Consider the following 124,996-nt stretch of genomic DNA (forward strand, 5'->3'; position numbering starts at 1 on the left):
TCAGACATACAGTCTTCTGTTGGTAATAACTCTTTGCATTTCTATAACTCCCTCCAGGTCAGTATCTCAAAGCACTTGTGCAAATATGAATGGTCACAGCGCCCTTATCACATAAGTAAATACTATCACCTTTTGTTAAAGGCGGGAGGACTGAGACACAGATGGGGGAGTGACTGCACCAAGGTTATATAGTGGGTGAGTGACAAAGCTGGGTATAGAACTCAGATTTCCTGACTCCCACTCTTGCGCTTTACCTACTAGGCAGTGCTGTCAGCCCCGTTTTAATAAAAATTGGTCATGGTTTCTTAAAGCAAGGAAACCCCTGAATTCCTATTAGGGCATTTAGGAGGGGGTTAAGCAATGGTTCACAGCACAGCTATGTTGCTGCTGAGGTCACTAGTTTGAGATGCAACTAACAGAGATTCGGTCCATGCCTGCTTTATGCTGGGGTATGATGCACTGACAATAGAAGGAATGAGTGAGAACCAGACATTCACCAGGAATAAAGTTCACCCAGGTCTGGCAAAGGAATATTTTGCCTTTAAATAAAGCAGCAGCTAGTGTATCTCCCACTCAATGGAGGTAGTCTCCTGCTTTGCCTCATCTGATTGCATAGCACTGTGCTGATATGGTCTTTTCATTCATTGATACTGCACAGTGTGAAGTCAAGCAGCCTCGGCTTGGTGGGGCAAGGCTCAATGTCTTTCCACAGCACCATCATGATGATAAGGTACACAGAAGATGGCATGAAAAAAGATGACCGCAGCAGATTCTTTGGGCAAGCTGATGGTGTTAAGCTCTGCCCACATACCAGGAGAACATGGGGTGAGACCCACAGGATGGGGGTGGCAGTGGAGGAAGGTCCACTCAGGCTTTTCCTCCACATTCAGAAACCAAATCATCCCTCTCCCCAACCCACAAAGAGCTGCTCTTGTGCAGACACCACCCTGCCTCCTCCCCCACTCCCACTTGTGTTCTAGCTAATATAGTAAAGGATGGCCCTTTATTTCCTGTCTATGGGCTGGGACTGCTTTTGAACTGAAATAATTAAGGGTCAAATTTCCAGCCATCTTCCTTGTCTGCACGGAGAATATTTGGGGGCACATCCCTCTCCATCTGTGCACACAGGATCCTGCCTTCATGTAAAGAATCTTGCATTTGCACACACACATGCTGGGGCTTTTACACAGAAACACTTGCACCCACGAGTACTGCAGTTGTAGTTAATGGTGGCCAGGGCAAAATTTGGCTCCTAAAACTTAAGAAAAAGAGATGTCTGGTGTGAACAGGAATTAGGGTTTGATTCTGTTTCCTGTTTACATCACTGATGATATGAAGTTGGTGAGAAAATATCATGGATTTGATTTTTATAACTGATTTTTAAATTGTATGTGATAAGCTGGACTTTTTTCTTTAACAGGTGGGAAGCCCCCAAAACAGAAAAGGATAGTCAGTTTCATCGGGCCTGAATAGCTATGTCATGCTACTTCTCCCCCAGCTGTCACAGAGCAGAGACAATTACAGTAATCAGGTGGCCTTGTCCCCTTTCCTTTCAACTTCCTGACATACTGCATCTCGCTGCTTTACAGCCGGCGAGAAAGGCAAAGATTAAGGCTGCAGCTGAAACGAAATTTTCTAATTTAATGTTCAGTAGAAAGGGCAGAAAAAAACCCAATGTTGTTTTGGCCACCGCGTCACATCTGCTTCTTCCTCCTCAGGCTGGAGAATGATAAAAGATCATAATAGAGCTGTGCATCCTGATTTGACAAGATGTACTTATTTAAAAGACTGACAATGCACCACAGCATCACCGAGCACGTGCAGATTTTGACTGAAGCACAAACCTCGTAGGATCTAATTCTGCCACCCATGCTTATAGATAGACCCGCTGAGATCAACCATGAAATGGAACTCTGCAAAATTGGGTCCAGTGGGAAGCTGTATCCCACACACTCAGATGTAATATTGTTTAATCATGATTGTTGTCACCAATTTTATAAAATAAGGAGGGGCAGGCACAGCAGGGAGCCTAAATGGAAGACCATGTTTATGTGGAGCTGCTCCCCAGTACAGCACCTGACTAGGGTGTAGGACAAACAGAGCCGAGCAAATCGTTTGCAACAAGTAATTTTCTGATAGGGATTTTAACCTCTTCAGTTTGTGAGTGTCTGTGAGCAGATGGCGTATGCCGTGATGCCTACAAAAACGTCAATGTTTAGGCTGCTAACATGCAGCGACCACTGATAAATATCATCTCGTGGTTTACTTGTTCTCCCCCATCCGTCCCTGTATCTGTTGTCTCTTGATTTATCAAGATTATAAGCCCCTTCTGGCAGGGACCCACTTTTTGTCCTGTTTCTTCGGTTCCTAGCACTTATTGTTTTGTATTAGTTATTTGGAATGCAAAGAATAAATCATTCCTCAGCCAAATCCTTTAGCTGAAGGTGTTCAGGTAACGTGGTTAGGAATTTTTCCCTCCACGGCGTGGTGAGGAACATTCAGCACTGGAGTGGGCTGATGTCTGTCTGGCAGCCCCAGCTCCTGCTGGCAGGCGATGGCATGCAAACGTCAGCTCCTTTCTAAGGCGCTTTGGGAGCACGGCTGAAACGATGACGTCTGCAGGGTTAAAGACCGAACGAAACCCACCCGGCCTGCTGTGTTTCACTCTCGTGACTTCAGCTCGGAGCTGCGGGGTCGTGGGCTTTCAGTGCCCGGCCCCAGCGATGCTATAGGGCGGCGTGCTCTGGGGGGTGGGAAGTGGGCTGAAAAGGGGGGGAATCCCCCTCCAGGGAGCGCACCCGGGGAAGGGCCGTTTGCCGCCACCCACGTTCACAGGCGGGCGGCCCGCAGGCCGGGTCGGGGCGGTGCTCGGGAGTTAGCTCGGGTCCGCCAGGAGCCTGGGGGCAGCCGCCGGGCCCGGCCCGGGACCTCAGCCTGCGGCCACCATCGGAGCCGGGATCGTTGCGCAGAGCCCCGGAACGGGCTGGCCGGGGGCGTGTCTCCGGGCCCTCAGCCGGACGGGAACGGAAACGAGTTGCGGGCCCCGGGGGTGGGGGAGGGGTCCGGGAGGATGGAGGCGGGACCAGGCCAGGCTGAGGTGAGGTGAGGTGAGGTGAGGTCTGGGGGGGAGGGGCGCTGGGTTGCGCGGAGCCTCCTGTCGGCAACGGCCGGCCGAGAGCGGGGCCCTCCGGTTTTCTTGCCCACGTGACGGGGGCGGGGGGGCGGGGCTCCGAGGGGGCAGCCTGCCGGCCAATAGGCGACGGCGTGACCTGGTAGAGCTCTGCTCCGATTGGTGCAGGCCCGTGTCACTCAAAGGGGAAGGCGGCGGGCGGGTGCGGAGCGGAGCGGCGGTTGTTGTTCGTTAATGAGGCGGTGACCCGCTCCTCTCTGCGGAGCTGCGCGGGGGCGTCGTCGTCGTCGAGCGGGCCCCGAGCAGTAAGGGGGGAGGCCAGTTTGGTGTGGGGAATGAAGGGGGGGAGAGGTGCTGAGGTGGGGGGATGAAGGGGCTGTGGGGCGGGGCAGGGGCCAGCTGTGGGGTGGGGGAGGGGGCAGAGCAAGGGCCAGCTGTGGGGTGGGAGTACAGGGGTGGGGGGCAGTGCAGGGGCCAGCTGTGGGGTGGGGAGTACAGGGGTGGGGGGGCAATGCAGGGGCCAGCTGTGGGGCGGGGGAGGGGCCAGCTGTGGCAGGGCAGGGTGCACAAGACTTTGGGCATGCAGGTGGAGAGTGCTGCAGGGATCAGCAGTGCTAAGTGTGGCTGTTTCCTGTCACTGGGGGTCGGGTAGAAAGCTGCTTAGCTTGCAAGGCAGTGGTGAGCAATTTCTTTCCCCTAGCTGGAAATAGAAGTGCACCCTGTGCTGCTGGAAGAGGGCCTCCCTGGGTTCGGGGTTCCGTCTCCTACCCCCAGCTTCTGTTAGAGGCACTGGGTTAACCACCCAAAGAAGCCTCTGAGAATTGTTGCAGAAATTAAGGGAAGTGAGAGTCACAGACTCAGCCCAGCTTAAAGGAACTGACCCCCTGCCTGTACTTTGCTGCACTCCAGTAAACTTAAACATGTCTCCTTAGAAACATGGAGAAGACAGTGCACAGAGAGAGTTTGCAGATCACGGGGCCTGCTTGTGGTTTCTGGGCAGTCTTGCTGTAGCACAGAGTTCTGGCAATAAACCCTTTAACTAGCTGGCTTGCTGACGTTGCCAGAGTACTGGGTGGAAAGTGTGTCATGGGAGGTGTTGGAGATGATCAGATGCCCAGAGTACTTGTGGGGGAAGGATGTTTTTTTCTCTCTGACCCCTGTGTGAGATCCAGGAGTGTGCTGTGTGTGTACACAGGAATGGCTGGCCAGAGTCAGGAGCAGAGTCTGAGGGAAGAGCTAACGTGTGCTATCTGCTGTGAGCTCTTCAATGATCCTGTCATGCTGGAATGCATGCACCATTTCTGCAGGACATGCATCCAAAGCTACTGGGGCAAGTGCCCTCGTGTTGCTTCCTGCCCCCAGTGTCGAAGGGAGTTCTCCAGCCGCACCTTTCGCACTCATTATCTGGTGTCAGGGGTGGTGGAGAAGGTGCGGAAGTGCAGCTCAGAGGACCACAAGAGAAAAATGCAGGTGAGTCACTGTTGGCATGCCTATTTAGAAGGCATCAGTCATAGTAAAATCTGAGGCAGAGACAGCCATGCCTCAACACAGTGTAGAGCAGATACCAGACATGTCTCTTACCCACCCACTTCTCTGGGGCAGGTTCATTCAACCATGAAACCACATATGCATCCTTCAGCTGTGCAGAGCACAATGAGGATTATCTCTGGTTCTCACTGACTCTTCCCTATTCCTCTCTCTATCTCCTGGCAAGTTAGTCTGTAGTTTAGCTTTTGTGCTGCTGCTTCTCTTGCATTGCTCACTTGTTGCTGCCTTGTGACGTTGATCACAGAATTATTATTGTTTGTAATGCACAGGATCTCCGATTAGGGATCTGTTATGCTAGGTGCTATACAAACAAGTGATAAGAGACTCCCTGTCCAGCGTTTTCAAAATACACAAATGTCAAACCGCCTGCAAATTTATATCCCCATCTCTCATGTATCCTGAATCTGAAGTTCCCCCAATTCACTGGATTCATGTGTGTGTAAAAAGTCAGCTTAGCTCATAAACATGCACCTCAGGTTGGTTGGTTGGTTGTTTTTTTTTTTTTTTTTTTTTGCCTTCTAGGGAGTCCTGTGTTTAAACAGCTGCTACTTGCTCTTCTGGAGTCAGTGCCATACATGTAGGTTGCACCACTAAACTGGAAAACAGCAGAGGAGTGAAGTGGTCTCATTTTATTATTCCTTAGAAATGTCTTGAAGATGTGCTGCGAGCTCACCAGAGAGAGATGGAGAACTTTATGCGAAAGAAGCACACAGCGGAGAAGGATATTTGCAGTCTGACGGTAATGCTAGTTCTCTCAGCTACTCTTGCATAGGCCTGTGGCAGTGCCATTCACCTGGATAAGGGAAAACTGAGAGGCTACTGGTAGAGGCAGTGCATTCCCAAGAATCCTGTAATAATGTGCTGGCCCTACCCTTCACACTACTGCTGCTGCTACTGCAGGACATCCTGCCTGATCCTTAATCAGAGCTCTTCTACCTGGAGAAAAGTAGTAGAGGGGAATGTTATCAAAAGCTGTTATTTGGGGTCTTGAACAACATGACCAGTAAGCAGGCTCGCAGCTGAGACCTATCATCACTGTCGTCTTATGCCAGCTATCTTTGTTAGACTATGGGCAAAAGATTAAAATCAACAAAATAAAAATGGCTTAGCAAAAAAACCCCAGCTTCTCAGTCAAGGTAACAATGGATCTGCTGAGACACCCTTGCAGAAGGGAAGGTGAATAAGTGTAAATGCAGCGCTTACAGAGATAGCCGTGGGGTAAATTTTTTTTTTTTCAAAAGCCAAATGAGCATTATCTAGGGATCCTGAATGAAGTCCCTCATACACTCACCAAAAGACATTATCCACTTACCACTCAGAGAATGTTTCAAGAAAAGAAGCATTAAGTACTTGTTAACACAGGCACTGACTGGATTCTGATAAACTGGTGTAGTAAAGCTCAGTGAATGATAAGACTTCTGGGCTAGGCTGATGAGCAATTTAGTTCTGGAGAGTTGTCAGATTGTGGGGTTTTGGGTTTTTTGTTGTTTTTTTTAACTGCAAAACTCTGATGTGACCACAAGATCAGTCTGATCCCAGGTCTGTTTCCATGATGGAGCACTTCTTTAAATTTGGTCATTAATCTAAGCTTGTCATACTAGAGATAACATGTCCCTACAAATGCACTATAGATTCACATGTAGAATACTCGGAACCCAAATATTCTTTTCTGAGCTTTTATCAAAGTTGGAGTTAAACATTGTAACACATAGGCTGATTCGCTAAGTTACTATAGGTGAGCCCCAAAGTAATAGTGGCCACAGTATAATTACACTTTTTGGAGGAGAAAAGGTACCAAAATAGAGCACAGACACACTAAGCTTCAGAAAGAAAAAAAATGAGGAAGCTAGTTAAGAAGGCCTTTCAGAAGTAAGGAAATTTAAAATTCTTGGATTTAGTATGGGGCTTACATAACCAACCATAACAGAATCGCAAAGGGCATAAATACCACAAAACCAAAAATGAAGCAGGAAGGCAAGAAATAAATCAATATGGCTAAATGGCAGGAATGAGCCAGTTATTCAACCCAAACAGGTATCCTTGAATGGAAATCCATTCTTAGTGAAGCCAATAGAAGGGAACACAAACTACAGCAGTCGATGATATGTAAGAAAGAAAGTAGGAGGGCTTAGATGGCATTTGAAGAACAAATGACCAAAATTATAAGACTAAATAAAAAATTTAAGTGTCTCAGAAGCAGAAAGCCAGTGAGAGAATCAGTAAGTCTGTTAGACCGATTAAAGAGGATATGGGCACAGCAGAAACACTACATTTATTCTTTCTGTCTGTCTTCACCACAGAGGATGTTTGGGAGATGCTGACTACCTGACAAGGGTAGGTATGAGGTATTCTCAGAGACTGAGGTATCAAGAGAAGATGCTGAAGCCAGCTGAGAAGTTTAAATGCAAAAGTCACTAGAAATGAATAGTTGCACTCAAAAGTTCTGGAACAATATGAGAATGAAATATCTGGGCTGCTAAGAAATTGCAAAATCTCTCATTTAAAATCAGCTGTTACCCTGGAGGCTAGCAAATGGATCTGTTTCTTAACTTTATTGGTCTAACTCCTAGGGTGAGCCTAGGAGTTAAAGACTGTAAATGTCATTGTAGTAGCAGGGAAATTATTCATTGAGACAATAAGTAAAGATAGTCATAAAACATTTGGATTAACGCAGTGTGATAGGAATAAACCAAATATAGCTTCTGAAAAGGTAAGTATCTTCAGTCAACTAGAATTTCTTGAGCTTGTCAATAAAATATGAGCCAAGATGGACTGGTGGACATAAACTTTCCAAAAGCCTATGACAAATTCTTTCCTAAGAGGCTATTAAGAAAACTAAGTAATTATAGTTGCATAGATTATAAACTCTCCAGTGCAGGTACAGTCTTCGTTCTATGTTTGCCTAGTGCACAATGGGATCGTGGTCCATGATTAGAGATCCTGGGTGCTAGAACAATACAAATAATGGAGTGAGAGGCAAAGTACTGTTGTAAATAGAAACTGGCTAAGAGTCAGACAGCGCAGGAATGGGAACTAAATGATCAGTTTGCACCATGGTGAAAGGTTAGCAGTGGGGGTACCTAAAGGGTCCAGGCTAGGACCAGTGCTGTTTTATATATTAGAGATTTGGAAAAGGGGTGAGCAGTGAAATGACAAAACCAGTGGTTAGCACAAAATTATGTAAATCAGTGAAGATGAAAGAGCTTTAAAGGAACCTAGGCAACCTATGATTCCCTAGGCAAGCCACATGATGGCAAATGATATTAAGTGTTGACTAATGCAACATAGCAGTAATTGCACAATGGAAGCAATAATTTGGATTCTGAATTAGCTGTAATCACTCAGGAAAAAGCTGCAAGGCTCATTATGGACCTCTCAGTGAAAGCTGCCATTCAGACTGCAGCCACAGACAAACCAAATAATGGAGGTGAGAATAATACTGCGACTGTTGTGACTCTGTTATAAATCAACAGTGTGTTCTCATGTGGAATGCTTCATTCAGTTCTGGTCACCTCATCTGAAAAGAGAGAGCACATATAGAGGGGCGCAAGGGAGTTTCAGAGACAGGCAAGGAAAACAGTTAGGGGCCAGGCGAGATTTTCTTGTGATTGTAGAGAGACTGAGAAATTAGAGCTGTTTAGAGGAGCTGGGGGAGAGAGAGAGACATGCTGAATGCTATATAGAAGGCAAATAGAATGCATCCATTTACCCCTTTTCGTAAGACAAGAACAAGGGAATGTTTGGTGAAGCTGAAAGGCTGTATGTTTAAAACTGACAAAAAGCAGTAATGTCTTACCTGACTCAATAACCCTGTAGAATTAATTGTCCTAAGATAGTAAGCATATCCCTGCCATTTCAGATGCAGAAGCTCAGAGCCCTGCTGCAGCTCAGGACATCAGACTAGGGGTTAAAATTTTTCAGACTTCAAAGTGACTTAGGAGACCAGCTCTCATTTTCCAAGTTTCACTTTGGGGCTTAGGCTCTTAAGTCACTTAGGCCTCTTGAAAATGTTAGCCTAGGTCTAGAATTTAAGACCAGTAGGTTGATTACTCCCAGATTGTCGTCACAGCAATTTGGATAAGATAATTGAGTTCAAAGAGGTAATTTGAAAAGGTTAGTTCAAGTGACTTCACTTCTGACCTTAGTGGCATCCATATATCCCAAAGCAGGATTCCAGCGTTGCTTCTAGCAGGGAGGGCTGGAGGAAGGCTTCCCTTCTATCCCTTCTCCAGCTATGTTACATTGATTTCTCTAATTAAATACTCTAGTAAAGACAGCTGTGTTGTGCCCCTCTCCCAGCTGCCCCCTGCCCATTTTGAGTCTTAATCCAAAGAGCCACTCAGCATAGAATAAGGCCTGCTCTACCCCTAAAACTTAGGTCAACCTCGCAACATTGTTTGGGACTGTGAAAAATTTTGCACCCTGTGCAACATAGTGAGGTCAGCCTAACCCTCACTGTAGAATCAGCTAGGTCGATGGAATAATTCTTCCATTAACCGAGCTACCACTAGAGTGATGCATTAACTGCATCAATAAAAAACCCCTTTCGTAGCTGCAGCAAGTGTCTACACTGCAACATGTAGCTGTAGCTGTGACACTGTTGCACTTGTAGTGTAGACCTAGCCAAAACGTGTGCCTACAGCAAAGCTGGGTGGCCTGCAAGCTAAAGTCAGCTGGTACAGAAAACAAATGCTAATTGATGGTGCTTTAACAATTTACTAAATTCCTTTGGAGAAAATAATTTCTTTATGAAAAAGTTCTATAAAGGCAGGGGGGCAGCACTCAGAATATCATCCTTAGGGGACCCATATACCATTTTGGCTTCAGGCTTACTCTATCTGGATACATTCACCCTCCTGCACCTTATCCATCAGGGCCCAGAGTACTGATTTCACAGGAGAGTCTCCAGCTTTGATCGAACTCTTCTGCATCTCAAAAAGTAAAAATAACTATCTCTGGTGGTCTGAGCAAGTCACTGACTGGGGGTTGCGGATTAGACCTCTGCCACGGAGCTGGCAAAACACTCAGCAATGGCCATGTGGCTGGTGTGCCATGATCACGACTTATCGTACTGGCTATAATTGTCTCACTGTTATCCAGTGTTTATTTGTATCCACCTGCTATATTTCATCATATGCTTACATGATGTACTTTAGGGCAGGGACTGCATTTGCTACTGTCTTATAGCTTTATATAGTTCTCTGACTGGGGCCTCTCTAGGCACTGACATTTAATAATACAGAGATATAGATAAAATAGCTGGGTGCAGACTAACCAGAAACAGCCTTTATCACTTTTCAGTCTTGATATTGGGAATGGCTAGAAGTAGCAGTTACTGGACCAAACAATCCATATAAAAAGCAGGGTCAGCCTTGATCCAATCTGGCTAAGCAGGTGAAGTTAGCTCCTTTGCTAATGCCTTTGGATGCCATTGCACTTTCAATGACCATCATAGCCCACCCCAGCATTGTCCAGAAGTATATAATGGCCACAAAGAGAACTTGGACTCATGTGACCATTTCAATAAGTAGGTGGTGTGTTACCATAGGTTCATGTTCCAAACATTGCATGGACAAGTAGCAAGCCTTAGCTATGCAAGCAGAAGTTGTATGTCAGTGGAATTACATCAGTATGATGCTCAGAAATGGTTTATTTTTATATGTAAAAAACCAGGTGTGTGTATCCTGTTTAAAAGGTCTGTGCTTAAAAGTGTCCCATGCATTGCTCTTCCTGTGGATCCAAACCATTCATTTTTATTTTTATCTCCGTTCCTCTACCCCTCCTCTCCCTCCCCTGGTTTTGGAGATTTCTGAAAACCTATAGGAAATTGACCTACAATCCTTTTCACTGTGTCTTTTATGGCATTTGCCTCTGCCCAGAAAGCCTCTGGGGAACTGAACTCTAAGATTCGGAGAGAATTTGAACGACTTCATCAAATCCTGGAGGAAGAGGAGAGAGTTGTGTTGATGGAGCTGGCCAGAGAGGAGGAGCAGTTATTTTTCAAGCTGAGTGGGGACATCATGCGTCTGGAGGAGGGGATCTCAGAGCTGGGAAAGAACGTTCAGCACATACAGGAAATTTTGAATAAGACGGGAGACTCATTACTGCTGGAGGTGAGATTGCTCAGCCAGCTCTCAATGAGTTGAGGTTTGGGGAGAAGGGTGACAGATGTTAGCGGGATGCTGACACATGGTAGGGAGAACTCAAAATCTGAATCAGGAAGTTGGAGAGGAGCAGAAGAAAATGTCAGTCCTACAGTACAGTACCGGGACGCTAGGCTCACACATCTGAAAGGGAAGAATCAAGGCAGGGTCAAGATCTACAGTACAAAGCTGTGATCCATGGATCATGGGTGGTCTAGAGCTCTTTCTATGGCCTGTACAAAGTTGTCTGGACTCCTCTTTTCATCTGCTGAATGACATTATAGGAAGATTAAAATACATTTGAATAGTTCCCTAATTACTTTTCCATGTAAGCAGTTGCAGAGGTTGCCACAGGGATGTTTTGTGATTTTGGATGGGAAGGGAGGAGGTCATTCATGAGACAAGTTCTCTACTCACAAGTAGTCTGTACTGGGGAGACATGTCGGGACCCTTAGGCTGGGTGAAAGGAGCGATGGTGCATCACTGAGCAGCATTGCTAAGCTGGATCTACCAAGGCTTTTGTTACAATGAAAGATGGTGATTTCTTACTCTTGGTAGCTATGAAGAGCTGGGACCCCAGGTGAGTGCATGAGCTGCTGCAGGGAAAGCGGGCTTCTGTGGCACTCTGTTCCCTAGCACGGATGGGTTGCAGAGAAAGCATTGATGGGGCCACGAAAGCAAAGCTGCAGTACCCAGGCAGCTCGCTTCTCTTTGATTGTGCGGTCAAAAGTACATTTACATTCCATGCCTCCTGCCCCTCCCCATTGTGACCAGCAATATCTCCAATTTACCTAATGGAAGGGGAGAGGGCAGATCCGTGGCACTGTTATCTTAGCAGGTGCTCAGGTTAAGAAGAGGCTGACAAGGTGCAGTAGAGGGTGAGAAGAGATTGACACCGCTCTCCCAGTACAGGAAAGGAGCCCCAGATAATGAAGATAGACTCTGGTGGCTTCAGGTATATAAAGGTGCACTCAATTTATTTAATAATAAAGCAAGTGCCTTTACCTATCTCAAGTTCCCAGAGCCATCTGTATCCTTTGGAACCTATCTCTGTAATCACGCTTAATCTTTCTTCCCATCTCAGTCATAGAAAAAATCCTTTGAGCAGAAGGAAATTAGTCCCAAATAGTGTCAGGCAAATGAAAGTATACAGGGGAAGGAGAGAGAGAGAGAGACTGTTAATGAGCGAGTGAAACCGCTCCTGAGGTTGACACTTTATCAGACACACACACCCCTGCAATTCTGCATCTCACTTGCACTCTTCTGGATCTTATTCTCAGTCCCTGGGAATCATATCTTAATCCTGTGGAGGAAAAGAATACAAGTACCTTAGACATGTTCGGAGCCTTCCTTTAAAACAACCTTGGTTTATATACACACATACTAGCATAGTCCATCTCCTATTGGGGTCCAGTTGGGCTGGTGGATTTATCTTGTCTACGTTCGAGTGGAGTGGCAAGAAAGAGGGCAGTTAATTTATTTGTGCAGCTGTACGAATTAAGGACGGCAACTGTTAATTTTCTCTGCCTTTCATTGCAGGTGGAGAACTTGGCAATCAGGTACGTGACTGAAATTTAACAAGCTGCTTCCCTTTTCATGAGGCTGTTATCTCCCCTCCTTGGCTGGGGACTATGGGAAGAGAGCTGTTATCTTTTTTTGTTTTTAAAGCATTATTAATTGTGTAGCAGACCATTGGCATGGAGCCAGATGTGGGAAGAAGGATCCATCTCCCAGCAAGCATCAGATGCTCTCATATGAAAATGCTGGGCTCCTGGGGCTAGGTTCAGTGGAAGCAAGGGCTATAGTGGAAGTGGTAAAACTGTTGCAGGTACCAATTTGGATGTGTACAGTGAGCATGAATTACTTCTCAGGGAAAAATGGAGAGCAGTTACGTCAAGTAACAGGGTGGACAAGGCCATGTGTGAATATGGAAATGTTGGTAATGTGTTATTTTGATGCATGCCTCCGTTCTCTGTTTTGTGCTGCTATACACTGACTGTGAAGGCAAGGTAGAAGGTGTTGGACTCTGGCAGCCAGCTGGCTGGAGACCAGAGTCATTAACAAACTGATTAGAGGCTACACATGTGAATGGAGGATCCAGAAGAGACAATGGAAACCCTGGTGTCCAGGACATTCACACTTGGTGACCAACAGCCAAGCAGAAGGACTGTTCTCCTCCTCCTCTCCCCCCCTTCTCCCTCCCCCTCCACCCCACACACACACACACACCTTTCTGCAAAGAAGCAGAGCAAAGTCCCCAGCTGGAGAACAAAGGGGAAAGGTGCCAGGTGCCTGTGTGAAGAGAGACGGGCTCTCATCTGGGACAGACACAAAGGGGCAGAGACAGAGAGAAGATGGTTACTACAGCAGCATGGCTTATGGGAGTCCTGGCTTTGTCCAGTCTGAATTCTGGCTTAACCTTTGCTTCTCTTTGGTGACCCAAGGGCTTTCAGATTCTGTGGGTCAGAAGACTCATAAATTGCCACTTTGCTTTGAGAAGGCCACAGATACTTACTAAGAGCATTGCACCCCGAAGGGGAAAAGGACAAGCCTCCCACAGGAGTCTGGCTTGTTGGAACCTGCTGCAAGAAGCCACGGAGAGGGCTCGCTGGCACCTAAAGACCTAGTTTGAGACACGAAGGCCATGGGTCTGCCGCTGTGACACCCTAAAGGGATCACTCCCAAGGGACTGGGTACAGGCTGCAACATAGATGACCCTGTGAATCCATGACACCCTGTTTAGTTGCCTTTACTGTTGTCCTCCTCTCTGCCCCCTCAGGACCAGCCTTTCAGCACTTGGCATAGCTCAGAGGAGAGGAGGCAGGTGTAAAATTGAACTTGAGCCACCTGGGCTGCTTTCAGATCCTGATGTCTCTAGGCACAACTTAGAACAGCCTCAGGGCAGATCTGAAATTGTGCCAGCTGCCACTGGCCCCAAAGGGGCATTTGTGCCCCTTTCCCCACTCTCTGCCCCATAGGGACTGCTGCAGCAGGAGGCTGCTTAGGCTGATTCTGGCTGCTTTGCACTGCCAGAGTGGGGCTGAGAACACGGCCAGTGGTGGGTCGTGCTTGTTTTGCAGACCTACTGAATGGTGAACCAGTGCGTATTGCTCTGCTTTACCAGCCACACAATCACATCCATCACTGCTGAACTGGGCTCAAGGACTTCTGGGGGGCTTGCTCTGGTCTTCTCCAGGGTGTTTCAGCCAGTAAGGGAGCAGGGAGAGAGGACAGCAGCCATCTCAGCTTGGAGGTTACTGTGTATCTACTAGTTGCTCTGCCCTCAGACTGATTTCCTGTTTAATCTCCCTGGCAGGATGTAACCACCCCCCTGACCTTTCTGGTACGTACCTTGCCCCGTTAAGTCCATTTACTCCAGTCTGTTGCCTCCCACTGAGGCCTCGTTCCTAAAACACCCCATTCTGAGTCCTCCGTTTTAGTGGGTTTTACTAATGGCTTTGTAAAAACAACAGGCTTCCTGTCTGGACCCGCCTCACTCTTGCCCCTTCTTGCTCACCTAGGCCCCTGGTGCATGTGGAAGCACAGCCCACCCTGGACATAGAGCATCACAGAGACCGGTACAGCGGCCCCCTGCAGTACATCTTCTGGAGACACATGCTGCAATCAATCCACCCTGGTGAGTGTGACACGGTGCAGAGTCCCCCGACGTGGAAATGTTGGGGTGGAGAATCTAGCAATGCTCTGACAAATTCTAACTCTGTTGTAGCTCCTGCCCCACTGACGTTTGACCCTGAGTCAGCCCACCCTAACCTCATCCTCTCCAAAGACCTGACTGCAGTGACGGAGAGCAACAGGCGCCAACCTGTCAGCAGCAGCCCCAAACGTTTCCAGCAGTGTGTGAACGTGCTGGGCTCCGAGACCTTTGACAGTGGGAGCCACTACTGGGAGGTTTGGGTGGGTAGCAAGACCAAGTGGGACCTGGGGGTGGCAGCGGAGTCTGTGGACCGGGCAGCCAAGGTCAAGCTATGCCCTGAGAATGGATATTGGGCACTTCGTCTGAGGAACGGGACGGAGTATTGGGCCACTGCCACCCCATGGGTGCGCCTTGCCCCGAGGAACTGTCTCCGGAAGGTGGGGGTCTTTCTGGACTGCAAGGAGGGGAAGGTGGCGTTCTACAATGCCGAAGACATGGCCCACCTCTTCACCTTCCGCCAAGTTGCCACACGCCGATTCTGCCCCTTCTTCAGCACCTGCTTCAGCGACAGCAAGCTGAACATGGAGCCCATGAGAATCTGCCACCTGACGCTGTAGGGGTGATGCAGGAGGGAGAGGGAGGCAGTCAATCTCCCAGTAAGCCACGCAGATACAAAGAGACAACACAAGGTCCTGGGAGCTGGTGTTTGGCTATAGCTGCTGCCGCTTGGACTCCTGGAATAACAATCACTGGCTGGAACAGCTCAATCGCCTCCCCCCTTCGCTAGTGCCTGACCATCGACTGAGTGAATGTAGCAACGGTGGGTGGACTCAGGTCAATCCAACCTGTAAATCCCAAGCCTGTAGGGCAGAGTCAGGGAGAGTCTCTCCATTTGTGGCTTTACCCTCTGGGGAAAGGGGAAGTGACTGAATCTTAGTTTCCAGGGTTTTCTCTTCCATTCCCTGCCTTGGCATGGGGGCGAAGGGGACTTGGACTCTCACCTTAGCAGCTGAGCTCAATCCATAGGGTATTGTGCGCTGAGTTTCGCCAGACTTCCTCCCACCAAAGAGATGGTGCAACTCACTGCCCTATGGGCCCTGGAGCACTCTCGTGCAGCAACCAGTGACACAGGTGAACACAGCCTCCTCTCAGCAGCCGTTTTGGTTCAGCCTGTGAGAAGCTTCAAAGGAAACTAGGCAACCTAAGTGAACAAGGACTTGCCCAATGGAAGCAATGATTTGGATTCTATTGGTTATAATCACTCAGGAAAAAGCTACGTTCCTGGGCTCGTTAGGGACTACTCGATAAACAGCCAGCTTCACTCCTGCGGTTTCAGGGCTAGAACAGGCAGGTAGCAGTAAGGTGGTAAGTTCTGGGACGTTCATGGTCAGAGGTAGGGCCTGTTGAGTCGGGTGCAGTGTGGTGGGAATTGCAGCTTCATGACCCAATGGACAGCGCTGGCTGTCAGTGGGGAACAAGCATTGGATGGGGGGTGGATCTTCAATGACTTGTTGAGGTTTTGCTGCTCTTACTATATGAATTTGATCTGTGAAGTGGACACTGTTTATCCTAGTGCCAAATGTTTAGGTCTCAGGTTGCTGGGATGTTACAAGCACTGAGGAGCCAGTGGAGTGGAAGAGTAGGTGTAAGCTTACTGACCTCTGCTCCACCCCCCATATTCTATGCACAAACTGTGTGGCCCTTAGCAGCAGTGCACTACCTCTACTGGAACAAAGGGGAGGGCTCAGTCCTCCCTTTTCTACCGGGGAGCAGAGGACTGTCACACTCAGTGCTGGGAGTGTAGCAGGGCAGAGTCTTAGGGACTCTAGAGAGCAAGGTAGAGAGTCTGGAACTTCCTGAATGCAAAACTGTTGGGAGGAGGAAAGAATTCCAAGAAGGCCTCCTAGACAAGAGACTTTCTATCTAGCAGATGCACTGGCAGGACCAGGGTTCTGGCCCAGGTGGCAAAGAGTCTGCCAGGAATTAGGCACAGTGGTCCAGTGTACCTAGACCCCCGCTCCACCGTGGGCCTGGAAGCAGCTGGGACAGCCAATGAAGTGTGCTGGACGGATCCAAGAGGGGCCAACTCCAACTCCAGTGGGGCTCCCTCCTCCAATGTCTCTGCTTCCTGGTGAGACTAATGAATTTGCCGGTGAATTTGTGACCTTGCTTCTTCAGATGATGATGATGAGCAGATGATGATGTCATGCACAAGCCTTACGACAACTCTTGCAGGAATGAGCAGTCTTATGATCAGGAATCAACTTCAAAAACCAGTACCTGTGTCAGCAGGAGAGACAGCACTCGGAAACCTGTGTGGGGAGGTCTGTGTCTCTAGTGTAAAGACTCACAGTTATGGCAGCACCCTGTTCTAAGTGGTGGCTGGCATTGGCTGAAGAGTCCTTTTGACACATGGAGAACATATGGTCCAATGGTTAGAGCACGGGACTGGAAATTGAGATGCCTGCATTCTGTTCCTGGCTCTGCTGCTGACTAGTTTTGTGGCCTCTGAGCCTCAGGTTCCCGACCTGTGAAATGGTGGTGGTAGGGGAAAGCAGTGTTTGCAAAGCTTCCATTTGACAGGTGCCCTTCCGGGCAGAGTTATATAGGTGGTGCTCATTCAGGGGTCGGGGGGTGTCTGCTGTTATCACGCATTGAACTCTCTCCTTCCCCTTTAATCAGTCTGAGCAGTTTGCATTTTGTTCTCAGTGGCTTGTTTGGTGCTATGGCCATTGTCTTTCCCTGCTCCCCAAGTGGAGAGGGGAGCTGAGCTGATGTGGGAGCGCCTCTTGCAAGCATTGCCACTCTGGGTTATTGCCTCCCCGTCACATGCCTGCCGGCAGAAGTCAGGTCTGTTCCAGTGCTGCTCTGTGGGCCATTTGGGGATGCAAGTTTCTGATCAGTTTAGATTGTGCGCCCTTCGGAGCAGGGGCAGTCTTTTTGTTCTGTGTCCAGCACCCACAACTCTCACTGAAATCAATAAGAGGTGAGATCGCGGCAGCTCCCAAAAGGCACTCAGTGCCTTGCAGGATTGAGCCCTGTGGCTGCTGGCAGAGAGGTTTGTTTGGGGGTTTAGGGAGACAGAGCTCCCTTGCTGCTACAGCGTGGGTGCTGCAGTTCAGGTGCGTTGGCAGTGATATGGGGGGGGGCACTAGGGCTTGAGTAGCAGGAGTGCTGAAGTTCAGGCTTGGGATACATTGGCGCAGATGGTGGAGGGACCTGAGGGCGGAGTAGCGGGAGCTGAAGGGGAAGGCTGGGATGCACTGGCAGAGCTGTGTGAGAGCTTTTGTTGTGCTGGCTGGTGCTGTGTCATGTGCTCAGCTATTCAGTGCTGTGACCTTGAAATTCATGTAAACTTAAAACCTTTCGCTACACAATCCCCTGCAGGAATGTCTGCATTCTGTGGCCAGCACTTCTGATCCCCAGCCCGTGCTCTGCTCTCACATCAGTGCTTGAGCAGTTGGTACGTCGGCCTTTCATCTAGTGTTGATGCTTGAAAAATGTCTTAATCCCAGCTGTGGAATTTCCTTCTCTTGAAGTTTGTTTCCTCAGAGGATAGGAGGGAGGGGTTCCTGCTACTGCTCCCTGCATGGGAAGAGGGTGGGCCAGCAGAGGGCACTCTTCACCAAGTGAATGCTCCATTGCTGACAGCCCATCATAATTGCTTGTGATTTATATACTGTACTCATAGCTATTAAAGCTTTTTAGAAACAGCTGCATGCTGCCATAGTCTTACTGTCTCTTCAGCCATATACTCAAGAGATACCGCCTCGCCCAGTTGCAGAAGTGATGCAGGTGATGGGAGAAGAGGAGTGCATGTAACCTGCCCTGCTTTTTGGTAGTTCTGCTGATAGCTTGTTACCCTGCGATTTGGGCTAGACTCTGATTATGGGTTCTGGGAAAGAAGGGAGGGTGATCTTGAACCGGAAGGCTTGGAAGGGGAACCTGAGGCCCCTATCAGCAATGACCTTTGGGTTAGGAAAGAATCCATCCCAGCACTCCCTAAGCACAAGATGATGATGCAGTGAGAGGATGCTGGGTAATGTGGTTGTCTATGTTCTTGCTCCCCAAGACTCTTATGCTGCCTGTGTTTTCAGGAAAATTTCTTCAGCAGGGATTAGAGCAGAGCATCCCGCTACCCACCCTTACCCAAACCCCGGGGTTGGAAATCTGAAACTGCTTGCCAACTGCTGTCCCTCTGTTGTAGCCTTGGTGGGCACCTTCCTTTCCTTTTGGTAAGTTGCTTGAAAACCAGATGCAACTGTGATTGGGTTGCAGTCAGTGGGTGGGTGGAGGGGAGCGACTCATGCCTCTCTGGGGAGCAGATTTGGAGTGACACTAACCGGAAGATGTTTTCGGCTCCTGGAGGGAGAGCTGCATCTATTCTTACTGCTGCTGCTCTTGCATGTGGGATACTGGCTGCATCCCCAGCTGGCTCAGTACCTCTCCTCTGTCAACAGCATTTCCAAGAGAGGCAGGAGACTCTCTGATGTGAGTCTCACAGCCAAGCTGGCCGTTCCAGGCCTCGCTGGCAAGAGCGGTGTGTCAGTTGGCAAGAGTGAGCAGGCCTGAGGGTGAAGGAGGGAGAGAATTGTTTAATGTGGTGGAGACGGTGGGTGGATGAGGTTGCCATAGTTATCTCCCCATAATCCTACTGAGTTCAATGCAGTGGCCAGAGCCAATATAAGATCATATAGCCCCAGGTACTCGATGGAGCACACTGATTCCTGATCCTCACCGGCTTGTTTCTGGCTTCTTGTAAAGCTTCAAATGCCCATTGACAGCTGTTTTACAATTTCGTGCCCTCGTGATTAAGGACTAGGGGTAGCTGGGGCTGTTCAGGAAGCCCAGCTAATATGTTGAGACTGCAGTGGTGTGTATCTGGTATCCGGCACACTAAGCCTCCCTTCGCTAGGAATGGTGAGAGCCATTCATTTACCGGCCACCTCTTCTGTTCCTCTTGTCTGTTAAAGGATGGGGAAAGGCTCTTTGTGTCATGAGGGAGGTGCCCCTGACAGGCACAGTGTTGTGGATTTAGCATGGGGCTGGACTCCAAAAACAAGGGGCCTTTTTGAGATCTAGCATTAAAGGCTCAGCAGTGGAAGGGACAGATGTTACATGGCCCTGGTGCGACTGCTTCTTTAAGGAGCAGTTAGTAGAAAGGCAGCTGTAGCATAGGCTCAGAGGGATGAGACCTAGAGCACAATCTGTAATTGCCTGTAGGAATGGGACCCTAGCTGCAGGGGAGTGCACTTAATGCAAGAGTCCCTCTTTGCTGCCGCCTTGTTTGTTTTGCCCCTTCCAAGAATCAAGGTCTCCCTGGTTAACTGCAGCGCTGAGTCCCATGATGCACTCCTTCCCCCTCTACCTTCTAAGCTCTGGCTGTGTGCACAGCGCTGATCCCAACCAGTGTGCTCTGCCCCTGACCGTGCTGGAACAGAACTAGCCCCCTCGGAGCCTGCTGGCCACAGATGAAATAAAAACAGAGCAGCAAAGGCTTGTCTGTTTGAAATCTCCTGCTGCGGGGGAGAAATCCAGTTCCTGGGGATGTTTTGTCCGTGTGGACTCTGGCAGGATCGGAGAAAAAGTGAGGACAGTTTAATTCTAGCAGAGTTTGGCTTACACCCCCGCCCCCCGATACTGCACTGGGATTAACTACCAACCTACCCTCCTACTCTAGACAGAAAAGTGGCATAGCTCTGTCGCTTCAATGACGGCTTAACAGGCGCCGGCAGCATCGCTCTGCCTGTCCAACACAAATCTGCAATAGTTTCACTATGAATCTCTTTCATATCTGCCATCTGATAAATGCAATCCAAAACTCTGCAGTGTAATACGAGTGCGACTTCTCAGAGCATCCCACAAACGGGCACTGATCCTCTCAGCAGCTCCGGCACCTAGCTGGATATTACAATCCCCATTTTCAGATGAAGGATCTGAGCCGTGCAGGTTAAAGGGCAAGTGAACAGCCAGTCGCTGGCTGAGCTAGCAGTAGAGCCTACTTGGAAGTGATTAGTGCTGGGGGAAATAAAATGGCACAAAGCGAACGTTGCTGGGGCCGCGTTCATTCATGTGTCACAGAATAGCTGTTGCCATTAGCACAGCATGTCATGAGTTCTGTGTCCTTAATGCAGCCTGTAGCTAGCATTCCAATGACAACAGGCTGTACCTTGACTGCATTCGCGCACACGATCACGCCTTCTTGCCCCGCTCAAGTAACTGACTCTCTCTTAGAATAATAAGGATTCTCAGTGTGAGATTTTCATGTCTCAGTCTGACTCCTGTCCATCATGTCACTGCTGGGATGACCGCTGCACTGCGCCTAGTTCTGGGTTTGCGATCCAGGCAGCTGGCAATAACAGGCTGCAGCTCCCCATTGGGTCTGCTGAGTCACCAAGAGCATAATCCCTTAATTCCAAATGTACGCTGGTTTTAAACAGCACGTTAAAGGGACCGTGTGCTCCCTGCTGCTTCCCCTCTCGGCGCCTTGCTTCTCACTGCCCACCTGCCTCTTTAAGATGCTGCTGTTGGAATGAATCTGCAGCATTGGGCCATGCCTTGCCAGATTACACGAGGGAGGAACCTCAGTACAGTTCCCTCCCCCCCCCACGCATGCAGCCCCTCCCCCCCCAAATTAGCCGCTCTTTGTTATAACAGTGATACTTAGCAGCAGCTGCATTATGCTACAGTGTCAATTCTCTGGGTTTTTAAAAGGGGTGGGTCTTTTTTCTTTGGCAAATGGAAAAGCCAGGCAAAGGTTTCACGCTGTCCGTCAGGCAGAGGCCGGGGAACCAGGATGACGAGAGCAGGGTCTGAAAGGTGATCACCAGCTCTGCAGCGCGTGGCAAATATTCCACCCTTGCCAATGCAAGCTCTGCCTGCACCAACATGTTTTGTTTCCGGTGGGAGCCTGAATGCCATGGAAGGTCTCTGACTGCCAGCATCCCTTTCTCTGACCCTCCCAGCATGGCCTTGACCCATACCCTCTTCTGTGAGGAAGGGACTGAAATGGCAACAGCCCGCACTGGGGGCCAGGAGGAGAGGAAGCACATTGAAGGCCCTGCTGGGGTCACTGTCAGGAAATGAGACACTGGTGGGGATATGACACTAGCATTTGTAACTGTCCATGGAGTGATTTGCCTGTCCCAGGTGATGCGATAATTCAGGGTGTATAACCTCCTTTTCTGGGTGATAGTGTAATTCAGGACACACTATCCTCCCTGCAGGCAGGCAAGGTGGGTGTAACAGACAGACTCCACTGCAGGTTTGCTGTGGTCTGCAGTGAGTGGCAGGCAAATTAGGCATATTTTTAAAGCATGTAAAATGCTCCTCTGCGTCTCACTATTGCTTCATGTGCACTATTAAAATCTGCATGATACAACAGTGCCTCGAATCAGCATTACAAACTCACCCCCTACTGCTCTGCTTTATGAAAAATACATTTTACTAATGAATTACAACAGTGCAGAATAACGATAAAACACAGACACAACAAGAACAAGCAAATAAGACAATGAGCAAGAAATAAAAAATGATCCAGTGCAGTTATGTGGCTTCTGAAAAAAAGACATTAAATACTGTAAGAACAGCATCAAGTGGATGAAGAGAGAATCTTGGGCAGTAAGACCATAGTTACCTGCTTCTCATCAGGGATCTCACGCAAGTTTCTGTATTGTTACCCTCTGCTGTGCAATATCAGTCTTCCATTGGAGGAGAAATTGGTGCAGTGATATTAGTATAACTGGTTTATTTATAAATGGCATTCAGGCAAAGCCCCTTCAGAAATCTCAGCTCCAATACCATGCCAGGAATCAACTCTGCACCAAAAATGTCCTCTAGTTAGAGAGAAATAAGGCAGAGATCAAATGTTGTTGCTGCTTGCAACGGCACCCTTGAAGAAGAAAATGCATCACTAAACTAACCATAATACGATATGGCACTTTTTGGAAGCCTATGTGCTGCTCACTCACTAAGAAAAAGGATGTGTAACAGCAGAACGATGTTCTGAAAAAAAAAATCGGTATTGCAACTGCCAGAACGCATACAGACTGCATATCACAATTATTTATTTGTACTGCTGTAGAACCTCCTCGAGGTTCCAGATCCATTGCGCTAAGCCCTGTCCAAAGACAGAGTTAAGAGGCAGTCCCTGCTCCAAAGAGTTTACATTCTCTATGGACAAGACAGACAAAGGGGGGGGGAGAGAAAGGAATAGAAAGGGGACGTGGTTTGAAGGTCACACAGCAGATGAGTGTCAAAGAACCCAGATCTCCCCAGTATCACAACAGTGCCTTATCCACTGAAAAACATGCCCACCAACCCCTCTTCTCCCCCCCTCCAAAGGAGTGTAACTACGTTTTTTTATATATACTCAATTTCCCACCAATTACCCCAGAGCCGTCTGCTCCTTAGCATCTCACTTGTATGGTGTAAATGCCATCCCAACAATGGCAGAGTAGGGAGTTTGTAAAAAAGGAAACCCTCCCGAGAGAAACATCCTGTAAACAAGGCAACCCTCCTATTAGCAGTGTCAGCCTACGGCTGCAGTCACTGGGATTTGGGTGGAAAAGTTGGACCCACCCCAGACAAGATAGTTTAAAAGCTCACTGTCAGTTCGAAGGTGTGGTTGCAAAGCGTGACAACAGCAGGTTGAAAGTCCCATTGCAGCCAAGGGGATGTCAGCTAAGGGCATGAAGCAGGGTTGCATCCAACCGGAGAAACCGTGCAAAAAGAATAATTTGTATCATCCCATCCAATGTTCCCCACCCTGTGTGCTGCAGGCCTGGTTGCTGTAGAGGATAAGTGCTGTGACCACAACGCTGGTGCTGGGAGATGCCAGGTGACAGTCATGAAACAAGTCTTCCGCAATGAAAGGGTTTGCCACAGGGTGACAGGCCCTTTAAGGAGAATGGGTCCACCCCACCTGTGAGACACTTCAGATGCCTCTCCAGGTGGAGAAAATGAGTAATGTTGCGTGGCGGGCAGGTCCTGTGACTCAATCAGGCCTCTGGAGTGTAAATAAAAGAAAGGAAGGCCCAGGAGTTGGGGTGGTATTCAAAGGAGTAGGACAGTTGCTTGAGGTGCTCTGCTCACAGAAAACCTTTCCAGCTCCCAGGTAGAGGGTGTGCAGCCTGCAGGAGCTAGCTAGGAAGGCTGGGTGGGAGTTCTTGTTCCCTTGTGAGCTTTGTTAATGAGCCTCTATCCCAAGAAGCAGTGCTGTGTGACCCATCATTGCCCAGGGCCAAAATTACTGGGCACCCTAAAGAGGGAGAAATGGAGGCAGCAGCTAGTCCAAAGCCCGAAGGGATTCTTGACTCAAACCAAGGGGCTGCTATTCTTTGTCTAGATTTCCATTTCAAACATGCCTCAGGCCTTTCTTTATCCTGCACATTATTTAAACCTCTATTTAATTAGGGCCAGAAATGAGAGATGCTTAATTGCTGAGTGACCTGAGTGATGGGCCTCAGTTCCACACCTGTTTAGCATTCTGAGAGCCCTGCTGCTACAGAAACTCACTGCACAAAACCCATTACCCACGGGGACCCCCAGGCAACTGAGAAATGGTTATGAACTGTGGTTTTCATGTCACTAAACCTCACCTGCTAATTCAGCTTACTGAACCCTGGAACAGCACGCCTCGCAAGCCACTGGTCCTGGAAACTGGAAGCACCTGTTTCTTCTGCTGCTTAATGCCCCAGCAGTTCTCTGGAGACGGTGTCTCAAATATCGGCAAAGCCACCTCTGTTGTATTTCTTAGGAAGAGGCCTGTCTTTTTTCTCAAGACAGCTAACGGTGTGGCCCCTCGCACCAGCTGAGAGAAACTGAAACCCACAACCCAGGCCAGCCCAGCTGCATCAAGGCTGTTGGTAAGTGCCCTGGGGGGGAGTCTGTTTCGATAGTGGCTCCTTCCTCTCCCCCAAGGTCTGGTCCATGCAGAGTCACTAAGTCTCTTCACTCGCTTTCGCTGAGTATGAGCATGATTGCTTCATTCCACTGGTCTCTTTTATTTAGTCATTCATTCATGTGGTGTGGGGAGGGTAAGATTTTAAAATAAGATATTTTTTGTTTCCCAAGAATACAACAACAGAGAGGCCCTGCCGGTCACATAGTGTTTGGGATGGAAAATTCACCTCAGTGGTTTCTTGGGTGTAAACCCTTATTCACTTCCCACCATTAGATGGCAGTGCGGTAAAGGCTGGTGGCAGACACCTTTGGGACATAGCGTGACACATCCCCTGTGTGACCTATTATGGGCTGTTCCATAAACAGTGTCGTTTTGTTCCTCAGGTGACAAACACACCCTTCCCCACCTGTGATTGTTGATCATGTGCTGTGTTCACTACCCCTCAGTCTGGCATCCTCAGGGGAGCAGTGAATAGGTGAGATGGAAACCTCGCTTCATCATTTCCACCCCTCGCTCTCTTATCAGTCTCTTACCAGTTCTGCAGCAGGCCATCAAAAGAGCAGTGCTATATTTCCTCTTGTGCCTATCTGTCAAAGCCATGTGATTCATCTATCTGCCGCTCTCTGAAGCTAGCTGCCTCTTTGTCCCTTGGTCCATGCCCAGGTGTCTGTCTTTGCTTCTCTTAGTTAAACCAGATATTCACAGACACTCTCCATGCTGACGTTCATTTCCATAGCAGTGAATTAAAAGCATGTTTTTCTTAGAATCTTCCCCAACCGTCAAATGTTGTACAAGAATCATCCCAGAGACTCAGGAAAAAGATCATCACATTTACGGAAACCTTAAGAAAACAGTTCTCAGTTATGTCTCTCCAATCCCCATTTTCCATACAGACTGTAAACCCCCTGGGGCTGGGACTGTCTACTTGGTTACTTGTATGTACTGCACCTACCACAGTGGGTCCAGGTCTTAAGCCCTAGAGTAATAGAACTATACAATGATGCTCCATCTAGGAGAACTGTTTCAGAAGGGATTGCTGCAGAAATTTGCTGTATAATTGGGGATGTTGCTGGTCTGGATTGTGATCCAGAATTATAGATGGTATTTCTGGCCTTATGTTAGGATCTAAAATTGTCCTGACAGCTAGACTGTTATTGGGTAATGAGTGCTGGATACATTAAATTTAAAAGCTCTTTTTTCTGACTTGGAAAGTTCTTGAACTGATGAATGGACATTCTGAACCAGGAGCAGTGGGTATCGGGATATGAAAACTTGGCAGTTTTGAGCAGGTCAGAACAGTCGTTTTATGGAAATTTCAGATGAAAATGCCTGAGTCTTTGCCAGTTCTGACCTGTAAAGGGATTTTGAAAGATGGGCATTGAGGTACAATGTGTGTGCATGTGTAGACATTTTAGGGGTTAATATCTCCAAAACTGTGGAGCCTTATGGGGGAAAAAATCTTTTACAATACCAGCAGCTTCTTAGATTTCCTTTGAAGGCTTTGGAAGAAGGGCATGGAGCATTTTTCCTCTCACAGGTTTGGGGAGGCAATTAACTACACAGTAGAATTCCATTTTGAAACTCTGAGCGCATGGTTCTCATTCCAGGCCCCTCTTGTGATGTCTGCAAAGTTGTATAATTGATAAATCTCTAAGGTACAGAACTGGGACACTTTTTTTTGTTTTGTTTTGTTTTTTTTTACTATGGAAATATACAATGTATGTGAGGACTGGTGTCCAGATTGCTGAGGCTTGAATGTAATTAGTAAGGGCTCTAAATGTAAAGTTGCTAGCTACTTTCATGGCATTTCTTTGGCTGTTTTCCTTTGATTTTTATTTTATTTATTTTTATTTTTGCAGCTTGCCATAAGAGGATTTTTTTCCCCCTCCACAGAGGCTATCCTGGAGGTATTTTTGTATCCCCTGTAACTTACGAGCCGCCTGGCTGTAGGTGGGGCGGGAATGGTGGAAGGGAGTAGCCCCAAAGTATTAGACAGTCCACATAACCAAAACTTTCCATTACACAAGTGAAGGTACAGTGCAGTACTGCTGCAGTCACTCACAAACACACACACACACACCCCAGCATGCAGATCTTTGAGGTTTGTACAAGGAGCTGCAGTAGTAGGCTCCTTATCCTCTCTACAGGCTGGCCCCTAGGGGATAACATCACTGGCTCCTTCCTACCCCACAATGCCAGTGCGTGGCAGGCTGTCAACACCTGTGGGACTGCACTGAATCAGTGCTCCCGGGCCATCAGACCAAGCATACCTAATGGCAGGCCGGGGTAGTTCCTGCCCTCTCTAAATGAGATGGCTGCATCCTGTAGCACACCTGCCTGGTGCGAAGAGCTGTGGTGCTCTCACCCCGGTGGCCCTGTTCCCTCTAGCACCCACACTAAACCAGCTGGCTTGTACGTTTCCCTGGCACACCCTGCCTGCAGCCTGGAAATTCTTTGAAGGAGTAGTTCTAGGTTTATTCATGTGGCTAGCGAAAGAAAGGAAAGGAAACAAATCAACAAACAGCTGGAGGAGGAAATAGCATCCAGTAATCAGCACTCCTGGTCCCCCGGGCAGGGCTTCTTGCAGATGCAGAGAGAGCTGCATTCAATGACTCCCACGTGTTTAGTACTCTACACCGTCTGTGTGGTTGTGCATGTGTGTTTGGGGGGGGGGAGCACAGGGGTGTGCTTGAACCTAGCTGTGTGTACATGTAGGGTTGTGTCTGGGTGAATGTACATCCTCCGTGTGTACCTACGTGTGTGTGTGTGTTCGCAGCTGTGTGTTCCCGTCTGCGGCGAGGTGCAGCTGTGGGTACCTGCAGGCACCTGGGCAGAGCAGGTGGGCCCAGGGGGGAGGCATGTGCCTCTCTGTGCGCGGGGGGAGGCCTGGCGGCTCTCGCTCTCAATAGCGGGGTGCTCCCTGGTTACCAAATACCCCCCAGCAGAGACAGGCACCCTGAGCCCCTCCCCCCTCCTAACCACTCCGGCCAGCGGCGGAAGGAATGGATACAAAGTATTTAAAACACTCAGTGGGTCCCTCCTCCCCCTTCCCGTCATCACCCCTCCCGCAGGATCCCCTTCCCCTCCCCGCCCCTCCCTTCTGCCCCTCACCCCTCCCCTCCCTTCCCCCTATGACCCCCTCTCCCTTCTGCCCATCCCTCCCCTCCCCTCCCCTCCCCCGGCGCGCACGCCGCCCCAGCTGCGCCCTGGCTGGGAGCGGAGCGGGCAGGGCAGAGCAGAGCGGAGCGGAGCGGGGCGCGCAGCACTGCACGGGACGGGACGGGACGGGACGCGCTGCGCTGCGCCGGCAGGAGCCGGGGGAGGAAAAGGAAGCGGGGCCCGATCCTTCCCTCCGCCCGGGGCCAGCGTCTCCTGCGCGCTGCGAGCGGCGGCTGCACGGCTCAGCGCGGGGCTCTGCGCCTGAACCCCCCCAGCCAGCGCGGAGCTGCCCCGGGCGCGGGGAGAGGGGACTCGGCTCCCGGCTCGCCTCCAGCCCCGGCCTTTTCCCGACGGCCCCCCGCCCCCCCGGCACGGAGCGCTGGAAATGAAGAGAGTTTGCACTTTGTCCCTCTGCCTCTGGATCGGGATCGGGATCGTCTCGGAGGCAGGTGAGGGCGAGGCGCCAGGGCCGGGGGAGACGCGGGGGCCGCCGGGGGTGGGGGGATGCTGCGGGCTGGGCACGGCTCGGGGCGGGGACCCTGGATCCTGGACGCCCCCCAGCCCCGGGCACGCTCCGCACCGAGCCGCTCCCTGCGCCTCGGGGAGCCCCAGCTCTTCTCCTCGGCGGGCGTCAGCCCTGCCCCCCCCCCCCCGCCTCTAGCCCCCCGGCGCCCCATCACCCCTCGTCTGCCCCCCAGTGTCTGCCCTCCTATCACCCCCCGCCTGCCCTCCCCCCGCGTCCCGCCTGCCCTCCGCGCCCCATCACCCCCCATCACTTCCCCGGCGTCTGCCCTCCCCCCCGTGCCCCCCCCCCCGCGCCCCATCACCTCCCCCCGTGCCTGCCCCCTCTGCGCCCCATCTGCTCCCCCTGCCTTCACCCCGCACTCCGTCTGCCCCCATCACCTCCCCGGCGTCTGCCCCCCTCGCGCCCCGTCCACTCTTCTATCTGCCCCCCACACCCCCCCATCAGCCCCTCCACGTGCCCCGTCCACCCTTTTATCTGCCCCGCACCCCCTTTTTGTTTTTAATACAAACCCAGGCAAAGAGGGACTGAGTCATTCCCTCTGCCCGCCAGGAGGGGACGCTCCTAGGTGAAAAATACCCCCCCACACACACCCCAGGCCAGGCTGCCCCCCAGCCATGCTTCAGCAGCGTGGGCTCTGTCGCCCACCCCCTGGAGCACTGGGAGCTGGAGGAACAGGTCTGCGCTGGCCCCCATGCTGATGGACTGGGTGGGCCCAACAAGGCTTTTTCCATCACTGACCCCCGTGGTCCATGTGCTGGCCCGGACTTGTGGGAGGCCTGGACCCAGCACGTTACCAGTCTTTGAAAACGTTTTGCACCATTCTGCCCCCACTCCCAGCAGGCACGGCTGCTGCGCTGTGGGGCGGTGGTGTCTCTGTCCCTGTGTCAGTGATCGGCACAGGAGCACAGGGGGAGAGGGCGGCGATAGCCCCCGTCCCGTTTGCAAGGGAGTTTTCTGTCCACCTCGAGCCGTGGGTCCGGGGAACTGGGCGGCAGGAACAGTTTGATGGCTCGTTTATTTATTTTGCCTAACGTCACTCATTAATTAGTTAATGTCTGCACCATGCTCTGCAGAGGAAAAGTGCTCTGTAAGCACATTATTAGACCCCCTTCCAGTCTGGCCTCCCCAGGGGATGAGAGCTTGCCTCCCACAGACTCAGAACTAATTTGCTCGGCCTAAGCTGAGTGGGCTGTGAATCATTTTCCTCTCGAACAGCGCTAGTGGGAGCAGCCGGGGTGGTTGGGGTACAGAGCTGAGTCCCTTGGCCAGTGTGCGAGGTCAGGTTGACACACGACCTACAGAGAGCCCCTTGGGTTGCTTGCGCCTGAGGATGGCTCTGGGCAGCGTGAATGTCTGTCCTAGAGGGAGACACTTCCTGCAGGTCTATTGTGGTCTGGAGGGAGCAACCTGGCCTAGTGCTGCCTGCTGGGACACGTGCCGTGGTCTCATGGCTGCATCTAGGAACAAAGCACCCTGGGCTTGCGGAGGCAGGACGGAGGAGGTGCTGGAGTGATGGTAGATGGTACCTGGTGCTGGGCCGGCGTAGCCAGGCTGGCGTGCTAGGCTGGGGGGTTTTTTTTGGTGAGAGAAGCCCACTGGACTATTGGGTATATCTAGGAACAAATCCTGCTCGGTCAGTGCTGCCAGGATGGAGTAGGTACCAGGCCAGCACTTCTGGGACACTGCAGGTATTAGGAGGCCAGACAGAGCAGGCACTGGGCTGGTGCTGCCAGGATAGAGTGAGCCCTGGGACAGGGCTGCTGGGATGGAGCAGGCTCAGGGCTGGCGCTGCCACAATGGAGCAGGTGCTGGAGTGCTGCCAGGACGGTGTTTACTACACACATTGCTGCAGCTCAAATGTGGAGTGTAACATAAAAGCGAGACCACAAGGTAAATAATAGTGCAGGAAGCTTCAAAGGAGAGAGGATCAATTTCTGGATCATAAATGACCTTTTTTTATAATCTCAGCTTCATGACTCATCATCACCGCGTTCCATTATTGGCCGTAATAAAGGGAGAGCTAATGGCAGGTTTGTGGGTCTGACTTGCACTCTGAAATGAGGGGCAGTAAAGAAGTCTAGAAGGGAACGTGCCGCACCAGTGCCCAGCACCCTGCACTGGGATGGAGCACACAGTGCCGGGATGTGCTACCAGCAGAGACTGAGCTGGCCTAATGTTGCTGGGTTAGAGCACATCCGGTTGATGCTAGGGGACGTAGAACACGCGGGCCTGTTACCACAGCGGGGTAGTTCCATTCCAACAGCGTGGCAGCAGATCTTCTGTTTGTGGCATTGCTGCTGGTGCTTCATCCGTTTGAGGCTCTTTCGGTGGCAACTGGTAAAGTTCTTTCATCTTGGCCTGGGACTGAAGGCTTTGGTGAGATGAGTTTCTGGACCAATGAAGACTAATGTGATGTCTGGGTTTAATGACAGCGGTTTGAACTTAACAAGTGCTATATAAGGGCTAAATATTATTATTGCTAAGAGGGAGGGAAATCTGCATATGGAACGTGGGATTCTACCAAAGCACATACGGCTTCTTTTTCAGTTCAGCCTACGGCCGAGGATATCCCGAAGTGGAGCAATGTGAAGTGTCCACAGACTTCTCACCATATTAGCCCCCATTAGAAAAGTATAATCCTCTTCCTAATCATGGGCAAATGCAGAGGCTTCTCCTCCTAGAAACTGGGTATACCCTGAAGAGGGGACACGGTTCACTTTGGACAAATACAAGATCTATTCTCTTCAGGTTTATATCCCACACCCATTACCATGGTACCTGATTGACTGATATGATTTGCTAAATGGAGTAGATATCTATCTGAGGTGGGGTAGGGATTAGGATTGCTAGATCCTCCTGTCTCATTGCAGCTCTCTCTTGGATCAGAAGCCAGGTTGAGTGTTATAAGGAGGTGAAGTGGCTTTTGAAATCCGATACGGAGAGAGAGAAACTGCCATGAAAGAGAGCGGGAGGGTCAGTGCAGCAGATTTCCCTTGGTCAATGGATGTTGCATGGCTGGAATTGTACAGGACTGTCACTCCACCGTTCAGCTGACCCACTCAGGTCTGGTCAGTGTAATAAACTCTCTGGGAGTGGGGTGTCTGAGAGCTTGGACATCACGCTGACTCCTGTGCAGAAGGTCCACTTGAGTTGGAGGAGTGGAGTTCCTGGACAGGAAAGTCTGGCCAGCTCATTGAATTTTAGGAGATTATCTTCTGAACGTTAGGATGTAAGGATCTGACCATCCCTCTGATGGTCAGGATACATGTGCAAGAACAGAGTTATTCACTTGGACCAAAGTCACTGACCCAGATCCCAGAGCATTCAGTCATTTCTCTGGATGCACTGACAATACAGCTCTCATGCTTCCAGCCTTGGTGTTAGTGCGGTGAGAGATGGTGCATCATGAGCATCTTGTGCCTAAAGCAGTTCCATCCCCATTTATTTATTGTTAGTAATAATGCCGGCCATTTCTATAATGTCCTTCATGCAAAGATCCAAGAATGTGCAACTTAAAGTGCAAACCATAGACCTTGATTTATGAACTCTGCTTTAATTCATTGCTGTATTCGCTGAGTGCCATCGGTGTGCTCAGGATGAAGGAAGGCGTTCCAAGCATAAGGGAGGCAGGGAAGGCAGCTACAAAGGGAATATTTCGGAGATTAGGCTAGGTGGAGTAGGAAAATCTGAGAGCAGCAGGCGAGGACATAGGCAGGGGTAGAGCTGTGCCTTGAGCCTTGACAATTGTACAGAGATCACATCATCTATCACTGCAGTGCAGCCCCCGATGGAAGGGAAGGGGGCAGCCGCCTTATCATGCACTGCAACACTACATAATTCATTTTAAAAAGCCAGAGAACTTCAGATGAGCAATTGGAATGACCCCGTCGGGACGTGGCTAGAGCATTAGAGCAAACGCCGCAACTCCTGCGAAAATGGCCACAAGATCTTTAATGCTTGTGGACCTTGATTTTTACATCTCATCTAATGGCAGACTTTCCTGCAGCAGGGTGCCCCGTACCACCAGGGGAGACTGCCAGCTCAAAGGGAAGAGTGCTACTTATGCCGGCACCACTTAGGTTTCTCTTGGCGACCTCCCATCTGCGTGCTAACCAAGTTCGGCTCTGCTTAGGGCATGAGGTCACAGCTCCGCGGGTTAGAATATTTCCCTGTTCGTTTGACATTTTCCACTTCTGCTCTCCTGGGCATTGGAAGACACAGGTGTCCCTGGTTTACAGAAGTGACATGGGAGAGAGCTTGTGGTTCTACACTTCCCTGTGAGAATTTCTTGCAGAAGAAAAGAGAGAATTGACTTCCATGGGAACCACAGCAAGAAATGATGTCCTAATGAAGCTGCCTGTTATACTGGAGCTAAGAGGACAGTGGAGAAGGAACCTTACAGAGAAGATAATGTGGGCTGGAAATGGGCATCAGGAAGAGGAATGCCGCCGCACCCAGCATTTGTTCTCCATATGATGCTTTGCAGGAATCTGGGAGAATGATCCTGCTCAGGGTGAAGTGTTCCTTTGCAAAGCCCTTACTGAGTGAAAGGCCCCTCGCAGACATCTCTGCAGGGGCCAAGGACAGGGCTGTCTCAGGCCCGTCCTGCTCTTTTTGTTCACGGTGGCGTGGGGAAGTACAAGTAATGTGTCCACTACCCAGGCTTCTCACCAAGACACAATTCAGAGGAGAAGTTTCCAAATCAGGGTTTTACTTCCCTCTTTCAATTGTTTCAGAGTTTGGGTCTTTCCTATGAATGGGGACAGCACCCATTGCTGGGGAAATCTACAGTCACAGCCCAACGCCAGGGACTCTGCGGCACGTACCCATTGCCGGAGGAATTCTCTGTTCAATCCCAATGACAGGGAAACCCAACAAGAACTCCTGGCTGAGGGAGTCCTACGGTAACAGCCCCGTGACATAGGGGAACCCTACAGAGTGAGCCAGCTGGTGGAGTAATCCTACAGCATGAGCCTGTTGCCATGAGAAACCCCGTAGTAACGACCCAATGATAAGACAAGCGGAGTTTGAGCTCCTTTACGGGGGTGACCCAACACGGGGTGTCCACGGTGCAGGGTGATTAACAATCTGAGTCTGCGGGTGGAGAGAACACGACAGCCCAAGCCAGTAGATGTGGGATTGGTTTTTTTTGTTTTTTTTTTAAATATCCTGATGCTCCCAAAGAGGCAATTTCTGCGTCTCCTTTAATTTCATTCTGCCTTTTTTGGGTGAGATTTTTAAAAAACTGCCTAGGAGATCTGGACGCCCAATGCCCAGCTCCTTGGCATCTTTAGAAAATCTCCACCCATATCACAAGAGGGGTGGGAGGATCCAGTCAGAAGCCTTGTGAGAGTGGCACTCGGAAGGTCTTGACTGCAGCAATTTCTTCAGACAAGCACCCGGGGACGGTAGCACCTGTTGTAGTGTTCAGCAGAAGACAACCGGACACGTGGTGTTCGCAAGCTTCAGAGTACAGTCTTCTCTTTGGGACAGGAGCCCAAGGGTTCCCTTGGCTCTTATCTGGAATCATAATACCTCCTTTCTGAGCAAAGAAATGCTGCTGCAGCTGCACTGGCATCTAGTGACTGGTTAAATCAATCCCAGGGTTTTATTGCCTCTGGCTATCCCTGACCTTTGTTGCTTATTTCAAGTTGTTAAAGTGGAGGGTTAGGTTAGTCCCAAGGGTGTGTTTCCTGTGTGGTCAGAATTGTTATGATGTTTTCAGTGTAAAGTGTTGTTCCTATTTGTAGCATCTCATTGTTAAAGCAAGTCTTAATGGAAATGGAAATGCTGAGAGATCAAGGGAGCTGAGAGGCAGGAACTCCTGAGTTCAGAGCCTGGCTCTGCCACCTGTTTGCTCTGTAGCCCTGGGCAAGTCACTTACACTCAGGGCTGAATTCAGAGGTGATGCATAAGGTGATATAGAAGGGGGTGAAATCCTGGCCCCACTGATATCCATGGCAAAAGTCCCATTGACTTCAGTGGGCCCACTATTTCATCCAGGGACTCTAAGCTGGAGAAGTCTATATGCTGAGGAACCTAATGTAAATTATAGCAGTTGATTTATCCTTTAACATACATCTTCCTACTCCCTGCTATTCGTCGCTTTTCTTGCAGCCTCATCTCCCCTGACCCCCTTGGGGTGTGACTTACCCGAGCTCAGACTCCCGTGTACAGACCTAGATTCAGCAGGCCAAATTCAGAAGCGATGTGGGATGCAAGTCACAGGTTGATAAGTGGACATGACTCTAAAGGAATCTGGAATGAATCCAAGTTGGTGTAACACACAGGCTAGGGCAACAGGAAGAGGCATGGATTAGACCAGCATAGACTCACTTAAAATCACCTCTGATTCTGGCTCTACCTCCGTTTCCCCTTCTGTGGTATGACGATAATACTATGAATGTTCATTCTCCTCTACCTCTGCATTGTGAACTAATTGCAGTTTTTGTGATGGAAATGTGTTGTCTGATTGGTCAAAAACCGGAACAATCCATGGTGATTATCATAAGGGCAGCAGGGAAGGACTAGGCAAAAACCGTATCCTAGACAGAGCCGAACCTCCTGGGCTTTACACTGGAGTGTTGGCAGAGCAGTTACAGGTTTACCTTCCTGTAGCAGCAAGCCTAGTGCTGGTCAGAATTCATACCAGCCTCTGGAAAGACACAGTCTGGTCCCGGTAGCTTCAAAATGGAGTACACTCAACTAGTATCATGAGATTCATGTGCCGCTTTAATACATACCAGAAGCGGCAATTCTGCCCCTAAAGCGTTAAAGCAGCTAACGACATGCACAGGTGTGGAAGACCTCGTTCTGATTTCTAGCTGTGCAAATCCACAGCTTGCAGGTGCTGAAGGGTTAAATTGTTTGCACTGTGAGATTCCAGTTCACTGAGTGAAGGTCAGCTGGTGTGTTGGAATCAAACTACATTGGTTCCCAGCTCCCATGGTGGTGCTAAACCAAGTGACGTCGTGCCCCTGCACACAGACACGCCGTCCCTCCCGGGGATAAGCCAAGGAACGTGGCAGCAGGTCTGGGATGGTTCCAGCTGGGTTGGATTGGCCAGAGTGGAAAGTCTCCAAATGGTTAAGTGAAGATGCCTGGTCCTGCTGCCAGGCTGGGTGTCCAGGTTTGTTCTGGTGGAGGTCAGCAGTGGTTCATGGGAAAGGAAAAATTGGCAGCTGGGCCGGATGTCCTGCATTTCCCCTCTTCCTGCAGCCGCTTGAGCGATGTTCCTTATTTAGCTTTCCTGACGGACAGGAGGAATCTGATGGCGGAAACTGTCACTGCCTGATAACAGCTCAGGGACCCCTTTCTGATGGACAGCACGCAGGGAACATGCAGCTTTCATTCTGTGCAGGATGGGCGAAGAGGGCAACATGGGCTGCCCTCTGTGCCATGTTTTCATTGGCTATTTTATAAACACCACCTCTGGGCGGGACAGGCGGGACGGGCCTTTTCAGCCCCTCCCTTTGCACTTGTACTTGTTTGTGCCTAAACCACACCAGGGTCTATGGAAAAGAGAATCAAGGACGAGAAACGATGACGTCTTTCTGTGGGGCTCTGATGCAGGCGTCCAAGCTGGCTGATGGAATGTAGGCTGAGCGGGGAGGTCCTGGAGTAAGGCCTTCTGGCTGGGATCCACGGCTAGGCAGACCTTTCCACTTGCTAATGGTGGGGAGGTGACAGCAAGGCCAGGGATAGCAGTGGCGTGGCATGATGACATGGTCACGTCAGCGGGGTGGGAGGGCGGGTCTGTATGTGTCTCAGCACTCCCCATCTTCTCATGGTAAAAGATGCATCTCACTGGCTCAGAGACTAATGAAATAGTCTTATATCCACGTACACTGTATGTGCTCATGTTCATCATCCCACAAACAGCCCAGTGTCCCAACGTAGGGGCTGTATGTGAAAACATGGTTCCTATTGCTTTTTATTCTGCATTTGTGGATGCCATTAAGCTCCTCTCTCATACCAACTAGATTATATATATAATGAAACAAAGGGGAGAGAGACTTTTTTTTAAAAGGGCAAACACCAAGCAAAATAAATTACCTAATAACATTGACAAGATAATGCTCTGTTCCACTACATGTAAGTGAATGGAAGACTCTGGATTCACACTGGTATAACTTCAGTCAGAATCAGGACCAGCAGGTGCTGCAATAGGGAGCTGTAGAGTTATTTTGCTACTGGTTTTGGAGGCTCTCCTCAGCCACTTACTGCCCAGGAGCCTACGCATAGTCCTTGCGGCTTTGCCTTCCTGTGGATTTGGTGTCACACGTTTTTGTGGAGCTGGGCAAGGCTTGAGTGCAGTCGCTGTATGGGGTGGCTGCATTGCACTGCACAGTTTCCCCAGCATGGTGCAATTTAGACTTCTTTGATTTCATGCACTGGAAAGATGAGGTAGAACCCCGGGGCCTGAAACATTACTTGCAGGAGTTGCACACCATATATCCTGTTTGAGCTGGGCAAATATTACAAATCTATCTAGAGAGATGAGGTTGCTAAACTATCTGTTCGATCTTGTATTTAGCTGAGAAACACTGCGTAACTTTCCCAGACCTGAGGAAGAGCTCTGTGTAGCTCGAAAGCTTCTCTCACCAACAGAAGTTGGTCCAATAAGAACTATTGCCTCACCCACCTCATCTCTCTAATATCCTGGGACTGACACGGCTACAACACTGCATAAATCAACCTAGGGCAGACTTACGCACATGTTGCACTTCATGCAGTGGGTGGTCCCTTTGGCATCAGTGGGATTACTCACACATTGTCTACATTGCAATCAGGAGGTGTGATGGCAGTATGTGTAGATATTAACCGAGCTAGCTTTGATCTAGCTAGCATTGATCTATGTCTACACAAACTGTAATCACACCTCCCAGTTGCAGTGTAGAAATATCCCCTGTGCATCGTGTTAAGCATGTCCAAAAATCTCTGAAGGATCAGGGCCTAGGTTACCACCATAGCACACTCATTGCCATGATCTAGGATTACCTAACAATTTTCTGTGCATATATTCTTGGATTTTTCAGCTAGGTTCAGGTGGTTTCTATGTTCACTTTCCATGAACATTTTTGCATTCAGGTGTCACTGACATGCAGTTTCATGTGACGTGAATTTCAAAGTCACATGCACAAATATTTGAGAAAAGTGAATTTTAGATCTGCATGCACAAGTACTAACACTAGAGGTGCTTGCATACTCATCCAATCAGGACTAGAAACAATACCATGTGACTTCCCTTGACATCATCCCCCTAAACAACACATCTCAAATGTTGGTGCTCAAGAATCGAGTGCTTACAGAGAACTATGACCAATCCATGGAACTAGGTTTTGAAACCATCAGATACGTTAAAATAATAATCACATTTGAAGAAGCCACACATTTTGTGGCTATTCTGAGAGCAGAAAACTAAGCACCATGTACTGAGTAAATGTCTGTTTTCAAATTATTCGCGTGCCGCTTCTCCTCTCACCGCCTATGCTGCTCATCATAACTATGCATAGTCATGTTTCCATTAGAATGGTTTAGCTCCCATTTACACACCTCATGTGAACAATGCACATAACTCACCTTACATATCCCGGGAGGGTAATAGGGCTTATCTGTTGTGTTGCTATTTACACAGGTCCACACCCTTTTCCTTGCTGATGGTCAAAAGCTTGCCTCACTTCCACTGTGACAGCTGCAGGAAGGGATGGGCATCATCCAGCAGATGGTACAACGAGGGAGAGCAACATAAACCAAAATAACTGGTGGTCCGGGTCGCCAGAGACATGGACAGAGGAGAATAAGACTTATTAGTGGCATAGAATGAGCACCACATGAAGGAAGGAAGTCTTTATTATTGGACTAAAGCTCTAATGATTTAATTGAGAGTTTTGCCTCAGTAAAGATGGAGTAAGGACTTCAGGATTTGCCCTTTGTTATTAGTATTATTTATTGAGAGCATAGAGCATCCACAAGCACACGGTGTCTTTCCCAAGAAGCTCGTATCCTAAGTTAGCCAGTTCAGATGCATACACCAGATGATAGGCCTCCAAACAGTGTCGCTATCACCTTTTTTTAAAAGGTGATGTGGTGTATTTCACTGGTGCATTAACATTGATCTAATCAATCAATTACTTTGCTACTGGACGTCCTTCTTGAAAGCATGATGCTCTTCTCATGGGGATCCTGCAGGGCCTAGGATAGTTGCATAGAATTGTGCTGTGAATCAGATGGCTTTGAAAGACATATCAAGAGATTCATCAGTCTCAGAAGGCCCATGAAGGTCTGTAAAGTGCTCATTGGCCCTAGAAAGTTTGTACAGGGCAAATGAGGTCTGTCAAAGACCTTATCGGCCCCAGACAGCCTGCAGAAGGTGTGTAGATGTAGCGTGTGAAAGGTACATGGACACTGCATGTGAAAGATACATGGACACAATATGGTCACCCAAAAGTCTGTAGAAAGTGTGCATGCATACACTTTGAAGCCCGCACAAGAGGAGAGGGTCTACTAGTTTAAGTAAGGGATTGGAAGTCTGGACACCTGGGTTCTGTTTCTGCCTCTGCTACTAACTCTGTAAGCTTTGTTACTTAGTCTTTCTATGACTCAGTTTCCCCATCTGTAACATTGACTTCAAGATATATTGATCAAAGTGAAGCTCAAGTTGATAGTTTTCTTGAAGGACAATAAATCTTGATATTCACCAAAACAAAAAATCAATAGATGAATTGTAATTTACATTCATTGTGGTCATTCAAAACAGCTAGTCTGCAATTCCACATAACTGAATAAACTGACAACAGGGTTTTTGGTCCCATTTTAAAATAAGATTATAGAGGGGAAAGAAAGTCAGATGTACAGCAAAATCTATTATTCCCTTACTGGAAGGTGAGTTATACTCAGCAAAGTTGATCAGGATGTATCATTTGCATATGTGATCTGATGGGCGAGCATTCCTTCTTCACACCTTAGTATTCATCTCTCAGGAGGTAGATAATAGAAACTTAACAACTCGTCTTGAGAGAGTTTTCAGCCAATCATGAGGCAAGATTATCCTCTTGTTTGTACGGTAATACCTACTTCCCATGGGGTGCTAGGAGATGCAGCTCATTAGTGTCTGTAAAAAGTTCAGAGCTCCATGGATGGAAGGTGGCTATAGAAATGCAGTGATATCATATTCATATAAGAGACATATGGGAAGAAGAGACCTTGCCTACTCACAAACTTGCCCCAGCTTCACTAATGGTGTGTTTATAAACCGATGTAGTCAACCCCGTAGACACTCCTGTTTTGGTTTGAGTGGTTTATTGCAGTCTATCTTGAGCCAACAAAAAAATGGACATGTGCATAGATCTGTCTAATTTAGGTGTCTGTTAAGCACCATGTACGTGCATGGTGCTGTATAATTGTCAAGAGAACCCGGAAAGTAGGCATATAGATGTCTCTCGTGGCCTTGGCAATCTGTCAGAGGGCCCTTGGTGGGCAGAACACACAGGGAGGCTCATGGTCGTTATTCTAAACAGGCTGTAGAAGCTGATTTTTGTATCTGCGTTCATTCGAGCCAGTTTTCTGGCAGGAGTAAAGGCTGAAGAAAATGGGCAGGTTAAATTGAGGGGGGTTCAGAGCCTAACATTTCTTTGCAAGGGTATCTCCTTGACTGGAATTCACATTCTGTGCTGGGGAAGAGAGCATGTGCCCCCTTTAATTCATGGAATAATCAGTTCTTTACCAATTCAGTAAACAGTCTTGTCAGACCAGCCCTTTGTTTACACATGTGCACACACCCAGACGGCCTGAATAGGAATTTTATGACCTAGTCCTATGGACTAACATGATCCACTGACTTACCTCACAGTTGGTCACGTTGGTCCCTCCAGTCCGTATTCAAGCACAAGCAAAAGCAGGTTTGAACAAAGCAGGAACAGTTAGTTCCTCGTGGTATCATCCAACTCTCCACTGAGGGGAAGACAATTCTGTTAGTTACATCCTCCCCCCCAGCCCCTTATTATGGGACTTGGATTGCAATGAACATTGCAAAGTGATAGTGACTTGCAAATGGCTTGCTCCTGATTTTGCAGTTCAATGGCACCAGGACAAGGTCTGTGCTCACAGAATTTGGCATTTCACAGAACTCCCAGCCCCTCCCCGCCCCCAGCTGCTAGACAAATAAAGTGTAATGCTGACGGAAGGCATTTAATCCCCAGCTCTCCAACCTCTAGAGCAATAACCAGGGGGGGAGGTGGAGGCATTTCAAAGAATTTATCCGGGGGAGAGGACTGGGAAAGGGGGAGCATAGAATCTATTTTTAATGTAAGGGGGGGGGAATACAACCCTGCCTGTATTGTAGATAAGAGTCAGTGGCTGTGCCTGAACCGTTGCTTAGTGAGTATTGCTGTGAATGGAAAGCAGACGATTCCATGCAGCCCTCCCCTCACTGAAAGAAAACACTTTTTAACACAATAGTAGATAAAGAGCAATAATAAACATGGCCCTGCCTGAACTCTAGAGCCCTGCGCAAGTGTGAAAAGATCTGTCTGCAATCCGATGTACCAAATGGGAGCTGGAAGAGGCGATGTTCTCCTGGCACCAACTCATTGACCAGGGAGAGTTACCCTTCCTGCGTTCAGCCTGTTGATACATCGTGCGTGAAATCACTCCCCGTGCCGCCTCTCCCCGTACCAACTCGCTTCTCCTGTCCAAGCCACTTCTTCAAGTGCCATGGTTGTGTCCCTGATGCTGAAGGAGCTTTTCCATGGCATTGCAACCAAGACTTTGCTGAGAATCTAGCGTAGGATGTTTGCAGCCTCTCCTGTTCTCAGCGATCACACGGATACCTTTACAAAAATATTTTTGGTGACTATAGGCCAGGTGAGAGGTGATGGGCTAACAGCCCTGGGGCAGAAATCCTCTTTCTACGCACAGAATAGGTACAGCGCAGACTTCAGCAGTGCAAGCCCCAAAATGCATCTCAACCCTGACCTGAAGGGAAGATCTCTGTCTCTCCCCCAGAGATGGGGCTTCTCTGTCCGTGTCCGTTCAGTCCTTGCCCTCGCTGCTGAGACTCCAAGGATGGCGATGAGATAGACAAATAAAACCGAGCTCAATGGGTATATTCTGATATAAGATCATTAAACAATCATCCCTTTCTGTGACCCCAGACAACCCTCACTCTGCTGAGTGCTAGCCACATTCCCCCAGCCTCTGAACCCCCTTTCTCCCCACCACTTTTAAGAATTCCTTCTGGTTGCCTTTGTTCTGCACTCCCTTCCCCATCTTTCACACTTGCAATGCTCTGAGATGCACTCTGTGGTAAATAGCCCCAGCATGTGTGAAATTTGCCACTTGTGAAGCCCTGCAAAAAGGCAGTTAGACTATCTTCAAACTGACCTAACATCAGGTGGGTGGAGCAGGAAATTCTGCAGCAGAGGAAGGACTTTCAAGCATACAGGGATGGACAGAAGCAGGTGGAGAATTTTGTCCAAACCGGGTACTTGTTAAAAAATTAAAGACGTCAGGAATTTGATTTGGAGACTAGGGGTGAAATCCTGGCCCCATTGACATCAGTGAGAGTTTTGCCATGGACTTCAATGGGGCCAGGATTTCACCTTAGATTTTTTTCCTCTTCTCAGTTGTCAAGGCAATGTGCACCTATTCTTCAAGGAGTGCAGGGTATTTATGTTGTGGATGCTTGTCCACTAGGAGCTGACGTGTAGCCAGACTTGTGATTTCACTGAGGCCTCCACTCAGCCATCAGATGAGCAATGACTTTCAGATAAAAACAGGGGTAGAGGTGCAAAGAGCCACATGCCTTTATCTCTCTGCTGAGCCAGGAGGTCCCCTCCCCAGCCTTCATCACTTCTTTGCAAAAGAAATCTATTAGATTTACGGGGCATAAATTTCCCTGTGACGCGGCCCTCCCCTGCACCAGCAACGTCCTGCTCCTGCATCTGCCTGTGTAGACCCCACAGTGGCCTTGCTTTCAGCAAATATAACAATCCACATTCTCCAGGGCTGCCTAGAGCCCGGCCTCTCATCTGACACACATGCCTGCCGCCCACCTGCGTGCGCAGGCAGGCAGCCCGATTGCCCTGCAGTCCACCCCCTGCCCAAAGCCCATGAGCAGGCACGAGGCAGGTTGTTCCTCCGCCTCTTCTCTCACTGCTGTTCCCCGCCAGGGCCGATGGGAGCGGGACAGGCAGAGAGAAAGCACTGCCTCCCACTGGGACCTCCCAGCCAGCACCGCCCCAGTGCCCCCCACTCACTGCCCTCGCCCACCACCTGGTGCCCCCAGTGACCTCCCACGTCCGAAGTGCTTCCCCCATATTCCCCATCCACTGCCATAGCACCAGCCAGCTGCCCCAGGCCCTCAGCCTCCCCTCCATCCATACTGCAGCCCTAGCACCCACCCTCGGCACCCACTTCTCTACCTGCTCACTCAGCCGTTCTAGACATCCCTCTCTTCGGCCAGCTGCCTCAGACCCCCCACTTACAAGTGCCCTCCTCCCACCCAACTGCCCCAGGCACCCTTTTACCCGCCCTGCTGCCCTAGCACTGACTTTAGGCACCTTGACAACCACCTACCCAGCTTCTCAGAGCACCTCCTCCTTGGAGGTAGGGGTCCTGGTTGTGTGTGTGGAAGCCCGTTTCCACCTCTTGCTTCTAGTGAGCAACTACCTTCAACTACCTGATGGTGGGTTCCAGGGAGGATGGAGCTAGGCTGTTCTCGGTGGTGGCAGATGACAGAACAAGGAGCAATGGTCTCCAGTTGCAGTGGGGGAGGTCTAGGTTGGATATTAGGAAAAACTTCTTCACTGGGAGGGTGGTGAAGCACTGGAATGGGTTACCGAGGGAGGTGGTGGAATCTCCATCCTTAGAGGTTTTTAAGGCCCGGCTTGACAAAGCCCTGGCTGGGATGATTTAGTTGGGGTTGGTCCTGCTTTGAGCAGGGGGTTGGACTAGATGACCTCCTGAGGTCCCTGCCAACCTAATCTCTGATTCTGTGGCAGGAATAGGCTTCCGCTTCCCACTTGTTCCCAACGTTTGGGGTGGATTTCTGCCCTCCTAGCCCTGCTGAGGACAGAGAAGGAAAGGCAAAATGAGTGACTCTTCTTCACCATGGGAAATTTCACATATGGAGGGGCACAAAGCTCGGCTGCTCTGATTGGCTGTTTAGACTTTTGATTATTCAGGAAAGTTTAATAGCATTTCTGGGAAGTCACGGTGAGTGAGCAGCGTGTGCAGTGTATGCGCTTAAATCTATTTATTGTTTTGTCTTCAAAGGCTGCGACCATGGTAAACTGAGCATTGTCCTATGCCCATGTAGTTTTAACTACACTGTTGTGCTGCAATCATCCAAGGTTAGATAGATAACCAGCTTGTTCTTACTGCCATTTCCAAAGGTTCTTAGCATGCTGTTTCTTTAGGCAATCTCTCATCTATTAATTATGCTCCTTAAATGGAAGTCATTAGCATATGTAAACACTTCCTTTCTATTGTTTGGTTGTGTAGGCTCCCTGGATCGAATTTCTTTGGAAGGGAAATAACCTTAAATATGAAAACAGCAATCAACCTGTGTGCATAAATAAAGTAATTTGGCTGTTTACAAAATTCAGCAAACCTTTTGGAAGCTATTTAAAAAACATGTTTTCAGCTTGCTTACCTTCAAATAGCTCCTCAGAATGATAATGTGGTGCACGTTTGATGTTTGATCATAGGAATCCTGTGGTGATATCCAAATCTTTTCTTTTGAAAGGAATTAAATGAGATTAATATCTGCACGGGATTTACTATTTGGATGTCAACAGAGATATCATAAGAACGGCCATACGGGGTCAGACCAGTGGTCCCTCTAGCCAAGTATCCTGTCTTCCAACGGTGGCCAGATGTGACGAAGTGGAGATGTTCTTGGGGTTTTCTCTGAATGCTGTGTGGGTGTGCCTCAGTTCCCCTCTCTTCCCCCCCATACTTTACTCATGTATTTAGGTGATGGGAACCGGGTGTGTGATCATTTCAGAGACCTCTAGAGGGCGGATAGGCTTTCCCCAGCCTCATGTAGGCAGACCTGGCCAGGATCCCCGCCCTGGCCCACCAGTTCTTACAGGTTGTGGCGGGTGGAGACCAGAAGGAGTGGCCACCTTGCCCAGGAAAGACAAAGGACTGGGGAGAGGCAAGGGGGAAAGAGGCCAGTTCCCCGTGAGGGGTTCCTGCGGGAGCAGAGCCCAAGGATGGGGCTCGGGGTCTCCTTGGGTGGTCGCTGCTGTAACTTCTAAGTAAGCTGCTAGCAAAGTCTGTCTGCGCTGTGATCCTGAGAACTATTCAACCCTTCTGACGTCCAGGCTGGCTGCAAATCGCTCCTGACTGCAAGGCGGGGTGCATGGCCTTTTAGGGGGGCGTAGGGCTCCCCAGAGTCCCGGCAAATGGGGCTCACAGGGGCAGCTCAGGCAGAGCAGGGCTGCCGTACGCTGCCAGGCCAGAGTCAGGAGGCGGCTGCACGGGTGTGCGGAGACCCGAGGGCAGACTCCGAAGCAGTAGAGTCCTGACTGGCTGCGTCTAGAACAGTTCCACGGCATGGTTCTTGGGGACTCCGTCACACCAGTGCCAGGTGCTTCAGGGGTGATCCTCAAGTGATCCATCCCATCGGCCATTCCCAGCTTCTGGCAAACAGAGGCTAGGGACACTTCAGAGCCTGGTTTTTCATCCCTGCCCATCCTGGCTAATAGCCACTGATGGACCTATCCTCCATGAACTTATCTGTACAGCTGTTAAACAATAAACGCATCCTCACCGATAGTGATGCTACTGCTCCCCACCATCCAGTCTATCACTCTCGGAGCTGATGATAAAACCCTGCATGGCTGTCTGGCTGTCACAGCTGTGTGCCAAGAGGAGAATAGTGTGTGTGTGATCCTGCAACCCTCAGTGCTCGCCTTGAAATCCAGGAGCCACGCACATGAGTAAAAGCTGCCAGGTTGGTTCCACGTACGACTAATTGTCCTTACAATAGCATCTGTGCATGAAAGATTCTTATTAATGGGGAATAGAAAAGATCATTGACGTCACTGCAAGTAAACCAGGGCTCTTTCCTATAGCGTATGTGGTGTGAGTTCCCTGCCATCTACTCATTTAAAACTTGTTCCTCTGGGAGACCCAAAAGGAGATATAGGCAATCGGATCTGCATTAGCACATAGCACTAGTCATCCAGGTTTGGTAAATGCCAGATGCTTTGGAAGAGGGCAGGAAGCCTCAGAAGGTCCCTGGCCATTTGTGCAATGTTTTCCAAGGGAGCTGGCATTCCTTTGTGCCCCCTGTATTGCTGCATATCAGATTAGATAAATCCATGGAGGATAGGTTCCTCAATGGCTTTTAGCCAAGTTGGCTAAGCCTCTGATTGCCAGATGCTGGGACTGGACGGACGGGATGGATCACTTGTTAATTGCTCTGTTCTGTTCATTCCCCCCCTGAAGCATCTGGAATTGGCCACTATTGGACGTCGGAATGCTGGGCTAGCTGGACCATTGGTCTGACTCACCGTGGCCAGTCTTACGTTTCATACCACTTGGTCCTGCCAAAAGTGCTTTAATCAAACACAGGAGTCTCCATAGTTCAAATGAGCAATAGAGGCATTCCTGCTGCCATGTCCATGTGTATGTGAATCCTCGCCTCCTACCTGAGGTTTTCATTCACCTCGTGCCGCTCACATGACATTTAGAAATGCTCATTTGGAAATGAAAAGGGACCGGGGGGGGGGGGGGGGGACATGACAGGCCCTAAGCTGCAGGAGGGTAATAGTTAATTGATCTGCAAGGGTTTAACCATGCAACCCATGGAGGCTGCGTCAGTGAGGCTGGCTGCGGCTGTTCATTGGGAGAAAATCTCTGCTCCGTGCTACTAAGAAGGCCTTCAGCCTGTCTCTGATGCTGATGGCTACAGCATAGCTCTGGAAACCACCGCAGACGCCCTGAAGCCTGTCAGGTTTTGAAGAGCTCCTTTCTCATCCTTTAAGAGTGAATCTAGTGATCAAAGCAGGTTCAACTCGACTCATGTCTGAAGGTGCTTGTTCTTCCCCTCACCTCCTGCCTCGTCTCCCCGCCCTGCGTCCCACTGAAAGTCCAAGCTTTGTTCAGGTTGAGGAAGCAGTCCTGGGCATTTTAGTTTCTGTGAGGAAATAAAACACACAGATGGTTGGAGCATCCTCTATCTCAAAGACAGGAAAAAGATTCTCCGGCTTGGAGCGGGCAGCCAACAATCCGACAGCAATTCAGGGAATCAGGGACCAAACAAAGAGGCGTCTGGCCAGCCCCCTGCCAATAAGAGAAGGGTGGGCCAACAGCTATTGGCTGGCTGGCCTGAAGGGAAACGGGCTCTCTCAGATGTGCAGAGAGCATCCCTCACCGACCAAGAGCAGCAAACATCCAGCTCCCGTGGGGACTGGAGGGGCTGCTGACAGCACAGATCTGAGAGGAGGTCTGCAGGGTGGCCCCGGCTGACCCACTGCTCTAGGCCGGACATGTGGCTACCTGACAGAGACTAACTTTGGCTCAGGACGACTTCTCTCTGGGAGGATGGAAGGGAGAGCGAGTGGGGAGAGGGAGGGGAGAGGAAAGGCTGGAGGAGACAGAAATGCAAACATGGCCTGACAGCTCTAGTGTGGGGAGGAGGGGCAGGGGGAGGAAAAAGCAGGGTAAACCTGGCAGGAGAGTGCAGGAAATCAGGCTGGAGCAAGGCAGGGGGATGATGAGATAGAGCTTCCTGCAGAGGGAGAGGGGGAGACAGACAAATACTCAGACAGTCAGTGACCAGAGGAACTGATGCTGTTCCCTAAGCAAAGTGAGGATGCTAGCAGTCCTGGAGATTGCTGAACTTCTGGCAGCTCACCATGTACGGATCCCCTCCCTGCTCCCATCTCCTCTCTCCCGGAAACACATCTAGGGCACCCCGAGGCCCTACAGACATGGCGAGCCTGTGCCAAGGCATGTCCAAACTCTCAGCTACCTGGCAGCCTGCCACGAGCACCGCATGATCAAAGGGAAGATCCTATAGGTCCTAATGCCCTGCTACACACACGCGCGCGCGGAGAGACAGGAATCTTTAATAGGGCTGGTGCTACGAGTGCAAAGTTGCCCCGCAACAGTTTCTTTCTGAGGACCCAAAAGCACCAGCCCCTTCCGCGGCTGTGGGACAGGTAAATACCATTCCCATTGTCGCAGGAGGCACAAAGGGGCCTTAGGTCTCTGCACAAGTCAGTGGCAGAGCCAGGAATGAAATGCACCAGTCCAGAGGTCAGCACATGACCTAACCATTAGGTCTTGCTGCATCTGTTCCTCCCAATGTCTGAGTCACCAAGTATTATAGCTGGGTCAGAAAAACATATCCCTTTAAATTCCTTCTCAAGAGCCCCAAAGAGCAGCCAGGAGCGACCTTGTCCCTCAAGACACCCCAGATCACACACTCGGGATGCCCCTTCAGGCCCCCTTCTCGCTCTCACATTGTGCCTTCCTAGGAGTTCTGGACATCACCAGCCAACCTCCTGGGAGCCTCTCCCGTTAGGTTCAGTTGCTGGCTCTGCCACCCCCGGACTATCTGTGCAACCTGGGGCAAGTCTCTCTGAGGGCCAAGTTTTCAAAAGAGGCGACTCTCCTGAGTGCCTCTGGTTTTGGCTGCCTGGTTTTCGGTCTCCAGATGGGCAGCCGAAAGCGGAGGCACCCAAAATGAGTGGGAAATTTGGGTCTGACTCGCTCTGTGCCTCAGTTTCCCATCTGTGAAATGGGGCTGGTTATACTTCCCTCCCACACCTCGGGCTTTGCAGGAATTGATTCATTCATGTCTGTGAGGAGCTCAGCTAATCCATTGACGGGGGTATCTACGTACTTACATAGGAAGGTGGAGCAGCCTTTTGGACGGTGACCTCTGTAACGGACTGTCTGCTCCTTCTCTATAGGCCTATGTGCCGTGCTATACCTCTCCTCAGGGCCCCCACATGGGAGGGGGAAGGGTACACTTTACTGGGGCCCGGAGACCCTGGGGGGCCCGGCCCAGGCTGCAACCCCCATGGGTATGTGTGTGGGAGGGGGCCCGTGTTACAAGTTTGTACTGGGCCCAAAAAAGTTATGCTGCATGGTTCCTGGCGCTCTTCTCTTGCAGCACCAGTGCCGGATATTTAAAGGTCTTCAGGCACCTAACTCCCATTGAAAGCAATGGGATTAGGCACTTAAATACCTTGAAAAATCTGACTGTGGGAGCTTAGAGGACCAGGTTCTTCTAGGCCACTCATCTCCTCCAGCTGGGCTGGGATCATTTCCTGTCTCTTATTTCAAAGGACCGAGCCCCAGTTTTAACAGGTCCTTTTTTTAAAATGGTCCCAAACCACCTTCTGGGCTGAGGCCTTTTCATGACACACGTCACCATGTTGGTCCAGTGACTACGTGTGAAAGTCAGCATGCCCGACCCCCTGCTGCTCCTGGCCTTCTCAGCCCCGCTATGCTGCTCCCATCACCCCAAGAGACCTGACGTGGCTGGACTGTGCTAACCATGCCACGAACAGTTAAGGCATGGGGGCTGCGCCGGCCGCCAGGATTCCATGTGGCCTGGTCTTGCTGTCTTGCTCTGTTGCTGGACGCTCACAGCCCCATCCAGCTTCCATCCAGGGTGCCTATGCCTTCTCAGAATCTTCTTCTGGTATCAGCTAGCTTCCCCATTGGTGCCGCTGCATTAATAATAATAATTCCCGGCTCTGACATTGCACTTGTCCTCAGCAGATCCCTACACAAAGGAGGTTGGTATCATTATCCCCATTTTACAGGTGGGGAAACTGAGGCGCAGAGCGGCAACATGACTTGCCCAACGTTACCTCACATGCTCATGGCAGTGCTCCGAATAGAGCCTCAGCCTCCTAAATCCTCGTTGCTTACTCTCTCCATTAGACCACACATCTTCCTCCACAGCCTCTGACGGCCCATTAGCAGGGCGGATCTCTAGGATAGCCCCGCAGAGAAATCAAGAACCATCCTTCCATCTCCTCAGTCTCTGCGCTGGGCTCTGTACTGGCGCACAGATGATTTATGGCCTCTGTGCCACCATCCCCTAATCAGTAGCGATGATAGCTACTTCACACAGATGTTCTGCAGTTTAATGAATTCCCTATCGTGCAGATGTACAGTGTGTTGAGAGTCTTGGCTGAAAGGTGCGATCGATCAGCTCAACATATGATTGTAAGCATCATTAATTATAACTGAGCCCAGGAACCAGGATAGGAAGACACTGATCTATAGCTGGATGAACTCGGGGTCGGACAAGGCATGTCACCCTGTCCTTAACGCCACATGTAGCAGGACAGAGAGGACATTAAGGCCATGTCTACACTGGAGACCTTACACCAGCACAGCAGTAGCACTGCAGCTGTGCTGCTGTCGTGTCTCCCATGTAGCCACTCGATGCTGATTGGAGAGAGCTCTCCTAATTAAACCACCCCCAACGAGTGGCGATGGCTCTGTTGGTGGGAGACGCTTTCCCACCCACATAGCGCTGTCCACACCGGCGCTTCTGTTGGTAAAACCTGTCGGTCGGGGGGTGATTTTTTCACACTCCTCCCCCCAACCGACAAAAGTTTTACCGACAAAAGTGCTAGTGTAGACAAAGCCTCGGGAACTCCTAATTTATTTAGGAATGGGATTATGATTAATCCTCCCATGGGGATAACGGCACGTGGGACAAAGTCGCCGGCCCCTTATAAAGAAGACATTGGAGGTCACGGACAAGACACCTACCGCTGTGATTAGCCCTTCATCCGGCAGCGAGCGAGCACTAACTGAGTCCCTATAATTAACCCTTTGTGGGGCAGGGACAAGATGCCGACTGAACAGCTGCAATTAATGCCATGTGAAGCAAATACGGGAGAGTGACCGACTCCCGGGAGCGACTAACTTCTTGTGGAACAGGGGAGCGCACGTTGGCACCATCTCTAATTAGCTTCTCAAGAACAGTGCAAGAAAGAGACCCAGTTCCTTTGTGTGAACGCACTGTTTGGAGGACCTTCCTGCTCACTGCTGCTTCTTTATTGTTCGTACTGTGGGTCGTGTCCTAGCCCCACTCCTGCCTGCAGGGACCCTAGAAAAATAATGAGGACCAGAGTTATTCGAACCCAGCTCTGAGCCGCGACTCACCTTACCACCGCTCTTGTGCTTGGTTTGGCACAGGTGGTGGTAAGAGATTTTTCCATTCTCCCAGACTGAATTCCAACTTTGGGATTGCTCATCCCAGCTGACAGGCTGGAGAGAAATCACCTGGGGCCTCTGTGTGGTGCTTTATCCCAGCTATGGCCAGAGTATGCGAGAGCAGATGTATTCAGTTTTCAGCCTTCTAGGATATCTCACTCCTCCGCAAACGAGCCTTCCTCATTCCTTCCTCATCCTCTCCCCTGACGTGAGTGTCCATGAGGAGGAGGAGGTGACAGCTGTGCACTCAAATTCCCCTTGTAGACCTGCCAGCTCCCATGCTCATTATGTGACAATCACTTTGCTTTTCACGTGTGACTCTCAAATTATCCTGGAGAAGAGCGGAAGAGTCATTCTTTTCTGGGAACTTCAGTCCCAGTAGGTGGGAAATGGGGCCAGTTTTGCCTATGTCACATGCGTTTCCTATGCGTATGCAGGTTAGACAAGACACCAGGGGCCAGAGATTCCCTGATGTCCTATATCTTGTGAAATTGTTGATACTGGTGCAATTGGGTCTAAAATGCCACCAGTTCAGAGTAGTAGTGATCTGTAGCTGCTGTGCACTGGTGTAAATTACTGCACAAGGTGCAGGGCAATGGGGAAGCAGGCTCCAGAAATACAGATTTCAGTGGATTTAATGCTGGCCAAAGGTGCTAGTTCTGACAGCCCAGCCTGGGAAGTCTTCTGTGAATCCACAGAACGTGTCCAATACGGACAGTGCCAGTGCAAGCTTCCCCAGCACGCCGGCTACCTCCATGTCCACCCTATGCCTCTCTCTGTTGGGAGGTACCGCTTCCAGCACAAGAGACTAGTTCAGGCTCCTTGGCCTCTCTTCTGATTACCCCAGGGAGGATGTCCGTTGTCTGAGTGCTCATTTTGATGGTGACTGTTGTGCCCAGTCTCCTAGGAACTCGTCTAATAGAACTTGACCACCAACCCATTTCATATGAGCCACTAAATGATACATATGGTTTCCCACCACCTGGACTAAACAAGCTTTTATGATCCCAGCCATCCTGTCTCTGCTACATATGTCTCATGTGCTTTGGATAGGTAGGAAGTGCCCCTCACCTGCTTCTCTCTGCCATGAAAAAGAAAGCTGAGAAATGGAGACGGTTTCCTTCCTAGTATTTGCTTGGGATAGAGCTTCTTCTACAGCTAGAGTCTTTGCTGTCTAGAGAGTCCTTTAAACTTTTCAAGGTGTCAGGAGTAATTCAGTACAGCACAAGAAGATACATTTCTATGGTGTAAACACAAAACAAGGCAGTTTGGTCCTTTTTCCCAACTCCAGGGGACCTGGGAAGGGATGGCGTGAAGGGTCTTTCTCCTGGGGCTGGCAAACAGATTAAAAAGCAGAGGTATCTCACATCTGTAACTATTATTCTTACAAAACTGTTGAGAGAAAGGAGCCAGAATTATCACTCCCCAGCAAATAGCATGGGAGCCTGGTAGGGCTCCGTAGACTCTGCTTGTCACCATAAAGGGACATCAAGAAGGGAGAAGCCTGGGGAAGTTCAGGGAGCACATGCTGCCTCTGAAATACAACAGCCGGCACCAGCCAGGAGTTCAGGCTCACAAATTCGTGACACAAAGACCAAAGGAAACTGAAGACACTTTAAAAGAGATGCCCTATCGTGCTGGCCTGGTGGTTCTGTGGCTACCCCTGAAGAGAGCTGATCTGAATTCCCAGCACCGGTCTCTGATTGTAGGATGTTCATTGTAGATGTCATATGTTCAGTCCCCTGGGGCAGGGAATGCTTCGCTTTGTTCTGCACATCGAATCAACTGTGGAATGGTCTTGGTGGATTCTGAATGGCGTGTCATCCAGTCCAATCCTCCTTGGCTAAAGAAGCCTCTCCAGGATGTAACAGTCTGATCCCAGATACACCAACATCTACAGTCAGACTTCTCCCAATTTACACCCTGTAACTGAGCATGGAGTTAGCCCTGAGAGTGCTTGAAATCTTCAACGCTCTTTGCAGACATTGAGCAGTGCATCCTCTCAGAACCCTGATGAGGCAGGTCTGTGTTAGCGTTTACACACAGGGAAGCCAAGGACTGAGCAGTTAAGTGATGCCCACGTGATGATGACTGGGGCGGAGCAGGGCTTTGCACCCAAGGGATCCTCCTGACACAAATTGCCCTGTTCAGGCCACTAAACTGTGCCATCTCTCATGACACCCCCTGGGAGGGGGCTGTAAACTGTTGGGACAGGAGCCCTGAACCATGAAGTGGGAACTGGTTGCCCGATGTTTGCTTATGTGGACATGCCCTTGATAAACATAATGATCCAAAACCTGAGGCTCCCCCTTGTTTTTTACGAACTCCCACTGATGGGCAGCTTTGCCTGAATGAGATCTGAGTGTCAGGATTTGTCCCTTGGCTGGACTGGGGGAGAAGGGGGCACGTATGTTTCTTTTCAGCTTTTCTTTTGATGTGGAAAAGTCTGTGTGACAATGAAGTAAGTGTGCACCATGCATGTGGCAGGGCTGGTCATGAGCCTCAGGTTCACAGCTGTATGGGGGAACAAAGGACTGCGCTCTACCATGTGCCCCCAGCCATGGGGCAGGTAGGGGGAAGGAGAGCGGAACTCTCTGGCCTTGTCCTGACATTTCTGGTGCTGACATCACCCATCAGCAGTAACCTCTGCTGTTGTTGACACAAGGAACTAACCCAAAGGGCTGTCTAGACGTTCATTTGGCTGCCAGCTTCTCTGCTAATATCTGGAAATGCTCAGAGCTCAACTTGAAGGCAAACAAGGCAAAGAGGGGAGTCTCGGGGGGGGGGGGGGGAGGGCAATGCCATTTCCCTTCTTCTAACAAAATAGATTGCTTTCATTCCCCTTGTTGAAATTGGTTCCTTGCTCCTGTCCCCAGCTCGGAGTCACTCTGATTTTAAATCCACTGTCTCTTGCAGCTTTTGCAGTTAACCTTTGCCAGTGCCACCCTTTATTGTCCCCTCCCAGGTCAGGTGATCTAGTCTGAGCAGGGAGACAAGCAGGGCCAATTAGCCCAGTGTGGCAGCAGTGTAGACGAGCTGCAGCGGCAGTAACCAGAGTGAGTGAGTTTCCAATCAAGGGGCAGTTTAGAACAGGGGCAGTGTGGAGGTGAGAAATGATACAGGAAGATGGTCCAGGAAGGGAGGGAGGAAATGGGGGACAAGAGAGGGAAGAGAAACTGAGGAGAGAAAGAGGGAAAACTATATGGGGTCCAAGTGGGGGGCATAGGACCAGGGGAGATGGGAAGAGGGGAGAGGGAAGGAGAAGGGAAGAGAGACTGTGGCACTAGGAGGGGCAGCGGGGGGCTGGGGGAAGGAATAGGGAGCGTTGGACCTAGGGTTAATGAACTCTTTGCTAAATGTTCGTTGCGCCAACTCTGGAAATACTTACCACGGCCCCGGGTGATAAAACAAGCAGCCTTTTCAAAGGCCATTTATTAAGTGGATTCGAGGAGTGAGGGGATATCTCAGTCATGGGGCCCGGCTGGGGCTGCACAATAATTAGGGGTGACTGCAGCCGGCGTGTTTCAGTTCAGAATTGGACAGGAAAGGAAGTCAGCGAGAGGGACAGAGTGTGAACTAAATTCCTCTCCGGAGAGGAACTCTGTTAATCAACAGGTCTGACTCCTCCAAGAGGGAGGGAAAGGGAAACGGAGAAGTGCTGAAGTGGTTTGACAGGGCTCATAGAGGATCCGGACAGGGCTTCCTGCTGGCCAGAGCAGGATGGGAGCTCACAGTCGGACACCCTTTCTGAATGGCACCATCTGCACCACAAAAGGCTCAGCTTCCTCCCCGTCCCCACCCAGGCGAAGGCCCGGTGTCCGTCAGGTTCTGTCTGACCATGGCTGCACTTCCAGGCAGCCCCGAAGGCCTCGCTGATTGTCCAGTGGTGACAGGAAAGGGCAGAGAACGAATCCGCACGCTCTGGGCCTGCGGGTGGAATGCCGCTGCCATCAGTCTGGTTGGTGTAAAACCATTTCAGGGAGAGGTGACGGAACCTTCCTAATGTGTTTCCAGCACCCTCCGTGTCTTGATTTTAATCTCATGCCGCGGCGTTATCACCTGGGTAGGACAAAAGATTGAATGTTAGAGAAGTGCAGCAAAAGGCCAGCCTCTAGAAGAGTTGGTTGGGGTCTCTCGCGTACACCCTTGGTTGGTTGACTGTTTTAGGCAGATTAGCCTTCCTTCCCTGACGGTCCAACCGTCAGACAAGCTTGAAAGTTCGTCTCTCTTTCAACGACAGAAGTTGGTCCAATAAAAGATTTTACCTCACCCATCTTGTCAGTGGGACAGAAGTGTCCAGTTGCAGAGAGGGTGCATGAAAGGGAATTCCAGACAGCTCACCAGGGGCACAGCCATTCCCTGTCCTTATTCTCAGATAGCCCAACACTGGGCTAGTGATTTCAGAGAACAGAAAAGTTTTTTTTTTCCCAAGGAGATTAAAGAATCACAGACAATAACTCCAGTAAGGATAAGGGCCTTAGTCTGCCGCCTGCCCCTTTAAGAGCCGTGTGCTGAAGATCAAGGATAGGAAAACCGATGGGAAACGCACTTTTCCAGAAATAGACAAGGTGCGAGTGGCTGTGGAATCCTGCTTCCTCTCTCCGTGTCCCATCAATCCAGCACTGTTTATTTTAATGTCCTACTGCCAACTCACTTGGAAACCATCTTGAAAAAACAAAGATCACTGGGGCTGCTGCATGCCTGTTTAATTACATTAATTCTTTCTCTCTGTAAGTGTGCGTGTGAGATTATATGTGTGTGTGATATTTGCGCTTTGATAGCCCCCCTCACCTGCAAACAGACACGCATAAAAATTGCACATCCCAGTACATGTCAGAGTTCGGTTCCCTTGGTCTCCCCGTGTGAGACGAAGTGGCTGACAAGATAAAGCATTGACTCTCCGGGGGGAGAGGGATTCTGGGACGATGGGGCATTGTATTCTCATGAGACTTCTCCCTCACACTCTGGGATTTGCCAGAGACATGAACCATCTGTATGTCAGTCAGCTGACATTTAATAGCAAAACCCAGTGCCAAGATCAACTCTCGAGAGTCAGGTTGTGTTGTGCGAGCACGGGGGAGAATTCCAGCCCAGGGTGCCTGCATTACCTCGGGAAACTCAGCCACATCAGGGCAGGCAAGGGCTCTGTACAGAATGTATCGGGGTGGATTTAGTGAAGGAGCAGCATGGGGCAGGGGAATGGAGTGGGGATGAGTTCTGATTCAAACTGTAGGGGGTGTCAGATGCCTGCACTGAAGTCTCGGAGGTCAGTACCCCATCAGAGACCACCTGTGACCTGTATCCTCCTGCCCAGGAATCAGCCTCCTTACCCAAGCTACTTATTGAATGCCAGCCTCCGTGAATCACAGCTTGGGGCCTGAGGATCACAGGTGCTTTTCTAGATGAATACAAGAAGCTGTATCTAGAGGGATCAGAGAGCCTGGGAAAGGGATCAATGGGGAAGCAGAGGGGGGACTGAGCGAGGCGGGATGGATTGATGGGAGGGGCGGCTCCATGCTGGCTGGCCAGTGGTGTGAATGCCCCCTGCTCAGTGGTGATGAGCTCAGTCCACGGCGCATTCTGATGGAGCGTTTGTTCCTTTTCCTGTTGTACTTGCGGACGGCCATGGACAGGATACATCTGCAGGAATCCCAGATCCCAAACCTGCACCGATCGTACTTTTTCTTTCTTCCCCAACCTCCCCCAGTATTGTTTTCTAACAGGTCATGAAGTTGCATTTAAAGGGGGAGAGGGTTTTATTTTTGTTGCTGTGGGTGCTCGATTGGGTCTTCCCCTGGGCCTTCAGTGGAGGAGATGCTCTGCACTGAGCCTCCTGCAGGTATCCAGGCTGACTGCACCTCCCCGCTAGAGAAACAACCCAGAGCACCAATCTCCAGCAGCTGCTGCGAACACACCTCATTTTTCATAGGGAGTCAGCATGGTCTAATGGCGAGGGCATGGGACCAGGAGCCCTTGGTTCTGTTCCTGGTTCTGCCACTCACCCCTTGTGTGTCCTTGGGCAAGTCACTTCATCTCTGTCCCTCTGATGTTCCCTCCCACTCTGTCTGTCTTGTCTATTTAGATTATGAGCTCTTTGGGGCAGGGGCTTTCTTTCACTATGTGTATGTACAGCACCTAGCACAATGGTGCCCCGATCACAGCTTGAGCCTCTAGATAACATACATAATAATACATATAACCATAAATACCAGAGGTGGAGAGGGATGGAAGCCTTAGCAATTCACACTCACTTAAGACATGATCGTTAATGGTACTGAGCCTGGCAGCTCCCATTGACTCCTGCTGGGATTATGGGTGCTCAGCACCTTTGAAAACCAGGCCCTCACAGACCAGATAATGTCCTAACGTGCTGCCTCAGGGACGCGAGGGCTCCGTGGTTTGTGCCCTGTGGGATCAGTACTAGGAAGGAATTCTCAGTCTTGTGCTGTCCCCTGAATCCACTGCCCCCCTGTCCCAGACAGCAGTAGTATGCATTTCTCTGCTTGCCAAGGAAGTACTATATTGCAGTTGAAGCCTTCCTCAACATTTCCCCAGTAAAAGCAGGGAGCTGGGACCTGCAAATCAAGTTCTGAATTTTTCCGAACTAATGAATCATTAGAATTATTGAATTTACTATCTGTTAAACTCACCAGTTCAGGGAACTGGTTTATTTTCAGGCCATTACTGACATTTGGAGCTTTTAGCTGGTGAAGTGGATTAATGCACTCACCTTTCAGCTCTTTCATACATTGCCCAGGTCACACATGAAGTGGGTCGAACTGGTCAAAAAAATGCTTTTTATATTTTGCAGGGAGTTAAAAAAAAAAAATCATTTCTTTTGCAAACTTGATTGTTTTTTTCAGTGAAAAACTGAAAACTGGTTTTTTGAAAAACATTTTCAGTAACAATTTTCAGATTTTGAAAACCTAAAATGGAATCATTTTAGCAAAACCTGACCTCTCCAGTTATCGGCATCTAATTTTTCATCTAAAACACTGGAAAAAATTGGCAAAAATGAAATATTTCTGTGAAAACTTTTGTTGACGTCCAAATTCCAGCCAGCTGTAGAAGTGAGCATGGCGGTCTCAGCCTAGATCTTAGAGGAGATGTTCACTGTTGAGCTCTGCTATGCAGAGGCCTGAACCAGCACAGAATGTTTCCATGCACGACTAAGGAGCATTGTAGTGTGCGGGGACCCAGAACTGGATGAACGAAGGGATGGCAAGTCTGGCTTGATCTGCGTTCGCAGAGTAGAGCTGGGGCCAGTGGAAGGCGTATTAGAAGGGGCTAACAGTCTGGACTGAAGTGCATTGGCAGAGCTGGGGAGATGTTCAGGTGTAGCACAGCAGGGGGTGGAGGTTCAGGCCCGCGGTACATTGATGGAGGCGTATAGGAAAAGCTGAGGCTCTGCCCAGGCAAATACTTACACACGTGCTTATCTTCGACCATGTGAGCCATAAGGCCTCTGGAGTGCGCTTCCCAGCCTGGCTCCACAGGCATGTCCCAGCCGGGCGCGTGCTAGCGCACTACAAATAGCTGGGTTGACACTGCAGCTCAGGTGGGAAGCCTCTGAAGCCTGAGGGGTGGGGTGGGCTTGAGAGCCCGAGTTCCAGCCCTGGCCGCTATGTCAAAGCAACATCCGCACAGCTATTCGTACAGCCACTAGCACGATCTGAGCAAGGAGCTCCGCTCCCAGCTTCAGTTAGACATGCCCGTTGACTCCAGTGGGACTGCTCCTGGGGGTACAGTGAAGCAACTGTGTTGTTCATAGGCTCAGATCCACGCACGGTAGTCACCTGCGCTGTACCTGGCTTACTGCACAGCCCACTGCATTCACCGTTCCTCCAGGCGGAGCAAAAGGGGAAGCTTTTCAGAGGGTAAATAATCACGCGCCGTGTCTAACTGGTGCCCATAGGTCTCCTGTGCTTTACTTCATGAGTGGGCTGCAGCGTAATGGCCCCTGCACAGCTTGTTTTGTTTTCTCCTTTCATTGTGCTAGGACCTTTTCCCTGGGCATGCACTCAAGGGCAGTGAAGAGACCTGGTGCTCCCTGCCCATCTGGAGAGCAGGGATAGACATGTCCGGCAGTAACAGGAAAGGCAGATTTGTATTCAGACCAGCCTTCTACCAGAGGAGTTGGATTCTTTAAAAAAAAAATGTTATATTTTTCAGGGATTTTATCAAAACTGCTTTCGTTTCTTTTCACAGCCCTGGGGCACGTTTTCTGTGTGACGTCCAAAGTCTCTTTCTATCTTCTTCCTTTTTTTTTGTTTTTAAACAAACTGCTTAAGTGCTGGCCTTGGGTGGACAGGATACTTAACCCCCTCGGTCTATGCCTCTTTCTCCTTCTCTGCCACACTCACTCACTCACTCACTCACTCTTCCCCCGCTCAGTCTCTCAAACTTTCCCTCTCCCGTTCACTCTGCCGTTCTGTGTCACCCACACTTTTCCTTCTCCTCCTCCACTCACGCGCTCTCACCCTGAGCCAGAGTTGCGGACTGGCCTCGAGGCGTGCAAGGGTCCCAAGGTGGCAGACTTCAATCCGGTCACCTGGGCATGGCCAGAGACCTGTTTGAAAAGATGCTCCCGCTGTCCTCCTGGCCCTCTGGTACTCACAATCCTCTCAGGGCCTTTTTCTCATCAGGTCCTTCCTCATCTATCTCTTGCACGTCCTGCACCCCCTAACACTGTCTCTTCAAATCCTTTCTATCTTGTTCCTCTCCCGGATCTTTGTTTTTATGATGAGCGGACAACGTGCTCAGCACAACTCAGTGCACAAAAAGCAGACCGTGCCTTCCTTGAAGAGTTTTCAGGCAGACCAGACCCCCTGAGAAGCCTAGAGGAGTGGATGACTAGGATCTGCTTATTTCATTACAGTGATTCATGTTGTTGTTGACTCATTGTTGCTTACAGCTTTGTGGAAAAAGTGAGTCTCTTGGAGGGATCTTGAATGACCGGGGTGTAAGGACATGTGGGGGCAGTGTGGACGGGGGGTGGGCTTTTTGTTCATAAAGAGCAGTGTGGACAAAAGCATGGATGCAGTTAACTCAGCAAGGACATCACCTGGTTCTGTGTTATGAACAAGAAGAATCATTTCATCTCGGAGCCAAGCCGGGAAAATCTGACCCCATCCCAGGCATCGCGTATCACAGGAACAGGAAAAGAGCGATTGAGAGAACAGTACAGCCAGCTAGCGCTAGCCCTGTTTCCATAGACACAGCCCGTCACATGGCCACAGTCGGAATGACTTCTAGGCAGGAAGGAAGTGAAAAACAATTAAAAAAACAAGGCTGTCTGCGCAGAGCTCCGTTACTGGAGGTCCATTCACACAAGGTGGATGCTACTCTGCACGTCTCACAGCTGACTGGGGGAGCCTGTCCCAGTCTGCCTATAATTTCTTCTTCTTTGCTTTTCCAGATTGTAGCTTAGGCCCAGAGGGAGCCAGTTGTTGCACCAGGCACTTTATTTCTTTATCCTTTGCCATAACCTCAGCCACTTGCCACTCAGCTTTGTGACATTTTTAGCTAACGTAAAACCAACCTCACCAGCCCACGAACAAAACCAAAATGTCCTCCCTCAGCAACAGTATTGCCAGCCCCAGGGCTTCAAACCTTATGAGTCAGGCCTCAAAAGCTGAGGTTTTTAATAATACATGTTTTCATTCTTTTTCTTTGCCTCCATAGCCTTTAGCATGCACCTGGGTCACATTTTAAGCTTTCCTTTGCAATTTTGAGAGCTAGAAACCCTTTTTTTTTTTTTAAATGAAAGCCGTGGGGCTTTCCTAATCACATGCTTTCAGAAGCTGGAGCTTCAAGATAAACATCAAATATCACAAGGCTCATGATAAAATCATGAGCGTTGGCCATGCTGTGTTAATGAAAAGCAATGGTTATTTACCTTACAATAACTGTGGTTCTTCGAGATGTTTTGTCGGCGCGGATCACCCTTATGGTGCACATGTATATCAGATACATGGCTCGCGCACCAGAAGAGGGGTCTACACAAGACTTGAAGAAGAAATGAATTTGATTGTGTTCATCTTTCCAATGACTCTCCCTGCATTTTGTCTAATGGAATTCTGGTCCACCAGCCATGGAAATGGCTCTGTTGGGATTCCAAAAGGTACAATGTCCTCCAGACAGTATCAGTCTTATCCAAGAGAGTCCAGAGTTAGAAAAACAGCCAATGGCAGCGTGAAAAGATGCTGTTCCCTTTTGAGAGTCTTGTGTTGGAAGGTTTTCCCCCATCACCGGTACCTATGCAAGAGTTCTGCATTTAAAGTCGGGGGTCAGTAAGCAGATGGGATTCTCACCCAGCTTTACACAAAAGTACCCATCTGCAGAGGCCCATGTTACCAAAAAGGTCATTCCAAAACACTGCTTCAGCTTCTGCCAGCTCTTGAGGACGGGCTGCTCCTAGATTTCTTTCATCCCAGCCTTCGTCCTCCCTCCAGGCCTCATCTGCTCCTCTGTTTCCTTCCCTCAGGACCTGTACAAGACCCTTTGCTGGAGAACTGTTCCTTTATGGTTAGAGTCTAATGAACCTCATTTGCCCATTGAGTCAAGAGTAAATTAACGGGGGGCATCAGAATCCCACTGCTCTGTTACAGGATCTTTCCCTCAATGGGCTTGGTTGCCTTCTTTCATTTACTGAGCCTGGCTTTTGAGCACATTTCTGCATTACTCCTTCTCTTCTTTCTCTCCCCAGACCTGGTGAGCGGCTATTCTATGACCCCACCCACTCTCAGCATTACCGAGGAGGAACACATCCTAAACTCCAAGGCTACACTAACTATTACCTGCAGGTAAGAGACAAATCAACGTGTCTTTGTGTAGATTACCCGCACCAGCTCGGAAGTGCTCAAAGAATAGTCCAACAGGAGCTCCTCAGTGGAGCACCCGGCTTCAGGCAGCTGGAAATGAGCCGTTTAACAGCACTTGTTAGAAGTCAGTGGCAGATATTCCTGGTTGAAGGAGAATCCACTGAGATGGCGGTAACCTCCATCACGCTCTGACGTGTAGGGCCAACTGGGAGCTGCTAGTAAAAGAACGGGGAGCTGCTTGCATGATCTCCCAGGTTCCATTGTGGGCTGAGGAATAAGATGTTTTCCTTACAATCCTCTCCCTTTTCTAGGTGGTAGCCTCTTTGGTAGTACTTCCCTGCTGTTCTGGCTTCACTCCTGAGCAAAGGGTGCCAGTCATTTGGTGGGTTTTGTGGAGAAATAGAGATTGGGAGGGAGAAAGCCACTCTTACACATGACAGTGAGAGGGTCCAGAGACCTTGTTGTTTTCAAGTGATCGTGGAGTTTAATGCCTTGCCTAGTCCTCACACCGATGTACAAGGCAAGACTATTAGGGATGGATAACTCTGTAAGAAGAGCTTGGTAATGTGCAGGAGAGGATGTCTTTCAGAAGACAGAGTTTGCCCCATATTGGGCCATTTTTCCATTTATGTTGCAAACGCTGCCCTGGAACCGTTAAGGAAAAATAAAATTGTGGGAAGAAAGACTTAGCTGGCTCAGATTGGGTTTTGCTGCTGAACCAGTGGTGTCACTCTAACAACTTACAGTGCTCGATGCTAGGATTTGGGTGCATGTCTCCAGTGGTGGCTGCAGCCCACTGGACGCCCTCGGTAACATGGATGACAGAGGAGCATCCACTCCAAACCCCTCCAGAAATAGATTAGGGTTGACATAAGCTTATCTAGTCTTTTCTTGAACACCCCTAATAACGCTGCACCATTGTTGCCTTGAAAGTAATTTGTTATCCTGGTTTTGGGGAGCAAGCGGAAGGCTTTAAAATATAGATGAAGTCAGTGGGATTCCTCATGGGCGCAGGGAGCCACCTGCCCAGTTCTCTACGCTCTCCCCTGGCTTCATTTGGACCTTGGTTGGTAAAGGAGAGAGAGAGAGTAATTGGTCTCAGTTTAGTGGGACTGTATTCACAGCCCAAAACTACAGTACCTCAGTAGAACCCTTCTTAGAAGAGAGGCCAAGGAGTGGACGGGCATGCCGGCGGGTTGGAGCACTTCTGCAGAGGAAGCATGGGAAATGCTTGTACTGCCACGCTGTACCTTTTCTTTGAGTAAATAGTACTTCATTCACCAGTGATGCCATGCCAGCATCATTCGGCACAGTAGGAAAGCTGCTGCAGCATAGTTGGCGGTGCCTTCCCAGCGGCACATCTGGCTTGAAAAGGTTTCCTGGGCTGAGCAGGGTGGGTCAGGGCTGGAAGGATGGGTCAGGGCTGGCATCTAACATATTGCAGGGTGCATGTTGCTCCACCTCTGAGTGGGTGCAGTGTGCATGCCTGACCTCCTGCGAGTCAGCACTTGCTGCTGAGGGCAGCATGTGGGCTGACCAGCTTGTGGCATAGCCGTGCCCGTCTTCCTTGTGGAAGGTTTGCCAGCTGGACTTCCCAGCAGGGTGTACGGGGCAGCGGAAGGAAGCTGGCTGACAGCTCTGATTTCACCCCTCTTGGCTTTTACCGAGGAAGCCACATCCTTTTGCCACCCTTTGCCGCAACACACGCAAGGACAGAACTGAACCCCACCTGTATACAGATGTATAGTTACCCATTACGTCTGCGGCGTGTGCTGCACCAGACACAGCGGAACATGCTCCCTGCCGTACGTTAGCTGCCAGCCCTCACCCGTCCTGCTCAGCTATGGAAGGGCTGGAAACCTTCTCAAGCCGGAGATACAACTGGGAAGAGCATGTATTCTTACACCAGAGCAGGGCAAGGGAAATGATGGATCAATGCACATATAGAGTCCTGTGTTGCTGGTTGATCTATGGCAAAGAGGCTGTATTAAGGCTAGAAATGGGTGGGTGAATAAAAATACCCCCTGCTAGGGAATGCCCCATGCCCTCCTGTATGCATATACTTGGGCTGTTTAATGTGCTGTGTGAAGCCCTTCTCTTTAATCCCACCCCTCCAGGACAGGAAATAGCAGTTATGCTAACATTGTAGCTTTAGTTATACCTGATTATGTATCTATTTACATGAAAGGAAACCATGGGGAGCAGAAAAGAGTCCGATTTCCAGTCTGGACTCTACACAGAAAGGCCTCCTTTGCCAAAGCAAAATGAGCCGGGCTCTCTGTTAGCATCTGAGAAACAGAAGAAGCTACCCAAACAGCTTACAGCTTCCCCCCTTCCCTGCGGCTGACTTTGGCTCATCTTTCATGCTCGCTAGGGAGACATCCAAACTGCGAGCCAGGATGGAAATGGCAGAGGCAAAAAAGGAGCAGCTCTGTCCTGAGCTCCCAGATGTTCGGGGAGTACAGGGCCGGCCACAGATCAGAGGGGGGCCCTGCGAACAGGACTAAGTGGGGAGGGATCCCTGCACCTTCCACAGGCTCATGAAAACTGTGCCCACTCGAAGCCCTCGGGCTTGGGTGTTTGTCCTATGTTACCCCTGGTACCTAGAGAATAATCCCCTTCCAGGAGACCCCTCCTGGTGTTTCCTCTCTGCATCTCTGGCATAGTGCAGATACTTCCCCTAGTTCCCTTTTGCTTCAGGGCTTGTGTTTCTATAACATCTTGAGGGGACAACTCCGCTGAGAAGGCAGTTACCCTATCATCCTTACCCCCGACCGCTCCTGCATTTGAATTAAAAGCAAATCCTGACTGGTTCATGCATTGTTAATTATGCCCAGCTGTGTCTCCTGTGGACCCTGGGCCACCCTGAAAAGACATGGCTTACATTAATGGGAGCTGAAGGGTGAGGGTGGCAAAAATAGGCAGTGTGCAAACCACAGAAGTGCAGGGGGAGAGAAAAGAAAAGGGGGGAGGGTGCCGGGGTGGGCAGGGAGAGATCGTTGAAATAAAATGATGTCCTTTCAGCTTAATATTCAGTGACGCCCCTGCTGGGAGTTGAACTGGAGCTGGCTTCTGTTTGTCCACCTTGTAACCGCTAGGAGCCATCCTTTCTAGCTGCTCTTTGAGAGCTGCCTCCCGTCCCTTTAGTCCAAGCCTGTCGAGCACTGTTTAGGCCGAGAGCTTTGCTCAAGTTGGCTTGTTGCTTTGCACAGGCAGTGCCGGGCCCTGTATAAAAAATCTCTTTTGCTTCCAGAAAGGTGGATCAGCTCTGGGGCCTGGGATTGCCCATCAGCAGAGCTGAGCTGTTGAGTCCCGCGCGTATGCTAGAGGAAGGACGAGGGGTGAGGTGCACAGCCCCGGCATGTCTTTCATGAGCTCAAGTCCCCAAAAGGGCAAAAACAATATTGGGATGAATCTCAGTGTTCATGGCCTGGCAGCACTTGCCTGTGCCTTTCCATTTCCTGAATGCTGGAGCACAGCACATGGGAGCTGATTGCACAGTAGCAGAAATGTCAGGAGGAAAGAAATGTGTAAGAGTCTAGGTCACTGGTTCTCAACCTGCAGCCTGCGGGTGCTTGCAGCCCACCCAGCACACAGCTGCGGCCCATGTGACGTCCTCAGGGCCGTACAGGTATTACATATAGTGTGTGGGGGCGGCCCACATAACAGAAAGAGCTGCGTGTGCGGCCCACAATGATAACTAGGTTGAGAACCACTGGTCTAGATAGTACTTAATCCTGCCATAAGTGCAGGGGACTGGACTAGATGACGTCGTGAGGTCCCTTCCAGTCCTACAACTCTATGGTTCTATAAGTAGAACTGGTATCACACCTCTCGCTACCCATCTTATACGTTCTCCTGCAGGTCTCAATGACTCGAATGTGCTGGGTGGCGTAACTGGCTTTGAAATTCAGGCCTGGTCTATGCTAGAAAGTTTTACTGCCTTAACTAGACTGGTATAACCAAAGTAGTATAATCCCCTATTTTGGATGCAGTTTCAGCCGCATAAAACCGTTTTATGCTGGTGTAGCTATTCATGTACAGGAAAAGGTATAGTTATCCCAGTGTAAATCCCCCTTATTCCAGTGTAACTGCATCCACACTAGGGCTGTTATTGATAGAAGTATTTGGTAAAAATAGAATCACATCCCGAACTGACATAGTTATATCAGTAAAACGTTTAAGTGTAGAGCAGGCCTCAGAAAGGGGAGAGGAGGATTGTCATTAACTGCACAATGATTTAATAGAGCTGTTGAATGGGTGCTTGTGGCTGCACAAATATTGCTCTGGAAAAAAGGAAGTTTGTTCCTGGACCACTCCTGGCTTATGATGACGGGTATGTGAGCACCGTTGTGGAGCTGAAAGAATGGGAGGACAAAACCTATGCCCTACACGGAAGCTTTTACGGTAGCAATTGGAAGAAGCAGAACCGCACCCGTTTTGATGAATTGCTCAGCATGGCAGACCCAAAAAGTCCTCCCTGAAGCTCGGCGGTCTCTCTTCAACAGACTAGAGCACAAAGCCTGTGCAATTTTTGCCACGTATCTATCAGTCTATTTTTGGGAGATACAGAGAGGACTGGGCTGGTAAGAAAAGTGCTGTCAGTTCCCCTCCATCTCCCTTGAAGAGCATCCTTTCAACCAGTATTTAGGCTAGTGAAGGAAACATCTGTCGAAGTCTGTACCGCATCTGTTGTGAGCTGGCACCAGCACTGCCTGTCTCCTAACCTTCAGCAAAGAAGAATGCTGTCAAAGACCTGACAGATGGGCCAATGCTGGATCAGTATAACGAAGACTGTTTTGAAGGAAGCAAAGCTGTGTAGATGAAGTATGGATGAGAGGGAGATGTCCTAAACCATTACTTGAACCTCTTCCAAACACAGCAGGCCAGGTTCAGAGGTGAATCTAAATGAGTCTAAACTAGTGTAACTTCCATCTCCTTCTGGCTCCCTTAACGCATGAATTACACTAACTTAGACTCACACCCACTTACCAGCAATAACTTGCATCCCCTTACACGTTACCACGGAATTTGGACCAGTCATGTTTGATGCAAGAGTGTTTAATTAAAAACAACCCATGGGCCAGTCAACAGGCCTGTTTGTATTGGCCCATCTCAGATATATGTTTATATAAATATCCATCACTCAACTACTGCTAGCCTTCATGGTTCATGGTTTATAAAACAATGGATCTGACAATGTATGAAAATCCTGGTTGGTAAACAGGCAGAAAGCAGAAACTCTGGAGACTTGTAGAGTTATTAAGCTTCACATGCAGCATCAAGAATTCCTGAACAAATGCAAGAGGTTTTGAGGCTCCATAATACAGCCTGTGCCTTAAAACCTTGAGATCTAGTTAATAAGCACTGCTGTCCAGCTAAAGGGTCTGGTCGTGCAAGCTTCTGAAAAGCAGCTTAGGTGCAGGTGCAGGTGGACTCAACGGGGAATGATGTGTATGACTCTGCATAGGAGATTGTGGTGAGAAGGGTTTATTGCTTGTTTCTGGTTTTGATTTCAAATTGATTGATTTCATGAATATGCATTGGATGGAAGCGATTTAAAACTCCAAATATATTTTTATAATATAAGTAAGAGCCTATGGAAAAGAGCGAATCTCATCTAGTGTCTCTCCAACTCTGGCTTGGTCTGTCCTCGTGAAACGAGGTTCACACTAACTCAGAGATTTAAAGTGCCTCTCTGCTCAGATGCCATTGTAAAAATAGCCCCTTCTTGCTTGACAGACCCACCCCTTTTGTGTATTGTCAGGTCTGCTCATTTTCGTGATCAAGTTAAGTTTAGAGTACGTTTTTATTCCTGTTAGCTCTGAGCGAACTACGTTTCAATTCCACCTCCTGCATCAACAGAACTAAGTTGTGGCTAATTAGAGGAACTGTATAAGTTCCATCCAATTTCCCCTGCCACACAAAGTCTCTGCAGCACAGAGTTTCCAGAAAGGGAAACCCTCTACTAAAGACAAATGCAAAGAGGAAGGCATGGCATCTCCAGGGCCTTGGAGCAGGAGTCCTGTGCTGGGCTAGTCCCAGCTGATATCGAATTGTGCCCCCCGATGGCTGTTTATCTGATTTCCTACTCACTCTCTCTTCCTAGTTCCTTGCTTAAAGAATCAAGCTATTGGTAATAATCACTCTCTCTCTCTGATGAGGGGTCTGACTTCGCAGAGCGAAACCTGCAGCACAGAATACAGGATAGTTTTATTTTTAATGAAAGAGCACCGTTGTGTTGAGCTGGGTGGGTGGGTGTTTGCATACGCATGAGTGTCTGTGTAAATCCCATAAATCCTGGATACTTGCGTTTCATCCCTGGAGTTTTCTTCATGTTCCTTGGCACTTTTCCCTTGAAGAAAAGCGAACAAACTCTGCCGTCCTCCTTGGGTTTCAGGAACATTTGCAGTCAGAGCTCTCCACAAAGTTAGAAATGTGAACCGGATTAGAGCCGGCCCGTAAGGAGTACACTGGGCACCCAGGTATAGAAATGATTAGAGTAACTAGCGCTGCCGGCCTGCTTGAATAAAAACACATGGTGAGCGCCTCTGCGAGATAATTGGCTGCAAAAAATCCCAGCTGGTACGATAAGTGGGAAATAGACCCAGTGGCTGGACTTAAGGAAGTTCAGCTTGTTTGTAGCTTTCCCTTTGTTTACTCTGCCCTTTTTTTTTATCTTTCTCTCCCTCCTCATTTTCTTTTTTCCTTTTTCTTTCCAATACACCCTATTTCTCTTTCATTTCTCCTCTCCACTCCATTTATCACGTCAAAGCCTGAGTCAACGGCTGCCCATCGTGGGGTAAAGACAGACTATGTCACGTCTAAATGTTGTCTATACCAGTGAAAACTCTTCTTAGTGAGAGGGAAGGAAGAGGTAGAGAAATGGATCCTTTCTCTCTAGATCCTGAACTAATCCTCGCCCTGGTATCAGTATTAATGAGATGAAGTCATGGGAACTAAAGACGGGTAGACTGCCTATTTAAAGTGAACTGGTGTTTGATAGCATGACATTCCCCTGCAGGTAACCCCATGGAAAGGAGATATATCCCTCTTCCTGTCTGTCACTGGCTGGGTTAATGGAGCTACTGGTTTTCCCCATCGCACTACACTTCTTCCTCCCCATGAGGAGTGAGATTGCTCCTCCAGGCGCCAGCCAGCCAGTGGCATTCATGCCCTGCACGTACAGGCAGGTGCAGACCTGGGCTGGGCACACCTCATCTGGTTCGCCTGGGGGAGAATAGGGGGACAGCTGTCTGGTGCCTGGAGCCCTTTTCCCGATCAGCACAGGGGAAGTAGGGAAAAAGATGACCCAGCATCAAGGATCGGAGCCACACTCCTATGCAAAGGGAGGGCAGCTAAATGAGGGTGAACACAGCCCCCAAGTTCTGCCACTCCTGGTCACTGGCTAACCTTTCCCTTTGTTTCTGTACAGGGGCCAGCACCCTCTGGAGTGGGCGTGGCCTGGGGGCCTGGTGGACCCTGCCCAGAGCGAAAAGGAGAACAAGACTGTGGTTTTGGTGAACCTGAGTGGCGGGCGGACCATCAGGGAGGAGGACTGCGAGGGCACCGACACAAAGCCGTACTGCAAGGTGCTGGTGCTGACCGGGAGCCAGGCTAATGACACGGGCTACTACCGGTGCTACTACAAGTACATCAGTGCCAAAATCGAGGGCACCACTGCAGTCAGCGTCTACGTGTTTGTGAGAGGTAAGAGGCCAGCGACTGTGCAACTCGCCTGCCGTAGCACAGACCCAGACCGGGCGAGCTAATGGGCTGGTGCACACACTAGCTTAAAATCCTTGATTTGAAAATAGGTGTCCGAGCAGGTGGGGGAGGAGTAGCCCCGAGAGAAGCAGCTGAGTGGTTAGAGTCGGTGTGCGTGGGAAGGGTTCTCTGTCTTCTAAAAGGAGACTGATAAACATGGGTTTAGAACCAGGCAATATGGGGATCTGTATAAACTCCCCAGTTCTACCACTTCACCGTAATCCTGACCAGAAGCACCCCTGCTAATTCTCTCCTAATCCTCCTGGACAGCCCTGCCAGCACACCTCGCTCCTGTTCTGCAGAGCTCCCTGTTATTTCCCTCCCAAACGTCTCTGAAGCCGAGGCTGGCAGCACCCCACGCTCACACACAGCACACGTTAAAGGTGCCGCTACACAGCAGAGGAAGGTGTGACTGTAACACTGATGGGCACACCTGCTCTCGTTTTAATTTAGCTAGCACAGGTAACAATGGTAGTGTAGACGCAATGGCGGACTTCAGCATGGACCACCTGCCCCAGTACATACCCAGGCACCCTGGCAGGTTTGCATTGAGGTAGCTAGCCTGAACTGAAACCCTCGCCGCCGAGTCTTCACTACTGTTGTCACTCATGCTAGTTCAACTAAAGCGAGCACAGGTATGCCTAGCCATGCTGCATTTGCTGTGTAGACATACCTTAAGACCGCATCGCTCTGTGTATAATCTAGGGACGTGGCAGCGTCATTGTACCTGCGAGTGGTCTGTTATGCTAGAGTTTGCCTGGCTACAGGAATATGTACAAGCTGGGATGGGCGGTAAGAAATTACTCTCCTTGTGAAAGATCGCTGTTGGCTGGTGGGATCTGAGGAGAAATTGCAGCAGGGCTTTCAACCCCTGGCTGTGATGACCCACAAGACACGGACAGTAGTGAGGGCAATGGGGCTGTCTGGGGGATAAAGACATAAATTAAAGGAAGGCTTGTAACAATGACAGAAATATGAAAAAAGCCCAACCTTGCCTTCAGGCAGCAACATGTCTCCCAGCAGGAGCTGGACAGAAGTGAGCTGACACCTCATCTCACCTCATGCTTGTCCTCTTGTCTGCAAAAGGCTACTGGAATCCAGAGGGCTTGGAAAGTGGGACAGAGGGCCGTCTCCCCACGCTGAGAGCAAATCAATATCCGTCCGCTTCTGGGGGATTGCCGAAGTGCTGCTCTGTCCAGGATTCAATTACATTGGTGCCTGGGGTGATTGTTCCAGTCGGACTGGAATGCAGGAATTTCCAGCCCTGCCGTGCCCTAGAAGCAGATCAGTGAGCCTCGTAGAAGCGCTCTCTGTAAAACAGTTAGCTTCTGGTCTGCTGGGGGACTGTCAAAGAAACAGAAACAGAGCAGGACTGAGAGCTGTAATGCTCAGTATAGTGCTGGACTGACAGACTGCGGAGAGCAGGACAGAGTGCAGCCAGATGCTGTGCCCGTCATCCGCTACTCTGCCAGTGCACTTCAGCCCTGACTTGTAGCACCACTTTCTATTTCAGTCCCAGGCCAGGATCCCCCAAAACCTCTGCCAGTTTTATGGGTCTTGACATGCAGCCCCCTCTCCTCTTCCAGTCCTCACCTCCTCTGAGCAGACAGGCGGCCAATCATGCAGAATTCTGAGTGGTTTTATGGGGAGGCAGTTTGTCAGCCTGGGATAAAAATCGAGGTTGTCCCACTCAAGCATGCGACCTAATTCAAATCTGAAAGTCTTCAGAAGCGAAAAGCTGATGCATTAACTCCCTGCATCCCCAAAGTTCCTCCCACACTCCCCTGCTGTAAGGCTAAAAGTACACGCTGCTAAGATAAATGTCTGTCCACTGGAGACCACTGGCTTGGTTCAGTTGTACAGTTATTTCCCCCTTTTATAGCAAGTGCAGCTGTCATAAGACAGGAGTCATGAGATGGGAGACCACATTTTCAAAAGGCCCAGATCAGTGTTAAAAAATGGCACACCTAATTGCAGCTGCAGCTGTGCATGCAGTGACTGCCATGGGAAATCAGATACATCTGTGCAGCTGGCAGTGAGGGTGGCTGGTCTTGTGGTTAAGGCACTGGACGGGGATTCAAGAAATTGAAGTTCAATTTGTGGCTTTGTCACATGTGCCCATAGGCAAATTGCTTGACCTTTTGGTGGCTCAGTTCCCTGTCTGTAAAATGTGATATTTTCCCATGTCATACGGGTATTTTGGGAGGCTAAATGCATAAGTGAGGGACGGCTGCCCAGATGTGGTTATAGCGAGGATTGTATAACTACCTAGATATATGGCTGACTGGAAGCATAGCTAACAATTTGCATATGTATATACCTGACTTACATGTGTAAAGTCAATAGTGTGCATTTGCAAGAGCCTTTTTTGCATGTGGATTTTGACATCCATTCTTAAAACTTTGGCTTGTCATTTTTAAACCCGTCAGAATACTTGGAATTTGCAGTGTGATCAGGGAGTTTCTCCCCCGGCCCCTCACCATCCCCAGTGGCGAGTTGCCAATTGTAGGATTTCCAGATAAAGTTCTGCTCTTCTCCAGCTGAGTTGTGCTGCGTTCTGTAGATCCATCCCAAGAGCTAAGGAGAGCTGATTTATCTGTTGGAGAAGTCCAGAGAGATGGTAATAAAACCACAGATTTATCACTCAACATAATTGTTCACGTTAGAGCTCTCTGTAGAATTGACAGGAGTCTGTCTGTGCTGTGGTACAGGAGTGGGACCCTCTATTACTTAGATCTGACCATGTGCACTTAGCACTAAAATTAACATTCTGCAGGTCTTCTTTCTCCCCGTGTGTGTGCATGTATTATTATTATTACATTTTTAGTCAATGCTGTAAACATTCAGAGTGCCTATAACAAACAGAATAGGATACAGCCCCTGTCTCAGAGGACTTGGTATCTATGGCTGGAGAAGATGCTAAATTATTCCCAGCCCACCCATTATGACAGCCTTATAGACAGCACGTGATGTGGCCAGACTAAGAAAATGAGAACATGAATCTCAGTCTCATTGGCAATGATCCACCCAGTAACTGAGTTCTTGGCTGCCATCCATGAGCTCAGAGGGGATCTCACGGTGTCTCACCTGGAACAGTTATTCTCCTTCCCCTTCTCCAGAACTCTGGAAAGGGCCAGTGACAGGAATCAGGAGCGTGTTCAAATTCCCAAACAAATCTGCAGCCTTGTGCGTGAAGATGGCAGATCTATAGGGCAAAGAGCCAGCGAAAATGAACCAGCAGGTTCTCCATGCAAATTGAATTTTAAAACAGAATACCCAGCATGATCCACTGTGCGCTGAGTGCTGGCAAATATCCATCTTTTCATGGCGATCATTGTCACATATTATACCAGCAGCAGCCAATGGGATGGGCTTATTCTGGCTCAACTCACTCAGACACTAGCGCAGGTCTCCGGCTCCTGACAAGTTGCAAGTGTGGCTTTCAGCAAAGCAACATTTGGGCACTTCTGTTTTAAAAAGCCAGCTCTAGTGGTTGGGTGCTGAGGAAAAGGGGTCATAGGCATCTTAGCCCATGGCCCCATATATAGTGCTATGCCAAGGGGAACCTCACCTCCCTTGGAAGTTTTAGTTATAGTCTCTCTCAAAACCCAGGTGAATAGAGTAATAGATTTTAAGGCCAGAAGGGACCATAATCTTGACCTCCAGCATAACACAGGTCAGAGAAATTCACCAAGCAATTCCTGCACCGAACCCAAGTCTTTTTTTTGAAGATCCACCACAACCCTTGGTAAGAAATATTTCCATTGTCCAAACAGGCAGATTGCATAAGTGAAGCCAGTCAAGACCAGATACAAAGTAGACATTTCAAAGGACATCGCACTTGTTTTGGAGTGACCCGGACATCAGTGTAGATGATAGACACTGGATACGTAGTATTTGGTCTACATTTAGAGTGGCCAATTAAGCGTGTGCCGCTGGTATTTGTAGAGCACCGAATACCCAGCTGGGCAGCTGGTACTGATATTTCAGAACAAATCCTCCCATAACAAACTCAGAACAATAGCCAGCAGCAGAAGAGACTTGGCAGGAATTCCCACCCCAAATATTAGTCGTCTCCTATTTTAATCTCATTTTAGTCCTTCACATGAACATCAATGGCTATTCTTCAAGTGCGTCCTGGAGGCACTATTACATAAACCACAGAGATTAAGTAACCCCTAAAACTGAACCTTTTGGCAGGAGCATTTAACAAAAACAAAATTCATGAGAAAAACACTGCAAACCGTACCCCGTATCGGTGAGGGCAACAGAAAAACCCTATGCTTCACCTGCATTGAATATGAGCAGTGGCAGTGCAAACTTCCCACATTGCCCCTGCCAGGGGACCTCATCCCTGAGCTGGAGGACAATACCTATTAGGGATGAGGAGAGAGTTTGATTTCTAGGCATCTTCAGTTCGTGTTACTATGTCCCGGGATTGAATCTGGGACCTAAAAGCATGAGTGTTCTACTTTCTGAACTGTAAAAAAACAGGTTCTGCAGCTCAAAACTTATAGCATCTGTGTATGTGGGCTAGCCACTTGAGGATGACAGGAGCCATATGGTGTTTGTGTGGGTTACATTGACTTTTTGATGACTTAGACTGCCCAAAAGAGGCCTCGTTGTGGTGATGGATTTTATTATGGGAACACGTGTCCACTAAAACCCGCAAGAACTCATTGCACGTATAGCTCAGTGGTTGCCATTTAAAAGTCAACATTTGCCAACAGACTCCGCATGGTTATGTCTGTTATTTCTCATTCTAAATGTAGGCAGAGGGGAGAGCAAATAACATATCATAGACACTGCTGGAAATCTCTGCCTTTTTACTTAGATTGTAAACTCTTTGGGGCCAGGATCATCTGTTTGTTCTATGTTTGTACAGCACCTAGCACAGTGGGGACCGGGTCCATGACTGGGGCTCCTAGGTATTACCACAATACAAATAATAAAGGCAACCACTATATGCCACAAAACAGGCATCAGCTGCTCTCCGCTCTCACTCACTGTGGCCCATGGCTGGATGTGGACTCATGATTTAGAGATGAAAGTCTCTCTGTCCCATTCCCAGTCTGCTAAATCATCCCATTATCCAACCCCACGGTTTGGAGTGACATCAGAAATGCTGAGTCATGAAACTGTGGCTCTAGAAAATATTATCCATGCTACAGAACTGGACCCCCTGCATGTCTCTGGGAGTTCCTTGTGCATTAATGGGTAGTGGTGTCCCTGACATTTTGGACCTTCTCTCATCTGATCCAGGCGCTATGCTGAGCAGAATAGGGAGAGGAGCTTGTTTGTTGAATGTTCCTTCGGAGGCCCTCCCTGGGAGCCTGCGTAGCTCTGAGGGGCTTAACATAAGAAACTGCATTTATTAAACAGCTTCCAACATTAATTCTGCGTATTTGGTATTTTTGCTCTTCCTGTCAATATTTGTGCTTGTGAAAGTTGAGAGGAGGTTGGGTGGAAGCCCTGGAAATCTCAGCTCATCTGTTTATCTACCGGGCAGGATCTCCACGGGATGACATCTGCATGCCATTCTGCCGCAGATCACCTCCTCCTCGGGCCGGAAGGTCGTGCTGGCTGCCTTTATTCTCAGCCCACACATCCCTGCCAGCTCTGCCCAGTGACATGCAGCCATTTAGGTATTATGGGAAGAGCCGGCCAGGGATTCAATGGAGGAGGCAAAGAGACTGTTTCACAAAGTCCCCTGAGGTGGATTTGAACCAAGGACCCAGAAAGAGAGACCTGTAGAGGGTTGGGGTGTTAATTTCCTACATTTACAAAAAAAAAAAAACCACCCACGACCAAACAACACCCACACAGCTAAGATGGCAATTGGGCTGAGAGAGGACACTCAACATGGACCGCCCTGAGTGGCTGGATGAAGGGTGGGGTCTCCGATAACCAGAAGACTCATTGTGATACCAGAAGGTGAACTACCAGCCAGGCTAGACTCTCAGAGATTCCCTGCTTTGTCTCTACCAAATCAGTTTCCTTTGCATTTGATTGCCCGCTGGTGTCTGGTGGATGCTGAGAGGTTCCAGCCCCTGAATAATCAAGTTGTCCGGCTCAGCACCGCTACCTCTTGCAAGCTTTTGCGGTGTTAACAAATGCCCGAAATTCACCTTTTTTTCTTGTTCCTCCCCCTTTCTGTTCTTCTCCTGCCTCTGTTTGTTCTTTCTTTTCTTCGCTTCTCTTTCTCAGATTTTGAGCAGCCATTTATCAACAGACCGGAAACACTTCTCATCAACAAGAAAGAGAACACCCGTGTGCCATGCTTGGTGTCCATCCCAGATCTTAACATCACCCTGCTCTTGGTAAGAGACCTGCCTGGATGAGGCTCCTGTACAGAGAATATCTCCTTTATTATGCCTTTTAATTGGCCAAGAAGGAGCAGACTAGACATTACAGGAGCTGGAAAATGCAAGCAGTTGGCTTTCCCATTTTATGTGATGGCCAAACCGTGCTGTTCCCTGCTGCATGGCCTGTAGCTTTCCTGGTAGATTTGCTCACCTTCACTGAAGTTGTAAAATCTTTGTTTAATAGCATTTCCCAGTAGCATCCATCCCTGGTCATTGTTGTCTCTGCTACCTTTAGCTCCTTGGTCTTCCAGTACCCTTGGTGGTCAGTGTTCCCAAGGGACAGGCGCCTGTACTTGTGGGGACGGCTGATGAAAAACAACTCTATTATCAGCTTGCTTTGTGCCTTTTTTACAATACTGATACATCCTTCCAGGATGAGTGCTACTATTGTGCAAAAGCCTCCTGGGACTCTTTGGGGGCCAGGGGCCTTTCCCTTGCCCGGGAAGGACCCCACACAAGGTCAGCCCTCATCCCATTGGGGCTTATGTTTGGGACATCAGTAGCAACTTCCTTAGTTATCACTATCAGTTTCCATTCCTGGAAGTCCCAGGCCCATTCTGCAGACTATGAGCTTAACTGCATGGATACAGAGCCTTTTATGGTGACTTCCCAGGCTGCAAAGGATGCTGGGATTCCTATATGACAAAGATTTGGCGGGGGGAGGGGAGAAGAGGAGGCCAGTGTGACATGATGCTGCCTTTATTCTACCCAGCAAGCATGAATGGAAAGTGTTAGCCTGGGAAGAAATGGGGGCTGGTGCAGGAAGGCTGCCACCATGTACTTACACACAAAGTTTATCAAATGTTGCTTTTTTGCAGCCCACCTCCGTTATCCACCCAGACGGGAGAAGAGTTCTCTGGGACAACAAAAAGGGGATGCTGGTCCCCACTCACCTGCTCCGGGACTCTTTGTTTGTTCAGTGCGAAACCATCATTGACAAGAAACCCTTCAAGTCCAATTTCTTCATTGTACACGTCACAGGTGAGCCTGGAGCAGGACAACAGGTGACTCTGGAATTTCAGCTCCCACTGAAAAAAAAAAGCTAGTTTTCTCCTCTCAATCACTGGGAGACTTTAATGACTGGATGTACTGGTGAGGCTGCAAATGGGCGATAAGTTCTTAGCGGAGTGTTGAACTTTCCCGTTTGTTTTAATATGGGTGAGAGGTGGGCGGGTTTCAGAGGCCATTTGGGAACATTTCATTACTAATTAATTCTTGGTGGCCCCAATCACACCACCCAGCCTGAATCATTGACACTTCGTCCGGATCTATACTACAGACCTATATTGGTATAATGATGTCAGTCAGGGGTGTGAAAAACGTAGTTCTATTGACCTAACCCCCCCCCCCCGTGTAGACAGTGCTGTGTGACATAGCTACTGCCTCTCGGGGAGGTGGATCAACTTGCCGACAGGAGCAGCTCTGCCGTCGGCTTAGTAGCATCTTCACTAAAGCGCTACAGTGTAGTACTGCACGTGAAGACAAGCCCTGAGAAAGGGGAGGAATCACCAATGCAATCAGAATGGCTCCTTTTCCAATTTAGGAAGGTATCTTTTCAATAACCATTAAGGGGCCAGATCCTGATACCTTTACTCACATTGAGCGGTACCTGACTCCTCCACCAGTCCCATTGGATTCAGTGGGACTAGTCATGGAGTAAGGTCTTAGTCAGCTGAAGGGTCTCAAAATCTGGCCCTAGGAGACTTGGTTAGGTGCAAATGGAGCAGTATTAATGGCTCTGTGGTTCTCAAAGCCTGTATTCTAGAGGGGCGCCTCGACAGAGGATGATGGCCCTAGGCTTGCCCAGCAGTCTGTCCTATATTACATGACGTGGTATTTATAGTATTCAAGCTGTGCTGTGTTTATGCAGCACTCTGCTCTGGGATATAGCATGCAGTAGCGTGCATGCTATGATCTTCTTACAGCTGTCTGCGCTGCTAACAGGCAATGACGAGGCAGCGCTGGACGTGGAAAAAGGTCACTTTATCCTTCCTTTTGGTGCTGCTGCTGTATCGATCATGGCCCCCTCCAGGTGCAGACGTCCATGGACTGAAGTGAAATCCAGGGGCAGGGAGGTGAAGGGCTGATGGGCTTGGCTGAATTGCAAGCCCTAGGGAGTCAATGCACTTTTCACCATTGCACTGAGAGTTCCAGATCCCAGTGTCCAAGAGTTGCGGGCATTCCTTTAGCTCAGAGACGTATTTTTTTCGCCTTCTTTATAACAGGGAATGAGCTGTATGACATCCAGTTGTTTCCTAAGAAGGCCATGGAGCTACTAGTGGGAGAAAAGCTGGTCCTCAATTGCACGGTGTGGGCTGAGTTTAACTCTGGAGTAAACTTCCAGTGGGATTATCCTGGAAAGCAGGTACATGTAACTTTCCCCTGTCCCTCACAAGCCTCTTTCCTTAGGTAACAATCTGTGCTGGCTGTTGCACAAGGATGTCTGCTTAGACCTGGATCTGTAGGGGATTCAGTTATCCTTTCAGTGCTGGGTTAAAGAAATCAGTTGCTGTTAAGCAGGATGCACGGTGCCCAAGCTTAACATTCATACTGTTTCCCTCTCTCTTTGCAAGCGGGGCGGGGGTTGTCAAGCAGTAAACGCCTTCACAGCTGGCAGTAAGAGTTGGATCCCCACTGTGCAGTGTCATGATTGGCTGAGGCAGGGGAACCCCATGTTGATCGTGTGACTAGGTTGATAGCCACGGACTTTCCCATTTTGCCACTCTAAGCCAATTAAGGAAAGAACCTTTTCACTCTCTCTCCCACCCCAACAAAGTAAGAATTCCTTTCAGTGTGTGTGTTGCTTTAGCAGTCCTCAGACCAAATGATCATCTGATTTCCATGGGTGCAAAGCCAGAGTAACATCACGGACTTAACTGGAGCTGTGCCAGGTTTACAGGGCTGGACCTGAGAGCAGAAATGAGCCTGTGAACAAGTGCATTTTCCACTCATTTTCCTTCATGGTGGAAGCTGATTCTTTGAGCAGGTGTTTCCTTTAAAGGGACCCCACTGTATTCCTCTTTAGTTTTTGCTTTAACAGGTCTATTGCATTCAAGTGGCTTCGTTGCTTGTCCGTTTGACATCCAGTTGATTATTTACATCGAGGTTAAATATGGGCGGCAGAGGAACAAGGAATGTGAAATCTACTTATCTATTCAGACGCTCACCAATTCTGGCAGCCGGCTACTAGCTTGTGGTCACTTTAAATACAGGCCAGCAGGTTTTCAGGGCGAATAGCCACAGACCGGATTTCTTTGTGCAGAATGTCCTGCGAGGCTGAAATCATCGTGTGATGAGAGGGATCTGCAGGCGGGTTGTGCTCTGCCCCAGGCTACTGGACCACAGATTGGAGGGAGGCCTGTGATAACAAAGTGATTACAAGACTCTGACTTGTATTCATAGGCCCATAGGAATGGCTCTGTGCCAGGCCTATCATGCAGTTCTTGGCACGGGACATCTTTTAAACAATGACTTGGGAAGAAGAAACTGAGGAAGACTGAGTGCTCCTGGCTGTGAGAAACGTCACATGTAACCCATCCAAACTGTGTCTCTTCCCTTGACTTGTCTTTTAACCCTTTCCCTTCCACCATCTCCTCTTGGCAGACGCAGCGGGCTGTCACTGAGCTGCCCGAGAGGCGCTCCCAGCAGACCCACACCGAACTCTCCAGCATCCTGATCATCCAAAACGTGAGCCAGCAGGACCTGGGGAAATACGTCTGCACGGCCAGCAATGGGGAGCAGACGTTCGAGGAGAGCACCGATGTCATTGTGCATGGTATAGACGGGTTCTCCTTTGTTACGGCAGCAGGGGTGGGGCAGCGGGGAGAGAGACCAAAAGCAGACAGCAAAGCGGAAGAGAATTCAAAACACTCCTAGGAAGCGTGTTGTCCAGTCACACACGGGAGAGCTGTTTAGAAGCACTGCCTGTTTTGTGCGATCTAGAAGTCAGAGGATCCCACTGGCTGAGGGATTCTTGGATTCCAAGACTGGCTGAGCTACGGACTCGGTGTACGTAACCCTCCCTTCACTCCCACTCAGCAAGTCACGCGACCTCTCAGTGCCCGTGTCATCGCACGGACATTTGGGTGTGAAATAGCATGAACCTCCCTGCACAGCACACGCTTGTTTGAGCAGAGATGACCTGTGGCAATGAATTACAAGTACTCGTATGCGTCTGCACGTCACCACACGCGGCCCATGTGCTCATGGGGCTGTGCTCAGCCCCACACGAGCGCGTGCTGCAGAGATGTGGTACGTGCACAGACAAGTGTACATATGGACAAACACATTTAAAGGCGCACACTCACATCACTTTATTGAAGAGGCAAGGAAGTCTAGTGGCTAGAGTGTTGGAGTGGAGCTCAGAGGCCCTGGATTCTGTTCCTGGCTTTGCTGTTAACCTGCTGGGTGGCCTTGGGCAGGTCACTCCACCTCTCTGTGACTCAGTTTGTTTACTCATCTGTAAAATGGGGATAATGATACTAACCTTTGTCAAGTGCTTTGAGTTCTGCTGACGGAAAGTGTGATAGAAGAGCTGGGTTTTATAAATGTCTTTAAAAGTGCAGCCCCCTTCTCGTGGTGCTGGGCAAGTGACATCTCTGCCACTGTGACAGTAAAGTTTTTTGCTTCTCCTCTTCCCCTTTTTGCCTTGTCACCTGCTCGCGTGGCCCTGCTTTTCCAGAGAAGCCCTTCATCAACGTGGAGTGGAGGAAGGGCCCAGTGATCGAAGCCACGGCGGGAGACGACGTTGTGAAGCTGCCAGTGAAGGTTGTCGCCTATCCCCCGCCAGAGTTCCAGTGGTAACCCAGCTTTCTTAGACTGTGCCCCCCAGCCTTCACTCCCACCATTCACAGGGATGGGAATAGGGAAGGGGTGGGCGGGGGGGTTGTGGTTAATGAGGGAAATTCCTTGCAGAAATTCCTGTAGGGGAGATATCCTTATGCCACTCTGCAGTGGAAGGAGCTGGCTAACAAGGTTGGCCTAAGGATCCCACCAGTTTCTACTGATGGAAAAGATCACCCTTAGGTTTTTCCCAGGCCAGCCAGAAAACCATCCCAACTGGGCCTCGTGTTTAGTCTTCTGGTTTTGGCCACACTCCGCTCTCCCATCATTAGCTTTCTCCAGCCTCCTGCACACCCACGGGGCTGTCCCACCTTCCCTGCTATTGTGCAATACCCGCCCTGACTTTCAACGAGTTGGAGCCCTGAAACCGGGTCCTGAAACCAGGAACATAGGCAGCAAAAGATTCTGATCTGTGCTGAGCAGAGGGGCTGGACTGACCCCACCCGGGAGCTCCATTGGTGCTGCTCCTCTCCCAGCCAGCCAGCTGGGGTCGCTGCTGTGGCCTGGACGAGAAAGGCGGAGGGCCTGTTTCTCCATTTGTCACCAACACCAACTGGGTGTAAAATGCTGACCAATCAGAATTCTCCACTCACACCAGGGGTGGTGTTTTACACCCACTTTGCACACGTGTGTCGTGGCGCAAAGCTGTGGAGAATCAGGCCCAGCATCTGGAGTTTGCCGCAGGTCCCCTGACCTGTCATGTTCTTACCTCTCAAACAGCGAGCTGTCCCTAACTTAATTTCTTGAAAAACCTTGTAACTCCCCTCTGAGACGGCTCCCAGCATTAGCGACTGAAGCCCTCTGAGCACATTTTGCTGCCAGCATTAGTGCCTGGAGTCCTCTGGCTATATTTCAGTGCGATCGTTCCTCTCGGTATATGCATTTTCTCTCTGTTTCCCCTCAGGTACAAGGATGGCAAGTTAATTCCCAACAAGCAATCTCCCTATTCGATGCAGATCAAGGACGTGTCAGAACAGAACTCCGGGACTTACACCTTGGTTCTGTGGAACAGTCTGGCTGGGCTGGAGGAACGCATTAGCCTCCAGTTAATAGTCAACGGTAAGGAAGGATAAGGCAGAAAATGGCAGAAGTGTGCAGAGGCACCTGGCCAAAGGACCTTCCTGTTTTTCTTAGACCCAGTGGGCCAAACTCATTCCTGGAGTAACTCTTCTGAATTCATTAGCCCATTGTATTTGATTCACCAGGGATGTCACTATTCTGCAGAAGTCACAGTTTATGCCTCTCCGCCTTCCACCAATTGTAGCTAGATAATGACATGGCCTTTTCAGTGTGGCCTAGTGGGTAGAGCACTGGACTGGAACTCAGGAGACCTGGGTTTTATTTCCATCTCTGCCACTAGCCTGCTGGCTGACCCTGGGCAAGTCACTTCCCTTCTCTGTGACTCAGTTCCCCCATCTTTAAAACGGGGATAATGATACTGATCTCCTTTCTAAAGTGCTTTGAGATCTACTGATGAAATGTGCTAGATATTATTATCATCAGAGATTTCTCTGTCCCTGAACATGGAGCAATATAGAAAATGAAGGCAACCTCTTTTCCATGAGCAATCCTCCTTGTCTGCATGCACTTCTAAACTCTGATGGTGATGTGCCGGGTTTTGCAGCTATATCCCTGAACTGGTTTAGAAAAGTTCATGTAGGAAGGGCTGATGGAGGATGGTGAATGACACTGATTCTGACTAACACTTCACGTCAGGGCAAAATAGAAGCATGATACCTGGGATTTGGATCCATGTCCCTCTAGGTAGTTTGTGCCAGATTCACCCCTGATGCAACTCCATTGACCTCAGTGGAGTTACAGCGGGGGTGAATTTGATCCCTTGTGCATCCCTGCAGTGTGGAAACAATGAGGTGGAGCATGGAATTCTGGGATGCGAGGGGAAGGGATGGTCTAACCCTAATTAAGGTATTTTTAGCATCCACTGTAACTCTGCACATCACCTCTACATTGGGCCCACGAGCTCCAGGGATTAAAGACTATTGCATTAATTCATCACATCACCCAGAGCCTCCCAGCAGGTCACTGCATCTAGACCCAGTAGCCCTGAAAGCCAGGTTCTGGTGACCTGTCTTTTTAAAGGCCGGAACAGGGAGGATGTTCTGCCTGGAGTGGCGACTCAGCAAAACGGACTGTCGTGCTGATGCCAGATTACAGATATTGTCATTCTGCTGATTTCAGTTCCTCCACACATCCACGAGAAGGAAGCATCTTCCCCGAGCATCTATTCCCGTAGGAGCCACCAGGCGCTCACCTGCACGGTCTATGGCATCCCAGCACCAGAAGAGATCCAGTGGCAGTGGAGGCCGTGGAGGCCTTGCCGGATGTTCTCACGACGTAGCCTGTAAGTGCTCTTCCTCACCATCTTGGCCCTGGCTTCCTGGTGCTAGCTGCCAAGATCCCAGGCACGTCACTCAGGACAAGGCCTGGGCATATTCAGTCTACACAGAGCCGGTAGCCACTCAGAACTAAACTATGCCACTTGGCTGCAGTTCTGACTGGTGTGTGGCACATGTTGGGCATGATTCATTGGTTGGGGGAAGGCGGTGCTGTCTACCAGTTAAGAGAGGGAGTCAGGACTCCTGGGTTCCCTTCCCAACTAAGTCACTCTGTGACTTTGGTTATGCCACTTCACCTGCATGTGCCTCAGTTTCACCATCTGCTGGGCACAAAGCTCCAGTCCTGGATTTACCTGTGACTCACTGAGGTGAAAACGGCAATGGGTATGAAACTCCCTCAGCCTGTCCATTCACTTGGGATATGGAGGAAGAGACACTGAGCCCACCTGAAACAGACTCTTGGAGCGTTCCTGATGTGTCATCTGTCTAATCACTGACACTGTCTAATCACTGACACTAACACAGAGCCTGGGCCGTTTTCTCCTGGCTCCTCAACCATCTACTCCCAATGCTTCCTGTGAGGTCAGGACCTCGCTACACTCCAAGACATTTGTAATAATAATACCTAACACTTTACAAACCTTAACTGATCCTCACGTTATCTCTGTTGGGGGGAGAGGTGAGTATTATTATCCCCATTTTGCAGATGGGGAATCTGAGTCAGAGAGTCCAAATGACTCACTAAAGGCCATACCACAAGCCCATGCATGGCAGAGCCAGTGTCTGGTGAAATCCACTAGATCATGCTGCTTTTGCAATCAGCCAGCAAAATACAAAGCACTAGGAAACCGAAGGGCTTCCTCTTACCCCATTCCTACTCAGAGGGGCAAACACCAGCCCAGAATCATACAGGTGATGAGCATCAGTGACAAATGACTTATGCAGAATCTAGACTCAGGTCTTGCTTCCGGCATGTCTCCTATTAGAAAGGTCAAGGTCAGAAGTCTGGGGTGTTTCACTTTGGTATCTAAGTGGTTAACCTCTGAACTGGGAGAAGAAACATCCTGAAGCGGTGTTAGGAAGCTGCTGTCTCTGCAAGGGCGAGGAAGGGCAGCCCGTGAGCGTAAGTGTCCCTGGATCCTTACCACAGAGCTTCGGGGACTGGAAGGGATGGAAGGAGCGGCTCTGACTGAGTTAGAGCTTGGGTGACCTGTGTCCTACCCACACCTAGCGCGTCTGATGCTGCATTACTGGGTGCGTTCATTTCATTATTGGGTGCGTTCATTTCAATTCATGTTGCTCAGGGGAGCAGGAGAATTTCATTATTCTTCTCGGCGGCCTGGTTCCCATGTGTATTCCACTGTGGGGTACACATGCGCTCCGTGTGCCTGAGAGCGGAAGATTTGTGATAGCAGTGTCTGTTAGCCCACGCCCGCACTCTTCGTCTCCTTGTGCGCCGGACAGAGGGTAGAAGGAGCGGTGCAGACCAGCTGCCTCTCCAGTTCCTTTCTACCGCCACGTGGTCTGAGACGTTACCCTCCAGTGTCCACGAAGCTAACCTCGGACATGGAATCTGTAAATATTGTAAAAGAAAAATGTTGTTGGTTAGGTGTTCGTTTTAGACTTAGTTTAGTTAGTTAGAATTCAACACACACACACACACACACACACACACACACACACACACACACACACACACACACACACACACACACACACACACACACACACACACACACACACACACACACACACACACACACACACACACACACACACACACACACACACACACAGAGCTAGGATTATGCCTAGGATTCTAGGCTTCAAGAACTGTATGTCCTGCCCGCAGTCCTTCCTCATTAGTGACAACCATCAGAGGTACCTACGCTGCCTTGGAGAAGCTAAGTGCAGTATCGGCTGCTCCTTTCCCAGCCAAACCCGGCAAGCGAAGGAGTTCAGATTTAGGAAACATCTCCTGGAGTGTGCTATGAGGCCCCAGTCTGATCCGGACCCAGCAGATCCGCCTGTAGGTCGGGCAGAGGTGTTGAGGAGCACTCCACCTAGCACTACCACTTCTGACAGAGTGGTGAGCAAAGACGGAGCCAAAGTCTCCTCTTCTCAGGCTCACCACCAGGATAGGGAGCTCTCTTACAAGCCTAAAGAGAAATCCCCCATGTCTATGAGGCAGGTTGTATCTCCAGTGCCTTCCAAGTGGGATGATTCTTCAGGAGTGGTTCCAGGAGACTCAAGGGCCCACAGGAGTCATGGTACAAAGAATAAGGGTGCCCTCCCCATCAGCACCATTGACAGGAGTGAGACCACTGGTGCCAAGCAAAGAGAGACATGAGCCAAGGCCAGGATAATCACCTGTACCTGCAAAGGTCAAACACTGAGAATCATGCTGTCACGAGAATGTGTGCTAGCCTGGGGGCAGACTGTCAAAAAGCAGGGCAGAAACTTCAAAGTGGATGTATGTTCAATAATTAGATTTCACCAACCTAGTATCAAGTGTGACTTCCTAAAGCACTATAACAGTCTTACCATGGAGTCACAGACAATCCATGTGGGCATTCCAGTCTACTTTGCCACCCAGGCAATCTGGACTATGTGATAGGTGGTCACTTTACACCAAACATCACAATAATATTTAGGTTACCCCCAGTCCCAAAGTATCAATCCCATGTCATTTGAACTCAGATCTCAAACCAAAGACAATGCCTGCAGCCAATCCTGTAATAAACTAACTAAAGATTTATTAACTAAGAAAAGCAATGAGAGTTATTTACAAAGTTAAAACAGGAAACATGCACACACAAAGGAGTTTCAGTCTTAGATTTATAAAGGTAATATAAGCATCTATAAAAATTCCAGAGGGGTAGCTGTCTTAGTCTGTATACTGCAAAAACAATGAGAATTCTGTAGCACCTTAAAGACTAACAAATTTCTGCGGGCAAAAGCTTTCATGGGCTGCAAGATGCATCTGAAGAAGTGGGTTGCAGCCCACGAAAGCTTATGCCCGCAGAAATGTGTTAGTCTTTAAGGTGCTACAGGACTCTCGTTGTTTTTTCATCTATAAAAAGCAGCTCTGTCCCTTAGGGCTAACCCATGCCAAGCAGCACGGTGATCTCTTGTTTATGTTTAGGAATCTTTGACTCCAGAGTCCAGACCAAGTTTCTCTTTGTCAGGGATTTTTTATCCCCTTCACCCCAGATTCCAAACTGATGGGATGAGTTCATGTCCAGGTTTCCTCTTCCTGGAGAGAGTTAGGAATGCAATCAACAAGGTCTCTGTCCTTTGCTACACAATGCCTCATTTGCCTTCAGTGGGCCATCTGGTGTGCAGAATAAGCCCTTTACCTTAATTAATGCTGCTTTTTCCTGTTTGGTGAGTTACGCAATCTCAGAGGATTACGATGCAAACACTCAGTATAACTTTATACCATGGGATACAGACATTATTAGTAGGATTAATGCTACATGCCGCATTCTATGAGCATCCCAGAAAGTCTCAACACTAAACACATTCTTCTAAAGCTAATATCTGTTTTAACTACACTAACCGGCAGATGAACCAGGCTGGTTTCCAGCTGTGCATTTGTCAGTGTCCAGTGAAGCCCTGGGCATTGGCATGAGCTGGCACCTGGTCTGGCAGCATCACAAACCCTATGCACCGTCAGTACTGACACACTCACATAAGGAAACGTCAGCTTCCAAGGGCCTTTCTGTGACAGCTCTAAAGGTGCACAGAGAGAAGACTCTTCACACCCCAACGGCTAATGATAGGTGCATTACTCTGGATGATGTCATAATCCTTCCAGATCAGAATCTCCCCTCCTATCAGACCCAGTCCTTACAAAGGAGATGCTGACACTATCTCTCCACGAACACTACAAGACAGGTCAATCTCCTCTTCCTTAGCAGTTGGGGTATTTCCATATCTTCACACAACGCACAGTCAACCTGTGGAACTCCTTGCCAGAGGATGTTGTAAAGGCCAAAACTATAGTGGGGTTCAAAAAAGAAGTAGATAAGCTCATGGAAGACAGGTCCATCAATGGCTATTAGCCAGAGGAGGCAGGGATTGCTATTTGCCACTGGCTGGGGATGGCCAATGGGATGGATCATTTGATGATTCCTGTTCTATTCATTCCCTCTGAAGCCCCTGGCATTGGCCACTGTTGGAACGGAAGACAGGATGCTGGGCTAGATGGACCATTGGTCTGACCCAGTATGGTCATTCTTATGTTCTTATGATAGCACCACCATTGGAGGAGCCCACATTTTCCTCTTTGGGGGAATCTGACATGGGGAAATCTGACATCACCTCCATTGAGATATGTGAACCCAGATAGAGGATCCAGAATCGCCTGGACCTTGCCATGATCTTATAAGATGAGGTGCCCCTACTCCTCGACCATTGATACTCTGTGCTTGGGGACCTCCTCAACCTATGTTGGATCCCTCTCACTGGCCATACTGGGGACCATGGGACCTGTAAATGCAATATCCTGAATCCATGCAGTCTCACTGTAAATCACATCATCCCTCCTCCTCCAGAGATCAGCCAGAGCTCCCTCAGGAACCCAGGGAAGAGGAGGAGAAAGTGCTGGATCCAGTAGTACTGCTGGTCCCAACAGGAATACCATCATCATCTTCTGATGAGGCCGTTGCCACCACAAGCCTTCTATCACCAAAGCGGATATGAACCCCCACAGAAGCAGCAGAGGATTCAGAGACCCAAACACAATGTTCCTCCTCCCTCCTCCTCCCAACCACAGCCTCCCACTAAGAGATATTTTTGAAGAGACCCTCGAGAGCTGAGAATCACCTCAGACGCCATTTCCTACCAACATCCCATCTGGTGGCCATCTAGCCCAATTTCCCCATATTTGGTGAAGGATAACAGACAGATCGTTCTCTGCATCATCCCTTTTGGCTACACCATAGAGTCACCCCCCACCCAAGGAAACCTTCCTTGTCCCTTTCCAGGGACAGTGATGGTGTACAGACCCCACAGAGATGAGTAAGGCGCTAGAGCGGGCCTGTGCGCAGGGCTCACCCCTCCCCTCTGACCCTGTCAATCATGTTTGGTAGGGAGGAAACTGCAGTCAGTTGTTGGGGAGATCATCCTGAGCAGGAAACGTCTGGAGCAATTTCTGAAGTCACAGGGGGAACACCCATCCAGGAGATCTTTGCCCCAACCCTAGTAGAGAGTGCAGCAAACTCCCAGGATAGACCTGACAGAACAAGCCCAGTTCAGCTGCCCAGCCAGAAGGACTTCTCAAAAATTGCTACACAGACAGCCCCGAGGTAAGAAGGTACTGTTGGCCTTTCCCCTTTTGAGTTGGCTCTGGGAAGAAGTTATTCTTGGGTTCACTGGGACATTTAACTTTTCTTTTGATCCCCCAGTAGAAGGCACTTAAGAAGACCTGCACAGGGCAGGTTTCCCTTTGCAAGAAATAAGACACAGGCCTGTTCTTTAAGCCACCCAGTGGAAATAACTGGGTATGGCCAGGGTATCCCATCATCTGGGAGAAAAACTGAAGGGGACTTTTTTACAGGGACCACTCTCACAAGATACTCATCAGGAGGTAGATTCCCTCCTCCAGCAGGGAACCATAACACCAGTACCACCTCAGCATCAGGGGAAAGGATTTTATTCCAAATATTTCCTCATCCGCAGGAAAAAGGGATCCTTCTCATCTTTGACTTCTGGCAACCCTATCCGCAGATTGAAATTTCCCACCTCAGAAGAGATTGATTACAGACATGAACTGCTCAAGAGTCCAAGATGAACAGAACCCCCCTGGAATCAAGACCTGTCCGAGAGGTCTACAAACAATTCTTACGGCTCAGACAATCCCAATATATTCAAGTGATGCCAACCAACGTGACAACAGGGTTCTACATCAACAAGCAAGAGGAACTGAGATCTACCCCCTCTGTACATAGAGGCGGTCAACCTGTGGAAGTAGTGTATTCATCACCAGATCACTCTATTAGCAGTACACTTCCTGAGAATACACAATACGTTAGCGGACAGCCTCAGCCACCAGGTCTCGATTGACCACGAATGGTAACTATACAACTCAGTGGTAAAGACTATATTCGGATAGGGATTCCCATCTTGGGACTTGTTTGCATCATCAGATGACAGAAAGAGCAAGATATACTGCTACATGGGAGTACAAGGTCGGGACTCCGAAGAGGATGTCCTCCTAATCTCATGGGCAGGACCTGGAGGTTACACCTTTCCACCCATTCCTCTCTGATCTTGAGTCCTCAGAAAGATTCAGCCGGAGAGGGCGGTGATCACTGATCACTCCCAGATGGCCCAGACAGTTTTGGTTCCCCAACCTTCTCCAGCTGCCCTCCCGTCCACCCATCATTATCCAATCTTTTCCAGACCTCTTGACACAAGACCAGACATCCCCATCCAGATTCCCTCCTCTTCACGGCTTGGTATTTGGATGGGCGTAGAATCTAGAGCCGACATGTTCTGTAGTAGCTCAAGCCATCCTTACGTATAGTCGGAAGGAATCCACCAGAAAATGCCACTTCACTAAGTGCAAGAGGTTTTCTATTTGAGTTCAGCATCGCCAGACGCACCCGGAAGAACTGGACATTCCCACTACTCTAGACTTTCTGCTCACCCTGAAGACCTCAGGTCTTTCCTTTAGCTCCCTACAATTGCACTTGGTGGCAACTAGCACCCGCTACCCCCAACTGACATCCACTCAATTTTCACCCATCCAGCGACTGAACATTTTCTAAAGGGTTCAGTTAGAATCTTCCCTCTAGTTACTAAACCTACTCCCACATGGGATCTTAACGTGGTCCACTCAGTGTGAACTGAATCACCGTTTGAACCATTAGCTACATGCTCGCTAATGATCAATGGCCGCCCTTCTAGTGGCCATCACTTTGGCTAGAAGGATTGGAGAATTAGGAGCCCTTACAGCTGATCCACTTCACACAATTATCTATAACGCTAAGGTTTTTGGTGAGACTGCTCACAAAGTTCACCCCTGATGTAATCTCGGCCTTTCGCCTAAAGCAGACACTACACCCACCTGTCTTTTTTCTGAAGCCACATGCTGCTAACGAGGAACGCAGACTCCATTTCCTGGATGTACACCAGGGGGTGGCATTTTACTCACTTAGGAAATCGCATGGCCTGGTTGTGTCATTAGCAGAAGAGACGAACAATCTCTTCCCAGAGATTGTCCAAGTGGATTTCGAGCTGTCTGCTGCTCTGTCGGTAAGCTGATACCCCTCCCCCCAAGGGGTGAAGGCCCACTCTACCAGAGCCAAGGCAGCTCCAGGAGCCTTGCTTCATGAAGTGCCAGTTGGTGACATCTGTAAAGCAGTGGACATGGAACCTCTATCCAAACCTTCACAAGACATTAGGCCCCCATTTAAGCCTCTGCAGCCGATGCATCCTTGGATCGGTTGTCCTTCAGCCATATATGCCGTGTAGGTCCTTGCACCCTCCTCCTCAGTGAACACTAGTTGTTAGTCACCCACAGTGGAATACACATAGGGACCAGAGCTTGAAGAAAAAAGAGAGGTTACGTTCCTTGTGTAGGAACTACAGTTCTTCAAGAAGTGTGCTTCTGGTTCTCTTCTGCATTCTGCTACCTGCCCTCCTTCCCCTCTGCTTTGGATCCTTTACTCGTGATTCGCAGTAGAGAAAGAACTGGAGAGGCAGTTGGTTCACACTGCCCCATACATCCTCTGTCTGGAGCACAAGGAGATGAAGAGAACCAATGGACGCTGCTAGCAAAAATCTTTCCATCTCATATGTAGAACACATGCATACCCCAGAGCAGAATAAGATAGGGACCATGCAGCTCAAAGAACTTCAGTTACTATACAAGATAAGTAATCTCTTTTTACATGAAGGAACTTTGCTTCTGAAGGTGCTGACATCAGGGGGACCTCAAAGTCTGCCAGCTGCTAAGCACAGTGACAATGCAAGCAAGAGCTACTGATTCATGGAGAAAATGCCAAATTTCGGTGGCTTTCCAGTGTTTGAGTGCAGAAAGTTTTCTCAGCTGGCACAGAGGGAGTGAGCTAGGAAGAGATGGCTCTGAGGCTCTGTCTCCCTTCTCGACCTGCCAGCTCTCCCCAGCAGAGCTCGCCGCTGCCTGGAAAGCTGGGAGGAGATCCAGACAAGGTCACAGAAAGTTGTTTAGAAAAATGTGCTAAACCGTATAGACGAACGGTGGCTGTTGGGTGAAAATGACCAGCACCAGGCTGGGTCTTTGTAACTCAGAATCATACAGTACAGTGGGAACGGGGAAATGTTCTCCTCTTGAAGCAGCCTTTGACGTATGGACTCTGCAAGCGGAGCAGTAGGGGCTCTGTGGCATAGGAGTGCCTCTGCTCTGCCCTTGACCCCTCTGACCAAAGTAGGAACTGGGTGAGGCTTTGAAGAGAATCCCGGCCAGCCTTGCTTGGCTGAAGGAAGCTCCCTAGAATACAGGGCCCTGAGGAGGATGGGTTGTAAAGGTCAAGAATCAATGAGTGGCCCTGTCTACACTGGACTTTCTCCTGGGAAGTTTCCCAGTGTAGCTAGCACTGGGGCAGGCGTCCTCATGAGAGCAGCAGTGGGTGCATTAGTGTAGACAGGCTCTTTTAGCCCGGTGGTATCTAACCCTGCTCAGAGCAGATGACATGGAGGTTAAACATCCAGTGGCCCCTGCTGCCTTTTTGACCTCAGTGCGCCTGCTGCGGCTTCCACCCGTGGAACTGCACGAAGAGGACATTGTAGGGGAAAAGACTTAGTGGAGATACAGCTAGAGAGACGGACGTGGGGAAAGGAGCCAGCAGAGAGCAGAACAGGAGCGCAGGAGAGTCTCGGAGCTTGGAGGAAATGGCGCGCCAACGCAAATACCTAGGCCACGAAGGTTCTGTCGTAACTGGTGAGGAAACCAGTGCGTTCCCAATAGCACGTGAACACTCAGTGGCCCTGTCAGGAAGCAGAGGGGCCGATGATTTATGAGCACTGTCTCCCAAGGCCACAATGTTTCTGCTTCGTGCAGCTCCAGAGGATGCAGGAGGCTTCTTCCTGACTTCCTGTTGTTTACACAGATTCCTGCCGTTGCCCTTGGGGCACTCAGACTGCAGGGCACTTTGCCCCGTGCTACCAGCCGCCGCTGCTTGGAGAACGCCCTGCGCAGCCCCGTCCCCTGATTCTCACTCACTGGCACCCCAGGCTCACGCTGCTCATCCTCCGTGCAGAAGCCTCTCATGCATGCAGCGAGCAGACATCCCTGTGCCTGATCCCATGGAGGTTCTGGATCTTCCATCGCCCCCTTGGTTCTCAGCACACACTGCACTCCCTGACCCACCAAAGCACACCCTCCTCACTGCATGCCTTAGTGCACGTGCGGTTCTGAAACACACACAGCCCTGGTAGGCCTGGCTGCAGTTTGTATCCAGGTTCCCTGTCGGGACTGGGTTCTGCACTGCCATAGGGTCAAAGACTGAACCCTCCCTTCCCTGTACCCCTGGCATCAGTGGTCACAACCCGGAAGGCTCTGGTGCCAAGGTGAATCGCTCAGTCCTGTTTCTTTTAGCCGCGTGCAGCAGCTGTCTTTGAGACATTTCCCCTTCGCCCCAGGAGTGGGCTTCGGTGGATTAGAGCCCCCAGGTACGGGACTGGAACATCTGCTAAGATTACCCAGCCCCAAGCCACGTGGTGACCTTGACACGCTGAGTGCTCTGAATCAGGCTCAGAAGAAACATCATATGGATCTAGGCCTCGCTACAGAGAAAACCAAACCGGGACAGAGCCAGAAACTGAGCCTGGCACAGCTGACGGGCCTTCGTTCCCACTGCAGCAGGGTTGGCCGCCACCCAAGCCGTCCCCTCGCGGCTAGAGGCCGCTCTGCAGTGCGACTGTTGTCTCCTTCCTGGGGTCTCTTAGCCAAACTCAAGACACTTCAAAGGCAATTGAAACATATCCTCGCTGGGGTTCAAGTTAGTCACTCTTTCAGCATGCGCTGGCCCTCCAGGCCCTGACCCCAGTTCAGTGTCTCTCTCCCTTTCGTTAGGAGTTCCCACCCCTTTCCCCCAGTTCAAAGTCTCTGCAAGAGCTAGACTTGCTCCTTGCAGCAGCTGCTTCTTCCAGCCGGCTACAGCTTTTCAGGCCTCTCCTTCCTGAACATCCCCCCCCTTACTGCACCCACCTGCTGCCCTTCCTAGGGAATTTCCTGATTCAAGTGGGGCTTATCCTGTCATCAAGGCTGGCTGAGACCCAGGTCCCCCAGCTAAAGGGCAAGCCACCACATCCCCCTCCTCCAGCATTAGGGGGAAGGATGATTTTGTGGTCAAGGCAATGGCCTGGGAGTCAGGTGCCTAGGAGTCGCATCCTCTCTCTCTGCCTCAGTTTCTCCATCTAAGGCTGAATCATCTGCTTACCTAGGTCATGGGAGTGTCCTGGGTCTCACTGGTGTCTGCAGCACGCCCAGGTGCAAAGCACCATAGAAGTATTGCTACTGAGAGAGCTTTCCTTGTTCCAGGAAATCCTGTTGGTTCCAATGAAAGGAGGACTCCAGCTCCCGGTCCTGTCCTACAGAGTTGAGTGCCATCAGTTGGTCTCATTCTCAGCTAACACCCTCTCTCCCTGCCCTTCTTCTTTTGCATGGCTGCCGGATGAGCAGTAGCAAGCAGCGGGCCGCCAGGCGCCATCAGCGGGACCGGATGCCTGAGTGCAAGGACTGGAAGGACGTGTCTCAGCAGGATGCTGTGAACCCCATCGAGAGCATCGACACCTGGACAGAGTCCGTGGAAGGAAGAAACAAGGTGAGTCTCTTTCTCTGTATCCCGCACAGCCCGTGCTCATGATGTGAAATCTCTCAGCCATGATTAGCCGCACGAATAGCTTGCCTGGGCAGTCTCTGATGGCATCAGGTTATCTAGTGGTTACAGAATAATGAGAAGCAGTACCCATGTGTCTGCCAACAACTAAGCTGTGAGACAAAAGTACCAGCCCTGCCAAAGACCAGAGAGAGAGGGGCCTGAGACACGGAAAGGCAGGCAATATCATGTCAAATGTCTGGGGTCATTCTCTCCTGCCTGACATGCACTTCCAGCTTGTCTCTGCCAAACCAAACTAGACAGAAAATGGTTTCCCTTTGCATCAGCGATCCCTTGCACTCCAGAGACAGGCCGCTATCCTACCTCATTCTGCCTCGAATGTCCCGCCCTTCAATCCCACAAACAGGCATCACGTCTCAGAAGCAGAATGCCGGTATTAAAGTAGGAATAAATCAGTTAATTTGGGGGGAATCAGCCCACTAGTGCTGACCAGTCACCAAGCCCCCCAGAAAGAGGGAATAGGGACTAAGGGCTGATGGAGAAACCTCTAAACATCCCAGGAAAATGCCTGTCTCCAGTTGTGCATTTCACTTGCTTGTTTGGGATGAGGGAAGAGCCAGTGAACAAAGGTTATGTGGAAATCCTGGCCTGAATCCACTGCCGCTTTGTGAATGAAAATGTGTTTGTACATGAGGTGCCCCGGGAATCCGAGAAGTTCCATTGGCTTTCGCACTGCGTTTCCTCTCTGGAAGGGACATCTCTCCCGCTTTCTGATGTGTGGCCCTACAAAAGCATGGCCAGCACTCAATAGCTGTTTCTTTCCATCCCCCTGGTAGCCATAAGAGTCAGTGCTTTCTGCACTCCTTCATGACTAACTTCCTGTTCAAGGCTAGAGTGTTCAACACCAAACACACACAGAGGGACGCAGGCTCAAGAACAAACAAATGGCTCCGAGTTTCCTAAAGTCACTTCCTGTTTTCATACACACCTCCAAAGTCACTTCCTGTTCCAAGGTCCCAGCCAGGAATCCGTCACTGTGCCAGAAAGGGTGATGGACAGGAAGATGCTGCCTATGCGTCTGCTCAGAGCAGTTCTGAATCGGGGTTAGTGGCTCGGTATCCACACCCGGAGCTGGATGTGAACTGGTGACAAACAGGTGTATCGGGAGATGGTCATGGAGCCTGGAACCTCCTAGCATGGTTACCATCTAGTCCCTTGTTCCTCTGCTCTTCTTCTTCTTCTTCTTCTTCTTTTCCCTTCTTCTTTCCTCCTCTATCCCTTGTATTCTTCACCTCTGCCCTCCCCACTCCTCTGCATGTTAGATGTAACTTTAAATGTAAATATTCCAAAATTCCAAGTCAGATAGTGAAGCCCGCACGGGAGTTACCAAAGCTCTGGAAGGAGAGAATGCTGCTGCTTGTGTTGGGAAGTTGTGTCCCCAAAGGTGTCTCCCACAATTCATTCTGCAGGCCCCTGATATAGAGGTGTTGCGAGGGACCCCCCCCCCCCTTCTGAACCTACAAAGTCTGACTGTTGGGATCACTCTTCATTCTTGAGGCCTTCAGGATGGGCTCTCCAGTCCCGGGTGGTCCACAGACCACAGTTTGAGAACCTCCAGTCAGATTTTAGTATCATATGGTATTGAAAAATTGGCAAAAAAGGTCATTATGTTCAATGGTGGGTTCAGTATACAGTCTATATAGAAAGATGTATGTGACATGCAAAAATCCCCATATTAATGCAAAATTATGGGTGTAGAGCAAAAATCACAAATGTCAGAAAATGCAACACGTAAGGTTCCAACAATGTTAACTCAGCCATTTTGCAGACATATAGTATTTTCTCTGCCTATTTATTCTGGATAACTGCATAGCTTAGTATGTTACTGCGCTAGATCCCAAAATGTATATTATAAAATGTACAGAATTCATAGTGTGGGCAAATTATTTTTGTTGGCAAAACTTAAATTTTTGCATTTTCTTGCTTGTTTTAGACATTGCGTCGTATTTTTTTGCATGCAATTATCTTGTTGTTTTCATAGACTCTAAGGTCAGAAGGGACCATAATGATCATCTAGTCTGACCTCCTGCACAATGCAGGCCACAGAATCTCACCCATCCATTCCTGTAATAGACCCCTAACCTATGACTGAGTTATTAAAGTCTTCAAATCATGATTTAAAGACTTTAAGGTACAGAGAATCCACCAGTAAGTGAGCCATGCCCCATGCTACAAGGAGTAGAATAAAGAGTGAAGGAAAAGAAATTGCCCATGCTCGTACTACAATGTATTTTTAAGGGAATGCACTTAATAACATACAGCTTTGAAGCTCACACTGAGTGAGGTGAATAGGTTGGAGGAAAAGTGAATTCCAGCCTTTAGTGTTGCTTGTTGTTATTTTTCTGGAGACCTTTCCATGCTGTTCCAGGGGCCTCGGGCATTGGTGCACTTCAGTCCCTCCTATCCTCTGCCTGTGATACGAAATACGCTAATCTCCTGTGGGCTGTGATATTTTTGGTCTAATTTCAGTTGCTGGGCTTAGTGTGCAGGTGTTGGGTGGTATCGGTGGCCGATGATATACAGGAGATCAGACTAGATGATCTGAGTGTCCCTTCCGGCCTTAAACTCTATGACTCTGAGTTTGAACTAAGAGAAGAGCAGCACATCTGCTTACTTTGCATTGGCTGTACCTTGGCCATGAGGAAAGAGAGAAGGATTTTAAATCCTTTTAAAACCTTTTAAATGACAGCTTGGAATTTACAGAATGAAGAAAAAATTACAGCAGGCTCTAAAATGGTGAGATGCACAATGTTTTCACACCCCTGATTTTCTCTGGATGCTAAAGAACCCTCCTCAGAAAAACACTTTAAGCATATTCTCAAGTCCCCGTGACTTCAGTGGGACTTCAAGCACGTGCTTTCCTGTATAGGGGTGCTTTCCTGAATGAGGGCAGTTCTGCTCTGAGACGCAGCTGTAAAATGATACTGAGGCACTCCGTGTTCAGATGTGCTCACTTTACAAATAAAAAGATAGGAAGAAACAATGTGCAAGTCCTGCAAACTAAACCTAGGGAATCAAGCTGAGCTCTTTCCTTCTCACTCCTTGTCACCCGGAATAAAGATTCAGCAGGCCATATCGAGGGCTCAGGCACACCTATTGTCTCCATAATCTTCTGTGGACTTGCTCCATGTCTGACTGATGGGAATTTAGTGTCTGACGCACAAGAGAATCCTCCTGTGCATCCAGAATCCTCTTGTGCATGTGGAATTTAGTGTCTGATGCACAAGAGAATCCTCTCTGGTAGCCGTGGTGGCTCTGCAGTGCTAAGAGGAGTAAAAAGCAGCAGAAAGGTATTGCTGTTGCAAGAGTCAGCCGAGGTACGTTGAATAGGAAGGGGCCATTTTTGCACAATCGCTTTTCAGAGTAGAACATCACGTTAAGGGTTTTTTGGGGGAAGGAGGGAGGATTTTGCTGTTTGTGTTTTGCTGCCTGTCCCATTGTCGCCTGAGAGCAGTGAAGATCCTGTCTCTCCCCTCACCATCATTCACTCTGACATTCACTTCCTTTATCAGACGGTCAGCAAACTGGTGATCCAGGAAGCCAATGTTTCCGTCATGTACAAGTGCGTTGCCTCCAACAAAGTGGGTAGAGATGAACGGCTCATCTACTTCTATGTGACCAGTGAGTATCACCCGATGCCAGGGAGGTCTGTCCGTTTGTCTTGGGTCCCTCATATAGGCGGGTCCCAAGCCCCTTAGGGTTTTATTAAACTCCACCTGGAAACCTTAAGGCAGCCAGTGCAGATCCCAGAGAACTGGTGTCATATGCTCACCATGAGAAATTTGTCTTAGCAAGCCGGTTGCATTCTGCACTAGCTTCGGCTTCCACGTTAATTTGAGATGTAACCCCGCATAAAGAGTCCTGAAGTAAGCTAATCCCCAACTGGCAAAGGCACAGGTCCTGGGAGCAAATTTAGTGTTTAAAGTAAAATGTCATTCTCTTCTAGGCAGACATAGATGGGGATTAGGGGATAAACCAATTTGTCCGTTGCTGCAGGGGTTTTTTTATTCAATACTGGAAAACGGTGCACAGGTCAGCATCTTCTGGGACACCACATGTTAGTCACTGATTGTGAATCCTCTCTCCTTACACTATCCTGCCTGCCTCCGTGCAGAGAGTTCACAATCTTATTCTGCAATAATGGTAAAGTCAGAGCAGGCAACTCCCAAGCGTGTCTGATGCAACAGTACCCTCTAGTGCTCTATACTGGAACTTCACTGTTCCCAATTTGCGTCCGGGTCCTGAGCTACTTGGCAGGGGAATTCTGAGAGATGAGTTTGATATAGTTGAGTTTTTAAAAGCTGGACACTGACAGTGTTGGCTAAAGCCAGGGATCGTGCAGGAAAATGCTGTGTAAACCTCCTTTACACAGTCCTGACCAGCAATACTCCCTGATGTTACAGGCTCATGTCCCTGCTCTATAGAGATTGGGAGTTTGACAGGATTTCATGGCGATTTTGTGACCGAGGGCTGTCTGGATTACATGCTGTTTGGGGTGGAGCCTTTCTACAAAGAGCCCAGCACATGACCGGTGCTATCCGAATAATTAATAACAACATTGAACACACACAGTCAGTATTGGTGTATGCAGATATTTCATTTGCATATGCAAATTGGGTAACTGCATCCCAAGTAGCCTTCTGCATGTGCACTTGCCTGGTTTGTATGCACAAATGCCTGTTTGCACGTGCAGGTGGTTGGGTACAAAGACGTTTTTGCAGGAGTGGTTTAGAACCCTGTGTTTGTGCAGGAGTGGTTTAGAACCCTGTGTTTTTGCAGGAGTGGTTTAGAACCCTGTGTTTGTGCAGGAGTGGTTTAGAACCCTGTGTTTGTGCAGGAGTGGGTTAGAACCCTGTGTTTGTGCAGGAGTGGTTTAGAACCCTGTGTTTGTGCAGGAGTGGTTTAGAACCCTGTGTTTCAGTATCTGGCCAGGGAAGTAACCACTGAAAGCTAAATTTGGACCCTGCAACCTTATTTCATTTGTGACCTAATCTTAATTTGAGCCTAGGCCTTCAGTGCATCATCTATGACTCCTCTTAGCTTTAGCAGTTTCTTAGCAGCAGCATGCAGGCGACAGCTGTGCTTTGGGAAGGGTTTTTTTAATCCCTGTCTATATACAAGATGGATTCAGAGTATTAAGCACAGGGAGACGGTTCCACCCCGTAAGGCAGCGATGCACCGTGGAGCCTTAAAATCTCAGTCATGCATCCGTTTCCTTCCCTTGCCTTCCTGGCAGCCATTCCGGATGGATTTGAGATTGAGTCTCAGCCCTCAGAGGAGCCCATTGAGGGACAGGACCTGAGGCTGAGCTGCAATGCTGATAACTACACCTACGAGAACCTTCAGTGGTACCGGCTGAACCTCTCGAAACTGCACAGTGAGGAAGGCAACCCGCTAGTCCTTGACTGCAAGAACGTCCACCACTACGCAACCAAGATGCCAGGGGAGCTGCGCTTCGAACCTGACTCCAACAATGCGGCCCTGCTGCTTACCATCCCCAGCATCTCGCTGGGGGAAGAGGGGGACTATGTGTGTGAGGTGCAGAACCGAAAGACCAGAGAGAAACACTGCCACAAAAAATACATCTCTGTGCAGGGTGAGGCGCGTGGGAGCAGGCAGCGTGACTCTGTGATGGGGGGAGCGATGCAGGGCAAGGAGCATCCAGGGAAGCACCGGGATGGGGTGAACAAGGCATGAGGGTGCTAGCCGTGAGAGAGCTCTCAGCACTGCCTGTCTCAGCCTCACCCAGCATGGGCTAGGTACTCGAAATGTGTGGTAGGACCCTCTAGAATTCTTTCCCCTGAACCGTACGGGGCTGAGATGCTCTGCAAAACAAACAGCCTCCTGCTTGTCTTTAATCTTCTCTTTCTCTGGTCACTACTCCTTTAGCCCTCGAAGTCCCCAGACTGAAGCAGAACCTGACGGACATATGGGTGAACGTCAGCGACTCGATAGAGATGCGCTGTAAGGTGGATGGCACTCACGTTCCTGACATCAGCTGGTATAAAGACGAGAAGCTGGTGGAAGAGGTTTCAGGTATGGCTGGTTCAAGGGGGACGGAGTTGAGGTCAGAGAATCTTCTTCCAAAGGACAGTCAGGCAATCCAGAATAGATTTATGGTCCCGCCATGCCCCTGTCTAGACCCCGCTACTAGATAGCTGGGCTGGAATATGGTTTTTAACCGGGTTCTGCCACAATTTGACTGTGTCCTCACTGGCCAGCCAGACTGCATTAGGATCTGGCTGAGGCACAGTTGCGTCTATGCCATGCTTACACACAGCTGGTAACTTGAGTTCAGAGGCCTGTGCAGACAGGGTCTTATTGATGGAGTTGCTGAACTACGGGGTGTAGTTAGATGCTGTCTGTAGTCCAGCTGAAAATGAAGGCTCTGTCAGTAAATAGATACCATGGCAGCTAAATACTGGTGCAGCTAGCAGCTTCTGGCTTATTTTCCCCGAACAGCCTGGTGGTTTTGGTCTGAGAAGTACAGTTTAGTCATGTAACGAAGCTGGGTGGTGGATTGCCAGGGGGGCTAGTCTGTGGCCTGGTTTAGCTGCACGGCTGTAGGGCAAAAAAAAAAAATCCTTGTTCACACCACTCAAGGGAAACTTGCTGGAGCCCAGCTAGCAACACTCACGTTTGCCGGCAGGTGTTCAGCCGTGGTGTGGAAGGGCCCAAGGCAGAGGGCATGCTCCAAATGGGATGATTTCCTAGATGGTGCTGTGCACATCTGAGGGTGCTCTGAGACGGGAGCCAGTAATGGGAGCGTTCCCTGCTTTCCATGCTCTGGTACCCTTGTGATCTGAGTGTTACTGTGGCTACTTACAGCCACTTCTTCAGACAGGCCCCGAGGGGCTTTTTATAACCTAGCTGGAGGCCGTGTCTAGGTGAGGAAAAGAGGCCGTGTTCTGTGACGTGTTAGATCACATCTTTTAACTAATGGTCTGTTAGACCAGACGCTGCACTTCCTGCAGGCTGGGAAAGCCAGGTTTCAAACCTCGTTAGCTGGTTGTGACCATGCGCAGTGGGGAGCCGAGGTGACTCACCCTGACTGCTAAAAGGATGCACTTTATTTCAAGTCTGAATTTGTCCGGCATGAGAATCCCCTCCCTCCGGAGACTGCACCGGCACTGATGCCATAAGCCTCTGTGCCTTTCAGGGATTGACCTGGCGGATTCGAACCAGAGGCTGAGCATCCAGAGAGTGAGAGAAGAGGATGCTGGGCTTTACCTGTGCAGCGTCTGCAATGCCAAGGGCTGCGTGAACTCCTCAGCCAGCGTCTCGGTGGAAGGTACCGTCAGCATCCCAAGCCAGGAGACACCTGGGGAACAATCCCCTCAGACTCTGGGAGTGTGGACAGAGCAGGAGGAGCAAGGCACCAGACTGCTTCTGGGTGCTCTGAGACCACTGATGCAGTGAGCAGGGTGGAGAGTGAAGGCCCCTCCATCTTGCTGGAATGAAGGTGCCATGAGGTGGAATCCAAGGGCAGCTCTAGGCCAAGCTGGGACACCTCAGGGCAGTGCAGCCGTCCCTCTTCCTCTCTCACAGAGCTCTCACAACGGTGTCTGTTACTGTCCTGTGCTCAGCCCCGTGTGAGAGGGAAGGCACAGACGCACCTTCTCCGACACCTGCCTCACAGTACACGCTGGGGTGCACGGCCAGAGTGGGGCAGGTGGGAGCAGGAAGTGGAGAACGAGCAGTCCTCTGACTCCAAAATTTCCCTTCTCCTTCCGCAGGCTCTGATGACCGGACCAATGTGGAGATCGTGATCCTCATCGGGACCGGCGTCATCGCTGTCTTCTTCTGGATCCTCCTCATCCTCATCTTCTGCAACATCAAAAGGGTATGTGACATGTCACCTGCATTGGCCTCCAGAGTGGGGAGTCAGGGAAGGAGGGTAGGAGAGCAGAGAGGAGACGGAGATATGAGTTCACATGAGTTCTCCGGGTGATCCTCAAAGCAACTGCAGCATGCACCTTGCCCTAGCACTGCTGAGAGGACGACCACTGAATGGTGCTGTGAACTGGCTCCCTTCCAAGTACAGGGCTCACAGCAGCTGCAAGGAAGGAGGGAGAATGGCGTTTGGCATTGGGGAAGAGGGCCCAGAGCAAAGGGGGTGCGGGAAAATGGGCGGAGCCCTGAAGCCCCCATTCGGAATGATTAAACCTACTCTGTGATGCCAGAAGACAAGGGAGTCAGGTCACAGTGCGAAGGGCTAGGGCAGAACCAGAGCTGTGTAAGTGTCTTCCCACTGGAAATGGTGCTGAATTGTCTAGTCACACCCCCTCTTTGCTGATTCTCGCAGCCCGCCCATGCTGACATCAAGACCGGCTACCTGTCCATCATCATGGACCCAGGCGAGGTTCCCCTGGAGGAGCAATGCGAATACCTGCCCTATGACTCCAGCAAGTGGGAATTCCCACGGGAGCGACTCCGGCTAGGTGAGAGCTCTTTGCTGGCCACAGATCAGACAGGGCCCTGCTACAAGCTCACCGCCAAGCAGCTGTGAACCTCTTGGCTGATGGTCAGTCTCCAGCTTTCCCACTCTCTCCTTCTGTGTGTCCACTGCTTCCTCAGCTTCAGGACCGCCACCTTCTACCTGAAAATGTTCCCTGGCCCAGCTACACTTGGCAGATTTCTTTGTGGCCCCACGGCCACCATCCTGGGACCTACTGTAGATTTCTGGATGGTATTCCCTTGCTCTCTGTGGCCCGTCTGTTCACTCTTTTGTCATGGCCAGGTCCCCAAATCCAGGCAAATATCAAACCGTGCTCTCCCTCTGTGGACAATGCGTACTGTCCTCTCTCTGATTTCCATCCCCGAGAGCGCTTGTGTCTCAACGTGAAAGCTTTCAGGGTTGTGTCGCTCTCCCTGTGGGACCCTGATCCTGCCCACATTGGGTGATGATTGATGAGGAAGAGCTTGAAAAATGTGTACGAAATCATTCCCTAGAGGTGTCTCTGGCAATGCTTTGAAAGGCCACCACCAATGCTGCTGAGTCTCCCGGTGCTCCTTTCAGCTAGGGCCAGAAGTTGGTCCAATAAAAGACATTACCTCACCCACCTTGTGTCTCTAACATCTTGGCACCAACACAGCTACTCAACACTGTATAGGGTCAGGAATGTCGTTTTTGCCATTACAGTCAGGACGCCTGGGTTCCACTCCCACGGTTTGGCCTTTGGCTAGTCACTCAGGGCCTGATGTGCAAACCCAGCTCTCACTGAGTACTTCTTACTGGACTAGTAGCCCATTGATTTCAGTGTGGCTACTTGTGAAGTAAGGTGCTGTTGTGCAGGAACACCGGTATGAGAACCTGGCCCTTAATCTCTTTGTTTCTCCTTCTGCAAAATAGGTATAATAATACGAATATATGCAGCAGGGGTGTGATTAAGAGCTGATTAGTATGGGGACCCAGGGAGGGAGCTTACTATTGCAGAGCTGTGTTACTATTAGCGTCCTGTCTGATGAAGTGGTTGCATTTAAAAAAGAGCTTCTGGTCCGGAACTGATCACACTCCTTCACTCCCTTCATCGCCTCGATCCAGAGAAACCACAGAGCTCCTAACTCTGCCACCCCATCCCAGAGCTCCCATTGTGGGCGTCCATCTCCCATCCAGGAGTTCCCCTCTGTTGAACATGGCTTACAACTCAAAGGGCCAACAGAAGAGCAGCAAATGCACTTGAAGCCTGGGCTTCTGGCTTATCCAGGGCATGCATCTCCATTTGGCTTTCCTGAGGGTTCATGCAGCTGCATGGGCAAAACTGTGCCAGCCTGTGGGCACGGCAGAGCTCCAGTCTGCAACCCAATCCTAGGAATGACTCCACCGCCCTGAGTTACACCCGCGCATACACACACATCACCTTGCCATTCTGCTCTTTATGTGGCCAACAAAGGGTTACGCAGAGCGCTGTGTAGGAGAAAGTCCAAGGACCAGAAGGATGACTGCAGCCCTGGCCGTTCTGCTCCAAGGTGTCATACTCACCTTTCCCACGCACTCCGCTCAAGGGCAACAAATGGCACCTCACCTCAGCAAGCTGTTTCCTTCCTCTGCTTTGGCAATGCTGCTTTCTGGATCTGTCTCAGTCCCCCCCCCCCGTCCTTTCTCTCATTATAATCATCTGAGCAGGCAGCCACCTGGGAAGGGCGCAAACTGCACTCCTTCCTCTTCCTTTGTCACTCCTTTTCTCCTTCTCGCAGTTTCCTGTTTTGTTTTTGTCCCATCCCCTGGCCCTGCACTAATCCTCCATGACGCTACCTTTACTCTGTGTTTCCCTCCTTGGCAGGTAAAGTCCTGGGCCATGGCGCTTTCGGGAAGGTGGTGGAAGCCTCCGCCTTTGGGATTAATAAGAGTAACAGCTGTGAAACTGTGGCAGTTAAAATGCTGAAAGGTACGAAAACGGGGAGACAAGATGAATGGCGTTTGTAGACAGCAGGGGATGAGTCATCTGCCTGGGAACGTCCATCTGGCTAATATCGGTCTTTCACAGAAATACCTTGAGTGATTTAAACTAATCCCTTGTCATCTCTAGAGTGCACACCTGTGTTCATGCCATTAGAGTCCAAGGGCCCGATCCAGCCTCAGTGATGTGAATGGGAGTTGGATCCAGCCCTAAAGGAACAACCTTCCTTTTTAACGTTTTAGCTCCCTGGCCTTTGACCCTGTTAGCCTCTGGTAAGTGACGTCCTGTCCCCATGCAGGTCCATTGGAAGGAGCACGGTAGAGCAGACGGGAAGGAAGGACTAAGGCCAGGTTTTCAAAGGTATTTTGATGTCTAGTAGGATTTTCAAAAGCGCCCAGGCAGGTTAGGCACCTAACTCCCATTGAAATCAGCTCTGATTCTGCCACAGATGGGAGTTAGGCACCTAACCCACTTAAGCACTTTTGAAAATCCCACACGGCACCTATCTGCATCTTTAGTTGCCTAAAGACTTTTGAAAACCTGGCCCTAATTGTGTAGAACTGTTTAAGGTTCCAAACTGGTAATATATCCTCTACATCACTGCACATCTGACACAAAATACAATAACATTGGAAATCAAAATATTTAAAAACAGTTCTTTCATATAGCTGCCAAGACTCAAGTTCAGGATTCTGCTGGAGTTAATGCCAGCATCAGACACCTAAGAGGCTGTGAGTAGAGCAGGAAAACACTCCTTTCCTGCTTCATTTCAAGAGCTTGGGTGATATCAGCGACTCTTACAGGAGAGATACAGAATCCTGAACCCCACTCTTGGCTGGTAAAAGAAGGAGGTGCTGCTTTTCAAATAGTTTGCTTTCAAATGTGATTGTAATTCATGTTTAAGGGCCACATTCAGATCTGAGGTAACTACTGTAGGTCACAACTCTGCTGAAGTCAGGAGAGTTGAAGCTGCCTTTGGACCAGTTTTAGAGCTGGAGTACGATTGCATGCTACAGATTTGCCATCTTAAATTTATGTGGTCACATTTTCAAGCAAGCCTCTAAAATGTCACCCTCCTATTCTGCATGTTGCACATTTGGATTAAAAAAATCACTTTTGTTTGCACATAGTGGTTACCAGACATATATGCAACTACTGACAGGTATGCAAAAGGGGCAAGCACATAGAGGAGTATTTGCATGTGGAAACCAAGTATTCATATCGGTGCCCATTAGTGCATATGGATGCACGTGTAAAATCTGTAGGAGCAATTGCAGAAGCCTTTTTGAAAATGTGACTGTTTGTGAATACATTTTTCCAGAAGTTTTGCAGTTCCCCTTTAAGCGCTATTTTTTTCTGACTTTGAAGCCTGTCAGATTTTGTTTTAAGAAGGAGCTCATTCCACCCAACTTAGGAAAATCTCTACAGTGAAACAGCCAAAAATTGCAAATCCCAGAGGTGGTGAGATTAAGAGGAAGAAACATAGCAGAGAAAATGCTCACGTTAAAGGAGGATATAATGTGCGAGTGAAACTGAGTCATGGAGCAATAACAAAGTATCTCGCTGCCTCAGTTACTACCAAGACGCAATAATTGACTCTGTCCGTGTTCTCTGGGGGAAATGCCTCATAAAATGAGTTATTCCAAGAGTATCTTTGGGTGTTTAGAATAGTAAATGGGCTAGAAAATGAACTTTTGGGTTTGAATCAAGCTGGGGACTCTGAACCTGTATGTTCCTATATTCAGTCAAGATCAGAAAATCCCAAATTCCTTTTGTTTCTGATTTTCCCAGAAATGGCTTTATGGCTCATCGTATCAGCTCAGGAAGTCAAAAGGCCAAGTTACAAATATGTGTGCAGGTGTCTGTAACCCTTGTGTGGTCATTTAACCCTGCGTATAAACCACTTCCAACTACCTCTGGCCTGAGTGTGTCAGTCCCAACCTGTGTTCACTTTCACTCCAGCGTTCTACATTAACAGTCCACTCCACCCCACCTCCGAACAATGACTCTGCAGGGCTGGGGTAGTATTTTTATAAACTAATATTCAAAAGCGCTGATGCCATGTCTACACTAGTGCCATAACGATGTTGACAAGAACTGTTTTAACTCAGTTATGGATCATGCTGACATGGTTTGGGGTAAAAGGAAGGGAGGAGGAAGGAGCTGTAATTAAGAGGGAACCATAATTCGGTGTATTTTGTTTCCAGAGGGAGCTACAGCAAGTGAGCACAAGGCGCTGATGTCAGAGCTGAAGATCCTCATTCACATTGGAAATCACCTCAATGTTGTTAACCTGCTGGGTGCCTGCACCAAGCCCAATGGTAAATATCCAAGAGCACCAGGGCAGCTGGCCGGGAAGTGAAAAGCTCTTTCACCTCTATATTGAGCATCATTCCCTCTGCCATCCCCTCTGTTGTGTGCATGACTGTGCAGGTGTGTGTTAGCATAAGGATGCAATTATATGTATTTATGTGTGTGTGTGATTGTGTATGTACAGAGCACAATGGGATTGCACATTATGTAAATCGAGGCAGATTTTAGCCTCACAACCTTAACTCTTCCCCAGGAACTTCTTTGTTTCTTCTCTTCCAGGCCCACTCATGGTTATTGTTGAGTTCTGTAAATATGGAAACCTCTCCAACTACCTGCGGACCAAACGGGAAGGATTCAGTCCTTACAGGGTATGTAGCCTCCTTCAACTTGCAGCATCTTTAAGGGCCTTTCCCATAATTAGTGAAGGAAGAAGAATATGTATGGCTTGGAATGAGCTTAACCCTGACAATAAGATACAAAGACATCATGTGCCTAGAAACGCGTCAGTTCCATTTAATAGTGTGTTTGATGTGCGAATGCAGAGAGTAAATTTCTTTCTGCCCAAGGGGAGTTTGGTGGTTCTACACCAGAGTTGGGCCTGGACCAGAATTGGGAAGTCTAGGATATAATGAATGTGTCAACTGAATTACTGCTGCAGTGGTTAGAGGATGTGTCCCATGCTTACCTTTCTGGCCTGGCCTTCACAGGAGAAGTCACCCAGACTGCGCATTCAGGTCCAGTCCATAGTAGAAGCAGTGAGAGCAGACAGGAGGAGTCGCTCTGGTACCAGTGACAGCGCAATTTTCAACAGGCTTCTGATGAACAAGAACCAGACAGCGCAGCCTATACAGGAAGGTAATGAGCCCCAGTCTTTACCAGTAGCTCCCCACTTCATCCAATTAAACTAATGCAAGCTTAATTAACAATGAATAATTAGGGTATCTGACAATGTGCAGTAAGGAACTCTGATTCACTGGGACAAATAGGCTATTTGTCAAATTGTCTTGCATTAGTTGGAATCGTGATATTACATGATCCTAGGTTACATAACCCAGTATGATGAAGATTAATACAGTCAGTGGAGAATGCTAGCAGTTTATAACAGATAATAATCCTTAGATTTTACAAAGATCTTTTCGTCTGAAAAAGCTTCACAGAGGTGGGTAGGTATCACGCCCATTCCACAGATGTGGGAACCGAGACACAGGCTGGTTAAATATCTTGCCTTAGGGCACAGAGCAAATTTCTGGTGGAGGTGGGGGTTGAACCCGGGTCTCCTGACTAGATGTTTTATTCAGTTTTCCAGCTGGGTTGAGTAAGTCACATGGAAGACTAGTGACTTTTATGGGGCTATGCAGCGAGTTCCTCTCCCTGTGTGATGTAGGACATGCATCTTCCACTTTATGTGAGGACTGATAAAGGGGGGTCCCTGAGTTGGGGAGAGGGAGCCTTCCTCCCCTCTGATGCTGAGGCAGATAATTAATGAATCTAATCACTTCTCTGTTGCCTTGTGGTTCCCCCCCATCCATCTCTTGTATCCACCTATTGTCTTTCATAATAAACTTAGACTGTACATTCTCTGGGGCCAGGACCAGCTTCTCACTCTGTGTGGGTGCAGTGTCTAGGGCAATGGGCCCTGATACCTCAGGGCCTTTAGTCTCTACTCCAATACAAGTAATGAGCCATATTCAGTACTGTTTATATTTATCTGGAAGCGTCCTCTACCTATCTAGTTCTGTGGTTTGCACAGACTCCGTAGATCTGGGATTTCTCTATGACCGTCCTAACTGAAGAGCATTAGGTGCAGGAATTTTCTTCCTCATGCTTGCACAGACTCCACGAGTGAAGTTTTTATCACCTGCAATGGTCACAGGGAAACGCTAAGGTGGATCTGGTACTTTTAGGAAACAGGCTCCATTAAACATCCCTGTAGTTTGCCTAGTTGCTGACCTTGTCCAGCAGTTGTGTAGGTAGCCTGGGGGCGGGGGGGATGGTAAATTTCACTAGCTGGGAGAGAGAACAATTTTTCTTTCCTCTCTGGACAGTGGATGATTTGTGGCAAAGTCCATTGACTATGGAAGACCTAATCTGCTATAGCTTCCAGGTGGCACGTGGAATGGAGTTCCTGGCATCCAGAAAGGTGAGTTCATTTTATTATTTTACGTCTATCTGTCTATATCTATCTATCTACCTATGAATGATCTTACACAGTGCCCATCATCATAGTTACTGAGTACCTCATAGGTATGTGTGTGTGTGTATTATGAATACATATATATATATATATATACGTAATCTCTGTGTCTCAGTTCCCCATCTGTAAAATGGCAATGGGACAGCGGTATAAATTTATCCTCAGAACACCCCTGTGAGGTAGGGAACTATTCTTGTTCCCGTTTTACAGGTGAGGAACTGAGACACAGAGAGATTGAGCCACTTACGTTAGGTCTCACAGGACGTTTGAGGCAGAGGTGCAAACAGAACTCGGATCTCCTGAGTCCTAGTACAGGCCCTTAGCCACAAAACTAACCTTTCTTTTGATTTTGAACTTTAGCCTCTTTCAAATTTAAAAAAAAAAGGTACCAGCTGACATAAGGAAGAAAAACATGACTCGTTTTATTCTGTTTCATTGTATTTGTTTTGATTCTGTCTCCAGCGCCCTGAGCGTTCTGTGAGGCAGTTATTTGTGGCTGTTGTTATTTATTCTTTGTGAGTTAATGGGATTTGACCTCAGGTCTCCAGAGGTAAAAGACTAGTGCATCTAAGAGATTCAAAGTGCTGGATTCCTATTTCATTGCTACAGGGGAACTGAATGGGAGGCACTTCAGTTTCCCCCCCTACCCCTTCTGATCCCCCACAAATCCTACTCTTGGTGATTTTGCCTGTCTGCTCCTTGTTTTTCCCCTTAGTGCATCCACAGAGATCTGGCAGCTCGCAACATCTTGCTGTCAGAGAACAATGTGGTGAAGATCTGTGACTTTGGACTGGCCCGGGACATCTACAAGGATCCTGACTATGTCAGGAAGGGCAGTGTGAGTAGAATCTCAGCCAACAGGTGTCTCGATTAGGACATGGACTAGAAGTGGCTGGTATATGCAGGGGAAGACCAGGGAAACAGGAATGGGCAAGAGGCCTAACACTATCTGTGACAGGAGAACATCAATCCTTATTCCTTCTACGCATCAGTCCATTCTTATCTCTCCTTTCTTAGCTTCTTAACTATCCTTATTCCTCCTCCCTTCCCTGCGTGTTTATCCCTATCCCCCCTTCTATATCTACCAGAGCTAGTGTTTTCCCTACTTTGCCTGAAGAACTGCCTGACTACACATTTGCCTCTTCACCTGTCTATAAAACAGGCCAGTTCCAGGATGTCTGGCGTGGTTCTGGTTATTTTTCTTTTTGGTATCCATAGCCTTGTTGCAGGCTGTGATGGTGACTAAATTCCAACAGCATGTTTCTCTCCCGCAGGCTCGCCTTCCTCTGAAGTGGATGGCTCCAGAAAGCATCTTTGACAAGGTCTACACCACTCAGAGTGACGTCTGGTCCTTTGGAGTCCTCCTCTGGGAGATATTTTCACTAGGTGAGTGCCAATAATGATGTCACTATGCGCCGCTGTGCAGGAAGAATGTTCTCTTCTGCAGTATGTCTCAGGGAGAAGTGGGAAGAAAATGACACCTCCTCCCTGTGTGAGGCAGAGGGCATTCTGGAGATCACTTCCTCCCAGTGCGAGATAAAGGTGGCAGGGGAGGCTAGACATGTGGAGACAGCCTCATCCAAGTGTGAGACAGAGGAGTTTCTGGCTAAGAAGGAAGATTCCCTTCATGAATGGGAGTGAAACAGAATCATGACTGCATCTACCTGTGATTTGGGAGGAGAAATAGAATGAGGAGGAAGTTTGGTTGTTGTCCTATGGACTTCATTTTCTGACCATCTTTGGATTTTCTTGTCCAGGTGCCTCGCCCTACCCTGGAGTCCAGATCAATGAGGAGTTCTGCCAGAGACTGAAAGATGGTACCAGGATGAGAGCGCCAGAATATGCCATTGCAGAAATGTGAGTTGGAGATTTCAGTTCCAAATCCCAGCTAAGGAAATACTATAGAAAACATGAAAACATGAGGCTAAGGAGACCAAGGGAAAGTCCCCCAGGCTGGATGGATAGCCTCTCTCTTTCAGCCAGTGTATGGTGAGCAGGCCTGGCCACACTTTAACCTGCTACCAAATCTCCAGGAAGGAGACTGAAAACGAGTAAGAATAATCACAAGAACAGAGGGATGTGTCCAAGCTATTTAAAATAACTCAACTTTAAACTTCCCTCTGTGCATGGTAACCAAACTGGGGTTGGTAAGAGGCCAGGTGTTCACTGAGGGGGGGGTCCCATCCTCCTCCATCACAGGGTGTCCCCATTCTCTGTCCCAGTAGTCCTTGTGTTCAATTGGGAGTTGCAGCTTGAATCAAAAGGATGAACTTTATGAAAAGTGTGTGTTGTTTCCTCTTCGCAGTTATCGTATAATGCTGAGCTGCTGGCATGGGGATCCCAAGGAGAGACCAACTTTCTCAGACCTAGTGGAGATACTTGGGGACCTTCTTCAAGAAAATGTCCAACAGGTGAAGTTCTCATGCACTGTCATAATCCAGCACCAAACTGCGCTGAGCCAAGTTTCTTCCTTTTGCTGCCGGCCATCCATGTCCACCTCTAATTCTGTGTGTGTTTGTGCGTGTGTGTATGTGTAGGCAGAGGAATATAGCAGGGGGCCAGAGCCTGAGCTAGTACAAACCAATGTAGCACTATTGGAGATGCACTAATTTACACCAGCCAACATACATATTGTAAGTTTCACTTGATAAAATGTATGCTTCACGGTGTCAAACATATTACCATTGTCTAGCTATAGGACAGATCCTTTTAATTATTTCTCAGTTGTCTTTTTAGTAGTTTTATCCTTATCTGTAAATTATGATTTGGCATTTTTAAACTGATTCAAACGCCTGGCAGGCTCTTGCTTCTTTCAGGCACAATTAACGAACACCAGGAATTTTTGAAACTCTCCGGATCTGAGTTTCCTGGACATTTGAATTAAATAGTTGTTCTTTTACACAAACACACACAAACAGTGCCATGCAGGTTTATCTTAAAGTGTTACTACCTGTTACTACAGAGTAGCTTATCAGCACGTTTACCTGGGTGAGCACACCACTCTGGTTTTAACTTCTCCTTTGCATGCTGTTTTAGGTGAAGATAGCTGGATGCGTAAATATGACTAACCTTCTCAATTATAAACAAAAATGAACCCCTTTGCTGCTGTGTTCTAATGCAGACAGCATGCCTTCGGAACACTGACATTTCGTTGGGACGTCACATAATAGGTGTGTGACGTGCAACACACTGCAGGTGCTGCTCAGGAGTCGATACGATGGTTAGAGGGATGTACTATACCCAAGGCAGCGCCTGATGTAGGGTTTGTTCTGTACTGTACACACAGTTCAGCCGAAAGGCAGTGAAGTGGCTAACAGAGAGCCTTGGGATAGATATCAGCAGGAGGCTGTCAGCAGAAGGAGTATCATACATGACTGTTACAAACACCTCAAGAAGAGGAAAGCCTAAAGAAACTGTAGGCATTATCAAATTATCGAATGAGAGTTATTTTCTTTCCCCATGTATTTCCTCTAACCCTTTCCCCCCACACATATACATCAGCACACACTGTACACACCTGCATGCACACAGACACTTAACTCACTGTACTCAAAGGACATGGAAACCTCCAGGGGGTTATTTTGTTCCAGAAAAGCAAAAGACCTAAAATGGGAATAGAGGGACAAGGTGGGTGAGGTAACCATGGGAAGGAATATTTCCATTTTATTCAGTGATGGTGTAGCCATGCTGGTCCCAGGATATTAGAGAAACAAAGTGGGAGTGGTAATATCTTTTACTGGGCCAACTCCTGTTCTTTTGAGCTTACACGGAGCTTGTCTCTCTCACCAATAGAAGTTGGTCCAATATAAGATACTACCTCACCCCCCTGGTCTCTCTAATATCCTGGGACCAACACAGCCACAAGAACTCTGCAGACAATGAGAACACTCTTTCCTCTGACTGATGGTTGCTATGTACAAAGTCCTCTCTAGTTTGCAGAGTTCTCTCTGTAAGCACATTCGCTTTCCTTCCATTCAGGAGGGGAAGGATTACATCCCGCTGAATGACTCCCAGAGCTCTGAAGATGATGGCTTCTCCCAAGTGCCTTCCTCTGCCCAGCAGAACTCTGATGAAGAGGAATGTGGCATGAGGCTACACTGCCACAGCTTAGCAGTGAGGTGAGCCCCTGCTGCCCTCTGGGAAACACTGCGAGAGGAAAAGAGAGAGCCCACCAGGGATCCAGACTTCCAAGGATGCCCTTTGGAAGTGCTAAAATCATTGTAGTGCTAGGTTGGGAGGAAGCATTCGAGGCAGATCTGACTCCAGCACTTAGTGATGTTGCGTCTGGGTTTTGTTCATGTTCTCTTTGGTGACTGGGGAGAGGTCTTGAGGTCTGAGCACATGACCTGCCTCCTCCACCCACCTCGAGCTACGCTAACACGACAGTCACTCTTCCAAGACCATGGCTACAGATTTCAGGTCCTGTGCGTTTGCGAGGGTAGAGATCTGTTAGACTGTGCAGTCTATCTCTCTGCCGGTGCAGGTTGGTCCCAGCAGAGCTTTATCTTGTCCATTTCCTAATGACTCAAGTGGCCTGCACCTCTTTCCTTGGGAGACTATTCCACAATCTAACGTTGGGACATGAGGATGCCTGTGTGTTGAGGCTTTCATCACTTCTCTATTCAGAGTAACTGGCTCTGTCCCTCTCACCTTGTCCCCCACAGCAATACAGCAGTAGCTACCCCTGCTTCTAAGCATGCTGAATACCTCTGGGGGACTAGCTAGACTGGAAAGTCTGCCTTGCTGCCACCCTCATTAACGGGTGCTTCTCGGCCTGCAGGAGGGGCAGGGAGCACAATATTCCATTCTGTGAGTGTAAGAACGGGAGGCTCCCTCACAGCGCCGGAGTCTTGAGGTGTGTGAATCCCTCCAGCCTCCTCAAATGCCCTGTTGAGGTTGCCGGCTCCCCAGACTAAGCTCTGTATTGAGAGGGTAGCATAGGGCAAGTGACCTGTGGCGCACCGATCCAGATATCGGCTTATTCGGTTTACTGCGTGCTGTATGTTTCTCTCACCAGATACTATAACTGTGTGTCATTCCCTGGCTGTTTGACTGGCGGGAATCAGATAAGGTGTCCGTCCAGAGTAAAGACATTTGAAGAGTTTCCCATGACACACACAATGTATAAAACACACCCGGTGAGTGGAGTCTGGGTGGAGATGGGCAGGGAGGAATGAGCGGATCATTTCTTTTCTGGCCCATTTACTGGTGATGGATGGAGGATTGTTCTCTGTCTGTCCATCCCAATACTATCTCGTCTGGTCCCATGCATGCTCATTTATCTGTCGTGAGGATTTTCTATAGCGCCCATCACTGTACGAGCTGAGTGTTGAGCAGGTAAATTAGATCTGCCAGCGAGGTCCATAGAGGACTTCAGAGAGGATTCAGCTCTTCACCCTTCCCAGGTTTGTAAGAACAAGGCCACTAAGTCAAGCACACTGAAACCCATGACAAGACCAGTCATATGCTAATAACCTTGTGCCAGACTTTAACAATTCCTGGTCTGCATTGTATAACACCTGGAAATGCATCTTACAGAATTATACAATAACGTCCAACAGTATCCCTTCTGGGTTTCCTTAAACGGGGCAATCACATTTTCCCACAATGATAAAAATTAACTCCCCGGCTACAGAACAGGCTAGTTTCAGGGTTTCTGAAAAAGTGCCAACCTCTGAAAAAATGCCAGTTGCACCCCATGTGGCCACCCACAAATCCTGCATTTGCACATGCCATTTTTAGGAGACTACATTTGAAAAATGGGCCCCAGTGAAACTGTGGCACTTGCTGATAAAATTGTCCCACAGTCCCCATGGGGCTATGTTCTCACCCTTCCCAGCTACCTCCCGTATTTGACTTAATGAATGATGGGAGGCCTCACTTGTGGTGCCATGAAGAGTGAATGGAGCACTTGACAGGGATGGTACTCATAATGCGTGTTGCTTCCTTGTTTCCTCCCAGGACAATCAAACGGACAGTGGGATGGTCCTGGCATCTGAGGAATTTGAGAGGATAGAAAACAGACATAGAAAAGAAGGTGGATCCAGGTACCTCCCTAACCTGCTCCCGTGGGCAACTCACGTTGTCCACAACAGTGCCTGCTGTGGGGCACCCTGAGGCAAAATGCACTGAGACCATTGAAATATCTGCAGTTGCCTACCTGTAGAATCTGCTACTGCTGGCAGCATTCCTGGAACCCTGTGCAATAAAGGGCTTCATTCGTCTTATGGCTTTCGCATGGTCCAGTTGGGCTGAGTCAGCTGAATGACACGTATAAACTTCTGACAAGTGGTAAAATACATCAGCAAATGGATCTGCGAAAGCTGCTGTTAAATAAAAACAGCACCTTTTCTACAGCCCAAAACACATTCCTTAAGACAAAGGAGTAATGGCTCTGTTGAGATAACCAGGCACACTGAAGTACTTGTCCACTTCTCTCTCACGCTTTTCCCCACACAACCCACTCCCCCTGGGAAAATCTCCCCAGCAAATTTCACAAAGCCTCCATGTCTCTTCCTTAAAATTTCCTCTGCCATAATGCCTACAAATCATTGCCCAGGCATTAGTTAGGCAGGCAGTGAGCTGAGATTTCAGCTTTTCTGCTGAACTCTGTTCATGTTGTTACCTTGCCCTCCTGCCCTCCCCCACCCGGTTTGTTTCTGCCACCTGTGGCATCCTGTCTAATACCTAGACTTAGATCCTGCCCCTGGGAGCTCCATCTTCATTGTTGCTTGTCTCTACAGTGCCTGACGCAATGGGGTCCTGATCCTTGACGGGGGTTCCCAGCCGCAAGCCTAGAACAATATAGTAATAATCATGCAGCTGCAGATGGCTACTTTGCAGCAGAGCCTGTAGGGAACTGGAGGCATCAGCGAGTGCAGTGTGTGTGGATCTCCCTGCATGGCAGAACACACTGGGGAGGAAGCGGAGGAGGAGGCAGGCCAGGGAGTGGGACCTGGGGATCCTCCTCTCGACATAAGGGCCTCACTAGTCTGGTTGTCGTTGAGTTGAAATCGCCTCAATAGAGCACCTGGGGGGAAGATTCGAAGACACGTACACCTGCCCAGTCTAAGACCTGTGCTGCGTGTCAGTGTGGTGGGTGCCCAGGATGTCAGAGCGCTGGGCGTCAGTGTGCTGGCCGTTAGCTCATTGGCTGTTCGTTAGCATGCGGAGTGCCCCCCTGAAAGTTTGCCTTGTCTCTGGGGTTCTTTCTGACGCTGGGAAGCCTCCAGTACTGCTCTGAACTGATTCTCTGCATCTCTCTTTCCTAACAGCAGTAAAGGGCCCAGTCGAAATGCAGAGTTGGCAGTGGAACAGTCGGAGCTGAGAGGCAGGTGTCGACCGTTGTATCAGTCCCAGGTCGGAGGCCAGACTTTTTACAACAGTGAATATGGGGAACTGTCAGAACACTCAGAGGATGGCAGCTACACCCCACCTGGAGAGGGGGCCAGTCCCTCCGCTGTCCATGCATCCTTCTTCTCAGAGCAGTATTAACAGGAACAGGCTGCGGAGACACCACGCCGAGACATCGCCTTCCACCCTTCATGCTGCATTGCCACTGCCATACGGAGCTTCCCCTCCAATCTAGAACAAAACACAGCAGGAAATCCCTACAGAACAGATGGCGAAAGGCAGTGAGAACTCCTCAGAAATACAGACTGATGGCTTGGGATACAGTTTTTGATCCACGCAGGCACAGGAGAGAGCATGTCATCACCGATTGGGATGTCTTGTTTTATTTGTGTGGGTGAGACAGACTAATTCCACTTGTGAGTGGGCATCTGTGCTGAGTGTAGCAACCTCCTCTCTGCATCCAGCCTCTATTCAGATAGGTTTCCACTCAATAAGCCCCATTTCAGGTCAGATATAAATAGATCCGTCTGAGTCAAGACTCTTCCTGATGTGCAGCCAGAAATGTTTTCCCTTGGATTGTTTTCTCTACTCTCTTAGTCTTCGTACTTCAGCTGCTGAGGAGAGGGATGGAACCAAAGGAAAGACTTATGAAGTGGTACCAGCGACAAGAGCAGGATGGTGGATGGGCAGATCTCAGTGGATTCGGTTATTCCCTGTAAACATACCTATACAAAAGAATACGTGGGTGTAACCCACTAGGCACCAAAGCACTCCCAGCCCCTCAAAACTACTGCATCCCATCCTTCGTGAATGATCCCCAAGTACTTAGCATCCTTAGCAAGGGAGACTTGCCTTTATATCTTACCAGGTGGATTATTTTTGCCATCTTAAAGCAACAATCCCTGAAACAGTTATCAGCTAATAGCTAAAGTCACCCCAGTAAGATAGATAAATATCCACTGTTTTTGTTTTATACTCTCTGTGCTGGTAGCAGGCAACTAACCACCCCTCTCCTCAGAGCTCTGCTATGGTTTGTTGCTCCAATTTGAAAGTAAACAAAACAAAGCCATGTTAATTTCAGCTGGATTCTAAACACAGAGGGAAAATCAGTGTTTGTTGAAAGGAAAAGGATCAAAATGGTAGGGTGTGACATTTTTATTTGCAATGTGCTGCAAGGGTTTTACAAACAAAGGAGAATACAAAACACAAAGATAAGGTCCCTTTAATTGCATCACTTTGTTTGCTGGCATCACTGCACAAGTGGAAGAGAGAAGCCTGCATTTGGGGTCTGGTAAGTGTTATTGACCTGGATAGACAATATCAGCTCCACTTACATTTGCACCTACAGTCAGTCAGCCATTGCCCCAGCAGGATCTCCAAAAGGGTGACCTCACACCTCAGGCAGACTCCTCTTCAGCTTCTATTGCAGCACTTTGCCTGAGTCTCCAGCATAGTGAACCTGAATTTCATTCCAATAGCCTTTCCTAGCTGTGGGATCGAGAAATATTCTTTTCTACAAGAGCAGCTTCAGTGGCTTTTTTATGTGAAACCACAGGAATTCAGAAGCTCTGGGGACTCTCTGTTCAGCCCATCTGAACACATTTCTGTTCTGGTTCCCTGCCGTTACCCATCGGCTTTTTCTCTCCTGTTCTTACACCAAGGAACCCTGCCACAGGGTTAGAGGAATCTTTGCGAAGAGGCTTATTTGAACAGCTTATGAGTTTCCCTTTAGCATCTCTTATCCCACACACCTTTCAGAGCGAGAAGCTCCCTACACCTTTGGCATCTCAGCACCAGAGGAATTCTGCTTGCAGGCCAGGCTTCTATGTATAGAACTAAGGGTTTTGTTTTGGCTTTATTATTATTATTATATTTTGTATCAGATATATTTTTCCAGATTATATTTTTCCTCCCTACAAGAGTTTTGTGCATTTACAAAGCTGGCACTACCATTGTCTGTACCTTTCCCAAATTGAGTTGTACGTGGGTAGACTCAATGTTTTGTCTGTTTGATTACAATTCTCCTCTGCACAAGTGTGTGGTTGTGAGTTTACTTGATGAAAGGGAATGTAGGTGGTTTTGGTTTTAAAATTATATATAGACATCTGCAAGGCACAAAATCATTCCACCCAAAATATTTTTCTCCCCGTTTGTGTCAGTGGAATTAGTATGATGTGCATATCAGAGAGCTGGAGGAGACACCCCAAAGCTTATTTGGGGAGTGTAGATCACACCTCCCTGTGCTTGCTAATCCCTCTGCACCACATGGGAATTCACCCCACAGTTGTCAGCTGCTAAAGCAGCATTAAGTTGTTATCATGACTCAAGAAAGGAACCCTACTGATAGAAGCTTCTGGGAGAGACACGGAAGCAGTGCACCCTCTAGGTGCCTAAGCCATGCCCTATACTGTCACCCACTTTTTCAGCTTCAGCAGCCCCTTGGCACTGGGGAGGTTGTATCTGCATTGCACAACTGGGATTCTGTGCCTGGTTTACCATGGTAGAAGCTGGCATAAACCCAGGCTGAATTTAGCCCCCTCTCTTGATGCATTCTTTAGACCCAGCTTTTTTTGTCCTGACTATATTCCTCACACATGCTCCCTCAGTGTTTCACAGAAAAGACTTCCCCTAGAAATACACTTCAGTTGCAAAAAAGGCCTAAGAAAAACATTTACCAATAAAACAACAAATAAAACACCACTGTAAAAAGGGGCCACAAGGCCTTCTCCATCCGAAGAAAATATATTAGTAAACCCCACATTTAACAGGGTCCTAGCACAATTTCTCAGAGCAGTGTGTCCAGGACTTTTTGAAAACCTCATCACAAGCAATGAGCCACACTTCTGTCTGTGCCTCTGTATTCATAATACAGAGCAGGTGAGCATTCCATGTAAATGTACACAAGCATCGTCTATGGAAAAGTTACTGAATTAGAGTCCCTTGTTAAAGGCAGCCTGGGTGAGGCCATCTGTAGTTCAAGGGCAAGGACCTGGAATGTCATTTTATTTTGAATGTTGCAATCATACAACTCCAGCAGAGGTTTGCTTTGCTTCCTATATTTTATACACTCTTTGTGGCTGGGGAGAGGGGGAGGGATCAAATCCTACTGTATTTGCAATAACAGTAATACATGAATAACATACCCATAATGTGAGTAAGCCTGTCTACTCTGCAGACGCTCCTTCTGATGTAGTATCACTGTAATGTGTGACCATGCACTGTTGTATAGACACTTGTATTTCCAGTCATTTAAAAGCACACTATCAAGATTAAAATGATAGTGTAAAAAGTTGACATTCTTTCCTATGTTACTGCCACCATCTATGATTATTAAAATTACCAGAGTTTTAAAAAATTAGCATTTTCATCATTTCTGTCATTTTTTACATTCTGCAGCTTAGGTTGAGTAATGAACTGAGATTGATCTGTTTCATTTGCAGCTCTGATGCGCTAGCCCCATGCTGCTCTATTTGGGCTTCCACAGTTGCAGTAGACGATTTTAATTGGTTTAATTGCTGTATCTATTAGGCTTAGCAGCACCCTCCCTTTTTTTTTTAAACTGAAATTAATTTTTGAGACTAAGCAACTTCTGGTTGTGCCATAATAAATGACAAACACAATATACTGCTAGTTTCATTTTCTTTACCACTCATTACAGCTCATTCCTCTCTCAAGAAAATAAAGTGTTTGACACAGAACACTGTCATGTATTCTCTACCTGCTCATGCATATGCACACACCCCCAATCAAAACCATTGGCATACATGTGTATCAAGTAATGCTTCTTATGCATGCTAGTGTTTTTAACTGATACCACTTGTTGCCACAGCAGCATTGAACGTTTCGGTGAAGTGGCCTTTGACAGAAGCAGGATAGTAGGCATTGCATGTGAATGGATAAGTATGTTCGTGTGTGAATGTAAGTGGATGTTGTGTGCGTGAGAAACTCTGTGTGTGTGCATGCGCGCAGGTGAGCGTGTGTGGCTTTTTTTCTTCTCTGTTTCTCTGTTACCCATGAGTGCATATGGGTTTTTTTAAATCACTTTGAGTCCTGTCTCTGACAGTTTATGGTTATATATCAAACCAGTTGGAACACTGCTTCCCCCCCCTTCCTATAGTACTTGTTAAACTTTGTCATTAAGAGTTTTGTTGTAATATCTAAATGTGAAATTAAATAAAGTCATAACTTGCACCTGCTTTCTGTCATTTCTGAAGGTTACATAGCATTGGCAGCTACAGCAATGCTAGTCCTCACTAAATCGCAAGGACTATGATCTTTGCGCAAAACTCAAGCTCAAATCTAAACCTTGTTTGAAATCTAACTCAGATCAATTAACATGTTTTGGTTTTATTATTTCATGTTTGTGTCCCTTTGCATTTCCCGCTTTCAGCCAGGAAACAGCTGTTCTTGTGGCATTTCCAGGATGAAAGTTAGTCTTTTCTCATGAGATCCTTGGATAAAGCTGGATACACTTTGGATAAGTATGTTTATCTGAACCAGTGACCTGAAAACTAAGCGCTTCAGTCAGCAAGAACCTTAAAATACTAACCAGAAACTGGGGGGGGGAGATCATTAATTTTTGTCTCACCAAAGTCCAACCAAATGGGACACCCTTTCCAATTTACCCTCTTTAATGTTGCCACTCCTCCAATAGCTGTGACTCTTGCACATGTTCTCCAGATAGAAGGATGTGTGAATGGCCTCTTCCAAATATGGTGATGCTCTGAGATTGGCTGGCAAAAGTCAAAGCAATCCACAAAGCACCCTTCCCCAGAGTCCAGAAAATACTACTTTTACACTGTATGCAAGCTCTCTTGACCTGGTGATCAAGTCTCAAAATCCTTCCAGATCCATTTTTGCTCCCTATGAATCATACCCACTGTTATACCCTGTTCTGCTGCCTGTCCTCTGAGCTCCATTTAGCTGCCCTCAGAAGTAAGTGAGGTTTTTTTTTCTTTTTTATACTCCTCTAGGTGGTGCTCTAGTTCTAAGAGTGTCTTCTACAGGACCGAACATGGCCGGGGAGCAGGTGAGGCATAGCACTGCATGTCGGAAGCCAGTTTTGTGGAGGAAGGCACTGGCACAGGAGACAGACAGAAATGGGAGGAAACTTTTGACAGAAAATTTGTACCATAAAAAGTAAAGACCAGGACGAATTATAGGCCTCTTGTGCTGGAGTACAGGATTCACTTTTACAGAAGTTCACAGCAGCTCTTTCACTGGGGAAATTTATGCAGTTAAGAAAAAGTATGAACATTTCCTGAAAATACAGGAACCTCAATGCCAGCCAAACCCTGGCGACCTCCTCTGTTTAACCACAATAGAGTGAGCCTGCGAAATCTCTGAATGTTGATTGGCTGGCAAAAAAAAATAGGCCTTTGGAGTATGTCTACGCTGCAAAAACAAAAACAAAAAAACCCAAACACAGCCTGTGGCCCCAAATCTGAGAGTCCAGGTCAATTGACTCCAGCTCTCATTGTAGGGCTAAAAATACTAATGTAGACATTTGCGCTCATGCTGGAACTCTGAGATCCCACCCCTTTTATGGGATTTCAGACACAGGCTTAAGTTTGAGCCAAAATGTCTCCACTATAGTTTCTAGTCCCGCAACCCCAAGCCCTGTAAGCATGAGTCAACTGACCCAGACCAGCTGTGGCTATGCTGCAAGTCTTTTATTGTGGTGTAGACAAACCCTCAGATGCTAAATGGCGGATAAAGCTGATGTTGTGACAGCCCAGGTCAGCAAAATGTTCTGCAGCTCTTCAAGTAGCTGCATCTTGTGGGGAGGAAAAAGGAAAGTACACTCGTCAAATGATGACTCTCCAGACGTAGAAGGGGCCCTGGGGTTTAATGTTTCATTCCACCTGTGCTATTCTTTGCTCAAAAACAGAATATAAGAGAACAAATATGGCTTTAAACCACCTCTCCCCTTTTCTCAGGCTGGCCAAGGGCCTGCTTAGCCCTCTGTGTAATTAGAGCCTTTAGACTGTTCTACTTTACATTTGACAACCTAGAGCCATAAGGTCATGCCCTATTTTTCCTAACCAGGCCCTCTATGCCTGTGGCCATAAGGGGGTGTGACAGAGAGCCATTACACCTGCTGTGTGCTACCTAGATATTGGCTTTACCTAGGGAAATTCTCCAGTGGCCAGGTCTGCTGGAGTGATGTGAAAGAGCTATAAAATGAGAGAAAATGGGGTCCCTTGAGCACTCATCTACAATTGTGCAAAGTGATCTACCATTCTGATTTGGTGGTGTTACACACCTACTTTGCACAGGTGCTAATGATGATGCAAGATGGTCAAGAATCAGGCCCCCAGTATGCAGCAGGCACAGAAGAGTGTAGCACCTACAAAGAGAGTCATGAATTGGGAAATAAAAGTAACACCCAGAAATGGGGCAGAGGAAAAAGGCAGAACTTCACAGGTGAAATTTAGAGCAGTATGGTTTAGTGGTTAGAGCAGGGGACTGGGCATTATGATTCCCATGTTCTATTCCCAGCTGTAACCCTGGGCAGCTTATGTCCCAGTGACTTGGTTTACCTATCTGAAAAATAGAGATCATTCTTATTTCATCCCCAGGGGAGTTGTGGGGATTAATTGATGTTTATGAAGTGCTTTGAGAGCCTTTGAAGAATGGAAGCATAGTAATAACAACTTATATTTAGTACTTATACCTTCAAAGCACTGGATCAGACATTAACCAAATAACCCTCACAACATCCCTGGGAGGTTGCTATTTTTATCCCCATTTTACAGGTGAGGAAACTGAAGTACAGAAGGGAAGTGAATCCCCAAGCATCAAGAACCAGGGTGAGAAATCAGCATCTCCTGACACCTATCCCTGCACGCGCACACCTCCAGACCATGCTCTCTATAGAAATGCAAAAAGCTGCTATTACGCTCATTACCCCTATTCATCCTTGCCTTGCAGCTCCTTCCTGCTACTTCAGCTGGCACGAAGGGGCTACAGGGCAGGTGTCAGGGCCCACCTAGGAATGCCTCCAGCACAGGGGAGCCACTTACCCAGGTACACAGCCAATTTCAGCAGCACCATGCTGCCTTCACAACAGCTCTTGGGTTAGGGGATTTCTGGGGGCAGGGATGGACTAAAGGAAGCAGACTGGGGGCAGGAGTGTGTGGCGGAGCACTCTGACACCCCAGGAATTCTGTGTCCCTGCAAAGCCCTTTAGGGGTCATTGAAGCAGGCATACAATTAGCATAGCACAGCATAGCAAGCTGCCCTAACTCACACTGTGGGCTACATCAGCCTCTGTTGCCACAGAACAGGGGAGGTATGAACCACCTCTCCTCTGTCTTGGGGCTGGTGTCTGCACCAATGAATCCAGCTGTTTATGAGGAGTGGTCTGGGAAAAGGGGTATTTCAATAATAAGGTGCTACTCCTGAGTTTGCTTTAAATCCCACAGAGTTACTGGCCCATAAAATTAAACTACCATCTGTATTCTAAGTGTGATGAGACATGGTTCTGGAACATTACCTATGAAAGCATTATCAAAATATGAGCATTTGTCATTACTGTTGCCTTGTGGTCCCTCCCTCTTGTATACAGGATGAAAAGGTTTTGTAAAATGCTTAGAGGCCATTAGTGAAATCATTGTGGTTCTTCACCCAGCATTTCCCAAGCAGGAGAGGGAAAAATATGATGCGAAAGCAGAACATTCCACTGCTGCTTCAAAAACATTTCCTGCATTGTATTGACATTTCTATAGAGCTTTTCATAAACAGCATCTCAGAGGATTTTACAGCTCTACAAGTTACATGCCTTTAGCGGGCCTCGTGGGCCAATTTGTGCTCTCAGAGCACACGTGATTCCCACTACCTTCGTTGGAAGTGACATGGACATTTCCAAGGACAGAATTTAACCCACTGGTTACAGATAAATGAAAAAAAACAGGAAGTTCTTTCTCCTTGCTAGCTCACATTCATCTGTGACCAGGTGTGCGCATCACAACCGGATAAGCTGCAATTGTTAGAGTAGAGCAGTTTAACCACAATATCAGAGGTTAATCACTACTCTTATCTTGAGGCCTTGCACAGCTGCTTGTAAAATTGTATCTCAAAAGAACATCAGCACAATTATTGGTTCAGGAATTCAGAAAGTATTCGCAACAGAGGCCCTGTAGGGACTGAAGTATTGGATTACTTGTTTTCCTTCCCAAAAATTAGTTTCAGATACTTTGTCTATGTGAAATCTGGAAGGTTTTTTTGTTTTATTTATTTTTGATTATTGCTATGGCCATGCACAGATCCACATCCTTGGAACTTCTATGATGTTATTTAAATGAAGAAATCTAATTATTCAAACCATGATATTACAGTATTCATAGGATTAATATTTGGTTTACTTAATAACATCTGGGTATTTGTAAGATTTTTCATTTTATTACAAAAACAAAGTCCAACTCATGCAGCAATAGACAAATGTCCTGGCCAAATTCCAAATCAGGTTGTTACCCAGTACCGACTTAAATTCTCCCTCTAGTTACAATTGGCTTAATTATTTTTTATTCTCCCACTTAACCCCTCTCTTCTTCCATGCATACAACACACATTTTTCCATTTCAGACATGGGTTTTTAATCACCTTGGTACTCAGCAGAGCTCTGAATCTGAAGTAAAAAAGCTAAAAGAATAATGGATACCCTCTAGGCACAGTATTTGTCTTTATGTCTAAAACTCTGAATCAGAAAACTGACAGTTAGTAGAACCAAATATTTCAATACAATAACTGTAAAGTATCTAAAATGGTCTACCTATTGTATTTAGAGCTCTTAATAGTCTCTTGAATTCTAGTTTATGTCCTAGAGGTACTGACAGGGCGTCTGAGGAAGAATGTCAGCAGTTGTGTTTTGCAAATTCTTTTGTTAAGAAAATTGAGCCTGTCAAAGATCAGATGCCGCTTCAGATCAAAGTCTTAAGAGTCCAACCTGCGGGCTTTGCTATGTCCTTCTGATTTTCCTTTCAGTACATTTCATGCAGAAGTGGTAGCCTTAGAGACAGAAGGTCTTGCTCTCATGTATGACACCATGAATCCTGACTGACTCTGGTGAGCCACTGAATTAACTGAGAGCAGATTCTGGTCCTGTTGCCCAGGGGCTACCCGCACATGGGCCCACCTAGAAGGGACCTATCACCTCCCTCCTGTAGGCCTCATTCAGCTTTGCCACCCCTGCTCCCCTGGCCCTGGGGCAGCCAGGTCTGTGGGTTCAGCCCTCCACCAAACCCTCAAAAGATGCAGCCCCTAGCACTTCCCAGCTGGGAGGAAGCCACTACAACCCACAGAATAAGAGAAATATCAGCTGGGACTAGGGGGCACCTTGCCCCCCAGCACCTCCATTCCCTCTCCATGGGCATGAGGACAAGGCCTTCTACTAGTAGCTGCACTCCTTTCCCTGACTAGCC

General features: G+C 48.8%; 2 protein-coding genes across 4 annotated transcripts; both read left to right on the top strand.

The window, feature by feature from the left end:
- The first annotated feature begins 3,331 nt into the window (after positions 1-3,331).
- On the top strand, positions 3,332-18,407 carry LOC137165225 (zinc-binding protein A33-like). 2 transcript variants are annotated; one of them, XM_067566397.1, is made up of 7 exons: positions 3,332-3,435; positions 4,326-4,600; positions 5,322-5,417; positions 10,558-10,791; positions 12,361-12,380; positions 14,343-14,458; positions 14,549-18,407. In XM_067566397.1, exons 2-7 carry the CDS (start codon positions 4,328-4,330, stop codon positions 15,091-15,093), a joined length of 1,284 nt encoding a protein of 427 aa, XP_067422498.1. In that variant the 5' UTR covers positions 3,332-3,435; positions 4,326-4,327; the 3' UTR covers positions 15,094-18,407. The 2 variants fall into 2 exon arrangements, with proteins under 2 accessions (XP_067422498.1, XP_067422497.1); XM_067566396.1 differs by lacking the exon at positions 3,332-3,435 and having other exon boundaries at positions 3,775-4,600.
- A 9,165-nt stretch (positions 18,408-27,572) lies between these two features.
- Positions 27,573-119,748, top strand: FLT4 (fms related receptor tyrosine kinase 4). 2 transcript variants are annotated; one of them, XM_067567536.1, is made up of 30 exons: positions 27,573-27,988; positions 60,980-61,076; positions 68,530-68,804; positions 75,069-75,181; positions 76,045-76,207; positions 77,452-77,591; positions 78,830-79,001; positions 79,908-80,025; positions 80,973-81,127; positions 82,268-82,430; positions 93,098-93,239; positions 96,827-96,935; positions 98,551-98,910; positions 99,204-99,350; positions 100,474-100,605; positions 101,051-101,157; positions 101,620-101,755; positions 103,598-103,702; positions 105,922-106,035; positions 106,307-106,395; positions 106,735-106,882; positions 108,073-108,167; positions 108,937-109,059; positions 109,496-109,607; positions 109,979-110,078; positions 110,527-110,632; positions 112,200-112,339; positions 113,239-113,359; positions 114,183-114,268; positions 115,496-119,748. In XM_067567536.1, the coding sequence occupies exons 1-30, from the start codon at positions 27,925-27,927 to the stop codon at positions 115,713-115,715; spliced, it is 4,152 nt and encodes a 1,383-aa protein (XP_067423637.1). In that variant the 5' UTR covers positions 27,573-27,924; the 3' UTR covers positions 115,716-119,748. The 2 variants fall into 2 exon arrangements, with proteins under 2 accessions (XP_067423637.1, XP_067423639.1); XM_067567538.1 differs by lacking the exon at positions 98,551-98,910.
- Positions 119,749-124,996: the final 5,248 nt, after the last annotated feature.

Source organism: Emydura macquarii, unplaced genomic scaffold, assembly GCF_026122565.2.
Source record: "Emydura macquarii macquarii isolate MOO-44397 ecotype Brisbane River unplaced genomic scaffold, CSIRO-AGI_Emac_v2 contig_2768, whole genome shotgun sequence".
Taxonomy (NCBI): domain Eukaryota; kingdom Metazoa; phylum Chordata; order Testudines; family Chelidae; genus Emydura; species Emydura macquarii.

Coding starts and splice junctions, on each gene's coding strand:
- LOC137165225 (XM_067566396.1), top strand. CDS start 4,217: ATGGGAGGTGTTGGAGATGATCAGATGCCCAGAGTACTTGTGGGGGAA. Junction 12,381..14,342: donor GTGGAGAACTTGGCAATCAG/GTACGTGACTGA, acceptor TTGCTCACCTAG/GCCCCTGGTGCATGTGGAAG. Junction 14,459..14,548: donor GCTGCAATCAATCCACCCTG/GTGAGTGTGACA, acceptor ACTCTGTTGTAG/CTCCTGCCCCACTGACGTTT.
- FLT4 (XM_067567536.1), top strand. CDS start 27,925: ATGAAGAGAGTTTGCACTTTGTCCCTCTGCCTCTGGATCGGGATCGGG. Junction 81,128..82,267: donor CCTCCAGTTAATAGTCAACG/GTAAGGAAGGAT, acceptor TGCTGATTTCAG/TTCCTCCACACATCCACGAG. Junction 100,606..101,050: donor AGCCAGCGTCTCGGTGGAAG/GTACCGTCAGCA, acceptor CTCCTTCCGCAG/GCTCTGATGACCGGACCAAT.